This window comes from Strongylocentrotus purpuratus, unplaced genomic scaffold, assembly GCF_000002235.5.
Source record: "Strongylocentrotus purpuratus isolate Spur 01 unplaced genomic scaffold, Spur_5.0 spur5_scaffold_16, whole genome shotgun sequence".
Taxonomy (NCBI): Eukaryota; Metazoa; Echinodermata; class Echinoidea; order Camarodonta; family Strongylocentrotidae; genus Strongylocentrotus; species Strongylocentrotus purpuratus.
The window spans coordinates 7,282,478-7,426,656 of NW_022145601.1; the positions used below are offsets into that span (position 1 = coordinate 7,282,478).

Below are 144,179 nucleotides of genomic sequence, written 5' to 3' on the forward strand. Positions count from 1 at the left end.
ATTTTCAGCAAGATCATGCCAATATCTTTTCAATTTGATCATTTTGAAACCTCACAGAACACATCATTTCTTATGTCCTAAAAGATAAACTTTCCAACCCACTTCCAGAAAGTTTCTTGCACGATAAATATTTTTGGAAACACACACACTCACAAATAATGAGTTGACATATCTCAGATAAATGGATGATACTAAGTACTGATTTCTGTGAGAATGATGATGATAATATGGAATAGAAAACTCACATTTTTGTTGTTGCACTTCACCTATATTTCATCTAAGGAAGAAATTTCATTTTGAATATCCATTCAAATTTGCAGCCATGAAAACAATATTCTAATAAAATTTAATTTTAAACATATTTGTGGCTTACAACCAGTAAATAAGATCGATTGATTGATCTGTATTGAAAAACAAGTCAGAAAAAAATCTTGGAACCAGCGGGACTTGAACCTGCATCTACTGCTTGCCGGGCAGCGACTCTACCACCAGGCCATCACTGGTCCATGGCACAGTCACGATGAACTAGAAACAAATACCCAAGCTCTCCTGATTTATTCTGACTTATCAATATTCATTAGTCCGCCATAGGACAATAACTTTTTATAAATGTAATGAAATATTCATTGCGTTATCAGCCTTGATCAACGATTTTCAAAGTGGGAATTGAAATGACAACCAAATTGGATTGTTAAGTGGTTGTATTCACAGTAAATCCTGGCCATATGACATCCAACACTCAAATGCCTAACATCAAAATAAGATAACAATTGCCTGGGAGATTTCATTTCAATCATTTCAGGTAATGAATAGATTGTGAATTCACACATGACTCTGGTCCCATAAATAGACAATTGTGGTTGAAATCAAAATGATAGAAAGTGATTTGTGATTTGTGATTTGTCTTTACAAAAGTAGAGTCGTGCGAAAACTTGATACACGTTTCATTCAAATCATTTCTGTATGAGATAATTCCTTCATAGCTGTGAATCGATGAAAACAAACAAAATGCAAATAATATGACGAAAGTTTATGAACTGCAGGATTATCATTTTACATACATTGATCAAGTAAACATAACCTAGCTGGGGTAAATGTAAAGTCATTATAATCAATAATAATACCAACATTGAAACGCAAATAACAGCTTTCATCTTTGCTGACAAATAATGATCCATGAGAGAAAAATTTGTAAAAGACATTAGATATTTACAAAAGTAGGCTGCATATGCTTACGGAGTTATATAAAAGTGAAACATAAACAAGCAATCTACCGGTAAACTGAAAAATCAGGTGATCACATAATTACGTCAGGTGATCACATCTGTCACATGACCACAATACAAATTGCCACATGGCATTCCTGAGAGAAACAAGTCTATTGTCAGAAGTACTTTTTTCTGGTTGCAGCTAAGAAGTGCGCCTGGCTGTGGTCACGCAAATAAACTACGACCATTTGAGAATGAAGTCAAAGAGATAATGGGTGATCCGGAACCCTTTCTGAAAGGGTTCGAGAAAGTTTCACTACAAAATCGAAGAACAGCATTGCAAGATGACGTTAACTGAAACCGAAGGAACAAGTGTTAATGCGGATACTTGCAAGGCTGCTAAAAACAAACTTTAACATAAGATTAACTTTTAGCTTAAATCCATAGTAAATGAATAACAAATGAAATGCACATTACAAATACCAAATGAAAGTTATGCAAAACCTATCTGACAACACGACAGAACATAACAGAATGTCTTTAATGAATGAATTGTTCATGACAAGCAATTTTCCAACTTGTACCAAATTAATTAATGTGTGTAACTATTCAGAAAGTGGATGTTATTACGATTTTGCAATGCTGTGACTATTCAGTGCAGATGTGCAGAACATTTAGACATTGACTCAAGCAGAACATCATTTTCCACTTGAATAAACATAAAAACATAACACTAATTTAGAGGTATATTCTGGAACAATAAATTATCTTTACAAAACTACAATTCAAAAGCACAATGTTATCTCGAGTACCTATTTCACTTCACAATACGTGGCCGTTTGATTGTCTCCTTTTTATATCCTATAATGCCTTACTCTCATAAGAGGGAGATAGAGAAAGGGAGGAATAGAGAGAGAGAGAGAGAGAGAGAGGGAGGGAGGGAGAGAGAGAGGGAGGGAGAGAGAGAGAGAGAGGAGAGAGAGAGAAAAAGAGAGACAGAAAGAAAGAGAGAGACAGAAAGAGAGAGAGAAAGAGAGATAAAGAGAGAGACAAAGAGAGAGAAAGAGAGAAAGAGAGAGAAAGAGAGAAAAAGGGCGAGAGAAAAAGGGAGAGGGGAGAAAGAGAGAGAAATTGATGGGGAGATAGGGAGAGAAAAAGAAAGTGAGAGGGGGAGATAGGTAGAGAAAGAGAGAGGGGAGATAGGGAGAGAAAGGGGTAGAGAGAGAGAGAGAGAGAGAGACGTAGAGAGAGAGAGAGAGACAGAGACAGAGAGAGAGAGAGAGCGCTTGTGCAGGGGGTGGTTAACTTGAGCTGAAGCCTTTCTCAAATTCAATTCCTTTGAACAGCCATTCTGTTTATTCACCCTCAACAAACCCCTTCAACCCAAACTTAAATCATACCTTACTGGCAACATTCCAATTTTAATGCCTCAAATCGATTTGTTTAAATACCCCTCACCAACTCTACATGTACATGTACCTATAAAAGTGGAAAACTGTACACCTATATACACATCCGATTTATACACGACAAAATAGGTAGTCTGGAAAATAGAAATGGTTTTGGAAATTCAACTGCCGGTTCTGCCGAGATTCAAAGTGAATTCCTATGATGAAATCAACATTTGTTATTGTTTTAGTCAATCTTCTTTGCATAATAATCTCCATAACCTTCTTGGCCATATACTCTGGATTAATACTAACAACCAATCCACAGTCCCATACATTGACAAATAAGTTGATTCAATGTTACTTAATACCTGAATAATGATAACAAGTAAACTTCATAGATTATCTTTGAATGAACTCTGTAAACACCTCTGATAAAACGTGACAAGAGGTTGCCAAAGCAGGTTTCTACTAAATCTCAAATAAGTTCAAGTTTATGCTTGTTTCATTAATGCTTTGGCTATTGGTTGCCAAGTCATTTATGATTATTTTGACTAGATGCTGGGTGTACCCACTATAATTACAAGAGAATTTGTCAACCATTTCTGAGATAAGAGAGTGTTCGTGGGTGACCCAGCAATGTCATCCGATGAACTCGATATTTATATTCATAAACTCAGGCCCTATATATGCATATAAATTAAACAAATGATGGTTCTCGGCATCAACTGCGACTTAACACTTTGTATGCAGCGGTGTACTGCGGTCTAATTTTAATGCATCTTCTAAAATATTCACAGGAAGATAGACTGGCAGGGGGATCATTTTACTGATCCCTCATATATGGGAGCTGTACTAGTCCTAACCTACAGAGCAAAGTGGACCATGATAAATCGAGGAGGTAAAACGCAAGGAGAGACTATGTGTCTAGACAACCCACATCCATTAGAAAACAGTTCCATAAAAGTGGATATAATGTATCGACATCCCAGAGGGTTGTACTATATAAATTCTAAGGCAATTTTTTCGATATTCAACCCTGGTTTCCTGTGATTGTAAACAATTATTATTCACTTGATAAACCAACAACAACAACAATAAACAACAACAACAGAACCTCTCTATGTCACACCTCTTACACAATTTTCGTTGAACCCCGTTTTAATTCCCTGGCGTGAATACCGGTAGCTTCTCCAACTCTTCCTTGTCCTTCTCTGTGTCGTCACGGGCGATGAAGAGGGAGTGGCCAGCGCCGCAAGTCAGGTGGTGGACGTAGATGTTGTCAAGAGGGCGGGCTTTCTTGGCGACTGTCGAGGACTTGGAGTCGGCCTCTCCGTAGGCCAGCTCGCCGTACGTCGGCGATGGTCCCCAGCTGATGATGGCATCGTCGGCTGCGACCACGATGGAGTGATTGCTGGTAGGTAGGGTTGGAGAAGGGTTACATAATGGTTATTTCATTTCAAAGCACATCTGTACTAGTTTGGCTAGGAGGGATTAGACCACACAGCGTGGTAACTGACAGGTGGCTATCTTATCAACTCAGCTCTCAATTGGCATAAGAAAAAGAGGATCATGGTGGACCAATGGTCACTGATTAGACATTGTTTTCTATATAGAGGGAGCAAGTAGCTACAAGTAGTACAGTGGGCCTTTAAATTGAATCACAAGGATAACAACTTATATGGGTGCCTTCTTTATCCCAATATGAAGCAATCAAAAGCAAGTCTGCATGACTGTAATCTATTCATATCATTAGGAAGTTAGAGACAAACTATTCTACTTACAATATACATTTATAAAAAAATGTTAAAGAGATTTTGTATTTCTCGATCAATTTTATAGAGCGACAAAATCAGACTGACAGTACTGCCGACAATATCAATACCATCATGAGGATAAAAAAAGAATTATTATTTCTCAATCAATTCTGTAAAGCAATTTAATTAGCAATTCAGACTGACTATACTAGCAACTACTTTCAATAATATTTGGTTAAAGGGAAACCCAGGGTTTCCCCTCAAGCACGCCCCCCCCCCCTTGAGTAAAAAAGAAGGGGGAATTCAGGGGAAAATGGCATCTAACAACATTTCCCCCCTTTTGAGCGAGGAAAAATTGGGAAATAATAGGGAGAAATCAGGATAAAATCGGGAAGAAGAACAAGAAAAAAAACAAAAGGGGGAGAAAAAAAAATCAGGAAAGAATCAGGGATTTTTTTTTTTTAATCGGGTATTTATCAGGCCTGAATATTTACCTGCAACCAATGCTTCTGACGTTCCATCCGCTAAGGTCTTGGACAGGCTTGGGGTACATGGTGGCTTCACCCGTTGTCTTGGCTTGACCCCAGAAGAACACCTGACCTGTAAAACAACAACAACGAAAACAAACGGTTGACAGTGGCACCACGATGCAACGTCACTGGTTAAACAGTCAAATCTGCTTTAGTGACCGCCTGTCTACAGAGACCACCTGTCTACAACAAGCACATTTTTTGTTACTCTTGAAAATGGTTTCTCATTGAAACATGTAAAGGAGCCTGTCTACAAGGACCACTTTTCGTGTTTCCCTTTGGCGGTCGCTGTAGACAGGTTTGACTGTACAACAAGTGCTTCGATGACAGTTACCCCATGGTCAATATCGTACATTATACAACTCACTCCCAGATCCTAATCAAATGATTGGTCATGTGCGGTCACGTGTGATTCATTTATTGAGCCTATTACACTCGTTTTCATGAAAAGGAGTGCAATATTTTCCAGTACTATTGAACTCGTTTTCAGAGCGCAGGAGTGCGCGTAGAGTTTAGGGCGCTTAATACTGTGTGAGCATGAGCCTATTCTTGCGCAGCACTATGCGTAAATGGGTATAGAGGTAATTTGTGCGCTTGCTATATCTATAGCTATGTGCGCGCACTAAATTAAGCCTTATTAAACTTGAGATTTATTTATCAGCCATATACTGTCACAAAACATTCTTGAATGAATTCTTTTTACATCAAATGACAAGGATCTAGGAGTTTCGTTGTATAAAGCAAATGATGCATGTTTTCATTCGTTCATTATACGATCTATCTGCCCTCGTTGATGCTGTGTGTATCTATCGCACTTAGCTTAACGGCTTCGTGCTATAGATACACACAGCCTCAACTCGAGTGCGGATAGATTGTATAATGAACTCATGCGCATGCATCACTTGTATACTAACTCACGTTGGTGTCTTGGTCTAGTGGATACGTCACCCAACTGTTATTCACATGGTTTATGGTAAGAGTACTGCAGCAGCACTAATGTCCTTTGGTAAGACATCGGTTTCCATTTGCGACTCTCCACCCAGGTACATTGCATGGGTAAGTGATTGGAACTTATTCCTTGAATGCTTTCCAGTGCCTCAATTAAATAACCATGCACAAGTTCAATACAGATGCAAATAGACCCATAAGTTTGTGTCTTAGCACCTTTGTCCCCGATATAAGCAACAAGAGCTTATACAGAGTAACCTGCTTCAGTGACAACCTAAAGTCCACCTGTGCACAAAGTTCCAATGTTTGTGACCCTTGGAAAAAGTGTTCTGAATTGAACTCTGCATAAAGTTAACCTGTACATAAAGACCACATTTCTTGTCTCCCTTGGGTAGTCTTTGTATAAATGTTTCACTGTATCAGTTAAAGGAGAACTAAACCCAAAGAATAACTGTAGTTGTTCTGAGATATTTATTGTATTCTTGCCCATCAATCTACAAGATTCCCCACCAAAGTGTATGATAAAGGCATAAAGCAAAAATACGGTAGTTTCTCAGCAAGACACGCGCAATTTTCTTGATTGCATGACCTACTACATGCATGGGGAGTCGTTTGTCAGCTAAATGTATTCAAATTTATGGATGCTTCCTTCCTTGAAAATTTAGCAAAAAGGAAGTAGATTTTTCAACCACATGTTACAATTGTTACCATAATATATATTTTTCACCAAATGTAATTTTTACCTTCTTGGCTATGATTTTCCCTTATGGAAAAGTAAAGGTTTTGTTATTGAATTAAAAAGTCTTTCCAATTATAGATTGGTGCATGATGCATGGACAACTGCCTGGTACGTCACATTTTCAAGAAAATGGCTGCACCCATGTCATGCTAAAAGGCATTACATCATGCCAAGAAATCTTCATTTATATATCTCTTGTACACGTTCGTAAGATTTATTGTACATCAAAAGGCAGGAATTCATCTTGTTTTTTAGAATACCTTCACTTATTCTTTGGGTTAGTTATCCTTTAATATCGGCTAAATGCGACAGAAAGAAAGCCCTATGGTTGGTTACCTTGCTCTGTTACTACCATGCAGTAGCTCGACCCTGCGTTGATCGTTTTCGCACCCTTCAAAGGCATCTCAAAGAACTTGACGCTTCTTGGGACAGGCTCGTCATCAGGTTTCTGGTGACCGAGGCGACCGTAGCCTCCGAAGCCCCATGTGAATACCCTCTTCTGCATATCCATGGCGACCTAGAAAGTGGAGGGAGAAAGTTTTGCATGAAGGGTTTTGTGGATAAATTGGGATATCCTGTACTTTGAGTGAAACTTCATAGATGACAATACAATTCTATTGAAATATTCATGGTTTGTAGTTTTGTGAATGCATGGAAAGGAAATGCAAATTTAAATACATAAAGGTTACATAATCAATTGCAAGATAATACAAAATCCTATGGATATGATAAAGAAAACTAGGGTCTTATACAAGCAATAATAATAGTAATTAAACTTTCTTGTTTTTATATTATATATCTGTTAAAGGGATTGGGTAACTTTGCCTCAGATTCTAAAAAAAAATCCTGGATTTTGCTAATGCTTCAATATTAGACTATATCACAGAGACCGATAACACATAGGGCCATGCATCTCAGATTCAACATTTTAAACGATGCCTTTAAGGCCATTATGGACCATGGCCAGTGGAAGAAAACAGATGAACAGAAAAGAGAAAAAATAATCAGGATAATTTTCCCCACTTCTAGCTCACTCACCGAGTGGTTGTTCCCGCAGGCGATATCTTTGATGACGGTGCCTTCCAGGTATTTCTTTCCTTCCCGTCCCTTTTCTAAGAAACATGTGACCTTCTTGGGAGTTGACACGCATTCTGATGAAAGCTTGCTGGCGGTCACACTGTACTGCCCATTTGTGTTGTGACCTGTGTACATGTAAATGCAAAAAAAAAGGATAAAGGCTATGATCTAGCTGAAAATAAAAAGTTCACGTAAATTTGCAAGTTGTCTAAAAAGAGCCATGGAGTACCTTATGTATTGTCTGTCTGGAGCCAAGATGAAAGGTATATAAAAGAGAGAGAGAGAAAGGGGGAGAGAGAGAGAAAGGGGGGGGGGGGGCTGGGAGAGAGAGAGAGAGAGAGGGAGAGAGTGAGATAGACAAAAAGATAGATAGAGAGAGAAAGAGATATAGATAGATAGATAGGGATAGTGATAGAGAGAAACAGATAGAGAGAGAGATAGATAGAGCAAGAGACGCAGCTGAACCTGTTTTGTGCACTCACACATCTGTTGTTTTTTTCTTCAATGGTGTAAATTGAATATAAATGAATTGTTTTGTTCAAGTCTGCACACAAACAACAACAACAACAACAAAAAGTTGGTAGAGCAGTGGTCTTGTAATCCGGCGACCCGGGTTCGAAATCAAGGCGATTCGCTAGTGGCCTTTGGTAAGGCATTAATCCTCATTACCAGGTCCCTCAGAGAGGACCTAAAGCCGTCGGTCCTCTGGGTGCTTATTAACAAGCATTTATGCTTTCTTAGCAGTCAGGTAAAATAAACACCACAACTACAAAATCATGTAATCTGTAAAAGCAGATTGTCTCACCTAACTGGCTGTATTCCTGACTGCCGAATGAATGAATAACACCTTTACAATCCAGGATCATGCTGAAGTCTGCTCCACACGCTACCTTGACAATGGGTGAACCGTAGTAGTTAGGCTGCAGGACAGAGACATTGGAAGAAGAGATCACAAGTCAAGAGACATAATTTAGTGTGTTTTATATAAATAATTTTAAGAAAGAAAAAAAATCTCATATACATCATAGGATATGAAAGTTGATAGTGCCTTCTTTTAAAAAAGACAATGTTTCCATACTCATTTTTACCATACTCATTTTCCCCATTAGACTGTAGTGTTATAAAAACCGTTGGGAAAACAGTTATTGAAATTTCAAATTCCAATCATAAATATCTTGAAAATCAGACAGGTGATCGGCTTGTAAAAGTCATAGGATTCCTGACTGACCTAAAGGTTTATAATTATGGTTGCAGCATGAGCTAAATCCAGGATTTTGTTTAGAATCTGAGGCAAAGATACCCAATCCCAATAATGGGCTGCTCTCTAAAATGTAATCAAGGATGACTGAGCATTGGTCATATTCTAAAAACATGTCCAACTGGGCTATGCCCAAGTTTTGAATGAAGTTACTGTGTGATTACATCCAATTGGAATGAAGACATTCAACCGAACACTGGTTTGAAACTCCATTTACCGGTACTACCAAACTTGGGCAGAGACAGATATTGACACAAATCTGGAAAAATACAACATTTCAGCTGTCCAAGGCCAGATTTTATTGATCAAGGTGTCAAATTAAAGAAAACATGATAGGCTATAACAAATATTGAAGACAAAATATGTACTCATTGTATATACGACTGAATATGGGTTTCCTTTTGGTAAATCATATTCTCTGCTGCTGCATGTGAGATTTGTATACAAAACAACTACATGTACAATGTAGTAATTCCCCTGGTACTTTTAAACACCATATCCGGTGTGTGGGATCTAACTATGATACAGTACACATGGAAACAGAAGAGACAATTTCCAGGGTTCAGTGACACAAAGACATAACTCCATATCTTGCCAAAATGAGTATTTGATATCAAAATGTTCAGAAAAATGTGGGCTATCCAGGAAACACAAAGATTTAACTCCACCCAATACCCCATTGAAGGCAATGGCTAGTGAAACATAGAGGCTCAAGTGCTCGGTGACACATTAACCACTTATTCTCAAAATGGCCTAAATGGAGTAACGTCTTTTTATCATACATCAACTCACCTTGCACGGTGTTCCTACGGACGAGCTTTGAACTCCGATTCCGCACTGGCCCATTCTGTTATCACCAAACGCAAACACGGTTCCATCATCTGTAGGTAGGCAAGGGGGGGGAATTGGAAAGGTCAGGAAAAAGATCTTTGGGGTCTTGATACTTTATCTGGAATCAAAGGTCTATAACATTAATCTGGGGGGTGTTTCACAAAGACTAAGATCGACTTTCAGTTGGACTTAACTATGGCAGGACATCCATGCCACTGTTGGCTCTCACCATTAACTGGCATTGGTCTCTCAAGGGACGTACAAATCATGGTCACAAATCCACAGAATTTATATCATTTTGATAATTTTGATAAGGAAAAAATATTATCTACAGATCATAATGGTGAGAGGAAACAGCGCATGAAATTACATAATTATGAATAATCACGACAAGCCATAGTTTAGATTTATAACAGTATGGACTACAGGTACAGGTACCAGCGACAATACTGAACTCCATTGGTTGATCTATAATGGCTAATTCACCTGTTAAACACATTGTGCGGTTGAGTCCATTATTGAATCTCCAGTTCACCAACTGAACGAATGCGCATATATTTACATAATTATGTATATTCATGATTAGCAATAGTTTAGATTCGTAACAGTACGGACTACAGGTACAGGTACCAGCAACAATAGTGAGCTCCATTAGCTGATCTATAATGGCTAATTCACTGGTTAAACCCATTGGCCCGAATTCACAAAGGAGGTTTGTCATCAAACCTTGGTTTTCGTACGTCATATGACGCGTTTTACGCGTTTTTTACAAACCTGGTTTGTAAAGAACAAAAGGAGGTTTGGCGAAACAAAAGGAGGTTTGAGCTCAAACCTTGGTCTGAGCTCAAACCTTGCTTTGTGAATTCGGGCCATTGTGTGGTTGCGCCCATTATTGAATGGATTATTGAATCTCCAGTTCACCAACTGAACGAATGTATATATATTTACATAATTATAAATATTCATGATTGGCAATAGTTCGGATTCGTAACAGTACGGACTACAGGTACAGGTACCTGCAACAATACTGGGCCCGTCTTACAAAGAGTTAATATCAATTTCAACTAATAAGAGATAGGAGACTGCAAACTTGCAATTGATTGGAGGACTTAGGATTGATTTGGATCAATCGCAACTCTTTGTAAGACAGGGCCCTGAGCTGTAATGGTTAATTCACCTGTTAAACACATTGTGTGGTTGCGTCCACATGCAGCAGTCACAATGTGATGATCCTCTAGTCCCTCTACCAGCGTGGGGACGTCTCTCCGGTAGTCGTCTCCATGCCCAAGCTGCTCTCTGTCATTACGACCTGGTGGGGGGGGGGGGGGGGGGGGGGGGGGGGGGGAGGAGAATGAAAGGATGAAGTGAATTAAGCAAGTCATGATTAATCATAATTATGATTAATTTATGACTAATCATGCAAGCAAAGATCGTAAAAAATTATGCATTTTTAATCTGTGTCACAAAAATACACTTTCCTAATACAGTCAAACCAGCATTAGTGACCACCTGTCTACAAAGACCACATTTGTTGTCTCGCTTGAAAATGGTTTCTCATTGAAACATGTACTACTGGGGTCTGTCTACAAAGACCACCTGTCTACAAAGGCCACTTTTTGTGTTTCCCTTGGGTGGTCGCTATAGTCGGGTTTGACTGTATATCATTACAGATTTGTGACACAGAGACACTACATGTACACCTGCCTACAAGAATCACATTCTCAAAGCTTATTTATTAATAAATAATTTGAGAAGTTTGAGGTAAAGTGTTGGGTCCAAGCCTGGTTGGGTCAAAAGTTGAAGTTAAAATCTTGGTTGGTGCTATAACTTGACCACCGATGATGATACTGTGGAAAATATGAGAGGAACGTACAACATTTCAATCACAGAGCCTTTTATACAACACATCATGGTGAAAAATGCAGAAATAAAATCAAACAAACAAAAATAATGCCTCTGCCTCTGGCACCACCTTTGGTGGCGGAGGCATAAAAATCATCTGGGCATTTGATTGGCCAAATGGGTACACTATCGATTAATGAGCAAGGGCATCAAAAACCAAAATGTTTACTAAAATTCCCCTTTTATCTGAGATAATGATGATTGTGAGTGTTATAGATAATAAACATCTTTCTTTTTTTCTTCTTCTTCCTCATTACAAGAAGGGAAAAAAAAAATTCCGTGAAAGATGCAGTGTTTCATACAACATGGTCTGCTAAAATAATTTCTGTAAATATTACGTCATGAAATAGTTTTACCATCTTACCGATACGATAACCTAAAACCTTTTTGTATACTATTGGACCAAAGTCTCCACACCAAAAGAGCCAGTTCTTACCAAATGTCATTGCTTTGCCTTCCTCTGTGATGATAACACTGTGGCAAGAGCTTGGTCCTGAGAAGACGTTCCTAACCCGGATCCCTTCCAGCGCAGAGAGCCGATGCGGTCCCCAGAGGTTCCTACCGCCAATGATAGGTCTGCCTAAAGGTTGACATAATATAGAAATCATAATAAATGATAATAGTAGTATTGATTGATATTTCTATGGTGCTTTTATCCGTCTGGTGCTCAAGTCATTCTAATATTACCCTTGCTCTGACAAGGCAACCCTTTCTGTGTTTACAGCATTCAAGGAATTCCTTGCTATTGGTACACATTGAATACCTGGGTGGAGAGTGGAAAATAATGGTCAATGTCTAGCCAAATGGACGCTAGTGCCGAACAAGGTTTTGAACCAACAACCTTCACATCTCCAGGTCAAGTGTTTAAACCACTCTTACTATGAGTGACAAAAAATGATTTTCATTACTTGGACTGAAGCTTAAATTTGAGCGACTGTTTCTTAAAAGCCAATGTAGACTGATAACATGTGATTATCATGACTTGTGGTAGTTTGGTTTAGCCTAGACTGGCAATCTGTAAGTAAAACAGCTAAAAAAAACAGATGAAAACTACATACTCTGAAAAACAACAATGTACACTACACCTGACTCACATTAATATTGCAAGATGATAAACATGGCCTGGATTGGAATTTGTTTAGTGTAAGAACTAGGAATTTGAACCATGGAGCACAATTCACCAAAACATGTGTCACAGAACAACGACATGGTCACAGAATAAGTGTCACCAGATTATGTGTAACGTAAGTTCACAGGGGCCCAAATTCACAAAGCAAGGTTTGAGCTCAGACCAAGGTTTGAGCTCAGACCTCCTTTTGTTTCGCCAAACCTCCTTTCGTTCTTTACAAACCAGGTTTGAAAAAACGCGTAAAACGTGTCATATGACGTACGAAAACTAAGGTTTGTCGACAAACCTCTTTTGTGAATTCGGGCCAGTGAGTCCTGTATATCTCACTAAAGAGGTTCATCTGACTAGTGATGCAATATTGAAAAATCATTTGATCTTTATATTCACAATCTTGCTGTGTGGCAAGCTTCTAAAGACCTTCAACTAATTCTGAAGAAGCGTGCCAGAACAAAATTAATTTTGGAAATATACTGATTTCTGAATAAGAGTGAGCGTACTTGCAGCTGCTTTGGTAAGTTTGTGTCTGCCGATCAGATCCCAGTTAGTTCCTCCACTGAACAAGAGGGTACCAACAAAGGGAGAGTCCTTCAATTTCTGGAATAAAGAACAAAGAACAAAAAAATGAGATGAATTTATAATAGTGCACATGTACATTATGTACAACCTCAACTATAGTTTCTCATGTACTCAAAGCCCCACTGCACTACTTACAATTGTATAGCTACTTGCGCCCTCTATATAACAAACAATACATAACCTGTCGGTCCCCCATGATCCCCTTTTCCTTATGTTAATTGAGAGCTGATTTGATGAGATAACCACCTGTCAGTGATATAGACACTATGAAAATGGCGGACAAAGAAAGCGGACAAAATATACAGTTCCTCAGGTAGACACAGGAACATCCCTTCACTGCTATTATGTAAAAATGTGTTTAACAGGTGAATATGCATGTGACACCTGTTCCACACATTTTTACATAAAAGCAATGAAGGGATGTTCCTTTGTCTACCTAAGGAACTGTATATTTTGTCCACTTTCATTGTCCGTCATGTTCATAGTGAGAGTAGCCTATAGAACGCCAGGCAAGTTTTTTTAGGTTGATTTTATATATTCTTGCTATACACAAATTACTGTGAACCTGTCTATAAAGACCACCCAAGGGAGACAAGAAACTTGGTCTTTATAGGCAGGTGGTCTTTACAGTATGTACATTGTATAGGTTCCTTTAGTGCATGTACAGTACATGTTTCAATGAGAAACCATTTTCAAATGAAACAAAAAACGTGGTCTTTATAGGCAGGTGGTCTCACTATGAACATGACCAACAAAGAAAGCGGACAAAATATACAGTTCCTCAGGTAGACAAAGGAACATCCCTTCACTACTATTGTGTAAAAATGTGTAGAACAGGTGTCACATGCATATTCATGCATATGCATATTCATGCATATGCATATACCTGTTCTACACATTTTTACATAATAGCAGTGAAGGGATGTTCCTTTGACTACCTGAGGAGCTGTATATTTTGTCCGCTGTCTTTGTCTGTCATGTTCATAGTGTCCTTACAGTATGTATAGATTTCTTTAGTGCATGTACAGTACATATTTCAATGAGAAACCATTTTCAAGGTAAACAAAAAATGTGGTCTTTGTAGACAGGTGGTATATCCCCCTTTTCCCCCCTCTTCTAAATGAATAAAAAAATTACTATAAATCAATGTTTTTGAGCAGTAGGCTTCCATAGATTGGATAACTCATCAAAATAATGGGTATCAAAATCTTCAAATTAGGAAAAAAGAACTACATGTACTTTAAACTTTTTTAAATATCTCTTTATTGATCACAAAGAAGATATACTTATTAAGGAATCAGGACTATAAACAAAAATGGGTATTCAATGTTATAAAAAGTAATGAAATAATTACTGTAACTTACAAATAACAAAATTTATTTTTTCTTCTAAAGCAATGATGTAACATGTTCTCATACAATTTCTTGTTTAGAAATCAGATACGACATTACAGCAACAATGACAACAAATAATACAAGTAAAATGAAATACACATTGTATTCGTCAGTGAAAAAAATTTGCAGGGGCTCAGGGCGGTTTAGCCCCTGAAATGCCCAAAAGAGCCCCCCGGAAATTTGCATAGAGTTCAATGCAAACCAATATTTTAGAGTGCTATTTTCATTCACTTGAGCTTGAAAAGTAGCCCCCCAAAATAAATATTTTTTCCCTGGTATTCGTGTTGCCAATTTGATTTAATCAGCCCTTTAGAATATCAATGATTGATGGGTCAACATGCACAAGCGTACTTGAAACATTTGTACATATACTCCTACACAGCGACAAGTAGATGTACCTAGGCCCCTAAACCCTCTTTCAGCCAAGCTGAGTCACTAAGTACCATAATTCATATTTCCCTTCTTCTGGCGGAGATCCCTTTCAATTCATTAGATCGTATCAATATATGGAAACGGGCTGGATACGAAGAGGCACAAGTGCATTTATCATTATGGAAAATGAATTGACTAGAAAAAGGGGCATTTTGACAAATGGATAATACTGTTTATGTTTCAAAATAACCTGTTTTGGGGAGAGGAATAGAGAACGCTAACAATAACAGTAACATAATGAAATAATGATGATGATGATGATGACATAAATCAACAAAAACAATAAAATAATAAAAATATTATATTTTATTTCATTATTCATTAAAATCATCATCATCATCATTATTTGCAATTGAAAACACTTTTTGCTGGGAATGCAAGACTTCTAATATTCATCATCATCATCATCATCATTATTTGCTGAGAATAGAAGTCTTCTAACATTGTCACCCACTTGCCCCTAGTTCAGGTTTTAGCTTTTTAATAATTAAAGAAATATCTGATATCCTTCAACCATGTTGAGAATGGCAAATAACATGAGTGCTAAAGCAGTGATACATACTGTACACTTCTTTGTACGTACAGGTTCCCTATGCAGGCCTCATGTTATTGTGAAATGACTATGAATTTCTGTGCTGATTTTGAATTTGATCTATTTTGATGGCAGGAAGTTCCAATACCAATAACATGCAATTGTGATTAAGCATCCTAACTAACAACTTGCTCTTCTTTCTTGATATTTACTAAAATAAATATAATTTTGATTGCAGAGTAGAAAAAGCCAATTGAAGAATTTTGCAATTGCCCAATACCATTAATAAAATCAGTGTAAACGAAAGTGATCCCTCTTGAGCTTTAATTTTTTTTTGAGGGGCTTATATCAGATTTCAATCCAATTTTGTAATAGAAAAGTTACATCTACACTGTACATGTGTTTGGAATGGGGTTCCTAAAAATAGATTTTTAATACATGTAGATGTATATTGTAATTATGAGGATTTGTTGGCCTTTGAGAAAAAGATAAGTACTATAACTATAGGAAAAATCACAAGACTGTTCCCATTTTAGGGTTGATAATTGGCAGATTATCATTGCTTTCTCTCATACTGGAACTACACGGAGTAGTACCGGTACACATAATGAAAAAAATAACATTAAAATCACACAATTCTGATCTCACCATTCATAGATCCTCAGCCAGAGGCCAAGGAACATTTTCAATCAGGAAGATAGGAACATGTAATGGAAATAATTTAATGTTATTGTCATCAACCCTGTAAGTTGGGGCTTTGATCGGATCGGAAGATCGGAGCGATAACCTCGCACCTTTGATCGGTATTGGCAAAAAAAAATTAACAGAATAATTTTTAAGTTTTGGGCTATCAAATGCTAAAAAAACATGCATACAGTAGCTGGGATTATTCATTTAGAGTTGTTGTAGACCATGTTTGTTGATATTAAGTGCCTTTTCATGACTTTGAAATTGATGATAGTAGTCTAAGAATAGAGGCAAAACATGCGAGCCGCAATCTTGGATTTTAATGACAAATGACAAAAAATATGTGCCACCATTATAATCCAAGATGGCGGCTCGCATGTTTTGACTCGTATGTTTTGCCTCTTCTCTTAGACCAATAGACCCTATTATTAATTTTAAAGTCATGAAAAGGCACTTAATATCAACAAAAATGGTCTACAACAACTCTAAATGATAAAATAATCCCAGCTATGCATGTTTTTTTAGCATTTGATAGCCCAAAACTAAAAAAAATTCTGCATTAAAAAAAAAAAAATTCTGCCAATTTTTTTCTGCCAATTTTTTTTGGATCATTTTGATTGATCTGTCATCGAAATTTATTGTTCGATTTCACCTGATCGGCTCAAAATCGGCTACAGGGTTAAATGTCATCTATGCTAAAGCCTCTGTAAAGTGTTGGCAGCTCCAAAAATTTGCATGAACGAGAATTGTCTTCGTAAACGCGGACCGATGCGTCCTCAAAAATAAGGATCGGCCACATTTTCGGAGACGTTTCATATTTTTGATTGGCGCGCTGGCGATGCGAAAAACAGATTCTGCAATGATTTTCTTGAAGCATATTAGCCTACATTGACTTTGTACGGAGACTTTCACATTGTGAGCGATAAATCCTAGGGAAGACGGACAACCCATAAAGGTAGACGGTGAACTATTCTTACGCAGAATCTATTTTTCGCATCGCCAGTGGGCGGTTCGGTAATCCGAAACCTGCAGAGCGCTGATGAAAAAAAACGTCCGCGAAAAATGCAGACAATCCTTATTTATGAGGACTCATTTTGTCTGCATTTATCCTCATTTATGTGGACGATCCTCATTCTCGGACCAGCGCCCCCTAGTCTACTGTTTATTTGTAACTTAGTCGTAAGCGAAGAAGGACGCTGTGAGCTGCGTGCCATGGGCTTAGAATTGTGGTCAAGTTACACATTAGTACAAATATTTATCACTTTTTGACAAGATCAAGATCTAGACCTAGTCGCCTCAACCACCAAGGGGGCGCTGAGGCGCGAAGGACGCGGCTCCTTTAGGCCTTCAAGCCTGAGGGTTACCGGGGCGCCTCGGCGGGGCCGTGATCTAGCTGCGCATGTGGGCCAAGCCATATTGCCACGCCATGTATACCCTACGTGCCTAGCCTCCCATGCGCTCAATGATCATGCATGTACAATACACACTGCGTGCAATGGAAATAGAAACTCACAATGGTTTCTCGTGGTTCTTGGTTCTTGGTTTCGACGACAGTTTTCGGCCCTCCATTTTTCTTGCTTTTCTTCACCACCTTTCTCTTGCTGTCCCCTTCTTCTCCTGGCGATCTCTTCTTTCCACGAGGCATATTGGCTGTTATGAAAATAGCAGAATTCGCGACAAAAGCAAAACTGATACGGCACAATCAACACAAAGGACGCGAGGAAAGTCGCATAAAAACAGTGTGTGTATACCTAATTAGCATATGACCTCTTAAAAGGTCAAAATGTAAATTCTGAGAAAAGGAAAAAAACCGCTGTGCAGTTTCGTTTTTGTATTTCTTCTGTTTTTGTTTTTATTTGTTTATGTTTTGTTTTGTTTAATTATAGTTTTTGTTTTGTTGTTTTCGTTTTTTTTTTTTTTCTTTTTTTTTCTAAGTTGTTTTTTTTTTGTTTTGTTATGTTCTTATTCTTGTTCTTCTGATCTTTGGAGCAGTTCAAGGTGGCTCTTGAAACAATTTAGTTCCCTTTTCAGGAACTGTACCGCGTATAGCTGTATAACAACTGTATGCTTTATCATCTTTAGATGTTGAACAGGCGTTGATGAGTATTACCATAGATTAGAAGTAGAAGTAAATGTTGCTATTGTTATTGTTGCTTTTTCCCCTATATTATTATAGCCCCCACCCAATGTTTCACTTCAGTCTATTGAATTCAGAGTAATGTATGCAAGGAAGGTGTTTTAAAACCTCCTTGATGTATGCAAGCCCAGAGGCGCGATTGCGCGATGCAGGAATAATGAATCTTTCATCTCAGGCTCCTATAGATGCAATCAATGGGTAAGTAAGGGAAAACTCCGTTTTGACGAGCTGTCTCGGAATGTAGTGTTGTAACACACTTATGATGCTTTATAATTCATTGATATGACCATATACCACTTTCATTTTTAACAAAATTCACTAAAAATTATACCATTCACTTTCACCCTGTACCTGCAATTCCTCTAACTTTCATCTAAATTACTAATTGTACGGAGATCAACAAGACACAACTAGATCTAAGGAATTTCTCACTCTAGGCCTACTCATTTAAAGCCAAAGTTAGACAAAATAGTTAGATAGTTTATCAGAATATAATAGCTTAGGATATTATTTATAAGCATTGTCAATCCTAGAATTCTGATGATGTTCAAGATAAAATTTTGTGTCAACTTTTAACTTTTGTGATAATAATAATAATAATAACAATATCAGTTATAAAGCGCAACATATCCATCTCTAGAGATGCTCAAGGCGCATACAAATAATTTAAATTAATATTCAACATACTTAAGATTAAAGAAATATTAAATGTTAACTTGCATTAGATCATACAACTTCATGGTGCCAAGGTACATACAATGTGGCACAGTGTGATTGTTTGTTTTGCATGCATTGTATATAAAAAGAACATTGATATAAGTTTATCATCCCTGTACATATTTCTTTCAATTACAATCATGCATCAATCATCATCTTCATCATATTTTACAAAATAATGCTTTCAATTATTAGTTCATTCTGCTTGATAATATGTTTATCTATTTCATAATTTGTTTCGGGCTGTCATATTTAGTCAAGCAATTTGCTTATAGTGCCAAGCCTATGTGTCTCATATATATTGTTTTGCTGTCTGCTGCCTCGATAAAGATCACTGGAAAAAAGATAGATGACCGTGTGAATATAATTAATCCTTTTAAGTATATAGATTCTTTCATCAATCTTGACCAGAAGAGTGTTTTAAGTCAATGATATAGGCATCACCAGGCGCGTACACAGGGGGGGGGGGGGGGGGGTTTGGGGGGTTAAACCCCCCCCCTTTGGTAATTTTTTGTGTGAAAACCCCCCTAAATTTCTCTAAAACCCCCCCTTTTGGATTCAGTTTTTTTTTTTTTTTTTTTTATTAAAAAAAAAAAAAAAAAAAAAATCCAACGGAGCAAAAATTTCGAATTTCAAATTTCGAGACCAAAAAAAAAAAAAAAATGTGTCCTCTTACCCCCCCCCCCCCCCCCCCCCCCCCCCCCCCGCTTATTCAGCGGCTGGCTGAGTCGTTGCGAAATTTTCGGCCCGATTTATAATGTTAAAACCCCCCCCCCCTCGAAAAAATCCTGCGTACGCGCCTGGGCATCACCCCGTGCAAGGTTGTGTCCAGTATCCCCCCCCCCCCCCCCCCGTGTCGATGTGCTATATATTAGTGCCCTTTTGTGGGGCATTAATCCTCATTACTGTCATTTATGACTTAAGGGCGTAGGTCCCCTAGTTAATAAGCATAGTAGCATACACATGCTTCAGCAGTCACGCAAAACACACGCTGGCAAATTATTATTCAATAAAATCTGAGAATGTATACTATTATCTAGATCTATGAGGAATACATCATTGTCAAAATAATTCCATAAATTGGGGTATAAAAAAAATATTCCAACTACATGAGCGACAGTGTATATAGGGTTTAATTGAAATCAAAACACATCAAAAACCAAGAGCAAACAGTCCGAAGACTGACACCTGTCTTGGGTACAAAATAATATTTAAATCAAATATACATAATAAAATAGCAGTAACGAATACATAAGTTACATAATTAAAATATCGAATAACTAAACTATTTTCACTAAATATTGCAAAAAGGACTTACGAACAATAACAGCAATAAATTTACATCATTACATTATTACATCAATAGAGGACTCTCGAGCTGTGCAATAACTAAATCAGGCACAGACCGAGAGTCCATTAAAACAAAAATTAATTTAAAAATGCACAAGAATATATAAAGGGGTTTAAAAAGATTAAAGTGAAAAGAGGAGAATATGTCAGCCAAACAAAATTAAAGTATTGCGATGGTAAATGTAACATACAACAAAGAATTTCCAATGAGAACATAGAAATGGGAAAAGAGTAAGACAGAAGCTAGGAGAGAGGGAGGAAATGATAAAGGGGAGAGAGAGAGAGAGAGAGAGAGAGAGAAGGAAATAGGAAGAAAGTTAGGGAAATATCAATAAGATCTGTAGACTCTGTAAAATCAGCTCAAGTATCCAAACATTGTAGACATCACTGTAATACATGTAACATACAGTAAACAATTTCCCAAGAGAGTATAGAAAGAGAAGAGATATAGTATGGCAGAAGGAGAGAGAGAGAGGAAATGAGAAAGAGGAAAAGAGAGAGAGAGAGGGAGAGAGAGAGACTAGAGAGAGAGAGAGAGAGAGAGAGAGAGAGAGAGAGAGAGAGACTACAGAGAGAGAGAGAGAGAGAGAGAGAGAGAGAGAGAGAAGGAAGGAGATAAGAAGAAAGTTAGGGAAATATCAATGAGATCTGTAGACTCTGTAAAATCAGCACAAGTATCCAAACATTGTATTCTGGAAACCATGTACATACCCCCCCCCCCCCGAGCCCTTTTAAGGAATGACCACGCCCAAGGCTCTCTTACATTGCTCCCCCCCCCCGCAATAGTTCCCTATTTTCTTTCTTTTTTACATCAACAACAACAATAATAATTATTATTTTAAAACTCCAAAATTGGAAGAAAAAAATAATATCTGGCTTTCCCGGCAAAATATATGAATTATTTGTAAATAGAATTTGTATGAGGATTCAGATTTTCGGACTTTATTAGATTAATGAGTTCCTGATGAGTTGTATTGGATTCTCTTCACATGGCCCACTCATTCCCGGGCCCACTTATGGAAGAAGAAGAGTACGGTATGGTTATCACATAAAATATTTCGCCTCTCCCTAATCAAGTTCCCAATCCCATCGGGAATCCAAAAGAGGATTCATCGGGTCCCGATACATGTACAAGGATCCTTCATCTTGACTTTGGTCGTGCTAGACATCTCGTCCTGGTAGCTTTCTCTCTTCTATGCTCGACTCATAGATATATTGGCTCGACTGCATAAAGGATATCGATTTGGTTTTCAACTTTCTGATAATTTTCTTGCAGACTCACTAAAAGTTTCAGAACATAATGATACAATTTTAACTACTTGGAGAGAGAGAGAGAGAGAGAGAGAGAAAAAGAGAGAGAGAGAGAGAGAGAGAGGAGAGAGAGAGAGAGAGAGAGGAGGAGGGGGGGGGGGGGGACTCTAGAGAAACTTCGAGCTGAGCCAGCTAGAGCAATAGACATGGAAGGTAGTAACTAGAAATAAACTTACAGAAGGTGAAGGGGTTGGGTGAGGTGAGGATAGATGGGAAGAAGTATAGTGAGAGAAGTGTTTTAAAAACAGGTCTACCTACAGAAAGAGAGAAAATAAGGATGAGAGACATATAGGGAGAGAGATGGACAGCTGATGAAAGTGATCACTGAGAAGGAGGAAAGAAGAAGGGGGGGGGTGAGTGAGAAATCATTGAACTATAGGCCTGACAATAAACAATAATAACCGAAAATGGGAAATGAGCATATAGAAACACAAACATAGGAATTAGCATATCAATAGACCCAAAAAGGAGGCTTTCATAAGATCAAGTAGGACCATAGAGATATATTAAGTATATATCTCTATGAGTAGGACCCCGGCCCCCCCACTCAGTGTTATTTAGGGTACGCATATGCGTGTTCCAACCGACCCCCCCCCCCCCCTTTTCAGCAAAAGTCCGGTGTGTAAAGTCAATACGGCTCGACCTTTTTCTTTTGTATACGAGCCTTTTTCCGGACCCCCCCTTTTCAGCAAAAGTCCGGTGTGTAAAGTCAATACGGCTCGACCTTTTTCTTTTGTTACGAAAAGGACATTTTGGCAACACGCATGCGGTCATTTTGAAACCTGAGTGGGGGGGCCGGGAGTAGGACTGAGAGTGAGAGTGTGTGTGAGTGGAGGACGATATTTTGCTGGGGCGACGCATTCACATTGCACCATTCTCTGCAAGACCCAAGTAAGAGGACAGCGACAGATGAGAAGCTAGTATTATAGTAAGCGAATGTTTGTAAATTGTGTCAGAAATCTTAATTTGTTTAAATATGAAATTCATGTTTTCTGAATATTATGATTGTATATTGAGTTTTTGTTAAAGCATTTTAGTATCGTGTAGGCTAGGCCTAGATCATAAGGAGTTTAGTTTATTTGCGTTTATCATTCTATGCAGTCCCATTCCCTTTTATCCATGTCGTGCATCAAGTTGTATTGAAGTTTTTTTTTAACCCGCCACGATCCACACATAGCTGCATTAGGGTAGCGCGCCCAGTATTCGGTCTATTCCCAGTATTCGGTCAGACAGCCATTTCAACAGCTGTAACAATTTAAAAAATAATTTATGAGCCACGAAACTTGCACAAATCAGGCAGCTAAACAACTTTTCTTAACTCTCAAAATTAAATCAGATTTAGGGCCCCGGAAAGATCTCCAACTTAGCTCGAAATTGGTCAGTGTCGCACAACTTTCCGCACTTTCGCGTTCTCTTAGCACATGCGCTAACATGCATAGCCATATGTAGAAGTCTATTGCGAAACAACTACGTTTGCTGTCACAATGAATTTAGTATGTGTGTGAAGAGAATCACTTCCGTGTTCGCTCCATCGCAACGAATTTGCAAATGACGCACTTGCCGATGTGCAAGAGGTATATATACGATACCCTTGCCATGCGGTATCGCTCAGCCAGTATTCGGTCAACGCATTGACATTCAGTGCTTTAATCGCGCAATTGTGTGAAAATAGTGCGCAATTACGCTACGCTCCTTTGCAACGGAGATACCACACACAAATCGCGTGACCGAATTCTAATCGGCGCGACCGAATTCTGGGCAGAAAAATGCTCCGTCTTCTTTCGGAAGTATTTTGCTTATTATTATTCTATATTTTCAGTGACTATAAAATCCTGTTAAGAGGAATAAATTTCTTTTCTTTTGATGGGTAGATTGCCAAATGAAAGAGGTGTAGTGACTTGACCTTTGGAGAACTTTGCATTTGTAAATATTATTGTCTTGTCTTTATTGTGTGGCTTGAAGTCTAGCCTTTTATTCCATTGTCACTCATTTCTTTAGTGACACCTGTTGCATTACTAGAGTGCCACAAATACTTACTCTGGCAAGCACATTCCATACCCTATGGGTTGGGATGTGCAACCACCTAATGTACTGGTATAGCTTATACTGTACAGGGACATTACACTTGCTTGCTTTATTTGCCACACCTATTTTGATCACTTCTCCTGAGCTGTTCATATAGAGCACACCTATTCTAGAGAGTCGATCGATCAACAGCAAAGCTAATTCAGCTTCATCTTAATTCTTGTCCTATTTCTTCGCTTGTTTCTCTACTCGGTTCTGAGGCCTTATTACTTTATAGAGATTATAAGTTTCTTCTTCTTTACTTAATTCGCGAAGAAGCGTCATTACTTTGTACATGGTCTTACATATTCTTTCTACGGGTGCTGTGCAATATTTGAACTACTACTTGTGATATAATATATGTTCCAAGTATCTGTACTCAACAGGTGTTTCTACGAGACAAGGTAGGAAAGAAATCTATTTCTATTTCTTTTATTTAGGTGATTAAATTCCCTAAACTGGTGACCCCGACGTGATCCAGATTTTTATTTCTTCTGTTGATCTAATCTACCTTGTCATCGTCATTATCATGCCTGATACTGATAGCAATGTATTACCTAGTGAGGCTTCTGAGCCATCCCCTCAAGTCTCATATGTTAGTTTAAAGCTTCCACCATTTTGGGCACATGATCCTGATATTTGGTTTGCTCAGGTTGAGGCTCAGTTTCAAACTAGAGGTGTCTCAGTTGAGTCTACAAAGTTTGCTTATGTTGTCGCCTCATTACAACCAGAGGTAGCTCTAGAGGTGCGCGATATTTTAATTGCCCCTCCCCAAACAGAGCCGTACAAGATACTAAAAGCAGCACTGGTTAAGCGAACTTCTGTCTCTGAGCAAAAGCGTCTGAACAAATTGCTGACGAGTGAAGAGTTAGGCGATAGGTCGCCCTCCCAACTCCTTAGGAGAATGCAACAATTATTAGGCTCTAATACTTTGGAAACTAGTATACTTAAGCAATTATTTTTGCAACGCCTGCCAACCAATGTACAGTTGATTCTCGCTTCCACAAGCGATGATGTCAGCTTGGTTGCGCTAGCGGCATTAGCCGACAAAATTGTTGAAGTTGCTGGTCCGCCTACTATTTCTCATGTCTTACCTAAAGAAGTGCCAGCGCAGACTTACGCTTGCGCTACTCCCAATGACTCTGGTGAAGTACATCGACTTTCTACCCAGGTTGCTCAACTGGCTGCTCAGGTGCAAGCCTTGACTTGTTCTATACAGGAGGACCGCAGAAGTCGCAGTCGACAGCGAGGCCCGAAGAATTCCGGCCCTCGCCAATCAGCTTCCCGTAGCCCTAGTCGGCATCAACAACATGCTGGGGCTGAATGTTGGTACCACTGGAAGCATGGCAAACGAGCCCAGAAGTGCATAAGTCCTTGTTCATACTCTGCAGGACAAAGCCGCCCTGGATATGTCCAGGGAAACGGGCCCGCCAAGGAATAGCGGCGACTAATTCACTTGGCACCATTCAACCCAGTCGCCTTTTCTTTGTTCATGATAAACAATCAGGCACGCGTTTTCTTGTTGATACTGGGGCCGAAGTTAGTATTTTCCCTCATTCCATGTTAGGAAAATCGGCAATGGTAAGTGCAACAAATATCCAACTTCAAGCTGTTAACAAGTCACCCATTAAGACCTTTGGCCAGAGATCTTTCACTCTTGATCTTGGGTTGCGGCGAGTTTTTTTCGTTGGATTTTTATTGTCACGGACATACCTACACCTATCTTGGGAGCCGATTTCCTTGATAACTATGGACTATTGGTCGACATCAAACATCGACGGCTGATAGACACCACCACCACTCTTACAGTACAGGGAGTCGGTACATACACAGGCATCATTAGCCCGGTGTATGTCAAGCAAGATTCTTCGGAGCGTTTCCACTCCCTTCTTCGTGAGTATCCTGACATCACCCGGCCAGTGTACAAGCACTCAGAAGTCAAGCATACAACCACCCACCATATCCAAACTCGAGGCCCACCTGCTTCAGCTCGCCCTCGTCGGCTTGCTCCAGATCGGCAGCAGATTGCCAAGGCAGAGTTTGAACACATGCTTGAACTCGGCATTATCAGACAATCTGATAGCAACTGGTCAAGTCCCTTGCACATGGTTCCGAAGAAGACACCAGGGGACTGGCGACCTTGTGGAGATTATCGCATGCTTAATGCTCGTACTATTCCTGATAGATACCCTATTCCTCATTTGCAAGATTTCTCTGCGTCACTTAGTGGCAAGACAATCTTTTCCAAGATTGATCTCATCAGGGCATATCATCAGATCCCAGTCGAGCCTAGCGATATCCACAAGACAGCTATAACCACCCCTTTTGGATTATTCGAGTTTGTTAGGATGCCGTTTGGCCTTCGCAATGCAGCTCAGACATTCCAAAGATTGATGGATGATGTCACTCGCGGTCTTCCTTTCGTCTATGTTTATCTAGACGATATTCTTGTAGCTAGTACTACCAAAGACGAACACGAGACACATCTCCGTTTACTCTTTGACCGCCTGCAAGAGTATGGAATCATTCTCAACCCGCTAAGTGTCAGTTCGGAGTACCTTTACTGTCCTTTCTAGGGCATAAAGTTGACTCGGAAGGAATACAGCCACTTAGTGACAAGGTGAAGATCATCCGTGATTTTCCGATACCTACATCACTTACCAAACTACGAGAGTTCCTCAGGCTGATCAATTTCTACAGACGGTTCATTCCGCGGTGTGCAGAAGTACTCCAGCCTCTCACGGATCTGTTGAAAAATAGATTGAAGAAGAACCAACCAATCACCCTAGGTGAACACGAACTTTCTGCTTTCAATCAGGCTAAAGATCAGTTAGCTAACGCTGCAGTTTTAGTTCATCCTAGAATTGATGTTCCTCTATGCCTGTTGGTTGATGCATCTGATGTGGGAGTTGGGGGAACTATCCAGCAGCTGGTAGATGGTATTTGGCAACCGTTGGCTTTCTTTTCTAAGAGACTACAGCCTGCCGAGACTAAGTACAGCACTTTCGGTCGGGAACTGTTAGCAGCCTACCTCGGTGTAAAGCACTTTCGACATCTACTTGAAGGTCGCACATTTACCATCTACACGGATCACAAACCTCTCACCCATGCTTTGAATTCAAAGCCTGACCGACACTCACCTCGTGAAATCCGCCAGCTTGATTTCATATCCCAATACACATCTGAGATACACCACATAGCAGGAAGGGAGAACACAGCAGCAGACGCTCTCTCCCGTCTGTGTATCGACAGAGTTGATTCATCCTCGGTCATAGATTTTGCAGCCATTGCGAAAGATCAAGAGGATGATAGTGAGGTACAGGACTCCTCGCTTCAGCTCAAGTCTATATCGCTTCCTGGTTCTCTTACTACCATGCTATGTGATGTTTCGACAGGTGTTGCTAGACCCCTTGTTCTAGTCAAACACAGACGAGCTATTTTTGACGCCCTCCACGGACTATCCCATCCTGGGATCAGGGCCACTCAAAAGCTCATCACGGAACGTTTCGTTTGGCCTGGTATTAATCATGATATCAGGAAATGGGCCAGAACATGTCTTGAATGCCAGAGATGCAAGGTGCATAAACACACAAAAGTTCCACTTGGCACTTTTACCTCACCTGATGCGCATTTCTCTCATGTGCACATCGATCTTGTAGGCCCACTTCCTACTTCAGAGGGTAACACGTACCTTCTTACTTGTGTGGATCGTTACACCAGATGGCCAGAAGCTATACCTATCCCAGATATCACTGCGGATACTGTAGCACGTACTTTTGTGGCCAGATGGGTAGCGGTGTTTGGTGCTCCAACTACTCTTACTACAGACAAGGGTAGACAATTTGAGTCAGCACTCTTCCTTGCTCTCACTAATCTTCTTGGCACTAAACGCATTCGCACAACAGCATACCATCCAGCAGCCAATGGGCTTGTTGAGCGTTTTCACAGGCAACTCAAAGCCTCACTCAAGGCGCATAACACAGTCCGTTGGACTGAGGTCCTTCCCTTGGTATTGCTGGGTATACGTACAGCTATCAAGTCTGATCTGGGATGTTCCGCAGCAGAACTCGTTTTTGGTACTACGTTCATGCTACCGGCCCAATTTGTGTCTCCTTCACAGACTGACTCTGCTGGCGATCCAGGTAATTACGCCCACAGACTGAAGAGACTGATGCGTGAATTACATCCCACCCCTACTCGCAAGCAACGAGCTACCCCTACACAGGTACACCCAGAGTTGCATTCCTCATCCCACGTCTTTTTGAGGGTTGATGCAGTCAAGGGGCCCCTTCAACCTCCTTACAGGGGGCCTTTTCGAGTCCTTCAACGCTCTGACAAGTTTTTTACTATTGATTACAATGGTAAACGTGAAACTGTCAGTGTTGAGAGACTTAAACCAGCTTTCATGGAGCAAGATCTCCCTGCTCAATCTAAGAAGGGTCAAGATCCACCTATCCAAGTCCCTCGGCAATCCAACTCCGCAGACTTAGCACTAGATCCTGCTCCGTTAGCACTGGATCCTGCTCCGTTAGCACTGGATCCTGCTCCGTTAGCACTGGATCCTGCACCGTTAGCATTGGATCCTGCACTGAAGCAGAACACTCCTGAGATTCGAAAGACCAGGTCTGGTCGTCAAGTTAGATGGCCAGTGAGGTTCGTGGATTTTTTCGAAGTCGGGTGAAGCATATTAAACTTACTGTGTTTCAACAGTGTTACCATATTTTCGTATTTTCAAGTCAACATGCATGTAGGTCTATATTTCCTCATCGATTTGTTGCTACTTTTCATTCGACAACAAATCTAGAGGGGAGCTACTGTAGTGACTTGACCTTTGGAGAACTTTGCATTTGTAAATATTATTGTCTTGTCTTTATTGTGTGGCTTGAAGTCTAGCCTTTTATTCCATTGTCACTCATTTCTTTAGTGACACCTGTTGCATTACTAGAGTGCCACAAATACTTACTCTGGCAAGCACATTCCATACCCTATGGGTTGGGATGTGCAACCACCTAATGTACTGGTATAGCTTATACTGTACAGGGACATTACACTTGCTTGCTTTATTTGCCACACCTATTTTGATCACTTCTCCTGAGCTGTTCATATAGAGCACACCTATTCTAGAGAGTCGATCGATCAACAGCAAAGCTAATTCAGCTTCATCTTAATTCTTGTCCTATTTCTTCGCTTGTTTCTCTACTCGGTTCTGAGGCCTTATTACTTTATAGAGATTATAAGTTTCTTCTTCTTTACTTAATTCGCGAAGAAGCGTCATTACTTTGTACATGGTCTTACATATTCTTTCTACGGGTGCTGTGCAATATTTGAACTACTACTTGTGATATAATATATGTTCCAAGTATCTGTACTCAACAGGTGTTTCTACGAGACAAGGTAGGAAAGAAATCTATTTCTATTTCTTTTATTTAGGTGATTAAATTCCCTAAAGAGGTAAGAATTCAAAATATTAGTGATTTCCCCTTAAGTGACCGAATACTGGGTACTCTACCCTACTAGATTATCCTAGCTGTGTATTTAAAGCTGTGCTATTGATTCTCAACATTTCAAACACCACCACTGTACAAAACTCAACTAATTTCACTAAAAATCAGTACTTTAGTGACAATTGATGACATCTAAAATACAATTTGTTTCAACTGTCTAGACTCTACCGATGATAAAATAAATCAAACTTGCTGATCAGCCACATCAGCGTTATTGTGTGCATTTGTGTGTTATGAGTATATTGACTATTCATGTGGGCAAATGCTGCCTATTAACACGTAGTGCAGTGCTAGAGCCTAGAGGTCAAAATTAGCATTGACTCTATGCTTTGCTGGAGTGCCACGATCATGAAGAACTTTGCGCATTGAGCGCTGTACATTGAGTTTACGCTCTCCCATTGGCCGATCCGCTTGAGTGGCCTCAAATTTAAGTCAGAGAGGGCCTACTTACCTTAAGCGCAACTTAAGTTCAATGGCAATGTCAATACGTAATTATTACGTCACACTACAGAAATTTTGAGTGACGTCATGCTTTAAACAGGTGATACACTTCACACATAACTTACACACACATGAAATTGCACACACATAAAATAGAAAAATCAACAAACATTTCAGATTAAATTTCCAGTTTGTACCTTAAATATGTTGAAAATGAGAATTGTTCAAACTTTAAAAATAGTTATGTAAGACTTAAACTTAAGTGAAATACTTAACCTTTTAAGGATGCTGAAAAAATCGTAACAAATAGAGGGTTTGACTGAAATATCATAATTTTAGTATCGGATCAAACAGAAAATCGCATGCTTTCTCTTCCCACCAATATCTTATAACATTGTGATTGAGTGAACGGAAGCAAGCAATAGCCAATAAAAAGGGCCCTTGTTGGCACCAATTTAGTAAAGCGAGGCTGCAATAAGCTGAGATGCACTAAATTCTAAGCTTAAGTTCTATGTGGACTGTAAATGTAGTACTGGGGGCCGTTTCTCGAAACCGTCGTAACTACAAGATCAACGACATCTCGCCACTGTCACGCAACTTGTCAGCTAAGTGTTTCACGAAGCCGTCTTTGCCAAGATGAGCGACAACTTCCGCGACAAGCGAGTTGTCACTGCTCCGAACCTGTCATATCTTTTTAATTGCTGTAAAGCGCCATCACAAGTCAGCTCGTTGCCATTCCATGGGCCGCGAAATGGACGATTAGTTTCACTATCATTTTGAGAAAAATATAGACGAGTTCGGTACGTAATTCTCTGGGATGCGAAATGCAAATGTACAAAAGTGAGAATACAAATTATACAGAAACTTTAAAAAGCTGAATATAAACATTAAATCACAAATCATTAAACTATAACATATAAATAAGAGAGGTAAGAATGTTACACACCGTTTTCCATAGTCGATCCATAGTCTTTTCTTAGGATACCGTCATACCTTTGGGGCCTATGTGCATTATTATTCCCTCTCTAATTACTTCTTCCAAATTATATTTTCAATATCAAATCAATTATATAACGAATCTTTATGAGACTCTAGAATAAAAACTGGCTGAGAAAAGACATTTTGCCTAAAATTCCTCGTCACAATAAACAAAATAGTACGTATTGATAAACTATCACATTACGGTATCCCTCAACGAACTTTTGATTCGACTGTCGAAAAAAAAACACTCACCGGTTTTTCTTCAATTTAAGAATCTTTACAGAAATATGCAAATCGTTTGATGATGTAAATATGATAATGACACTATTTATTATTTATTTTAGGAGAATTTATATGTATATATTTCTTTTTGAACAATTTTAGCCCCAAAACTTGTTTTGGGTTATTCTTGGTAAATCAAATGGATCGTGACAAAGACTATGTTCTTGAGCTGCTAGTATCGCGATATATCGATATCATGTCTGTCATGGCTTTGTGAAACGGTTTATCCGCTTCATGACATCTCCGTAGGTCGCCGACAAAGATATGACTGTCATGGAGTTGGTTTCGAGAAACGGCCCCCTGGTAACTTCTTTCAATTTTAGTTAGTCTACATTGTATGTTCTAACTTGCTTGAGTGATATTGTAACTGCTGGTATTTGCAAATAAACTAGGTACTATAGACCTGTTTGATGTGTCATTGATGAACATCAGCTGTGTTTCTGTAACTCCAGTTAGCTTTCTCACAAATTCACTATCAAATTATATTTTTGGAAAATTTTAGATAGACAATTTTTCTTCAATTGATTGACTTTGTCAAAGTTTTATTAAACTATCTGTTTTTTAATTTTTCTTCTTCTTTCTTTTATTTGATGCCTTTTCTTATTTAGAGTTCATCCATTTTTATTTCAATGTCTACCGCACTTTAGTTTTTCTTCCTATTGCTGTCATCCTCTGAGAGATCCTAATGCCAATATTAATGTCTTTTACTTTAAAAAAAAAAAAAATCTTTTCAGATTACCCAAATGAGCAGAATCGAGAGGTAAATTGAAAATTCATTTTAGGACGTATCCTAAATATGGAGAGTTCTCTAGTAAGTGAGTTGAGTGCACTGCGAGAGAGAGCTGAGGGATTGATAAAGAGAGCCGATCTGCTGAAGACCAGCGGCAACATTGAAGGAATCGGGAAAGTGAAGAAAAAGATCCAGGCCGAACTGACATTCATCAAATCGGTGAGTTAGTCAGTTAAACTGATTTCTTTGATTTATATTCATGGAATTTGGGCTTATTTTGCATCATCGGGTCATGGCGTCCAGTTACATGACCGTTTCGCGAAGATGCGACCTTTCATAGATTTGGCGTAGGGTTGTCACAAAGTGTCTGGTCAATTGGACCAGATCATTTATTGATGCGAAGGGGTTTATTTTACTAACATTACTCCTAAAGTTATTGAATAAAGGATTTGTTTCACAAAAGTTCAGGTAACATGATTTTGATATTTGCTATTTGATCCATTTATAGAATAGTTTGCTTGAATACATTGCTTGCATATTTGGATTTAAATACCTAAGTAGATCCTTGTCATTTGATTGGAGGATTGTTGGTCACATGGTATTCAATAAATAATGCTATTATAAGAGCGTGCATTTTGGACTAAATAAAAGTTCGAGAGCTTTATGTCATGACTATTGCTGGTTTGCAGTAAAGAAAAATATGAGGAAGCATACATGGTCTTCCAGGAAAATAATAACCACCACTCTAACTTCCCCCTTTTAAGGTAAATGTTTGACAATTATTTTAAGTTTCTTGCTGCTCAAAATTTACTTCAAACAATCTGCAGATATTTATACCGATATGTCAAATATGTTTCAGGGGGATGTTTCACAAAGATGCTACATGTAAGTCGAAATTAACTCTAAGTTGGACTTAAATATTATGAAGAGCCATTTGTAGCCTTATAGTGAAATATATTCAAAAGCAAAAATTCAAGTATTTTAGACTTCATAAATTCTACATCAAGAACATGAAATCTCTCATGATAATAGATAATATGAATGATTTGAATCAACATTTTATGCCTTTCAAGATAACTTTTACAAAATATCTTAATAGATGGAATGATGGTGGTTATTTTACCTGACAGCTAAGAAAGCATAAATGCTTGTAAATAAGCAACCAGACGGCCGACGGCTTTAGGTCCTCTCTGAGGGACCTGGTAATGAGGATTAATGCCTTACCAAAGGGCACTAGCGCATCGCCTTGGTTTCGAACCCGGGTCACCGGATTACGAGACCACTGCTCTACCGACTGAGCTATCGCGCCTCTTTAGGATCATCTTAGGATCTTTGTGAAACACCCTCAGGTATGACAGTTCTTAGTACACCAATTTGACTTAATTACCCTCTCTTTTTTGTTCAAAGCTGGAGGAGGGTAAAGTGATCCCCAAGAAGAACCAGCTGAAGAGCACCAACCTGAGTCATCTGGATGCTCTCCTTCATACCGCCGAGACGTTTGATCATGTGACCGCCGTACTGCGCCCTGTCCACTACGAGACGGAGGAGGGTTACGACATCAGTCTGCTTGTGGATGTCGTAGGTCACAAGGGGAGGTCATGGGTCAAGGTCACGGCTCGCAAGGCGGAGGCGTTGCACAGGATATGGGAAGGTGAGTGCGTACGTGAGATAGAGTAGTCTGTAGAATCTGTAGAGACAAGGCTTTTAAAGCCCCATTGCACTACTTGTAACTACTTGCTCCCTCTATATAGAAAACAACGCCTAAGCGGTACCCATTGGTCCCCCATGATCCTCTTTTTCTTATGTTAATTGAGAGCTGAGTTGATGAGATTACCACCTGTCAGTGACCACGCTGGGTGGTCTTATCCCTCTTGGCCAAACTAGTGCCGACAGGCTTTAAAACAATCTTTGATAATGCCTCACTCAACATATGATACTAAAAGCACAACAAACTATTAACAAAAATGAAGGAAAAGCAAAGACAAAACAAAATAGCCAAACACAACCATGCATGCACAACCATGCATACCGGAGTGTTGGCTCAGTCAGTAGAGCGTCCGCCTCACAACTGGGAGGACGTGGGTTCGAACCCCGGCCGCGTCATACCAAAAGCGTTAAAAAAACATTAAAAAATGGGAGTTGTTGCTACTTTGTTTGGCGTTCAACAATAAGGGATAGAGCAACGTCGATCTGGCGCTGCTCAGTGGCTGCCGGGCTCACAATCAATTTCTGTTTCGGTTTAATAAAATTTGGAGTGGACTATTAGGCTATTATTAGGCTATTATTATTTTTATTTATGTGTGTTGTAGGGAATAGACCTCAGTTCATGTACCATACATAAATGTATCACAGTCGAGTAGTTTAAAGGTAAAGGCCGGTAGTGGTTAAATTGCGGTTCAAGGGTTTTGGGTGCAAAATATCCATTCAATATTGTTTAGATATTGCCTTCAGAGGTTTAGATGGCAATACTTCAACCTAAATTCGCAAAAAGCAGGATATATGCCCAAATGTTCAAAGTTAAAGTGCATTCGCGATATCTATCCAGGCCAGATCGATATGACAGTTTACCAAATGTATCAATCGTTAGGCGGACTCCTGGCAAAATTTGTATCATCACGTATTAGTCAAAACATATTCTTTCACATAATTGGTAATAAGAGCTTCCATTTCATTTTTTGAGAGGGGGGCATTTCCAAAACTGGTCTATACCTTTAATTCCAGAATATTATTATTTTGATTGCGGTACCTATTGCAATGCCCATTTTTACTTGTAGGAGAAGGGGAGTACGGTGAACAGAACATAGTACAGCAGGTAGGACAGTACCAGGATGCCTCGAGTCAGAATCTCCTTGACTTCTCTCCCCCGGCCGTTCATGTCGTCTTCTACTCGGGGATCACCCAGGCAGTGTCAGGTAGGTGACCATTGGAGACATTTTGTAACACCGCTTCTGATTTACAAAAACTGATGATTGGTTTGTTGCTTGTGGTTTTTTAGAATCATGGGAGAAATATTTCTGGATTTCTTTTGAAAATTTCTCTGTTTGTGGATGTCCAGGTGATTCATACAAAATGGTTCACGAATGCCCTATACAGAAAAAAACGAAACCAAGAATTATCAATGTTTTATCATAACTTAGTCAAATATATAATTAATAAATGACACATATTTGGAAAGCTTAGATCCTCCTCTTTCATTTGATGCAACTCATATAATGCATATTTCACGCATGAGTGATTAAAATGAATTTGAAGAGAGAAAACAAAAAAGTCATTTGGCGGACGGTATCTGAATCTCAAAGAGAAAATCACATTTCTAGAAAGTTGGGTTTCTGCCTTTTCATATGACACCTCTATCAGGAAAAATGAGCAAGGAATGACAAAGTTCTGTTTGTTTGAAGTAGTGCTTGCATTTCATTAATTGTATCAAACAAATTCGTTTTCACTGGGTGCCTGCCGCTGCAACAAGCAGAATTGACAACAGACTTAACTCCATTTCGTTGACAATCAGCCATGCATGAAGTCTTTCGTCTACGGCTGATTGGCATCGAAACGAAGTTAAGTCTTTTGTCAACTCTTTATCAAATGTGTGATCCAAGAATCAAGTTTTGTATCTTCTCTTTTTGTTAATGTCCACTAATAGCTGAGTTGTTAGATCTTGGAGCTGTTGTACATGGTCATATATACCAGAATGATGATGAGATGAGGAACAACAAGCCTGATTTGCCAGTCTTTCATCCTGAAGAGGTGAGCACAGTAAACTCTCTAAGAGTGAGGGTGACAGGGGTCATTGTGTTAGGAAAGGGGTGAGAAATTCGACCCCATGGGTGAATACTTCAAAAAACTGCAGAGTAACCAGCCAGAAAAGTAACCTTTAATCCTGAACCTAGGCCCTGACCCTGACCATAAAAATTATCCTCCTCCTCCTCCTCCTCTTCCTCCTCTTCTTCCTCCTCCTCCTCCTCTTCTTCCTCCTCCTCCTCTTCCTCCTCCTCCTCCTCCTCCTCCTCCTCCTCCTCCTCCTCCTCTTCTTCCTCCTCCTCCTCCTCTTCTTCCTCCTCCTCCTCCTCTTCTTCCTCCTCCTCCTCCTCTTCTTCCTCCTCCTCCTCTGCTTCCTCCTCCTCCTCCTCTTCTTCCTCCTCCTCCTCCTCCTCCTCTTACTCCTCCTCCTCCTCTTCCTCCTCCTCCTCTTCTTCTTACTCCTCCTCCTCCTCCTCTTCTTCCTCCTCCTCCTCCTCTTCCTCCTCTTCCTCCTCCTCCTCCTCCTCTTCCTCTTCCTCCTCCTCCTCCTCCTCCTCCTCCTCCTCTTCCTCCTCTTCCTCCTCCTCCTCCTCCTCCTCCTCCTCTTCCTCCTCCTCCTCCTCCTCCTCCTCCTCTTCCTCCTCTTCCTCCTCCTCCTCCTCCTCCTCCTCCTCCTCCTCCTCCTCCTCCTCCTCTTCCTCCTCCTCCTCCTCCTCCTCCTCCTATTCCTCTTCCTCCTCCTGCTCCTCTTCCTCCTGCTCCTCCTCCTCCTCCTCCTCCTCCTCCTCCTCCTCTCTCTCTCTCTCTCTCTCTCTCTCTCTCTCTCTCTCTCTTCCCTTTAATCATGCTTTGATTCTTCATGTTGAGTCATAATACATGAATTGTACTTTGGTATTAACTGTCATGATTCATGATCCAGTCTTCAGTTTCAAAATCAAGAGAAACTCTAGCAGTTTTTAAAATTTGTCAGTATGATACCCCTGTCACACTACCAAACTGAAAACCAAAATGGATTCAATCTTTTGCCATCTGGGGTATTAAATTTTTGTTGTATCTGTTTTTGCTGTGGTGTTGGTCTTGTCAATGTGACTGGGATATAAGTATTGAGAACATCTAGCTCTAGTTGCAATACTTCCAAGAATATTGTTATCACTTCCCTCCCTCTTGCTCTAACCCCTGTTTATCCTTTGGCAAGACATTGATCTACTTTTGCCACACTCGACCCAGGTGAGGTAAATTGGTACCTGATAGGATTATTCCTTGAAATGCACTGTGCGCTGGTTACGGCTGACGGAGCTAAAGCTAGGGTAATAATTTCCAAAGCTCTTTGGAAGCCCATAGAGACGTTATATAATATGATATGCGCTATACAAGAACCGAATATTATTGTTATTATTATCCAGGAGATTGACAAGCTCCCTCTAGAGGCGGAGTCCATACCCCAGGCGACCAACCTGGACGTTACGACGATGATAGCCCTGGTGTCTGACCTCTGCCATGGAGGAAGCAGCTACTCTTTCAACGAACCTGTTATAGAAGAGCTCTCCCAACAAGAGAGGCAGAGACCGTTATTACCAGAAGTAGAGAATTTTATAAAAGGTAGTGATGGAATTAAATATATTTTTAAACAACAGTCCTAAGTCAAAAAGAGCATGCATTGTTACTACCGATATAGAAAAATAGCTCATCAGTTTTCAGCCTTAAAGGTAATACAAAGTTTTGGGAAATTTTGAAAATTGGGTGGATAGTGAATCTTTAAAATTTTCATATATTTGGATGCTCCTGTGGATGTATTATAAGCACTAAAAAAATAAGTCTCTAAAACACTTTTGTTTTCGAGAAAAATTGAATATAAAAATTTACCGGTGCTCCTGGTAAATTTTGATAAATTTCAAATAGCGCCTATGGTAGCTGAGACCATGAAAATCTCAGAATATTTAGTTGTGATATATAATTTCCAAACGGGAATAGCTAATCGGTCGATTTTAGTCAAGAGACATTGTTTCATAGCTAAATTAATATCTTGACCTTAAGAGGGAGCTATGCAACATAAAGAGTTTATTATTTTTAATTTCATAACTTCAGACTCGATTTCAACCGCGACAACGATCAATGAATATTGTAGGAACGCATGTGCTTCCAATATTCTAATTTGAACCGAATTCATGACCCCATACCAAAACTTTGTATTACCTTTAAGCCTATCATACACCAATTCTTGTGTACTATTGAACAAATTTTGATGCTTCTTTTCCTGTTGCATTGCAATACAATGCACTGTATTTTAACAAAATTGGACGAGACTCCAATGATTTCTCCTCTTCTCTGATTTATGTTTATTAATTTTTTTTGTTCATTTGAAATAGAATCAAAAGACATTAGGTCACACTCGGTGTCTCATTGATCCATCTTGATCAAACCCACCACGAGTTGGGTTATAATTTTCTCAACAAGTATGGAAGCACATTGTTGAGATCTCTCATTTTATTATTAACCAAATTTTGATAAGTTGATTCATGTTGAGTCCCTTTTGAACTTGGGATAAAAATTATGTAATGTTTAAATATGTAACCCCTATCCAAACTTTCATTGTCATTCATTTTTGTTAACTCGTTCTCTTCAATGATTACCATCCTTCTACTACCGTATATATAAATGTAGTATGTGTTTATATTTTCTAGAATATATTTAGGTTAGTATTGTCTGTTTGGAGCCAGGGAATAACAAATAATCGATAACTCCTCTGGCTCTCAACAGAGAGAATAAATTATTTTACATTGTTATGTTATTTGTGTTATTTGTAGTTATTTTTCTATGATATGTTAATGTATTGTTATATTTTATTTAAATGTGAGTCGTAAGACGATTTTATTGCCTTCATTTTATTTTGTGCATGACCATATAGAAATTCAATTCAATCCAATCTTGTATCCTTGATAGGTAAAGAGTTAATAGTATGCGAGACGGCTAAACATGACTTCCAGGCAATAATTGAGACAATAGGAGGGCCGCGGGAGAAGGAGAGGTCGCAGGAATTACTACAGAGACTCCATATAGTTCCCGATCAGCCTTCCAGTAGAACATTAACGTTATCATCGTCTAACAGGATAAAAGACAGGGCCAAGGTAAGGATGATGATGGTTTGGGCTTGAATGATTTAAAAAACAAATCACATCATTTTAGAGCACTTTGGAGAAGAAAAAAAATCTTTTTATCAAGTTGAACCTTCGCTGACAATATGGTTCAACTTTAAGAAAAGAAGAAAATCAATGTTGCATTTACCAACAGAGACTTCTCTTCAGAAAAAATGTGACAATTTTTTTCCCCCCTCGTTGAAACATATTCCTTTTTATTTTGTTATTGTTCAAAATCCATGAATGAATAAATCTACATATATTTCTTATTTATCATTGTGTTATATTTCACACCTTGTACTGTTTCTTCTCAAATGCAAATTTTTGGTGAATATTCCTTGAAAATAAGTGGCCATCTCACTATAATAATTTCTCTATGCATTTATCTTTTCTTCAGGTAATATTTGGAACAGGTGATGCTCTCAAGATTATAACCACTACGGCCAATGAGGCCTTCGTTAGAGCAGCTTCTAAACAGGTAGGTGATTATATTTCTTTTAGACTCCATAACAAGATGATTGTAATAATATGCATGTAGCACAGCTTCTATAAATATGTACTCTAAGTATGATATTATTACCCTAGCTTCAAGGCTAAGACACTCGGGTATTAAGGAATCCTTCCTACCAGTACCCATTTCCTTCGCCTGGGTGGAGAGTGGCAGATGTAGATATAATTTCTTGCCAAAGGGTGTTAGGACCATGACAGGGATTGGAACTACATGTACATACCTTTTGACCTACAGTCTAATGGCTTATCCACTTGACCATGATACCCCTACATAGTTTGACTTTAATCGGTGCCTTAGGAAAAAATGTTTTTCAACAGAACATTATACAGTCAGACCTGTCTATAGCGACTGCCCAAGGGAAAAACAAAAAGTGGTCTTTGTAGACATGATCCTTTAGTACATGCTTCAATGAGAAACCATTTTCAAGGGAAACAAAAAATGTGGTCTTTGTAGACAGGTGGTCACTAAAGCAGGTTTGACTGTATATGTATACAGCTCCTTATTTCATGTTGCATTGTGACTACAAACCATTATGAAAGAGATAGCTATAATTATCACAAGATATAAAATCTTATATGGACATGAGAAATCTCTCTGACTGACATTACTAATAGTCATTTGAAATGTAAAATCCAACTACTGTATGCTGTGTTGTGGGTTTTTCAGATTGAGAAAGTTCAAAGATTCTCACTTTTCAAGACCGACAAATAATAAACCATGAATAAGGCCTAAAAAAAAGATGTTGTATTGCCCTTTGCGACCGACCCCAAAATCTTGAAATCTACGGTCGGCTTTTTAATTTTTTTTTTTTTTTTAGTGTTATTTAGAAAAAGAAAATGCATTACAGCATTCAAAACTGAGAAATATCAGCCCAAAGAGGGAGAAAAAGAAAGAAAAAAAAGATTAAAAAAAAAAGATTTCCGACCGACCGACCCATGTTTTGGCACCTTAAGGGCAATACAACATCTTCTTTTTGTAGGCCTAATGCATAAAGTAAGAAGACAATAAAACAATATCTTTTTTCATATTCATAATTGTGTGATACATTCTCTCCAACTCTACAATTTTTAATTTTAATTTTTTAATTGTTTGTTTTTTTAGGGTGTGGCTTACTCAGTATTCATCCACCAATCACGAGCCTTGACAGAGAAGAAGCAGCAGAACCCAGCTAAAGCATCCCCGTCCTCGTCATCTAGTAACTGCAACTCATTCACCGATAGTATACAACACCCACTGGGATTGGACAATAGCAATAGCTACCCACAAAACTGACCAATCATGGCTAGGCTTTCAAAAACAGCATGCCACAACTGGTAGGTAGTGTTAAGAGATGTGCTTATTTCTTGAGAAAAAAAATCCCTTCCTTTTTACAACAATGTTGCTTCACATGTAGGTTTATACTGCTAAACCAGGAGCTTTTGTGACTTGAAACTTTTGCGATATCCAAAAGAGGGCAAGCTTTAGCAGCAAAATACTTGTGCAAAATTGCAAAAATTCAGTGTTAAGTTTATTGTTTGGTAACATGGGACTTCTATGAATCTTAACCACTCGCAAAATTCTGGTTTTACAGTATCTGTATAAATCAGCGACACTAATTCAGTAACATTATTTACTATTAATAAAATGAATATTTATTGTCCCGCTTATCAAAATAGACTTCATGTTCAAGCAGTTGAGGGATGCAAGTGAGAAATTAACAAGCCTGAATTTTCTTTTTCTTTAGAAAATAAGAGATTTATATTTGGTTTTTGGAAACAAGCTCTTTTGGGTTTTTTCACGGCACAACGCACAAAATGGTACTACTGTTTGTATACTCAATGTGCAAGTGACTAATTGAACATCATTAATACAGTACTGGTGCGGTTCTTTTTTCTCTTCTGTTAAGAATAATACAGTTCACCATAAAGGAGAAATCTCTACAGGAAAAATTAATCATTTCTTTTCAAATTGGCATCACAGATATTTTTATTTTACTTCTATAGCTTTAATTAAAAAGCAATGTATTGGAAAAGATGGACAGGAACTTTATTTGATTTAAAAAAAAAAGAATTTAAAGAAATTGTGAAAATGGTGATTTTCATCTTTCAGAAACGTTTTTAAGTGAAGGGTAATGTTCTTTTTACTTTGAAAATTCCTGGCATCAAACATGTATGTCAACGTGAAGTTGGTCAGTGTATGCAGAATCCTTGCTCTTTCTTTGTCTGATAAATTTTGAGTCTAAATCAAAGTTTATTGAGCCACACCACAACATGTGGGCAGTTCTCCTTTAATGAGCTAAAGGTACATAATATAAAAAGAGGGGATATATGAATGACTGATACTATTAATTATTCCTTAAAGTATTTTTGTTAATCCTTCAGAAGGAAAAGAGAATTCTCATTGTTATGCACAAGGATATGTTCACTGACGATTCACAACAATTATCTGTTTTTGGGGAAAACAAAATACCTTGCTTCATATTCACGGCAAGAAACGTGCATAATTTCCACGGCTGTTTTCTCTCTCACTGCACAAGACTTTTTTTTTTTTTTAAGCGAATTTGATTATACATTGCAGTTATTTCTCTTTCTGTTCCTGTGGCAATAGTAATTCTTCTACTGTTAAGTGTATTGGAAGTAGGCTATTTTTCTATTGCCTAAAAGATACCATACCTACCATGCTAAAGAGTTATTGTACTTGTATGTACATTTTAGTATGTTTGATTTATTTATCAACTTTTGCTACTCATTATTGCAGAAGGGACTGCAGATCAGACAGAGTTTTAAAGTATTAATTAGATGTCTTGAGCTACATATTGACATTTTCTTTCATTGTACATCACAATATTAAAAAGGATTATAAGGAAATTATTTTCTTGCCAAAAATAGGCATTTAAACGACCAATTTCCTCATAGTGAAATTTTTTGTTGTACTCTTCATGGCTAAATTGTTTTGACATTATAAGCTAACATGAGGTGATAAATAATTCTTTTGAGAGTATCAAGTTTACTTAGAAAGAAAAAAAGTTGCAAGCAGCAAAACGTGATTTTGTCATTGAAAAACAAAAATGTAAGGGAAAAAAAGAGTTTCTTTAAAGGGAAACGATTTGAAAGAAGGTGTTTGTTTAAAAGTATACTTCATGATATTTTCTGTATCGGTAATCTTTATTGAATTCTGGGTTTCATGTCAATTGCAAAGATAAGGAAAATTAAATCCCATATAAGAGAATGTATAACTTGTATATCATTTGTCTTGGGCAAGTTTACAACCCAAAAGAAACAAATTTGATTTAAGTTTTCTCTGGAAACATGCTGAACTATTGACAGAGTCATGAGTGATAACCTCATCACTGATTTTATGTAGAGTTATTGCAAGATGAATAACCAATCACATTTTGTTATTAATCAGTGTTTTATGAGTAGACGAATACTATGCAGTGATGTAGTATGCAATTATTTCATTTGCAAAGAGCATGCACTTTCTGTTGCAAGCCTCATACAAGTATGTTCTGTTCTGCATGATAACTACATTATATTATAAATAGCACAAGTACTTTGAATAAGTAATCTTGACTTATCAGACCTGCAGTATATTTAGCACACTTACATTTATCGTAGGATGTCATATTATTTCATTTTTATTATGTGAAATTAAGTAAACGGAAGCAAAAACATCCTGTCCTGTACATGCCTCTATCACATCATTGAACATGTATTGTTAAAAGAAAAGACATCATTAAAGATAATGATTTGTGTATGCCCAACTCCTATATGTGTGTCTGTGTTGTTCATTCCTTGTATACCTTGATGACAGATTTCCCTTCAAAAAAATATGCTTCAATTTTATAAGCAGGAATGAAATATCTTCTTGTCTGATAACAGTGACATTAAAGGTAAAGACCAGTTATGGTCATGCGATTGCATTGTGAAAGAAACGTTGTGGAATCGATCAGAAAAGGTTGATCATCTAGCATCTGCAAGGTTCTGGAATCATCAAAATGATAAGAAATTTGGCCCATTCTTCGTAAAGTTACAAGCACTATACAAAGAAAGATGTATATGGGACTACCCTATATCTCTCACAGACCATGAGAGAAACAAATTTACCAAATATATGAATTAGTAGGCGGTTTCCCTGCAAATTTTTTATCATCATGTATTATTCAAAACATATTCTTTCACATGATTGGTAATGAGAGCTTCCATTTCATTTTTTGAAACTGGGGCGTTTCCAATACTGGTCTTTACCTTTAAATGAAAAGAAAAAAGGATAATAATGTGGCAAAATAGAAGAGAGGGGAGGGGTTCATTTAACTTGTGAAAAGTCATGTGAAATATTACTACCAACTACATTTTCATATACATTTTGTTAGTAGAGGCGAGAATTAATTTTATACTTTCCTGTTTGAAATGTACTTGTCTAACTGTAATTCTGAATATTTGTAGGTTTCTTGTATATACCAATATGAAAGTTGTTGGTACATTGTGATGTGACTTTTATCACCCCCCCCCCATTCCTGGGTCTGCTATCACTTAGCCTGAACATTTTTTATTCATCTGACAGCTCAGTGAATCCACAAAACATTCATCCACTGACATGCTTGAGACTGCACCTGAAAACAAATCTGCACTCATTTTCTCTTTAATCATTACTCGGGACTCTTGCAGAAAACACAAACAGACGTGATCTTTTTTAAGAAGAGAAGATTTTTGTCATGATTCAACTAGCTCTTATCTTAAAAAATCTTCACTCTTTTCCCTCTTTTATGCTTATCACACATGACTCGTACAAAAGACACAAACAGACGAGATGTTTTTTTTTTTAAGAAAAGAAGATTTTTGTCATGATTCGACTAGCTCATATCTTACAAGGAGTTTGCCTACATTATTGGCATTTTTACTTTTGACTAAACACACGCACACACATTGGGGAATATTCTTAAACATAATCTCTTATCTGTCGTCAATTTTTTTGTCAATTTTATAAGTTCTTGCCTCTGTCATTTTTTTACATACATGAAAATCTACAAGATATCTACAATCAAATTTCTCTAATTTTTAAAAACTGCTCAGTCTAATTGAATATTCATAAGATCAAAAGGATTATAAAATGCATAATTATATAGTGATTTAATAATTATTTGATTATACATGTATAATACACAGCATTGTCTGAATCAATGCAAAGGAGAATACAAGAACTGGCTTTAGATTTAAAAATTGCTGTTCAACGTAAATTTGCACCGTGATTAATAAATGGCATTCACACAAAAGGTATATATTTGTATATAGTTAGTTTAAGTTTCCCCTATAATAGACGCATACATAACTGCAACACATTTATGCTTAAATAAACAAGCGAATTCGCATTCACAGATTCCATGCCCTAATTCAAGCATTTTGTAAATTTTACTATCATATTGCAGAGCAAGCCCCCAAATAATACCTGTATATTTATTGTACAATATACTCCTGAATAACTTTTAAATCGGGGAGTAAGAACTACATGTATGTTTCAAATACAGAATCATCATGCCTTAAAATTGATCTCGATAGAGATTGGAATGAATTTGTCATCAATAAAAATATACAATGTACATGAATAGATAGATACATCATCTTTGCACACAGTGTTGGTTTTAGAATTACAGTCAAACCTGTCTTAGTGGTCATCTTTCTCTAAAGCCCACCTGTCTATAGTGGTCACCTACATGCAGTGGCCAGTTTTCTGATTTTCCTTGGGTGGCCTTTATAGACAGGTTTGGCTGTAACTTTAAACCTTATGTATTCATCAGAATGTAAATAGTTCAAGGATTTTAATAAAAGATCATAGTCCATCCTAAATATTATAAATGAAGAACAGAATATTTAGTTTTGGGTTGAAAACAAATATCTGATAAAGGGATGGGTATTAGGGGATATAAAGCTATATTCGTATTGTCCTAACATTGAAAGGTATAATGGACCATTCAGATACTGTCATGAAAAGACATGATCTTCATCTATTTGCTTAAGGGAAATTTCCAAAATTCTGGTTCATGTAGTTGTAATGTGTATCATGATCATAGCCTTGCAAATCATGTTGCTAGTTTTGCTACATCCCCATTGAATACATTATCCTAAAATCCCAGTGTAAAAATCAATGATTCATCCCTATCTTTTCCAACTGAGTAATAGAAATAAAATTATTAGTAAACCTATTCCATTTTTCTTTTTTCGCTCTAAATGCAACAACAAAGAACATTCATGCCACTGATATTAATGAATTTTAGATAAAACTCTTACAGTCTGCTTTAACATAACGAACAGTATTTGGTAAAATAACAAGAATACAGAACATAAAATATGCAATATAAATCAATATTCAATGATATACATGTATAAACTTTCTTTACAACACAGTAATGCATCTTCCATTCTCTGTAATAATCCTATGTCACACAGTACAATCGATGGCATTCTTTAGTATCCGAGCGGAAGAAAAAAAATAGCAAAAATAAAAATATATCAAAGCTGCTTTAGCTTAAAATCAACGAAACTCGCACCAGAATCGTAGCACATAATACACACGGCGGATCACAGAAATTTGGACGATTTGAGTTCATATGGTACAGTGTCAGTGTAAGAAGAGTCCAACAAAATTTAAAAGATCTCGGAAAAAAATCAATGTGAGATTGTGTTTAAAGGAGATGTGAAACAGATTTCAAATAATATTTGGTGAGAACAAAAGATAGCTTTTCTATCATTTTCATTTCACTAGAGAAATGTGTATATCGGTGACTTAATGAGTGTTTTCAAAATGCACAGCAAATCAAAGTTTGAAAATGTTTGAATTCTTTGCCTCTCATTTTTAATTTGTGTGTCCAATTTCATGATTACTTTGAAAACAAATCACTAACATTGAATGACATACTGTTTAACAAAATACAGAACAATATTGAATAGCTGAAGATAATTTCTGTATTCGTCTTTCACAGCGATTCTTCTTCATTTTTTCAATTCAGAATAAAATACTTGCACTGCAGTTTAACATATAATTTGCACATCATTCTAATGCCAGGCAACACAATTTGGTAATTGATATTTCATTACATGTACATGTAGATCTCTGAAATCTAGGAAAAGTTGTTCTTATTGAACAAAACAAATTTCTTGTAAGCATGGCTTAAAAATATTCCAAGATAAGCTTCTTCTTTTTTTAAAACCATATATATGTACATTTTGTAAGCGGCATAAATTTATAAAACATACAAGCAGGCAAAAGCAAGAAATACATAAAAGTTATTCAACCATTTTACAATAATTCAGTATTTCATCTCTTACGCATGCCAAGAATTGCAATTATATCGACACGAGCCTGATATAACTAATTTGAATAAGCATTTACGATAATAAAATTGACAATTGTAAAACAAAATTCAATATTTGTCAGCATGTACAGGGAATGCATACACATAAAACCATAGCAAATATCAAATTTCATTCGTTTAAACAAATCCATGAAGTGTAGAATTGGTAAAACGATCGTCCAAAAGGAGGGTTTTGAACCAGTGCGTTAATAAGCAAAGTGTTTCATTGAATAACATGCAAGAATACTGTAAGTAAGTTACTATACACGAAAATTGCATGCACGTTGAATCATTATCTATTTTATACTTGATTACACAAGTTTTCGATCATCTCTTTTGTTGGAATATTACAAAGCTATTTGCATTGCTTCATATCTCGTTAGATTATCGATATTGCAAACGTCACTTCAACTTCGTTAATTCATGAAGACAATAATTTTTTCTAAAAAACAGTAAAGTTCTGACTACTTAGTACAGGTGGAATATTCAAAACTGGTCTACAGCTATATTGTTCATTTTTGTAAAGGCTAATATACAAGAAATACTAGATATTCTAATTAAGAATCGTGCAATGATAGTTCTTTGGTATACACATACTGTGACCGGCACAATAATTTCATATTTTAACGTTTTTGATTGTTTCCTCCCGTTTTTTCATCAAGAAAAATGTCAAAGCCCCACCGATACTGATTTTAAGAACTACATATATGCTATTTCTAAGTTTTATTATGTGACAAAGGAGAGAGAGAAAGAGAGAGAAACATAGAGAGATAGAGAGAGATAGAGAGAGATAGAGAGAGAGAGAGAGAGAGAGAGAGACAGGCAGAGGGAGTTGGATGAAGAAAAAGCAATAAAGAAAAAGAAAATAGAAATATACTTATACAAATTTAGTTGAGTCATGTCCATCCTCTTTTTCCATAGAGAAAGACGTGGTTCAGTTTAGATATCAAAAAGGGGGAAAAAGAGGTGATTTTAGCCTTTACCAGTGGATACTGTACAGTTGTTTTTTGAATGAATACATCCTTGCATCAATTATCACATTCAGTTTAATTGAATACATAGTGTTGCAAACTCAACTTAAGTGAATTGAATGCCAATGCATTCGTGATGCACCCTACAGGTTTTGTCCAACAGTTAGCTGCAAGGGCGGGGAATAGTGGCTCAAGAAGACTTGTTTTCATCCAATATCTCTGACTCTGTTTACAATACCACTTCAATCTTCATTTAATACTAGTACTGACTTTTTATGAAAACATGCATATGTAAACCTGGAGTAAAAGGGATAAGACATGTCAATACTGAAAATGGGAGATTTATGGAAACATTTACTTAAAATGATCAGCTCATCATTTCAACATACAAGGAGATTTCTTTCAGTTTCTTGCCCTTTGCAAGAAGGAAACTGCCATTGAAATACCAAAAATATCTTAAATTCCAGCATGTTAGGCTTGTCATGATCACCTATACAAGTACCCGTAGGTATAAATTTAAATGTTCTTTTAGTACCATTCTACTTGCATTCCACATTACAAACTTCCCAGATCAATAAGCATTATTTTTCGATCCATGGAGGCATCCAAACAGACTTTTGTACATTCTGTAAGATATAAATGTCCATACTGGCATATTCAATTATTTTGCCTTTAGCATTATGTCCATATATTTCTAAACAATAAGGACTTCAATGATATTCTAATATAACACTAATGCTTTCTCAAAGCATTAATATGAGCTGTTGAGCTAAAAATGTATAACACGTCATGCATATTTCAGAAAAATTATCATATGTCACAATAAATAGGTATATTACCCATGTCAATATGACACTTGTATTTATGGTTTTATCATTTTACCATGAGGGGTAAGTAGATAACTTTGGTGATAATATCCAAACTTTGACAATTTTTCATTCCTTTGGGATGTAATATTCATATCCTAGCAAATTCTAGAGTGATTACAACACTGATGAGAAATGATCGACTCTGGAGAAGATGTTGCAAATGCCTGCTACTTCCAACCAAAGGCGCAGTATGATATTTTCTACCTGACAAAGAGAAAACTTTCTTAAACCAACTAACCTAAACACCAAGGAAAAAAAAATATATATACTAGTATTCTCTTTATATAGCTCCCTTGTTTTGTTAAAATATACCCAAACACACCAGACAAAGAAACAAAGTATATTCTAATATCCTTATCTTATATTTCCCTTGTTGTTTTACTCTGTACTATAACCTTGTTCTAACTTTGGTTTAGTCAAATCAAACTGTTATTAGCTTTTTGTTATATATTTCCAAGATGGCCCAGACGGGACATAGGGACAGGAAAACTAGACAACAAAGGTGGTAAAAACATTGGGGTTAATTGGACACCTGCCACATCAGAAGCTTGGCTTCCTTGGATACGTTCTCCCCGAGCCTCATTAGGTAGTCATGCCCCTCCCCTCCGCTGATGACCATCGACGTCGTACTTGTGACGTTGGCCGAGACTTCGACCTCACTGGTCGAGCCCAGCCTCCCCGGCCTGACCCCATCGGCATCCTCCTTCGATTCATGGCAACGTGTGACAGTGGTGGATATACCGTTGGTGGTGGTCGTGGTAGTCGTGGTGGAGTGGTCGGCGTTGGTGGTTGTTGACGGGTTGCTGCGCTCGCTGTTGAACGTGAGGTTGAGGTAGTCAGTCATGGGTGACATGGCGTTGTTGACAAGGTCAGCGGTTTGGCTGCCGGACTTGAGGCGGCTTGAAGGAGTGCTGAGGTCTGACAAAGATCGTGATGCATCACCTGAAGTGAAAGAGATTGATAGCTTGAAAACTGATGTTGCATTTTTGTTTGATACTGCTATGGATAACAACTAGCAACCACTGCCACCAAATCATCCCTTCCCATTACCGCTACATCGTCATCTCCAACATCATCCTCCTTCTCCTCCTCATCACTAACACCATCATCATCATCGTCATCACTATCCTATCATCATCAACATCATCATCATCACCATCATCAACACCATCATCATCATCATCGTCATCACTATCATCATCACTGTCATCATCATGATCATCAATACCATTATAATAACCTCAACCTCCACCACCACCACTTACTTTCTTCATCTTCCTCCCTCGACGAGAACAGCACCCTATCATTGGTCCTATTGAGCTCCATGGCTATCAGCATCCTGACTGGGCCCTTATGGGTGTGGTACGACACCATGGCGGGGCCGTTGACCAGGGGAACCCCCTCTAGGCGTGGCAGGGGGAAGTTGACCAGGATACCGGTGTTGGTACCCACCCAGAGGGAACCGTAGCAGGCTAGGAGGGTGGTGACGTGGACAGGGGTAGTCATGTGGAGGCTGGATTGAGCCCTGGGCGTCACGCCTATAGAAAAGTTGAAGAAAGAGATGAGAATGAGAATGGATCAAAGTGCTAAAAAATAACAGATGCAACATAAAAGCCCAAAAAGGTTAAAATAAAAAAAAAAGGTAATGTTTACATCAATGAATAGGTATCTTGATTACCACAAAGACAATATTTTATGCTGTGAACAGCAACAATGTGGCAGGATTTAAAAAAAAAAAAGAGGCCAAGTACCACTAAACCCCTTGGTTTCATGTTATAACAAAACTTCTCGGTGTAGTAGATATACAGTGTAATGTAGATCAGATTTCCAATTTTGAAGGTCAAATGCAATAATGCCATACCGGTATATCATTCAAATCTTTATAGAAATACAGGTTTTAAACCAATATTAGACAGGGCCTTCATGACCAAGGCATGGAAAATTGAACTTTCTGTAAAACATCCACAAATCTGATCTCTACTAAATTAGAATAAACTCTTTCACAATTCAAGTCATCACTTTTTCATCAATCAAAGAGTACAATATATCATCTGCTAAGAGCAAGAAGGAAATTATTTCTACAAAGCCCTTTAAACTCTTGAAAGATGATATCGAGGGGTCAGTGACACAAAGACGTAACTCCATTTTGGCCATTTTGAGAAAAAGTGGCTTGTGTGTCACTGAGCACTTGGGCCTTAAGCAGTTAAGTCTATGTTTCACTAGCCATTGACTTCAATGGGTGGAGTTAAGTCTTTGTGTTTCCTGGAAAGCCTACATTTTTCTGAACATTTTGATATAAAATACTCATTTTGGCAAAATATGGAGTTATGTCTTTGTGTCACTTATTTCTGTCCCTAGTCCCACTTACTTGCAACCATGCGACCTATGGGACTGCCTACACTGATGTCTTGTAGTAGCTCCATAGTCTCTGTGTGGAAGAGACGTATGCTGTCACATTCAGCGAACGAGACCCAGACGCCTACTCCTGCGACCACCATCTTATCAATCACCATGTGAGGGTCGTGGGCAGAAAAGCTGACCTGTAGGGGGAATCATTAACACTGTTAAAGTGGAAGTCCATCTTGATCACAAGTTTATTTCAAAGCCTGTCTACACTAGTTTGGCCAGGAGGGATTAGACCACCCTGCTGATCACTGACAGATGGTTATCTCATCAAATCAGCTCTCAATTAACATAAGAAAAAGAGGATCATGGGGGGGGGGGGGGGCAACAGGCACTGCCTAGGCATTGTTTTCTGTATAGAGGGAGCAAGTAGCTACAAGTAGTGCAGTGGGGCTTTAAAGCAATATAAACAGATACGGCTAGGTAAAAGTTTGAGGGAAATCCAAAAAATGATCAGAAAATTTATGTTTTTGAATTTGTATCATTTAAACATACATACATGTAATGTACACTGACAAATCTGAGAAAGAAAATTAGGGAATGAAAAAATAAAGATAGGGAAGAGAATGGATGAAAATGAATAAAAAAGGAATAAATAAATGAACAGAAAAAAAGAAAGATAGAAAATGAAAGAGGAAGAAAATAAAAAAAGGTAAAGGAGGAGGAAGAAAAGGAATGAAAAAAGAGAAAGAAGAGAATGGATGAAAATGAAATAAAAAGGGAATAGAAATTGATTAACAGAAAGAGAAGAGAGAAAATGAAAAAAAACAATAGGAGGAGAAAGAAAAGGAATGAAAATGAAAAGTACAAGTTCTGACCTGTTTAAATTCACTCTCTGTGTCTATGAGATGAACCTTGTTCTCACATCCACACCACATATCATTACGGACAGGGAGCAGACATGTTGCAGCGCCCTCGCCCAGCTGAGATACTCTAGGCTCCTTTACTTTCCATTCTCCTTCTAACAAAATAAATAATAGAAAAATGAATTACTGCTCTATTCTTTTAGAATAAAAAGTAAAGGGATACATAGTGGGTATATTTATCACAAGGTGCCCAGTGTTTTTCCTTAATTATCCTTGATTCTTCTCTGAAATTAATATTAATATTAATAGTGAACATTTGTAATGCGCCATGTCTGTCAAAAATGACACTCCTGGCGCAGTTGTGTGGAAATTGTGGGCATATGACCATCAAGTAATTCAAGAAAGAAAGTAAAATACACATAAGCTTAAGTTTAACATGCTTCAGGACATAATTTGCAGTAATAGAATGATACAATACAAAGCATATTGCAGTAATAAAAGTTATATAAGGGTAGTACACTGTAAGACATTTTAAAATTCCAGGATCATGAAATGGTTTGTTTTACACAAAAAATTCATATTGGCTAATCATCAGGTGGATAAGCTGTTTGGATGCTGCATATGAGACTAACTACTTCACTTGGAGGCAATGAAACTGCTTGAATTTTCTTTGATTTGGGAATCTGATCCAAGGTTGAAGTACAGAATTTGGTTAGTGTAAGATATTAACCATAGAGCAAATGTAGCTAGCGCACGTATCAAAAAACCGATATCTTCCGAACCATTAATCTGTTCAATATGATTTCAGTAGAACTATGTTACTTTATGCTAATTCTGATTTCTTTTTAATTTGTGTTTCCATATGTTGCAATAAACTATATTTCTCGTATTTATACTGATTTATTTTTCAGATTCAATATATCACGTTATGCTATGTTATATCTTACATTATGTGTTATTAATTTTGTTTGTAAACTTTTGTAATTAACTTTTGTATATGAAATAAACCATTTTGAATTGAATTCAATATGAATCTCACCGTGTGTCCTGACATAGATGAGTACTGAGCCGTTGGATAGAGACATAAAGACTCTGTTGTTGAGGTACTGAATAGCTGAGATGGGATGGCTGGCCTTGAAGGTAGCAAGGGGCTCACATTTGTCAGACTGGTTTATTCTGTAGATCAACACCCTGTGGAAAAGAAGAGTTGGATTTAAAAGTGGTAACATTTATCTCAAATGACGGCTTTAAAGGCATTGTTTAGAATCTGAGGCAAAGATACCCAATCCCTTTAAGTTACTTTTCCTTTGTGTTGTTACTTTAACTATTGTAATATCCTCCTCATTATCGTCATTGTCATCATGAACATTATCCTTTTCACAATCAGCTTCAACTGATACACATCATCCTTATAATCATAACAGTCATCTTCATAATAATCTTGATCATGACCTAATCTAATTTTCATTTCATCTTTCTCCTCCTCATCTTCTTCCTCCCTCTCCTCTTCCTCCGCCTCATCTTCTTCCTCCTCTTCCTCCTCTTCCTCTTCTTTCTCCTCTTCATCACCATCCTCATCATCATAATTATCATCAACCACTGTCATAATCATCACCACCACCACCATCTTCCCCCATCTTGCTTCCCCTCTCCACCCCTCTAACTACCCTTGACCCCATCTCGACTCACCTTCCTGTCTCAGTGCCCATCCACACGGTATGCCTGGTGAAGCAGTAGTCACTCTTCCTCTCGCTCTCCCTCCTGTTGAGGTACCCACCCATCGGTCCTGGCCCGTTCCACCCCGGAACGCACTCCATGCACATGACACGCCCCTCAGTGGTCTCAAACGTCTCTAGGAGCTGCGGAGAGGGGGGCATGAACCCAACCAGACTGACGTGACAGGTCTTCTGGTCCGAGTTGCAAACCCAGAGACAGTTTCTGGCGCCCTCGTTCTGTAGCATACCTTTCCGTCGGCTACGGTGGCCTGGTTGCTCTAACGGGCACAGTACTGAACACTGGAACTAGACAAATGAGAAAGGAAATACATGGATTGTAAAGCAGTGATTCCCACAAGCATTAAATTTCAACGATTTTCATAACAAGATACCTGCAATATCCCGACAACTGTCAATTTTACTTCGTTTATTCCAATTATCCCAACCTTCCAAAGTAAAAGTTAGAAATATCTAAATATTCAGTATGCTTTTGTACCGAAGGACCAAGCATTCTTACCTTAGCTTGCTGTCGTGTAGGGAAGACGGGAAGAGCTTTCATGATGAGGGGCACGCCAAAGTTCATCTCCGCGTGGGTTGTGTCGCCCTCGTCTGGTGCATACCAACCAGGATTGTTGTGAGGCTCTGAGAACAAACAGGTGAAACAACCTTCAATTGTGTGTACTACTCACCATATAATCCAACAAAGGACATCTCAGATGACAGTTTACTCTTTTTAATTCTCCACAGATTTGTTTGTGTATGTTGTTTCTTTTTTTGCTTCCTCATACTCATCTCCTTTCTTTAGTTCTTCTTTCTCTCTAATTCTCATTCTTAATCCTTTTCATCTTCTATTTCTTACTTCTTCTATCTTTTAAAAAAACTTATTTTGGTTAGTTATTCACTAAAGAGAAAAACAGCATTCAAAAGGGAAAACATAACAGTCCATCCAGGTTTAAACTCCTTACTTGCATGTACATGTAGTAGGTCCTTGTACAGGTTTTAAAGAATACATGAAGGGAATTGATTAATGGTGATGTCTTAGATCATCTAGATTAACAAAGAAGAACCATATGGCAGCCGTGCTAAAGCCAGGGTAATAATCAGGAGCGCCAGGAGGGTCAAATCTGACTGACATGAGCACTATACAAGAACCCATTATTATTATTATTATTATTATTATTATTATTTTACTACTTCATTGACCTTTTCATACCCTGCTATTCTCCAACTTCTTCTCCCTCCCTCTATATATCTATTTCATCTTCATTATAGGCCATCCCTATTAACCGATTGACTGCTGAAATCTCTTACTCCCATAAGTTTAGTACATGGACCACCCGGTTACAGCAGGCAATGGGTTTCTATTGCTCCTCTTCTTATCCTTCATTTTCTTATACAGTCAAATCTGGTTTAGCGACCACTTGTCTACAAAGATCACCTGCCTATAAAGACCACCTGTCTACAAAGACCACCTGTCTATAAAGACCACATTTTTTGTTTCCCTTGAAAAAATGTTTTCTCATTGAAACATGTACTAAAAGGAACCTGTCTACGGTACAAAGACCACTTTTCTTGTCTCCCTTGGGTGGACTTTATAGACAGGTTTCACTGAACATGTTCCAGTATCAAAAACTTACTCATTCCTAGTTTAGCGGTCTCTAGAGCTGTGATCCAATCCAGTTTGATCTTAGCGCTAACAGCATCAAAGACGAGTGTCACTCTCTGCTCCCTGCATGCCAAAAAGAAATTAGAACAGATCAAATATTGGACTGTCTCCAAATTTAGTCTTGAACTAGTAAACAGTTCAGTACTTTGTGCTGAATGTTAAATAATCATGAATAAATAGCAAAAGATGATTGTACTTATGTTTTAATCAGAAAATCTTCCAAAATGATTTTTTTTCTTTCTAGAATTGTAAGCAACAATGATATTCATGGCAGCAAATTTTTGCAAATCACTATTACTCAGTGTCGTGTCATTCGTAATCCAATTATTTTATTGCAAGCAATTTTCATGAATCTCAAGCAATCGTGAAATTTGCAAACATATTGCGCAATATACATGTACAAACACCATTGTGCTTTTTTTTCTTTCCATAAAAAGTGAGGTTTTAGTTATTATCTTTCAAATTATCTCTAGTAATAACATTGAGAAGAACCAGGTGCACACAAGATACTCCAATATTTTTTCTCTTGACTTCTAGATCAAAAACATTTTAGTTTTGAGCTCTGTATTAAACTGAGTTGATTAACTAAAATATAAAATGGATCAAATAAAAATAAGAGCGACTTACATCTGAACTGAAGGAAGCGAGATCTGTATTTTACTGACATCTGCCTGCTTGATTTCTTGTCCTTTCTTTGTGATGAGTTTATTGATAATCTCACTCCATTCATCAATATCATCTCTTGTGAGGACACCATACGTACCCTGCAAGGAAATAGGTGAATACTTCAGTTAGGCTAGTCATTTAATTTACACTATCTATGAGTTGAAGTTAGCGCCTTCTGACGTCTGCCAGCTTGATTTCTTGTCCTTTCTTGGTGATGAGTTTATTGATAATCTCACTCCATTCATAAATGTTATTTCCTGTAAGGACACCATACCTACCGTGCAGAAAAGTAGGTGAATACTTTAATCAGTAATTGCATTGGAATTATGTTACCTGGGAGTTGAAGGTAGCACCTTCTTCTACTTTAGGTTTACACTCTGTTTTGTATGACATAGTAGCTACAATACATGTCATACAATGTACATATGAACATTTGTACAGTAACGTTATACAATTTTGGTTTTATATAATGATGACATGGCCATGCACCTGATTTGATTTTTTATCAAACTTTTGTTTGAAATGATGCTCAAAATTCTGTTTTCACTCCATGATGTATCATCAAGACTTTCAAAAAAAATTATTACTCATCTATGTATTTTAGCCATGTACATAAATATTGCTATAACTCTTGGAGGCTTCTTCTTAGACGTTGGCGACCATGGAATGCCACAACTCTCTGTCCCATATTCTATGAAGTAATTCATTCTCCCCGAGATCAATTCCACATTCAAAAATCCCACTCCGTAAGCTACTAATCCACAGAATCCTCCTACCCCTACTCCTCCCCTTGATTCTTCCAGTCAGTGCAAGATTTTCCAAACCATTCTTTCGAATATGAACATGATCCAAAAAACTCAGATGTCGACCTCTTATATTATTCAGAAGCTTTTGTCTTGTCTCAAAGACATGAGGGGCAAAACAAGGGAAGGGAAGGGGAAGAAATCCTTTCAATTTTTTAATTTTTCAATGACATAATGTACCTTGAGGGTACCCAGCAGTGCTCCTAGCTGCTTGACGACGGCAAGGTCATGGAGGAGGTCATTCCTTTCCTGGTAGAGCTGCCTTGTGGAACCACCGTACAGGTATTCTAAAAGAGAAATAGGAAATAAGCATACAGATTAATCTCCTATTGTAATTTTTGTGTGTATAATTTACAGATACAAGTGTGAAATATTTTGATGATCCATCAATGATCTATTATGAACTGTAGTTGAAATATCTAAAAAAAGGAATACCCAATTCAAACTGAAGTGGTTGATAGAATTTAACCAAAAAATGCTCTATACAAGGAAAATTATTATTGAAAAAAGATATTATTCAGTATATAATACAAGATATTTTAAAATTTCGTCTTTTATTATTTCTACAAAACCATTTGGCAAAACATATTATCCAAATCTTGTTATTGATATAAATATTTAACCATATTTTTTTCCTTGGTTAACTCGCCCTTTTCATCACTTGTTGCAACATTCCCCAAAAATGTTTGAATCACCTTTAGATTTCTGCTAATATTAAGAAAAGATGAACTCCGTACATACCATGTTCATCCATGTGTTGTGTTGTGATCTTGAGTTTGCCAGGCTCTGAAGACATCTCGATATCCGTCCCTTCTATCGTTGGGTTGATCACCTCTACCTCGGTCAATGGAACGCTCCATCTGTGTTTAAATCTGGGCATGTCCATTGATCCTGGGGAGGATGGCTGGCCACTAGATGGGAGGGACAGAAACATGTGTTAAATTTGCTCAAAACTTTACTTGTAATTTATCAATGTTAGCTTTCACTACAAATATTACCACATTGAACATACTTTTATCACTTTTTTTCTTGATGACAGTAAAATAAATAAAATTAAATTGGGAAAAGTTTCACACACATTCCATTACTGCTTGGCTAATGATACATTTGTAATAATCAAGCATAACATTATCACAGTTCTGTGTTGTCTTGAAGATAATCCTCTGTAGATTGTTAACAAACTGTTCACGTGCTTACATCTTATCATCAGTAAACTTAAATCCCGTCTGCACTAGTTTGGCCAGGGGGATTAGACCTCCCTGCAAGGTCACTGACAGGTTGTTATCTCTTCAAATCAGCTCTCAATTAACATAAGAAAAAGGGGATCATGGGGGACCAACGTGCGCCGCTTAGACATTGTTTGCTATATAGAGGGCGCAAGTAGCTATAAGTAGTGCAGTGGGGCTTTAATTTATCTAGATTTTAAAAGACAGTGATCTCTTCGGGCCGAGATGATCAAACGCTCCATGCTAGGTATACGTACTTGTTGAGTACTGTAGTGCATACGAGTAGATCGTTGAGCATGAAGAGACGTCTCTCCTTGCATTTCAGCTCCTCTCCTTGACCATCGTAAGCCTGTAACAGGATGTGAACAGATCATTAGGTCATATGTGAATGGGCTATCATTAGATAATATGACCACTAGCATATCTGAAGAAGGGGTGGGTTCGGGGGTATGCCACTCCTGATAGATTATGTTTTAAACCAAAAAACAGTGGAGGGACATTCAACTAGTAACATGATGTGGACAGATCATTAGATCATATGTCAACGGGCTATCATTAGATAATATGACCACTAGCATATGTGGAGAAGGGGGGGGGGGGAGTGGGGGTGGGGAGATATGCCGCGACCCCTTAGATAGATTTTTTTTTAAACCAAAATTTAACCAAATAATGCAGGGACATTAAACTAGTAAGGTACATGTATGCTCCAGTGGGTTAAAGAATCATTTAAAAAATTTATCATTCTAAAATAGTTTGCTCTTTGAAACAAACAAAATTACAAACAAATTCTCAATAAACTTTCTGCCCTTGCTTGAGAAGTGGTTATCATACTATTTTACATCATTGAAAGCTCAAGATGTTTTATCCCTCCTTGGGGTAAGGTCTGGATATGCCACTGACTGTGAAACATTATCATGTACACACAGTAGCTGCATGTGCATGTTAGAAGGGATGTGGACAAATGGCTGGCTTTGGCAGAGAAACATTACTGTTGGCAAAATGTTGCTTTTTCTGAGCAGCTTCATAAAATTTGATGTCAATAATATGTCAAAATCTATTTTTACTGAAGATTTAAGATTGAGTTAAATACCTATGGTAAAACTTTATCCCTGTATAAAATTTGATTAAATTCATAGTTTTGGATGCAAATAAAGACAAGAAAGTGACCACTAGGAGTGACTTCAATTATTAGACTAACTATTTAGAAATGAGTTGAAAATATATACTTTTTGATTTTTATAACTGATTGGTTCTAGAATGTTGAGTGCATGCATCAAAGTATCATATTATTTCAAGGTCTACATGAGCCAACAAAGTTGAAATGGGAATATGGGCAACATGCATGCATTCAGAGGGGCAGATCTAGGATTCCTTATAAAAGTATAAGGTGGGAGACTTCAGGAAGAAAAGAAAGATTTGAGGGAAAAAAAAAAGGAAAAAATTGATTGTAGGCAGAAGAACACAATTTAAAAAAAAAATAAATAAAAAATATTTGTTTATTTATTATTATTAATATCATCATCATCATCATCATCATCATCATCATCATCATCATCATCATCATCATCATCATCATCATCATCATCATCATCATCATCATCATCATCATCATCATCATCATCATCATTGGGGGGGGGGGGGGGACATATTCCCCCTCTAAATGCTTATGCAAATAAAAGTATGCTACATACTTGTAGGGGGGGGGGCACAATGCCCCCTGCGCCCCTGGATCTGCCCCTGTTCATTTCACCTACATGCTTTTAATATTGCTAATCATGCACAGACTACATTACACATGCACATTCAATATTTACCAATCGTGCACTGACTACAATGTACATTAATCTAATATTTACATAAGACAATTCAAATACATGTAATTGATTTGATTTATGCGATGTCTACAACATGCATGCACAACAAATATACAGCTCAAATAAATGTACATGTAATTAAATAAATCAAAACCATAATACGGCACCATGAAAATGGAAATTCAAGAGAGATTAGTTACCACCAAAAGGTTTTTTTTTGTTAACACATTTTTGGTTTGCACCCAATAAATAAAGTTCGCATGCCAGATCTGTGATTGAATTTTTAATTATTTTTTTAATAAACTCGTATATATAATACCAAACATAAATTTGAAATCAATTTCTGTCCACTGTCACTTTGAAGTGCACATTTGTTACATAAAATAATCCGTCTTGTTGAGATACTACACTGTATGTGTCTATCAAATACAAATTAAAACATATTTACTGGTTATAAAAACCATATATCTTCAAATTCACTTAGGATGATGAATGCAGTCAAGCTATCAAATGCCCCAAATTCTCAAATTTAAAGCTTAAAAAGTAAGGAGGACAACATAAAATGTCTCCATTACTCAATTTTAAAAGAAAAATATATATTACAATGAAAATTTTTAAGAGAAGTATATTCAATCTGATAAGTTTGGCCGGGATAAAACACCCCAGAAAATTCTCTTGGGTACACTTTTACTAAGCTCTGAGAAAAAAAAATCAATATTAAATGCTCGCCATATTGCCTAAGAAGAACATACTACATGTACATGACAGACAGAACACCTGCAGAAAAACATAGTCACATCACCACACAACATCAAGTGATGCACTCCAAAGATAGGGTGTTGCTATGGAAACAGTATTGAGTTGAGTAGCCATGGGAACCCCTCAATGAAAGACTAGGTTCTACCACCACCCACATGCCGGCAATCAGTCAACCTTCATAGCGCTCTACTCGTTCGGTCGATAAATCGGCACCCGGTCGATAAATCACATCACACGATTGTTCATGTTCCAGTTCTTCCATTATTCAAAAACAAAGACATCTACAGAAGTCAAATCATTTCTGATTAAAGGGGAACAATCGTCAAAATTTACTAATGTTTCAGGTGTTGTTTACAGCGCTTTGTAAATGCAAGGAAATGGCACTGTATTTAATACCTTCAGGATTGGATTGGATTGGATTGGATTGGAGAATTGTTTTGCTCTGTGTATTTGGGGTTTCATGTTGGTATACTACAAATAAAATACCAGCTTTACATTTATATTACTTTTATGAATATATAAGAACTCTGCTTAGACTTGTCTATAGGAACAAATTAACCCATAATCTGCTTTGGTTTGATAGAACAATGAGTAGATTGCCACAAGCAACATTTGTCACACACACATTGCATATATGTAACAAACAGCTAAATATTGAAACAATGTGGGAGTTTGCAATTTCAATTGACAGCAGATAAAGAGTTGATTACATGAATAATCAATAACTTTCCCCACATCCATGAAGTGTTCCTAAACTTTTCTCAAACATGGCTCAACATAACTTGCAATATAATGAAAGAGAGTAGAAACAATGGGGTTTATTTGTTGTTGCAGTTGCCATAGCAACAAGTAGAATGAAGGATTGCTTTACAAACAAGGAAGACTGATTACTGGCAATGAGGAACTAAAATATCAAATACAATCATAAATATCAACACAAAACAATCATACAGGAACTCACTTGATCCTAAATATGAATATTAAATGGGTGGAGAGAAAAAATGGAAAGACAAATAGGGGTAGGTGATTAATTAGGTACTAGACAAATGCATATCATACATTATGCATCATTCCAGGCGAGTATATGAAATTACAGAAAGTAGGGTTATCATGTATAGTTGATATTCCATTCCTGGCTTATATGTACACATACATACAAAATTGAAAGAGTAGAATATATCATTCAAGAGAAACAAGATGAATAAAGTGCAAATAGTCAATGACATGTATCTCAAACGTGTAAGATGGTCTATGAGATTGTCCAAACAAAATCTTATGGGTAATTTATAATACATTCTGTAGGGTGAGAGAATACAATACACCTAGAATTTAGAATAGATGTTCTTGTCTCTTATCAAAAGAGTTAGGTACTGAAAATTGTTACTTAGCCCAATATCAGTTGCATTAAATGTTACCCGAACTTTAGTAACATTAGTTCCACTTCAAAGGATTAGTGCACAACACAAAGACAATCATTTTTCTGGTAAATATAACAAGATTGCTGTCAAGAATTAGATGTTAACACATTTAAAAGAATTTTCATATCTTCAACAAATATTATGTTAAACAAGCTTGTTTTGAAAATGGATTACAAGGGGAGGTAGCAGTTATTCTGTTATTATTTATAGAACTATGAGGGAGAAAATCCAATTGATTAAATTACATTTCAATGGTTTTAATACCGGAAAGTACACTAATATTAAAGAAATTGTTATTGTGTTTTGTAACTAAATCTGTGTTGTGTGCTTTGAAAAGAAACACCCCCTGTTAGCAGTGGTAAGACAATATACTAGTTCTGGCAATGGTAGAAAGTCAACACTGGTCTTGAGCGTGACTTTATGGATAATTCCATCAGCTAAGACTCAGAAGGGCATTAATCCATGTATTAAATCATACTAAAGGCCTTTTAGCTCTTAGCTGATTATGTTAGAATGGAAAAACATAATTCTTAGGATTGCTGAGCTATTTAGCTCTGAAATGCACCAAGAACTATGGTTTAAAAAAACAAACATCCTAGTATTACATACAAATCGTAATGAAATCCTGCTTGTTCGAAAGCAAATCCAAAGTCTCATTTATGAAGTATTTTTTACACTGTTAATAAGTCAATACCAGTAAATGATCCTAACATAGACATACAAAATACAGCTAAGACAGGTAAAACAATCAAACAATTAACTGTTTAATGAGGGATAAGTTGGTTAGGTAAAAACACTTCAAAACATGTCAGGATGAAAAAAACAAAAACATTTTCAGGGGGCTTACCGACGCTCTGTGGCTTCGTGGTTTGACGATAACCTTTGACATTAAAGCATATAATGTGGAATAATTTATGTGTATAATAACAGAATATCATCACTGGTTTAGTGAACCTTTGACCTTTGACTTTGAAGCCTAAAACGTGGAATCATTTTTGTGTTACGTAACAGAATATTGCACTGGTTTCGAAAATCTACTCATCTCCTATACTGAGGCGTATACTCGTATGTCTGGTTGCAAAACCAGTGATGATTTACTGACCAGTTTTCTTGAAAAGGGACTGACTTTTGACCACATTTATTACCTGAATAAAAAGGAGTTAGAGCACCAATTATGAAGAGCTAACGGTTGAACTCTTTACCTCACACAAATTACCCTAGTTCAGCTGCTGAGTAAATACAAATTAATCACCTGTAGAACAGGAAAGCAGTAGCACAAACCAGAAATATTATATAGATTTTTTATTCCCCTTTTACAAACAGAACCCAGAAATTTTTTTCCCATTTAGATTGATAGTAAAGAATAGAGGATTATAATTGCCAACAGAGAACACACTGAGCCCTTTTCAGTAACATAACAAGAAAAAGAAATAATTATAAATTATCAAGAGTCCATTCCATGTTAATTTCAATGATGACCATATTCATACTACAGTCATGCTTTCTCGTCAGAAAGATGAATTAAGATTCCAAATGAGTATGACAATAGTGCAAAACCTAGGTCTGTTAGTGCATTCAATATGCATTCATAAATACAAATAAATATCATTTTGCATTTTTTGTTTTTAATCAAGCCATGCTTTTTGGATGCTTCCATACCTGCCTGTAAGAAGGACCTCTTAATCTGCATCTTTTCTGAGTCATATAAAAGAATAAATCAAAGGCTAAAACTCTCCAAAATATACAGGGGGTGACAACTTTCAACCATATTTGAATAAAGTACATGAAGCATAATATTATTTCACATCAATTTTAACCTCATATAAGTTAGGCTAAGACCCATGAAAAATGTGTTTTTCTGAAAAAGAATTGTATTCAACAGGTTAATATAAGTACAATAGATTCTAAGTGATGTACTTATTTAGAACTTTATTTTGTCTCCATGCCCCCCCCCCCCCCCGAGCAAAAAAAAAAGTTTAATGAACATGGTATTCATGACAGCAGGTTTCAAATCAGCATATTTGATTGGTGTCGATATTCTAGATTCCGGCTTCAAATGTTGTGTAAATGCAGCCAAAATGGAACTCTTTATTGCTTTTTGCATTGAGTGACTAGTTCCTTTAAATAAAATGTCTACTCATATCTACTCACTGTTTGGAGCATGTCATCTTGCCTGATGAGCCATCGATTCCTCTCTGAGGACATCTGAAAAAGAAGAAGTAAAGAAATAGTTTGCAATAATTTAGAAAATAATCAGTATATTTTGCGTGAAAATCGTATTTCAAACAGTATGTTTTGCATAATATTTAGAATTGGTATAATAGTGTGCCAAATGTGAAGTATAAGTATAAAGAATAGACTCTCTTTACTATAGTTATGTTATTCAGTAACAGAATAGCATGATTGTAAGTATTTCCCACATGTATAAGCTCAAGAAGTTTAAGTGAGATATTAAAATTATTACATGTATGTGCTTTACCCGAGTAGGACTCCTCGATTCGTATCAATAATTTTTATATAATGAGATAATTGTTGTTTCATTATCAATGATGTATGATTTGGTTTTATATTGTATGGAATGAATGCCATAAAGAAAGCTACAAAAGTAAACAAAATGATGTCATGATGAAGAAATTATCCCAAGTGCACAGCCTAGAAAAACATCAACCATAAAGAGGTGTACCCTGGGGCATCCTTTAGCACTTCTCGCTAAGAGAACTACATACCTACGACGACTACTTGACATTGAAGCTCCCGAATTGATTGACAGCATATTGTCTCTCTACACCTCTAAACTAAGTTCATAAATAAAAGGGAGCCCTCTAGAGGCCAACCAAGGGCAGGCATCAACATGGGGACGTGGCATTGGGGTTCCTGATGCGCTCTTTGACGTCATCAATTGCTTGACGATACCACCTATACAGCGATAGAGAGCTCCCCCATGGGTATGCATCTCAGAGAACTTGACATTGGAGTTCTTGATAAGGCTGACATTGAAGTTCTTGACAAGCTGTCTGGCAATGCCTCTGTCTACATTATATGACCTACATCGTAGAGCTATCAAGTCCCCAGGGGCTACAATTAGCATTGAGGCTTGTGATAAGCTGTTTTACAATGCATCACTGTAATTATAATAGCCTACCATCATATGGGCAAACGCACCAGAGGGCAGCCAGCAATGACTTACATTGACCAGTTAGAAAAAGACACCTGTCTACCAAGGCAGGAACTCCCAAATATCATGGGGAATAGAATGGAATGGATAAAGCTTGTCAAATCAGTGCGAGTATGCTCGACCTAGATGTACCATCATATTCTGATGAAGTCTGCTATAGCTACAAATGTAGGTACATACCTCGGAACAGAAGCCGAGGTTTAGGTTCTCAGGTACATGAGCAGTTACACAGAACATCTGCACCTACATAATATGATTAAACTTGTAGGGCTAGAAATGTGGATGTATACGTTGGACGGGTTTGACCGTTTGACATCATGTCTGTGTTCACTTTGCTTTTTCCCCTTAATATTGATGTCACTAGCTAGGGTCTCAAGTTCAGGTGTAGAGGGCACACAAATATTAGAACTATCGAAAGAGAACCCTCTAAAAGTTACCCAAGGGAATACATACCTTTGAGGAGAACTTTACGTTGAGGTTCTTGATGAGCTGCTTGACGGCATGTCTCTGCTCACTCTGTTTCTTCCTCTCGTTGAGGACACTAGCTAGGGTCTCCAGTTTGGTGAGAGCCAGCTGCAGGGGCATCCTGTCTGGGTGCCCTTGGTGTGTCCTCTTCAACAGATCCTGAGTAAGAAACAGAAACATAAGTATATTGTGCTTTTGATGCTCAATGAGCTAAACACCATACTATCTCTAACTCTGGACTATTACTATCGGCCTTTTCTGGGCTACAACAATTCATGCTATTCATTTAGCAAGAGGGGGGGGGGGGCAGTTTGCTAGTATTACATCATCTGGATTTGAACGACTTCTCTAAAAACTTCTCCAAAATTTCCATCTTGTCATGAATTGAAGGGAGTTACACTAACATTAATAATACAACTGCCAGTTGCTATGGATTGTTTTGTTTTGTTTATGTTTCGTACCTCGTACTTGATTTCTCATTCCTCTTTAGAAGGAAAATTTACATCAGTTCAAAACAGAAAGCACACAATCTGCAAAAAGACTTGTGGATGGCCAAATGCAAGAAATCAAGCAGCTGTCCACTATATATTGGACCATAATTGTTAACTTTTCAATTATTCCTTTTGGTAAATCTCCCCTGAGTTTCTAGAAGTATTCAAGGTGCATACTCTCTGTTGAATATCTTTGAAACCAAGAAGATCCAAAAAAGAAAGACACAGAGAACAAGACTTTGCCAAAACGGTGATGGTTAAATAAATTAAAAGTTCTATGTTTTACCTGTAGAAGACAGATGAATTGTGGGAACCGCTGAACTGGTTTTAACATGAGACCGTACAGACTCAGACGGTCACTGCTGGATTGCTGACGACTCTGAAAGAATAAGATCAATTCAAACATAAGTAGTGTTTTGCGATCTCTCTTTACCTGATTCAATATAGATATTTTTAAAATTCAGAGGGGTGTTTGATCAATAAGCCAGTTCACGGTTGCAGTCTGAGCATGAGCAGATAAAGGTCATTGCAGAACAAATTTTGAAATACATGGAGACAAAATACTGGATACGTGCTCATGAAAGTTATGTAACATTATTCATTCATGCACAGTCAGTGCAATCCATGGTACACAGGTGGAGGTATTCTTTGAAAAGGGGGAACAAAGGCTATTTATATAGCACATCCATCACTGTAGGAGTGATTTTTTCAAAATGTGCAATGTTGGACCTCTTCATGTTTTGAAGATCTGTGGATATAAGGGGGTCATTGCAGTAAGGTGCTAACCGTGAACTGGTCTATAGAGGAAGTCTTCTGACATTTCCATTGAGTATGTCATAGTTGCATGCTTGAAATTTTCAATCTTGTAATTGTCATCATTGTCATCATCATCATCAAATCTCTCTTCGCTTCTTCTCTCTTCTACATGTATATCTCCTCCCTCCCTACATCCCCTTCTATTTCTCCCTCCCTCCCTCTCTCTTTCAAGCAGGTGTTCTTTTGTGAAGTATCTGGTATGTCCATTACCTCTATGAGTTCCCTTAAAGCTGCTTATTCTTCCCCCGTTTCCATCTTCACGCTCTCCCTCTTCACCATTAACACTACAACCATCATCACAATCATCTTTATCACAATTTTCACTACTATCACCACCATCTCCCCCCCCCCCTCCACCTCTCTCTCTCTCTCTTTCTCTTTGTCTGTCTGTCTGTCTGTCTATCTGTCTGTCTCTCTCTCTCTCTCTCTCTCTCTCTCTCTGTCTCTCTCTGTGCCTGTGTGTGTGTGTGTGTGTGTGTGTGTGTGTGTGTGTGGGTCTGTCTGTCTCTCTCTGTCTTTGGCTCTCTGTCTGCCTCTCTCCCCTCCTCCCTCCCTCTTCTTCTCCCTCCCTCCCTCCCTCCCTCCCTCCCTCCCTCCCTCCCTCCCTCCCTCCCTCCCTCCCTCCCTCCCTCCCTCCCTCCCTCCCTCCCTCCCTCCCTCCCTCCCTCCCTCCCTCCCTCCCTCCCTCCCTCCCTCCCTCCCTCCCTCTCTCACCTCAATGAATTCCCTGAAAGCTGGTTTCTGTGAGGCTGTCTTCTTCACTGTCTCCATGGCATGTGTGAAGTTATTGACGTACGCGCTGTACACCTCCAGGACCATGGCCTTGGAGAACTGAATAGAGGGTGAGAAAATCAAGAATCATTAGAGAGCTCGGAGGTGAGGTGGATGGGTATGAAGGAGAGTGAGAAGTGGTAGGTATGAAAGACCATGATGTATGTCTTCATCAGCTCAAGATCGCCAAATAGCCCGCTACTTCTGATTTGGGAAATAATCCTGAAGTTACAAATCGCGTCTTCATCAGCTCGAGACTCGACCTCGAAACTTGAAACTTGAGCTCACAAAATTAACTCAAGATATTTTGTTCAGCGTTCGCGCATAGTGCGAGTCTTCAGGCTAATGAGGACGCACTGCCAAATATCGAGATATTTTGCCAAATAGCGCGATATGTTGCAAACTAGCCTAAGATATCTTGGGATGATTATCTCAACCAAAAATCCTGCTAATTGCAACTTCAGGCTGATGAAGACGCAAATTAACTGGATAATTTGCGATCTGGATAGTTGAAATAGCAGGACATTTAGCAATCTCGAGCTGATGACGACATACCTAGTGAGAGGTATGGGAGAGCATGATGAATTGAAAAGGAGTATGATGGTGGCGGGGTGAAAAACAGACCATAGGGATCGGAAGTTGGAAAAATGGGGGGGGGGAGCAAGTGGTAGATAAAAGGAACTATTACATCCAGGAGCATAGCCTTGGAACAACTGAAGAGAATGTGGGAAAATTAAGAGCTATATTAAGAGAGCTTGGAAGTAGGAGAGAAATCAAGAGTCATTGGAAGGCCTGGAAGAAAGAAAACAAGAAAGGGTGGATTGTGGTAGTTGAAACGGAGGGAAGAAAGGATTGGATAATGACGTTTTTAAGTTCTGATAGCAGAGGGAAGGACCACAACTTTGAAAAACTGGAAAGGTGAGAAATGGAAGTCATTAGCAGACCTAGAAGGGGAAAGATAAAGAGTAGATAGAACAATGACAGTTAAGAGAAAGGAGGTAATCAAGAAAGGGAATAGTAACTGATGTTTTAGCAATTGTCAAAGATGTAGGAATTCAAGCCTTGGAGAACCAAGAGAAGGTCAGAAATGGGAGTCATTTGAAGACTTAGAAGGAAAAAGATAAAGAGTAGATGGAATGATGATAGTTAAGAGAGAAGTGGTAAACAAGAAAGGGCATGTAAATGATGTTTGGAAGATCTTCAAAAGAGATGAAGGATAGGAGACAAACAATGTCTTCGAGATTTGGATTGGTGAGAAACAGCAGTCATTAGAATGTCTGGAAGAGGAAAACCAAGAGGTGGGTGAAATTGTAACAGTTAAAAAGATGAGGTATAAGAGAACAAAGTAGTAACAAAGGCCTTAGGGATCTGAAAAAGGTGAAAGAAATGTAAGAATCAAATCCTTAGAGAGCTTGGTGGAATGAGTATTTGAGAGTCATTGGAAAGTTACTGGTTAAGAGAAGACCAATAACAGACAACTGCAAGATATAACAGAGCGTGTACAGAAACGATGAATACAAGGTAAGCATTAAAATTCAATTTTAACACTGTTAAGCTAAATAACAAACAAACATAGTATAACAATTATGATCAAAGTCATAAAGAAAAAGAGTTCAAAGCATGCTTCCCCCAGTTGGAGGTCTGTATATCCCTTTAACTGTTGCATCCAATCACTGTACACAAACTCTATTGATTCCATTCATACCCAAATTCGACACGACTTCTAATATGACAGCGCTTCTTTCTTTCACACGTACACGCGCCGTTCCCGGCTGGAATATTGCCTTATCGATCAGCGCTCATGAGGAAAAGCAGGAACATTATGTGGAGACCTTTCATTATTGAGTGCAACTGGGTGTTATGAATTTGTTAGCGGGCATTGATTTTTGCCAAGGTGAATACGAGCCGCATGCCCTACACGTACCTGGGCTAACGAGGGAGCTATCTTATATTGTCTGTTCGGAGCCAGAGGGGCGTTAAGTCATATGCTTCAACACCGTTAATGCCCTTCTGGCTCTCTAAGACGATATTGAGATGCAAGGTAGCTGTTGCAAAGGCCTCTCTCTCTACGCAATATCCAACGTCCCCTTTGGGTGATAGGCTATTCTTGTAACATGTAATATACTAAGAAATTAATATTTTATGAGTGATATCTCAAGTAGTAGATTGTCAAATCACACGATGGATGTATTGATTACATGGATTTGCTTTAGGAAATGTACCATCAACACGTGTGATTAACTCTTTTATTCGTAATATTTTGTATCGATTGACAAATTTTGTACATGCACCTGGGCCATGTTTCACAAAACTTGTTATCGAAAACAAGTTACCACAGTTGATGTATGCTACTTAAATCAGAAGATCTAATTGGCTATGAGCGACTTTATTAGAGATCTATGGCATTTGATACTGATATAAAGAGCCAAAAAAAAAGTAAAAGAAAGATGGAAATAAGAGTGTAAAAGAGTACAATGAGAAATGAAAGAAGAAAAGAAAAATATCAAGATAGAAAGTAAAAGTGAGAGCACGAAAGAAGAAGATATACAAATAAAGAGAGAGAAGAAAAGAGATGGAAAGGTGGAAAAAGTGGACAATTCTAGAGTGAAGAGGAAAACAGAGGAAAGATTAGATCATACAAGAAAAGACAGAAAAGGTGACATTACATAGTGACATCAATAAAGGAGATAGAGAGATAGAAATCAAAGGTCAACCGCATAAAAACTCACCGATGCTACAAAGACATCGCCGATCTGTTCGATGTTGTCCCATTCCTTTATTCGACTAGCGAGGGCGATCTGGAACATTAGATGACATTGGTAGATGCCCCTCACGCGATAGAAGATCGTTTTCACCTTCTCCTTCTCCAACAATGGGGGCTCACTCTCAAGCAGGGGCTTCTCGTAGGCCTGACAATACAAAAAGGAAAAAAATTACAAATATAAAGAAAACAACAACTTTGAGCAAATGCTGTAACAAGATCTGTAGCTTATTGTTCAACTTCAGATAAAAAGAAATATATTTTTTTTTAAAAATCAAAAAATCATTGAGCATTGACTAATGATGCGGTAATGATTCTGGTAAAACTACCATTACTAACTGGTCATATAAAGCTTCTTCGTGTTTTTTTAATGCTTAAATTGTACAGGATACATTTCATTTCCCTTCAGTGTTGGTGCTATTAAAAACAAAACTGTTTGCATTGGGAGCTTATTAAAGTCCTTCTTTTTACTTCTCTAAATTATTTTTCTGACTTTGTTGTATTGCCAATTTTTATGCCGGTGGTAGGTATAAAACCACCCCATGATACTTTACCTCATCAGTTAACAAACAACATATGTCAAACATAACTTTTTTGCCTACTCTTGGGTGTTCTATTAATCAACTTTTATTACCATTGTTCTTTCCCCTCTCGATTTTCTTCTTCTTTCTATTCTTAAGGGGGATCAGAAGGTATTTGATTTTGAACAAGATTTCCATCGATTTGCGTCACAATCCGTTTCTCCCACTCGGCGCAACAATATATCTTCAAGTTTCTATGGCAACCAGGAGTATCTTCCTACACTTTAACACCTACTCATTCTTCTTAAGATTACAATTAATTTTATATCAAACCTTCCACCTCTGCAGCTGCTATAAAAACAACCAGTCAAATAGTAAGCCTGTCTTCATCAGCTTGAGTTTGCCAAATAACCCGCTATTTTCAGACTCGGGATATTATCCCGAAACTCAAAATTTCGTCTTCACCAGAACAATACGCTCATCACAAACTAGCTCAGACAGGCACAAATTAGCCTGCTACTTCTCAAATAGCGGGATATTTTAGAATCAATATTTCTCAGAATATTTTCTCGACTAAATATCCCTGGTTAATTTGTGATCGGGATAGTTAAAATAGCGGGCTATTTGGCAAACTCGAGCTGATATAGACAGGCTTATAATGTTCAGCGTCAGAGGGGCATTAACTCTCTGTTTACGACCTTCTGGCTCCAAAAAGATGAAATCATTTATAATTTTTTATCATGATTTTTTTATTATTCCACTATGATTTTGCCAAGGGGTAATTAACCTGAGCAAGCTTTTGGAGAGACACTTTGCAGGTGCTATTAATTTACTGAGGAGGTCATGATGCTCTCAAGTTATATAATAAAATAATAATAATAATAATGAACATTTGTATAGCGCCTTTTCTACAAGTAGATACAAAGCGCTTAATTAACATATACAATGAACAATTAACAAAATAGAAAGATATCTTTGGAATGTTCCATTATTCTTTTAGCGAGGGTGACTTATCAGATTTTTTTGATGGACCTCATAGAGCTTTAATTATACAATCAGTCAGTCAATGATATTCCATCACACAGTTAGCACAATTCTAACTCTATGTTATCCAATTTCTATCTTTGGAATACTCCATTATAAAGGATAACTTTTAGAGAAACTTGGCTAAGTTGATATTGTAACACCCTGCTAGTAAATAATATTTCATGTTCAATCTTTGGAATATTCCACTGTGTTACAAGGGACCTTACCTATACTAGCCTATAGAGGGACTTTTTAAAAGCAGCTATTACATAATCTGGCAGAAAATGATATCAAACAAATCTGTGGAATGTCTCATTCTGTTATGGGGATCTTACCTGGACTAGCCTTTGGAGGGACATCATATAATTCCTCTCACTGTCCACAATAGCTTGCACCACGTGTCTCCTCCCGATCTGTTCCAGGGAGAGCCCCTCTGGTTGCGGTGGAAGAGTCGGAGGGGGATGTTTCATGTGGGAGAGTTTGACATCAATATAGTGTATGTCATCTTTATCTGGAAAGAAGAAATATGGAATGGAAGGAAAAGACAAGAAAATTGTCAATACAGAAATAAAGGTTTTCATTCAATTCGGGCCAACATCAATAAAATCAGATAGTCTCTGTTGGTTTACATATATAAAATCATCTGCTTCAATGTAGTGTGTGTTTGATCTTTATCTGGAAACAGAAAAATGAAAAATGGATGGGAAGATAAGAAAATTGTTGATGCAAAGTCCTGAGACATCTTTAATAAAATCTCCACCCTCTGGAGAGCATTCTGTTTCTATGTAACCATACACATGCATGATTGCATGCGGAGGGCAGATAAAGGATTTCATCTGTCATACAAAGCTTTCAATCTTTCCCCCAGGAATAGACTAGCGCAAAGAATATGAATGTCTGGTCAAAGGATCTTCAGGGCCATGGCAGGGATTTGAACCAGGTGGCCAGTGTCATCAAACTTGTTATCAATAATAAATTCAAAAGAATTCTATGACAAATATGCTTTCAGCCAATCAAATACCATGATTTCAGTAGCTTATAACGGTTATCAAAGACTTGTTATTGAAACAAGTTTTATGAAACGGGGCCCAGAACAATTGATCCAAGTCAAGCAACAAGTCTTGAACTTTACCAACAATATCACATCTGTTTGGAACCAGAAGGACATTAACTCAAATACTTTAACACAGGGTTAACATCCTTCTGGCTCCAAATATCAGTCTGCAACTTTTTATTCAATCTCAAGTATTCAACAGATTGCTCTAATTTCTAAAAAGGGTTTGTTTGTGAACTTCTGGTAAGAGCATATCGATTTATAGAATGAACTCAAGCGGTCATTTTAAATTTTGCCTGAAATCAAACCCTAATGCTTTTCACAAGAGAGACCTAACCTAGATGCACGCAACGTTTAACATCATTACGTGAAGTCAATTACCTATTTCCATTAATTCATATAAATTACCCTAGTTTTCCATGATTGTAATTGGTCTCAGAGAGCTAATGGCGTCCAGGCTTTTAACCAATATATCGATATAAAAATTAGCTAGAAAGGATATTTATGTGTACACTGTATAAATAAAAACATATAAAAGAGTACTGGTAAGAAAAAAAAGAGAAACTATTTCCCAATTATCACTGATGCAAAGGAATGTAGTTTCCAAAACTGAAAAAATCATTCCTGTTCTACAGAGTTCATTTTAAAAGTGTTTCTACGTTTTGAATTTGATTTTGCATCATAACGATTTTTTAAATTGTAAATTTGTACCCCTCCCACCCCCCCCCCCCCAGAAAGACCCCTTTTTATAAATCAACTGGTTTTCATTCAGTAGAAGTATGAAACATAAAAAACAACAAAGTATGGAAGCAAAGGTTGCTTCATCTTTATCCCCCCCCCCTCTCTCTCTCTCTCTCTCTCGCTCTCTCTCTCTCTCTTTCTCTCTCTGATCTTCTATCTTGTCTAAATCCATCTCGCCAACTAAACATATTGTCTTCTCTAACATATCAAACATGAAAAAACATGTTTACCCTCAAATTGTCAAAACAATCCATACCAACAGTAAATCTGTATCTCATTTGATAAAATATCTTATCTTTGTTGATCCACTCTAATAATAAAAGGTAAATTTCACCTGCCTAGATCTTACAAAAGAGACAAACTTGTAGAGGATGTTCTTTTCAATTAGCCTTTTGATCACAACGTCACATTTTCCAGAACAACATTCCTGTATTTCTCATTTTTATTTCCCTTGTCACATTCGACCCTCATTTTCTCCTGTACTTCTTAAAAATAGATTCTCTTGGTTATAAGTCCACATTCTAGTTTCTTGTCACCCAAACTGAACCTTCTGAAATATATTTACTGTCTGCTGCGCCAAAAAAATCTATTCAGACAATTTGATTCATCCAAGTTAGGAAAGGAACAAGCAGGGTCTATTTTTCAATTACTCCAGTTTTCACAAAGTCAAAGCAGCACTTTCATCTCGCCGACATCAACATCTTTTTCCTTCTCCGACCTCAATTTTTTTCTTTTACAAGGGAAAGGAGTATTTTCTTGTCATTTCTATTGTAAGGAGCTCTTAAATTTCAAATCAAGTTATGCTTATTCAATCACGTGTAATCACCTCGTAGTCATATTTTGAAGATAACCTCGACCCTCTCTATTCAGTTTTGAAGACTATCTTCTTTTTTTTCTTCATCGAGCCAAGTATACAAGGTCAAACTATAAAGGCTTGTTCAGATATGAAGGGTTGACCGCCGTCAAAAAATAAATGCCACTTTTTTTTTTTAAACATGTAAATGAATCCCAGCCCAACAATACCGTCCTTTGGTAAATGGGTACCCGATATGCTATAGCGATACACATTTGGCCGCTCGGCTATGACCAGGGTAATAATGTTGGGGTGACACAATATGAGAAAGTTGCATAATTTATTATTATTTCTGATTAGGGATCCAAGCGCAAAGGTTTCATGTTATTCTTTACTTTCCTCATACCAGTTAACTTATCCCATATAATGCTGGGAAAAGTATCAGGGGTTTGGTTTTATTTGTTTATATATATATATATATATATATATATTTTTTTTTTTTTTTTTTTTTTTTTATATTTTTTTTTTGGGGGGGGGGGGGTTACTCCCTCTTAAGTAGTATAAAGAAGGGAGCCTTCAAGTATATCCAAGTTGTGTATTCCTTCTTCTTCTTGATGTAATGTCATAGTTTATTTTAAGACACAAAGTTGCTTTAAAAAATATAAAAAAGCATAAAAGGCAAACAAAACATGATGCCCTGCCGGAATATTATTTTTTTCAAAAGAAAGCAACCTCAATTAGGGAATGTGAATTAGGTCTGTCTTTTTATATACTTCTCCTCCTTTTAGCGCAACCTCTTTTCATCCATCAAAGAAAGTCTCTTCCTGCCTTCAAAATGCCAGCCACTTCAAAATGAACATAGAACTTGAGAACTGCCTTCTTGACAATAATTACATTCCAGCACATTCTCCTAATTAATGTCATCATTTCATGACAACCCTTACATCATCTTTCTCCGTCTTTATCGTGCCCCTTTCTTTACGTCCCCCGGAAAATGAACATCCCCGCCTTTGTGTGGCCAGGAACTTATACTTCACGTCAATACCAAGTTATGAAAGTAATGCTCGACACGCTCATTTCAATTACTCCACTTTACCAGAGGACAAACACGGGGCGCGCTCCGATGCTTTAATATCGAGTCGCGGCGCCCGTGGGGGACCAGCGCGACCCAATTCCCCTCCAGGCCAATATGCTTTCAACATGATGGCCAGACATAGACTTTCACTACAGTGGGAGCAAGAAGGTCATAAGCCCCAAGCAGAAAAAGGGAGGAAATGTATTTCTCATTAATAACTGGGCACAAAGAATTATTTATTGCTGCGACAATAGAAGGAGCAAGAAGGTCATAAGCCCCCAGCAGAAAAAGGGAGGAAATGTATTCCTCATTAATAACTTGGTACAAAGAATTATTTATTGCTGTGACAATAGAAGGAGCAAGAAGGTCATAAGCCCCAAGCAGAAAATTGGAGGAAGGGTATTGTTCTTCATGTTATTAAGTAGTTGTACGAGGTATTCATTTAATATCGTGGTAGTAGACTTTCATTGCAATCAAAGGCAACAAGGTCATAATTCCTAAGGCATTTACATATAAACTGGAAGGAGGAAGGGTATTTTGTTTGTACATACTAGTACTACATATTTTGTACAAAGGTATTTTCTAAAATTGCTGCAGTACACTTACACAGCAGTGAGGGCAAGAAGGTCATAAGTCCACTGGCATATGGAACTGGAGAGAGGAACAGTATTTCACTTTATATTATTAAGTAATCGGATAAAGGTATCATTTTGTCTGTTCAGTACCAAAAAGACATCAACTATGTGTAAAATGATAAGGGTTAATGTCCTAGCTCCAAACAGAAAATTTAATGAGTGGTAATCGACCTTTATAGAAGGCAAGAAGGTTGTAAGCCCCCCCCCCCCCCCCCCCCGGCATATGCAGACTGGAAGTAAGGTATTTCCTATCTACTCCTTCCATCTCTATGATAATCAATAGAAAAATGGGTTACCAATCTCCTTGGGCTCTAATTAATGCACTGCCCTACTTTATAGGTTATATTCATTTGATTCCACGTCTTCACCAAGGAGGACATCGCTTCAATAACTCACCTCCCCCATCTCATTCTCTATTAAATGCATAATGTAACCTTTAAAAAAATTGACATTTCAACACTTAGTATTCAAACATTCATACAGGTCAAGACAAGCGTTTACATATATTTTTTTTTTAAATACACCCACGGTGAAATTTCTTAGCGCTGAAAAAGGAAAAGTTACTTCTGCTACTTCTATAGGTGAAAATTTGTAGCTTTGTAAGCATTCTGATATTGTCATGAACTCAGAAACTTAAGAGATACGAAACTGCTACCCTCTCAAATCACTAAAGGATTGTAATTGTTTCAACCCTTTCCATTCTTCTAAATAACCCACTAAATCCCTTAAGCTACTGAAGAATTCCAAATGTAACAAATGTAGAATTCCAAATGTAGCATTGTAAGCATTGAACTCAAAAACTGAAGAGATACAAAACTGCTTCCACCTCAAATCACTAAAGGATTGCTGTTTCAACCCCTTCCTATATGTTCTAAATAACCCACCATAATCCCAAAAGTTACTAAACAATTCAAAATGTACCACTGTGAGCATTCTTATTTGGTCATGAACTCTGAAACGTTAGAGTTTCAAAACTTCTACCCCCTCAAATCACTAAAGGATTGCTGTTTCAACCCCTTCCTATGTTCTAAATAACCCACCATAATCCCCAAAGTTACCAAACAATTCAAAATGTACCACTGTGAGCATTCTTATTTGGTCATGAACTCTGAAACGTTAGAGTTTCAAAACTTCTACCCCCTCAAATCACTAAAGGATTGCTGTTTCAACCCCTTCCTATGTTCTAAATAACCCACCATAATCCCCAAAGTTACCAAACAATTCAAAATGTACCACTGTGAGCATTCTTATTTGGTCATGAACTCTGAAACGTTAGAGTTTCAAAACTTCTACCCCCTCAAATCACTAAAGGATTGCTGTTTCAACCCGTTTCTCTCTTCCAAAGCTACTGAAGAAATCCAAATGTAGCATTGTAAGCAATCTTATTTGGTCATGAACTCTAAGAGATACAAAACTGTTATCCCTCAAATCACTAAAGGATTGCCTTTTCAACCCCTTCCTATCTTCTAAATAACCCACAAAATCCCCAAAGCTACAGGAGAATTCCAAATGCAGCCCACACATACATATTTTTAACCATTTGCGATTCCTTCAAACTACAATTTACAATAAAAAGACAAGTCTCTAGATTTCCGACTGCGATTGGAGGTCAAATAATGAGTTTTCTCTTGCGATGCACCTCTAGGAAACCTTCTATATCAAGGGTGAAAACATAGGAGCAGAAAGATCTATGTTTGGAGTTTATTTGTAAGAGGATATCACCAGGATCTCTTGAGGGATACTGTTCGCTCAAATAAGCCCTAATATGACTTACTCTGCCGACTCTAAATCTTCACCTAGGCATCTTGAATCATATTTCATTTGATGAATTTTTCATAACATTCCTAAGGCCCTTTTCTAGTTTGCTCTCAAGAAAAAAAATGTAATATTTTCATCAGGAATAAAACATTAGTTACTTGGAACAAGATCTAGTTGTTGATGTTGTTTTTATTCCACTTCAAAGCCCAAGTGATCATGACTTTAAAAGGTCACATTGAGTTTTAGAAATGACAGCAAAACTGTCACAAAATTCATCAAATTTCACACCGAGTGTGAGATAGAAATAAAAATATGCCATTTAAAGTTAATTGAAATTGTGTAATAGCTGATTTTACAAGCATAGAAAAAGGAGGAAAGCAAATCCATTTGGACTGTAAAACAAAACATTGTTTCTATATGTGATTGTTTTGATGTTTTCTTTTTAGAGTAATTGCATTTCAGCATTTTTAGATTTCACAGGTTACAAACAAACAATGATATAGTACGATCTCTACGACTTGATTAACCATGCAGAATAACACTGCAAATTTTTTTTCTCCAAAACAATGTCATCATAAACACATCCTAATCAAATTTCCCATTCATTATGATATTTTTTTGTTAAAATTGATCTTTTGTTAATAACTAAAAGGGCAATAACTCAGACTTTTGCATTTAGTTTACTCCCTACTGGCTCTTCGGCAGACGATACTTTTCAGATGCAGGGCGGCAAATACAGCTATCAGAGAATAAAGGATGATAAAATCAAGTACAAGGAAAAACATCTTTCTAATTCTTTATCAGATCAATAAAAGTTTAATCTATTGTATCATCAAGCAGACAAGCACCTTCCGTCTTTTAGGTCATTGACTTTTACATTATCTTATTCATCTCTACAACATACATTTTCAGAACACATAAAACCGGACAATGACCCTAACAAAATCAATCATTAGGCCCATCTAGACATGATGGGTGTACTAATTAAAGTTAACACATTAATTATTCATGTATCTTGTAATTTAAAAAAAAAATTCTTTGTAACTAAAAAAGGTGGATTGGTTGAATAAGGGCCTTTGTTGAATACTTTTAGATGTAAGCTTTAATTTGTCACATTCTCAGGAAAAACATAAATTAGGAAAAAACATAAATCAGGACAAATCAATTTTTATCAAAGTTAAAAAATTCAAAATTTAGTAACGGTATTAGTAATTTAGTTGATAACAGTATATATATATATAACACAATATCTGGTGATTATTTCTTTGCGATTAATCTGCTAAACTAACTGAATTCCTTATTTAAACCATGGATCTAAATACTCAACCCTAACCATAAACCCTCCAAACCTAAAACTTTATCGCATCACTTACCGTCACCCCAAATCTTTAACTAGAAAAATCCAGGAGCAAAATTGCAGGGTCATCAGGAAACAGCCCATTTATATCAAGTACAAGTTATGTGACGTGCTTCAAAACATCATTTACAATTAAATTAAGCACTAATTGTCTGCAGAGAGACAGAACGGCATTAGCAAAATGTCAATTACCATTTTTATTATCATAAAATGTTAGAATTGGACTCTTGGACATTCAAGAAAAGTTATTTTTCCTATAGAGTAAGATGCCCAGAAGGAGTTGAGTGACCAATAAAACCTTCTATCAACTTCTAGTTATCTATCCATCTCGCTCAAAATAGGGAGAGATGAATATCTTGTATAAGTTCCCTCATTTCATTTTCTCCCTCAGGAAAAGTTAATGTACATGAAATTTATTCTGTTTTCCTTCATGGGAGAACATTTCCTTTTAGGAAAATATAAGAACACAATTTCAACCCAAACTTTTGAAACTTTGACATTTTCAAATGTCTCGTTTTGAAAAGTGTTAACAATGAACTAAACAGTTAAGGTAAATGGGGGAGGGGGGGGGGTATGAGCATGGGCTCTATTTCCTTTACAATTCAAATTTTCCACGTTCCTTATAAATAAATACAATATGAATTATTAAATGATTGTCTACTTTAGTGTGTTAGGCCATAAGCTTGGCGCTAACAAGGCAGTATGCAAGAATCGTTATTGATTATAAACAGGGGGCTGGATAACTCTTACTGGAAGCTAAGAAGCGAGGTCTGAATGCTCTAGAATTAGTGATTCTTCTTTTTCTTCTTCTCGTAATCAATCTTCGAGAGGGCTATGCAGCCTAGCACGAAGATGAACTAAAGATTGCAAGCAGTGTGAGGAAGATAGATTGAGGTTTAAAGCCCCACTGCACTACTTGTAGCTACTTGCTCCCTCTATATATAATACAATGCCTAAGCGGTGCCCGTTGGTCCCCCATGATCCTCTTTTTCTTATGTTAATTGAGAGCTGACTTGATGAGATACCCACCCGTCAGTGACCACACTGAGAGGTCTAATCCCTCCTGGCCAAACTAGTACAGACAGGCTTTAATGGGATAAGAGTATTACGTGCCTTGAGGAGACAGTACTGTAGTCCCTGGAAGTTCTCTGGGCTTTCAGCGTGCACTACATTTGCTGGAAGGCTACCGGTATATAAGTGATATTTTTAATGGTTACATGTTTCAGATTTTATTTTTACACTAGATTTTCATCAATTGGACAAAGATATAATTGTTTCAAACTCTCCCTTTAAGGGGTGAAAGTGGATTATGTAAATCCGATTGGTGAAACATTTTCAATGTTTCATTTCTATAATCTTAATATTGGGGAATGATTGAGTAAGGGCCACTTTTTCATTAAAATAATGGAAATTCTGATATTTTCAAATGACTCTTTTATTCAACAGTTAAATGTAACACTGAACGTATTCACTATTTGGGGTAATATATTCATAAGGGCTCCATGTCAAGTCAAAGTTGTCCAAACATTCCTTTTCTAAGTACTAAAACAAACACAACATGAATTATCAAACTTTCGTCAACTTTGTATGTTAGATCTAGAGCTAAAGCAGTATTGATTGTAAACAGGGGGCTGAATACATCTATCTGGAAGTGGTGTAAGAAGAGAGGCCCAAATATTCTAGAGAGTGAGGAAACCTTTAGGTTAGTGCCACCGGATGCCCCGTTTCATATCAAAACATCTGATCATATCGGCAAATCGAGTGCTCGCAGCTGACGAGGGCTTTTCGGGGAAAAGGGTCGAGATTCGGGGTCCTGATAAAAGGGCGCAGCGTGGTGTGTTGCCCGCGCCGGTGTCGGTTTCTGGATTGCGTCACATACGCATAGTTAGGTGTAGGTTTCAGGTTGATGGAGGGGGTGCGGAAGAATGGAGAAGGACAGGTTTCAATAAAAAGAATAAACAAGACAGAGAAGGAATAGATGTGTTGAAAGTGAAAGAAAGTTAATGCTTCCATATTTAGGATGATGGAATGAACCAGACCGAAGACTGACTCTGCAAAACGAATGCCAAAAAGAATAGTATTTGGGATATGAAAAAAGAGAGGAAATACATGTATATGTGATGAAGCACAGTGGGTTCTTACCATTCAATTATTCTAGAATTCAAAAACTGGGTTATGGTATCTATTTCATAATTAGACTAAAGAATGAATTCAGAATATCAATGATACAAATACGGGGGCACAGCAAAAAAAAGCTGGTTCTATATATGTTGAAACCTAATAAGATACTATTGAATCATTCCAAAACTAGATTATCTATTTCATAATTAGACTAAAGAATGAATTCAGAATATCAATGAAAGTAGAAAAGTATTGGGGCAGAGCAGAAATAGATTGAATGTCAATGATGTCACACAGCAAGATATTATCATTCATTAGTTTTCAAAAAGGAATTCAAAATAAGAAGAAATGGTGATGTAAGAATAGAAATGAATCTAATATTCAGAGATAGATTATTAAGACTTGCACGTCATGAGAGAGAGACAGAGAGAGAGAGACAGAGAGAGAGAGAGAGAGAGGGGGAGAGAGAGAGATAAAGAGACAGAGAGACAGAGACACAGAGATAAAGAGACAGATAGAGAGAGAGAAAGAGACAGAGAAAGAGAAAGAGAAAGAGACAGAGACAGAGAGAGATCTTAGATTATCAATTATCAAAAGAGAGATGGTTTTAAGAGTGAAGACCAAGTTATCAGTTCTAAAAAGTAGAATGGAACAGTGGTATTTGTAGGAATAAAAATAGTTCACAACTTTGGACCAAATTTGATGCCACATACAGGTTGAATCCTTGATACTCAGTGAAGCGCTGTTCACTTGTTGTGATTTTTAGCAGGACTGAGTCAATTTTTATGATTTCAAATCTCATAATACACATTTATTTTTTTATGTACTTTATCGTCTTTTAAGAACGAGAAAGGCGCTAACTCTGTGTTACAGTATATGAGTTAACGTCCTTCTGGCTCCAAACAGATGATATAATAAACCTTTCCAAATAACTTTTACACACTTTCTTTCATGATGCGAATGCAAGGCAGGTACTCTTTTACCTCCAGGGTGGGTTCAGCATCAAATGCTGAACACGTATGCATGATGCAGAGCAATACTGCAACACAATGTCAACCAATTTGTCACATATGTCAAACTCTAAATGCCCCCTTGCTCTTATAGCCCTTTATCACTGTTAATGGACATAGGGAGGGGAGAAGGGGATGGAGAGAGAGAGAGAGAGAGAGAGAGAGAGAGAGAGAGAGAGAGAGAGAGAGAGAAGGGGATGGAGAAGAGAGGGAGGGAGAGAGACAGAGAGACACAGAGAGAGGGAGAGAGAGACATAGTCACAGAGAGAGAGAGACAGACAGAGACCAGACAGAGACAGACAGAGACAGACAGAGAGACAGAAAGAGAGACAGACAGAAGGAAAGGAAAAGTGAGATTTATGAGAGGAGAGAGAGAGGGAGGGAGAGAAAGACAAAGAGAGGAAAGCGTAGAGAAATAAGGGGAGATAAGGAGGAGGAAAAGAAGTAGAAACAGAAGAAAAAGAAGAAGAGGAAGAGGGAGGTAAGGAAGAGAGGGAGGAGAGAGGGAGGAGAGAGGGAGGAGAGAAGATGACAGAGAGAATTAGAGAGTAAAAGTAAGGGACAGAGAGAGAGAGACAAATTGAAATAACACTAACACTATTTTATTAATAGCTCCCAAACCTATAATTATCATCACCTTTGTGAAAAGATGTGCTTCAAACCCAAATGGGGCACATGGAATGACAACACAAGTCACTGAAGTCATTAGGAAAAGACATTCCAATTTCAAAATATGACATACTGAAATCATATAGGTGTAAGTTGTGTAAATACTGGTACTCTACCCACTTTCCTGTAAGTTTTAAATACAACCATAAAATGGATTGCACAATACACCCAGAAGCTCAATCTCCTCCACTTTCAAGCACAAAGAAACATAAACCCTTCATATCCAGCAACATAAGGCTTGTCTTCATCAGCTCGAGTTTGCCAAATATCCCGCTATTTTAACTTTCCCGATCGCAAATCAACCAGTTGATTTGCGTCTACATCAGCCTGCAGTTGCAATTAGTAAGATATTTGGTCAAGAAAATAACCAGAGAAATGTTGGTCTTGTTTCCAAAATATCCCGCTATTTGGAAAATAGCGGGCTAATTTGTGCCCGTCTGAGCTAGTTTGTAAAAAACGCATTGGTCTGGTGAAAACGCAATTTTGAGCTTCGGGATAGTATCCTGAGTCCGAAAATAGCGGGATATTTGGCAAACTTGAGCTGATGATGACAGGCCTCTGGACAAGTAATTCTGGCTGCCCTGGGCAAAATGAAAGTGAACCTGGCAAATATATCTTATATCTGAAAGAGTAGAAGCCCCATATTCATATCCGGTGAGAGAATAAAAAGGCTCAGGAATTGAGAGAGAGAGAGAGAGAGAGAGAGAGAGAGAGAGAGAGAGAGAGAGAGAGAGAGAAGACAGACAGAGAGAGAGAGAGAGAGAGAGAAAAGAAAACAGAGAGAGAGAGAAAAGAAGACAGAGATAGAGAGAAAGAGAGAGAAAAGAAGACAGAGAGAGAGAGAGAAAGAGAGAGAGAGAAAGAGAATCCATCATGTAGCTTACACTCTACATACATTTCCTCAGGACTATATATTTTGTTACAGATATTGCAAATGGGACAAAATTAGGGTTAGGGTTAGCGTTAGTTTTAGAGTTGGGGTAGGTCCAGGGTTGAAGTCAAGAATAGGACCAGAGCACAAACTTGTCCAAGGAACAACTGTCATTTAAGCATGTGGACAGAAATGCACAGAAATGGAAAAAGGAGAGTGTTTTGGAGAGGGTGAAAGAGAGAAAGGGATATAAATAGAGAAAGGGAAAGATAGAGAGAAGGGATAGAGGGAAACAGAGATAGAGAGAGAGGGAGGGGGAAGATAGGAGATAGCTACAGGAAGATAAAGACATAGACTGAAGAAAGACAGACAGCAAGAGAGAGAGAGAGAGAGAGAGAGAGAGAGAGAGAGAGAGAGAGAGATGAAGAGAAAGAAGGGGGTGCAAAAAAGAAAAAGCTGATATATAATCTAAATGGAAATAAGAGTTGTGTTGTGATGCTACATATGAATTCTATATTTAACTAGAGGGCATTATCTTGTACATACAAAGAAAAGCACTTAATTCTCCATAAATCTATCTCCTTCCTCTCTTAGTCATCATCCTTTAGTGTTCCTCTATCAACAATTGTAATACAATAATTCAAAATAAATATAAAAGTTCAAAAAAACAAAAAAATTAAACCACTTTCAACATGACAGGAATTCATTTGATATCAACATCTCTACATTACCAAGTTGCAATAAATGGCAAAAATTCTTCATCATGAATTATCGTCCATATAATGAAAAAACATTGATACCGAAAGCAGTGATTGGTTTATAAACTAAGAACCTCTTTATAATACAATGCTTGTAACTATCAATACAGCAGTCATGAATACTGTAAATACATTTCTCAATTTACTTTAAAAAGGTTTTTAAGAGTAAGCCTTGAAAATCAAAAGTTCCCTCTCCTCGCTAAAGGGTGAAACAACAGTCACGAAATTCTGTAAACACACCTCTATCAATTCACCTCATGGTTTAAAAAAATAAACCTTGAAAAACAATTTTTGGGGTTTTCCCCCTTTCTCTTGACAGCACTGGATGGTTGAACAACCGTCATGAATTCAGTAAATACAACTTTATCAAGTCAGCCAAATATCTTATAGAAAAAGACCTTAAAAGGTAGGCCTTGAAAAACGAAAGGTCGGTTTCCCCTTCCTTTCCGCCCTTGGCATTGGACAGATTAAACAAAACAATGGCCAGGCATGCAAAAGAAAGCAAACATGAGACATTAGTTAACCTTCATGTCAACGGTAAATTGGTTGAGGTAGTACAGGTAATTGTCAGAGCATTGAAATACAATGCTCTGCCTTGATCGCCCAAGGGCAAGATGATGAAGACGGTGTATGTTTCAACACGCACCTTAGAAAATGGCTGTCTTAATCGGCGTGATTGATGAATGTTTAACAAATAGATGTATGTTGTGTTTATTTTTAGGGTAAGGGTCGTGTTGCAATTACATCGTAAACCTACCTGAAGAGGTTTTCATTACCACAATCATTTAAGATTTCGTCCTTGTTTTCACGAAGTGACGGTAGTGAGGAAAATCGTAACGTAAAGTGAATGCAATTTTTTTTCACTATCGTCACTTCGTGAAAACAGCGACGAATTGTTTCTGTTTTTTTTCTTTGTATCTTAGCACTGTTCCTTCTCTTATTTCTTGTATTTCTTTCATCCCATCTTCCATCTCTCTCTCCATCTTGTCTTTGCTTCTTTCGAATCTTCTTTCCTCTCCCTCCCCCTCCCCCTCTCTCTCTCTCTCTCTCTTTGGTTCCCCCTGCATATTTTACCCTTGTTCTTTACACCAAATCCATTTCATTTCACTAAGTGCTTTCAATCTTTCAAAGTCTTTTAAAACACAAATCATGTTCCTTTTAACCTTATTCTTAAAACGGGACAATAAACAAAATAAGTGGAATGCACAAAAAAAGCGAGACAAAGCACGTTCTAGTTTCTAGCTTTGCAAATTTCTTGAAAAACCTCTTTAATCCCCCCCCCCCCCCCCCCCCAACCTTGAAGAAAAAAATTGAATCCTCTTGTAATTACTAAATGGAATACCGGTAATCTTATTGTCGGTGAATACTAAATCCAAAATTAAATAATTGTGGCCTTAATAGTGTTAGCACTTCAGGCCTTAAATTTCGTCATTTTTAGGGCAAGGCCAGTTTGGCCTCGAGTACCTCATATTTTTAAGGGCACCAAGGCCAAAATATTTTTACAAAAAGGGCATCGAGGCCAAAATATTTTACAAAAAGGGCATCGAGTATGAGGCCAAAAAAATTGATTCTATTTTTGTTAGATGTCATGTGTATTTTATGAAACTTGTGCAGGATCAATTTCCCATGACTTTTAGCACCAGCTTCTTCACAGAATGTATAGAGGTCTACGGTACAAACAAGCAGGCGCGTAGCCACGGGGGGGGGGGGGGGGGGGGGGGGGGGGGGGGGGGGGGGGGGGGGGGGGGGGGGGGGGGGCACGTGCCCCCCCTAAAATTTCCAGGATCGGTTGAAATTTTGTAGACCCCTTTTTTTTTACCTCGATCGATTACATGTATGTGCCCCCCCCCCCCCCCCCCAAACACCAAACTCTGGCTACGCGCCTGCAAACAAGGCGGCGGCCCGCAAGCCTTAGATTTAGCAGCCAGGAGCAAGGGGCAATTTTTTTTTTTAAGTTGCCCTTTGCCACGGGAATTTACCAGAGCAAGGGGCAATTTTCCAAAAACAGATAGGCTGCTTATCTAATCATAAGTTCAAAGAGAGTCTACAAATGTAATTTCATAATGTGAATAGATCGAACGATCAATTTAATAACTTTTTAATCTTAACATTATGAACAGGAAAGATTGATTAAGAACATCAAACTTGCACATTAAACAGTATTTTAAAGTAACTAAAAATATTGATGAGCAAATGAATAAATAAATTGTCAATTTCACAAACATCGAAAGTCAGAAGGACTTAATTGGCAAGTTTACCGGGCCGGGTATTCCAAATCAAAATCGCACCTCACACACAAACCTTCCACCACTCTCTCGGTAGTAGGAGCAAATTTGAAGAAATTATCTTTTTAACTGTTGTATAGAAAGGTCTACATAGGCCTAACTAATGAAATAAGATGTAAAAATGTCCTTATAGACATTCGACAGCTGAAAGTGACACGCTCAGCTCAGTTGCGTAACGTGCATTCACGAAACCAAAATCGTTCCTCGCACACACACTCTCGCCACTTTTGGTGGGAAGCTGTCGGGCTGGAAGTTTGCCAGCGAAACCGATGCACCCTCGGAATTTTACCGGGACTCGAAACGTTCGTCATGGGAAGCTGGCGGGGTAGCTTTTTGAAGCGAGGTCGGCTGGTGGCAAAATGAGAGTAACTACGATCGAGAACATCGTAGGTGTTCTTAACTTATTAATAAGATAATTCTAAATTCTATTTGAGATAAAATAATAAACTAGGCCTACAAACAAACCTCGACAGATCTCTAATGACTATTTGAATGCTTGTTTATTTCTCCATTTGACGATTTGTTTTCTTGATCCTGGCCTTCGATTTGTACGTACGTGCGTGCGTCATATCATGCGATCGCATATACGTACGTACGTGCGCTATGCGCTAGCGCATTGCCTATATAATAACAAAGGGCGCATTTTCACGGCACATGCGCCTTATTAAAGCACTAAATACGAAGCTAGAAGAGAGCTCGTGGGCGGCAAACTGTTCGTGATTCGTGTATTTTTACTGTTCTAATAATTTATGGGCGCATTTTCACGGAAAACACTTGCGCCTTGCCGTCTAGTTTTAGATGATTATGGGCGCAATTGGTGGTTTTATGTGCGCAAATTTAAAATAAAAAGGGCACGTCCAGTTGGAAAAAAGGCACGTCGGCCAGTTTGAAAAAAAGGGCACGGCCTTTTTGGCCGTGAATATATCTTTTTTTGGGAGGGCACCGCGGCCAGTCATAGGGGCATCGACGGCCTGGCCGTCGATGGCCGTCGATTAATTTAAGGCCTGGCACTTATCTTATTCAAATAAGTTTAATGAAATCTTAACATATTCCTTTTTTGGACATAACAGAGAAAATATTAAGAATACACTTTCCAAAACAAATTAAATAAATGTTCAACTTTTAAACGATAAAATCAAGCTATACCACTTTAAAAGAACCTCTTTCTCTGTGTGCATCTCAGGGTTTTCCCCCAATAATAATCCTGTCATTTTGCCTCAAAAATATGTTTTCAGTTGCCTGAGCAATTTACTATTAAAAGCAATTTGTAAAGGTAAAATTTATATTGATGCTCAAACATAAATAGTCCATCACAACCTTGCGATTAACTATATGTAACTGTGTTCTCGTCAACACATGTTATATATTCCTTACACATCTTGAAGCATTCATATATATCCTGGAAAGTTAACAACTATGATAACCTTTTAGCGTGAAAAATACTGATGCAAGCACTTTCATTGGGAATGGAAAATGGACTCTGATACAGCCTAAAAGCCTTCGTAAAAAGCACCATTTTTCACGATTCAGAGCACCTTTTGATATCATTCAAGTAAAAGTGTTAAACATTTGAATAGAGCATGGAGATATCTATCTCGTATCGTTTGCCAAGCGTACACAGAGAGAGGTGTATGCATGACATAGGAGAGAACAAGAAAATCATCTCGCTGCAAAGTGAGTGACATTTCTGTTCTTGAACCTCGCTTTGCTCGACAGGTGAAACTCACTCGTTGCTGACCAATCCTCGCTCTAGCAGACTGAGAAGCTTCCATTTAAGGCAGTGCCCATTTCCTCCGCGCCTTAAGCACGAAACCTGAACTTACATGCCCCGCATCTTCAAGTTATCTGTTGCCATGGGAATAGTAAAGTCATAACACGTACCCCGAGATGTTTTCTAATCTACTCTGGGCTTTTAGCAAATGCATGGTTAACTACCGCTCGGAGAAATGCGTGGTGATCAGTTTTCTTGCTTCTTCTTTTGGAAAGAACTCCCCAAAGCAGAGATATAAATGCTCAATGTTTGAGTTAAGGACGGCACAGAGATGGCATATGTTTGAATGCAGAATTCACGCTGTAGAGAGAGCTTTTAGAAAGATTTTAACTAAATCTTGCCCTATATTATTTTCTCTGTGTGTTTACTAGAAGCATAGGATTCCACTGTAAAATATTTACTTTCAGTTTTCCATGGTAGGATTTTTTTCCATTCAATTTTGGGTATCAATCGCATATTTTTCTCTCTCTGTGAGGAGAGGATTCAATCGAAGGTATTCAGGTTCTAATTTACCATTGATTTATCATTGATTTCAGTTTGCATAACAACAGAATGTCAATACTGTAAATGAATTAGTGTATTTTTTTTAAAAGAAGTCTCAAATTGTCGATCTTCTAATTTCAGTTCTACATGTGACAGTCAACTAATATCACTAGCCATTCCTGACTATCTTCATTGGCTGTGTTCACATCTTCTATAGATTGTGGTTTAGTCTCTAAAAGAACATGTTTCTAAATAATACTTCATGTCATTTTCTACTAATGACAGCCCCCATCCCCCTACACCTCCTTAACATCATCATTTTTTTTCTTCAAAATGTCATTGGCTGTGTTCATATCTTCTTCAGATTATGGTTTTATCTCTACAAGAACGTGCTTCAAAGTTAATTTCAGTTCACCTTCTGCTAATGACAGCCATTATATATTAATACTTTCAGTACTATATTTATATATAAAATATATGTTTCAAATAATAAGTTTTGAAATGCCTGAACATTCATTCATGCCCACTTCTAGGAATAACAGCTAGCTCACACAAGTAGCCATTCTTGATCATCATCATAGGTTCTACCGGTAATCAAATTTCATCTCAATGATTTCCATTTGTACGTTTCCGTAGAATGAATAACTTGCTGAAATCGTAATATTTTTATGTGTGTGTCTGAACCGTCCTTGATGTTTACTTCTAGGAATAACAGCAAGCTCATGAACTTGATCTTTATCATAGATTCTAATCACATCATATCTTACATCTTGATACAATTCTGTATAATACGAAACCCATCTCAAATCATGACATTTTGATGTGTGCGAACACTCCTACATGTCCACTCCCAGCCATGACAGCCGCCTTGCACCAGTGGTCATCCCTAGCAGTCATCCTTGACCATTGTCTCATATTTCACGATGAAGCCATCACTTTCCAACGCATACCCCAGGGTCTCGTGATGCCACTTTCGATCGTGTTCAGACCTATACCTCTGCTCTTTTCGGCGTTCTTTCCTTGTTGCTCTCTTTGTTTTTGTTTTTATCTCTCCATCTTGCAATGCACTTGCTCTTCTTCAATTTCACATTCCTTTTAAAAATCTTAAGTTTCACCATTAGCTTTTCCATATTTCCCTTTCACTCTCTTCCCATATCCTATCCTTTTTTCTCTCTCCTTGCTTGTTCCTCCCCTCCCCTCTTTCTTTCTCAGTCCCCCCCCCCCCTCCTCTCTCTCTCTCTTAATGTGCCCTTCTTCCCCTCCTCTCTCTCCATTTCTCTATCACTCAGTCTCTACATAAGATTTGTATACCCTAAGTTCACATCAAAAGTAGATTTTGTATTTATTATTCATTCATTTATTGGTATACAAAATCTTACTTTTGATCTGACATCTGAAATCTGACCATTCTACCTATGCATGTATGCCTATCTATTGTCTTTATCTCTCTCTATTCATCTTCACATATATCAAGCTCTCCCCCCCCCCCTTCTCTATCTCTCAATCTTTTTCTCCTTTTTTCTTGAGTAAATGTTGAATTTAAACATTTACTGAGGGGGCTGGTAGTTCTTGAACTTCAAAAATCATCTTTTGCTTTCGGTTTTTCTCTCCATAGTTTCTCAACTCCTACTTTACCTCGTAGTTCCCTCCTCAAATACACAACCGATGCAAACATTTACTCGGGGGGCGAATGTTTTAAATTTCTATTATGTTATCATTTATTTTGACCATCTCTCCTTTCTTCTTTGAAATGTCAGTGAGTATAAGTGCCACTGTCGCTCTCTCTCCATCTTTCTTCTTTCATCTCTCCTCAAATGTTTTCTTTCATCTTCTGCTTTCCCCTGAACTAGTGGAATTCAATATCCAATCTTCAACTGTGGTAAGCATGGTTTCCAGGAACCACTTAAATTTCCCCACATTTCCCTTTTTTTAACCAAACCACTACCCCTCCATATGTTCCATCCTCCCCCTCCTCTCTCTCTCTCTCTCTCTCTCTCTCATTCTCTCTCTCATATAAGCTATTCTTTTCTCTTTACCTTCCTTTTTTTTCCTGTATCTCCTCTCAATTATTTTTTAAGCAATAATATAGGTCACTTGCTCCATCCTATGATCACTTCCTCACAAAATCATTATACTAAAATTTCATTGAAAATAATACATTAAATCTTCACTCTCCTCTTCTCTTCGGCCATCCCTCGCTCTCTCCTCTCTCCTTTCCTGTTTTCATTCTTTTGTTTAACCCCTTTCCTACCTTCTACACTTTCTCCTCTCACTATCAATGTCTCATCTTGCCTTTTCTATTGTTTCTGTTTAGTCCTTACTATTTTCTCCTGGTTTCTCTTCATCTTATCTACCATCTTCTACAATCCACCTTGCGTCTTCCCACCGGCAATCAAGAAATCATTTATTGATTGAGGCACCAGGTGGCTTGTGTCACTCGAAACTTCTTCTTCTTCTCCTTCTTTTTTCCCTCCTCCTCCTCCTCCTCCTTCTTCTTCTTCTTTGTTTTCTCCTCCTCTTCTTTTTATAATTATTCTCCTCTTTCTCTTCCTTCTCCCTCTCTTCTCATTTTCCTTCTTCTTCTTATTCTGACATTATACGTATTAGTCCATTTTATTCTCACCATCTTTTCCTGTTCCGATTACCCTCACACCCCCTCTATCTATCCTATCTTATCTCTTTTTCTTTTTTTTTGTCTCTCTCTCTCTCTCTCTTTCTCTCTCTCTATCTATCTATCTATTTCACTTTCCTTCTTGATCTATCTATCTCATCTTATCTCTCTCTCTCTCTCTTTCTCTCTATCTCTCCATATCTCTCTCTCTCTCTTTCTCTCTCTCTTCCTCTCTCTCTTTCTCTCTCCTTCTCTCTCTCTCTCTCTTCATCTTTTTTTTTTCTCTCTCTCTCTTTCTTTCTTTCTCCTAATCCACACTACATCTCCCTTCGAGTCATCAAGGAATCATGTATTGATTGAGGCACCTGATGGCTCCAGTTTCTCTCAACTTTTTAGCCTTCTCCCTATTTACCTCCAAGGCACTCAATACACATCTTGTTCAACCACAGTCACTTTGGGAGAGAGGAAGAGAGAGGGAGAGGGGGAGGAGGAAGAGAGAGGGAGAGGGGGAGGAGGATGAAGGTAGAGGGGGTAGGGGGGGAGGGAAGGGGGAAGAGGAGGGATAGGGAAAGATGGAAGAAGAGGGTGAAAGAGAGGATGAGAGGGGGAAGAGGTGAAAGGGGAAAGGGAAGGAGGAGGGGCAAGGGACAAACATGGGGGGGGGGGGAAGAGGAGGAAAGAGGAGGAAATTGGGAAGAGGGGAAAGAAGAGCAAAGAAAGGAGAAAAAGAGGGGAAGTAGGGGAAAGATGTTGGAAAGTGGAAGAGGGGGAAATAAAGGAAAGAGGAAGGAAAAGAGGGGGAAAGAAGGAGTGGGAAAGGGGAAAGGAGAAAGAAGGGAGAGGGTGGAGAAAGAAGAGAAAGAAGGGGAAAGAATGGAAAAGAAGGGGGGAAAGAAGAGAAAATCCGGTGGGAAAATCAGAGGTAGAGATGAAAAGATAATAGAAAAACAAGGAGATGAAGAAAAGACAGAGAAAATGAGAAAGAGCAAGAGATAGAGGATAAATAGGAGGAAGAACCAACAGAGATAAAAGTAATAGAGAATGACAGAGAAAGAAAGAGACGGAGAGAGCGCAAGAGCAAATGTTGCCAGAGCATGTGTTGAAGACCCCTTGATACATGCCGTAGAGGAGCTCAAGTCCACTGCACAGAGCAAGCATGTTTGAATAATCAAATGAAACTTAAGAGGGCACTACAGGTACAGTTACACCCAAACATTACACAATTCTGCTCATAAATTATCACCAAACCTTCAAATTTTCCTCTATGGTTCTCAGGACAGTCATAAGTTTGCACTCCCTACAGAGTCACAGAGGGCCTGCACTGTCAAACCCATCACTTCAAAATCATTCACTACGTCGTCGAGAAAAATATTCATTACGCCATCGAGGAAACCTAGTTATGTCATTTTTGTAGGGCAGAGTGATATATGATTTCATAGAATTACTATAGGGTTAGATGTAACAGTAGGGTTCTGATGAAACATCTTGATGCTGCAGTTTGTATTAATTTAAATGGTGACTTGCCGATCAGTCCGATGCCATTTGGTCCAACTGTCGTATTGTCCAACATCATTTCATCTAGTTATTCTCCAATGTGTGCCTATAATTGCCTAAAAGCCGGTCAACAATTAATAAACATTATGTTTAACAATCTTTTGCCTACCAGTAATAGTTCTTAAAGTGTGGATATTTACTAGATTTAAGGAAAATATGAACATGCTTCGTACTTCAAATGAGCGTTGTGACGTTGAACTAAACAAGCAGCTGGCATGAGGATCGTTAGTTGAGCTGGTATGATTGAATGCTTTCCTGAAGGCATCTGAACCTTTAAACCTAACTTGACTAGAATTGCAATATGTCAAAGTGACATTAAGGCTTTTCTGAATAAATGAATAATAGATCATAATTTATCAAATCATTTATACAAATAGTCAAGCCTTAGCATATTTTAATCTGTTACAACCACTGTTTTCACAAATTGGAAATTCTTTGGTGCATTTTGAATTTCATCATGCGGGTTGATATAGTTTGTATACAAATATATATTTATGCATATAATTTTGTATAAAGAATAAGAGAGAAAACTCTGATCCTCTCCCATATTCTATCTGAATCTTTCCATTTGTTTTCTCTCTCTCTCTCTATCTCTCTCTCTCTCTCTCTATCTCTCTCTCTATCTATCTCTCCCACTTTCTCTCTCTCTCTCTATCTATCTCACTCACTCTCTCTCTATCTTCCTGCCCCCCCCCCTCTCTCTCTCAATAAATATATCTTTCTGCTCTCTCTCTCTCTCTCTCTCTCTCTCTCTCTCTCTCTCTCTCTATATATATATATATATATATCTTGCTCCCCCCCCCCCCTTTCTCTCTCTCCATCTCCAGTTTCCCCCATCTTCCTGCCTGCCACAGATTCGGACCAGTCGTGACTGAAAGCGGATATGGAAAGTATGTCAAGCGTATTATCGGCTAGGGGACAACAAGGTCTCGCGGTGCTAACCCCCGCAAGTTTTTTCGGACGGCAACGGGCATTACTAATGTCGTTTGACTCTGCACGCACGTTTGCTGCCTGGACCGCCACATGAGGTAAAACATTTTCTTGACAAGGGTGTTGGGGGGGGGGGGGGGTACCTAGATTCATTTAAGGACTAATCCTTTCCTCCTTATATTTGTCAAGTTTAAAAGTCTTACATCTAATATTTTCAAATTAGATAATTGACAAAGAGTCTTAAACATGCGCAAACAAAGAGATGTGATGCAGAATATGCTACTGCCCAAAATGCTGTCATGAAGGCACATTTTGTTCTTAACGAAAGACAAACAAATTGCAAGAAGAAAATGCTCATGCATTAAAATATCATCAACTGAAAACTTGAAGTTCTTTTTGGGAATACCAACAAAGATTGAGATATTTTTTTTCAATTTCCCTGATGGTTTTAAATTTGTAAACCTCTTTTTTTGTTTCTTTCTATCCATATATGAAATACGAATCCATATTAGAATTTTTTATTTTTTTTAATTGTTATTTAAAAAAACGATTAGCAAATATTACTTTAAAAAGATCAGCAAATATTACTTTTTATTTCAATTTATTGGAAAATGGAAATTAATATATCAAATTGAAGATCCGTCATTTTGAAAACCAGGGCAGCCCCAAATTTAATTTCCCCTACTGTTATAAAACGAAATTATATTCAAGTGCACAAGCAAAACTAATCATCACAATGCAATGATGATGACTTGCCAATCACACATTTCAATCATCGAAGTGAAAATCAAATTGGCCAAACAAGAGAGTGAAAAGAAATTTGCCAATTTGCCTTTCGACGATACAATAGTGATTTGATAACAACGTGCTGCAAAATGAATCACACTTTATCCCTAATAGTGACAAGCTATTGAATGATGAGATTATCTTTTATCACACTTGTCATGCTGATGAAACCACATCTATTATTATGGCTTGTCCTTCCATTTCAATTGGATCCCTCCTCAATCAGTCTGTGGCCTGTGTTTATCATCATTATTAGTTAGCTCTCAAAGGTAGTCTTATGAAAATTTGTGCAAGGTTTTACTCACAACGATTGCCTTAAATCTCACAAGCTATCCATGCTATATTCTGAATCTAATTTTTGGGTCTTTTGATTAAAAACATTTTTGGTTAATCAGGGTATTAATTAAAATATATAATGATAGCGCACCCATGATTAACTTACATATTTAGAATTAACAATATGATGCAAATTAGTTTAAGGAGTTTTTCATGATTCCATGTTCCCCTCTTCAAGTATTCATTTGGTCTCAATACCATGCAATGCATGATTATTCGAGAATGTCTCTGACATTTGACAACCGCACTAATGTCCTTTGGCAAGACATTGATCTACATTTGCCACACTCCACCCAGGTGAAGAAAATGATTACCTGGTAGGAATTTTATTCCTTGAAACGCAGCGCGCGTAACAGCTGCACTGCTAAAGCCAGGGTAATTATTCTGCATTATTGTAGAGCGCTTAGAGACTTCTGATAAAGTAAGTGTTAGGCACTATATAAGTAAGGATAATTATTATCATTATTTATTTTATGCTGGTGGAGGCCAATTTTCTGTGGGCTTTTTCAAAAATCTGAATATAACTTTATCAAAAACTTCCTAGATAAAATACATTTCATATTAACTTTCTGCAACTTTTCTACCTCATTCACAATTATTCCATGCAGTATTCTTGGCTCCCGTCCTTGCATTAGGGTTCTTAATTTGAAAGAAAACTGCATTCCCATGCATTCAAATCTGTGTGAGCTGGCTGAACAATTCTCCAAAACAAATTATATCAGTCCCACATATGGATATTTGTGTGAGTGATCTTATCAACGAGACATGCACCTTAGAACATGCCATGCAGCAGACCTAAAACTCACACCTATGTTTGTGGACAATCACTCGAAAACGAATTCCTGAAAACATAATGGATTCAAAGAACAACTTAACCCAAGAAAATTGTCTTTCTTAATTCATAAAGAGAAAATAGCAACCACCCAACAATTCATTCCAGGTGAATGTGCCCAATCATGTTTGCTATATCTCTCGGTGAAATATGTGATCATAATTTGACCCTGTTTTGAGAATACTTTATTACAATGATTGCTGTATTGTTGTAATTCTAATGTATTTACATTGTATGGTAATTTGTACAATGTGCAATATATAATTGAATTCAAATTCTAGTACCAAAATGTCTTCAAACTCTCTTCAGCTATCCAAATATTACAAATGTTGCATTCACTCATCACACATTAAATGCACTCTCAAATTCAAGGTAGGTTCAAGCAATCAATAGGTACATTGTCCTGTCAATAATAAACCATGAAATGTTGATAAATATCTTTCTAATTTCTCATTACAAAGATTCTTATGACTTTGTTCTGAGCAAAATACTTGATTTTTACAAATAAAACTAGTTTTCTGAACATGGATGGAAAAAAGGGGGAAAAGGACAATATAAAAGTATTCAGATTCTCATATTTACATCAGTGAGTTGTATTATTTTCAAACCAGCACATCTTCATTGCCATCTTGTACTTGTTACAGCTGTCTGTTTGGCTCAGTATTGTATATTTACTATATCTATAACTTTATTATATTACTTGTAAACATGTTTTGCTCCTTGGATCTTTGAATCATGTATATTGATATGTCTTTTCAAACCGAAATGAATAAATAAATAAATAAATAAATAAAACATAGTCACACCTCTTGCATTTTCAACACATAAAACAACAGATGTCACAAAGGAAAACAAACTTTTGTTGTTGTTGCTTACCTTCGTCTAGGTCTTCTTTGTCCTCTAGAGGGCGCTCTGCTCCTTGACGTCCAAACAAGAAAGTCCGCACCTTGCCCAATCCTCCTCGATTCTTCAAGTCTTTCATCTATTTCAAATTGTAAAGTTTAATGTTAGTGTTTCAAATCAATTCATAAACTTTAAAAAATACATATGATTCCAATGAATTTGTTTATAAGTTATCTTAATTATTAACACTTTCAAATGCCTAAATGATGAGCAAATATATGACATTATCATGAAATGTAAATAATTTCTCTTTACATTTTTTGTCTGTATGATATGGCAGAGACAAGTCTTTATTTCAATCTTGTTACCTTTGATAAACATAATCTTTACATCTTGAAATACCATGTAAAATAAGATAACAGTATTCAAATAACAGTATACCGTTTTTACTGAATATAAAAAACGAGCCCTTATGGCGTCATAACATACAGAGTTTCTTAATTCGAATATACCTTAAAAGATAGCAAATGTCTGAAAGGTACCAAACATCATTATTTATTTTGCTCTGAACATTTTGGTTTCCAAGTCAAAATACTATATTAAAAACATGAGCTTGAAATATCACTCCTACACGGTTATATTCGGTTATATTCCAAGTTTGATCACCTATGTGAGTAATGAATAAACTATTGTCAGGACAGCATTAATTCAGAGCCAATATTTGTGGTATGTAACAAACTTTGGTTTCACTTTTGCTTTTTAATCTGCAAACATCTGAATTTTTTATTTTTTTATTTTGTTTTGGGGTGGGCTGGTTGGTCTCAAGAAAAAGAATGGACAATTTTACGCTGATTCTACTCACCCATTCCAGGTACGTTTGCTGTTCATCCCAAAGCAATGATGCAGAATAATATCAGTGGGAGCAGCGAAAAATGAATGTACACAGGTGGGCAGATGGACCAACCGGCGAAGATGTGCAAAACCATATGAAGCGAGGAGGAGCAGCCAAAAGGGTAGGTAATAGAGCCATGTATTGTATAGAGCAACATGATGACGTTGATGATGGAGATGGTATTGATCAGGATGGTATCGGAGATGTCGGAGAAGAAGATGAAACAAAAAAAAGAAAGATGGGAAAGAAGGAGAATTAAATACTGAATCAATGAAGCCTTGAAGCGTTTATGCCCATAAGAGGGTTGTTTTGATATTGGATTTGTGCAAAAGCTGCAAAGAAAGAAATCAAATGCTTTTTTAACCAATACATCATGGCTATGCCGCATCGAAAGAGGAATGGAGGTTTATTTCAATAATATCACAGATCATTTCAAAGTCAATGTGGAGTAATGAATCGATAGTCATCTTTAATTGCAAAGAAGTTTGATTTGAAGGAAAATTTTAGGGAAAAGTTGCAAAAAGATTGATTTTAATATAAATATGATGAGCCTGGTCGATTTTGATACACAACAAATTTTCTAAGGTATGGAATTTGTGTTGTTCCCCTGCTAACCACTTTCGATTCAACATTTTCTCTTCTCTCTTTATCTATCTCTCTAACTTCTCTTCTCTCTCTCTCTCTTCATCTCTTTCTCTTGATTCAACATTTTCTCTCCTCTCTTTATCTATCTCTCTAACTTTTCTTCTCTCTCTCTCTTCATCTCTTTCTCTTGATTCAACATTTTCTCTCCTCTCTTCATCTCTTTCTCTTGATTCAACATTTTCTCTCCTCTCTTCATCTCTTTCTCTTGATTCAACATTTTCTCTCCTCTCTTTATATATCTCTCTAACTTCCCTTCTCTCTCTCTCTTCATCTCTTTCTCTCACCCACTTCACAATCTTTTTCCTTAAATCTCTCTGCATCTCTTTATCTCTCTCTCTTCATCTCTTTCTCTCACCCACTTCAAAATCTTTTTCCTTAAATCTCTCTGTATCTCTTTCTTCCTCTCTCTTCCACTTTAACACTTTGTTAGCAGAGAGCCAGAAGGGCATTAACCCATATGCTTTCAAATGGAGTTACTACCCTAGAAGCTTTCAGACAAAATGTCACCGCTCCTATCTTTATTTCTCATTGCAATATTGCCTAAGAACCTGTCAAGTGGCGACCTACAAAAGCAGGTTAACTTTATGAAGTCAAAAGCATTACCATCTCACTCAAGAGGAGGCACATTAAAAAGAGGTAACCTCAACCATTCTCAACACTAGCACCATTTGAGCTTTCTGTTTTAACTACAACACATGATATTCTATCCCCCTCTCCATCCCCCTTCCCCTCCTCTCCATCCCCCTTCCCCTCCCCTCCCCTCCCTCATTTTCAACACTAGCTCCATTCAAGCTTTCTATTTTAACTACAACACATTATATTCAACCCTCTCTCCATCCCCCCTCCCCATTTACCCCTCCCTCCCCTCTCCTTCTCTCTCCTCTCTCTCCTCTCTCCCTCCCTCCCTCCCTCCCCTTCCTCCAGAAACATGGCTCCACCCACACACAAAATAATGTTCCCGCAATTCCATGATATCCAGGCCAAACCATACCACACCGCTGGATCTTGTTCGGCCGTGGATACCCTCCCACACACCAGCAATTCTATCGATCGCCCCCTGAACGCTGCTTCACCGCCAACCAACATCACCAAAAGAAGAAGAAAAATGATGGAAGCCATTACAACAAGCAGAATAAATGAGGAGTGCTCATTGCATTGCCCTCAGCTAAATGGCAATTACAGCTTTCAACAAAAACATCATTTTCCATAAATTAATACTTCAGTCCTGATGTTCTTAAGCTGGTAATGCCTTGCAAAACAATCCCCCTTCTTTAATTCCCTTAATCCTTTTAGACAGCTCTCTTTGTCTCTGTGTGTCTCTATCTCTGTCTCTTTCTCTCTCTGTCTCTACCTCTGTCTGTCTCTCTGTCTCTCTCTCTCTCTCTCTCTCTCTCTCTCATAAAGTCTTTACCTCATCTAATCATAATAAAGCAAACTAATTATTCCCATTCTAAATCTACTCCTGTATCTGTGCAAGAGTAGCTGAAAGGTAAAAAGATATAGACCATAGTTTGGTGAGATTAAGAGGATTCTAGAAGCAAGGCTGAACTCCTTCCCCTAGGAGAAAAACAAATCCATCAAAAAAACCTCTCCCTTTACAAGAAAATTCCATTTTTTCCTCCCAGAGAAAAAGAATATATAAAATTCTTGAAGCACAAGAAATATGAGTACCGGTAAAATAGAAAATTTGATCCTAATACCTTTCTGAAAATTGAAATTGAAAATCCCTAGTACACTTTGCATTGTCTTATGCATGACTACATAAAATACCATGAAAGCCTTCTTCATTTTTCCATTTACACAATGAGACCTTGTTTTAAGTTCTCTTAATTCAACCGTTTTCTTTCCTGCTTTTATGGCGGTTCAAATGTATCTGGAGCATAAAACTACCCACACTTAATGCAAAACAAAAGCACTGCTCAAAGCAGAACACTGAATTACTCTTGGGAATTCTATGGTCTAGACCTTACACAAACATGAGAGAGAGAGAAAGAGAGAGAGAGAAAGAGAAAGAGAGAGAGAGAGAGAGAGAGAGAGAAAGAGAAACAAGGGGGAAGAGAGAGAGAATTGAACAGAAAGAAAAGGAGAGGGAAGAGAGAGAGAGAGAGAGAGAGAGAGAGAGAGAGAGTGAGTGTGAAAAAGAGAAAGTTGGAGAAGAAGAGAAAATTGAAGAGAGGTAGAAAGTAAAGAAACTGTTGGAAAGTAAGGAAAACCACAAACAAAGAAGAGAGAGGAGAGGAGAGTTGAAGAGAGAGAGAAGGTGGGTAGGTAGGCAGTGAGGGAGAGAGAAAGAAAAATTAAAAGACCAGGTGAGCGAGAAAAGAAAAGGACATAGATATAGTATGGAGGGGGATGAAACAAAGTTTCTTCTTGAAGTTAACAATTACTCATCAGAGACATAGAGAGGGGGAGAGAGAGGAAGAAAGAGCAGGAGAGAGGAGTATCAGTACCATGCATTATCCAATTACTGTAAGCACTCCAATTTTCTAAATAAAGTTTTCCAAAAATGTATTACATGCCAAATAAAGTTATACAGCAAAAGTAGTTAACCTTTTTTAAATCGACAAAATTTACATGCACAATGACATTTTGTTATATCATCATGTAATGACGGTGGCTAAAGAAAATGTACATGTATATCTATGACAATAAAATTCACACTGCATAATTACACAAAAGTTCCTCGGCAAATTTATATTGCATTGTCCAATTTTATGCATCATTTTAGTTTACAAAAGCGTATTTCACAAGCATTAGCATGATTTCTTCCTCTTTTTGCAGCTCTCTTTCCTTTCCTTTAATAACAAAAGCACCGGCGGGCGAATGGGTAAAACATGCAAATTTTGTCTCGGATAACTAAGTTTCATCGTGAATTGATAAGACTGTGTGGTGCGGTGGGGTTCCTCTGACCACAACAGTTTGTCTGTAGAATTCAATATCGTAAGGAAATTGATGGAGAGTTCTTGCCTTTCTTTTTTTGTGCATCCCTTATCATCAGTTTGTGGATGTGTTCATACTAATTTTCGTTTAACATGAACCGCTATCAAGAGTCAGTTCAATTCAGTTCAGTTCAGTTCATTTTATTCAAAACCACACAAAGCATGATATAATCTGTTACATAAAAAAGAGACTGGTAATAGTACATCAATCAACATATTCTAACTTGATTACATCATAAACCGAATGGTTTTAGGACCCCTTTAGAAGCTAAGCTTGTGAGTGGGGCCCTAACGTTCGCTTAAAGATCTTTAAGATTTCTTTAAGGTTCAATACTTCTGGGGTATTATTCCTGTATCCGATGACTCTCAATGCTGACTTACAAGAAATTCTAAATCTTTTGGCCATCCCCAAGTTCAATACTTTCTTATTCTCCCCCCCCCTCTTTCTCTCTCTTCCTAATGTTTTTCTCTGTTTCTCCATATTCTCACTCCCATCCCGCATATAGTCTCTTCACATATCTGCCACACCCTGTTGCTCTCTATATCTCTTTCTCAGCCTTGTTCGTATTCTTTCTCTGTCTCTCCCTGTCTCTCCCTGTCTCTCCCTCTCTCTTTCTCTCTCTCTCTCCCTCTCCCTCTATCCCCCTCTCTGTAAATATATCAATATCACCCTCACTGACCAATTTTATATCTAAGAATTACATTTTAACTCGGTACAGCCTTCACCTCCTCTTCATTTCATCATAATAAAGTTTAAAACTTAGCAAATGCCCAAAGGTTCTCATTTCAAATTTCATTTAATCTCATCAAAATTTGCCACTATTCAATGAAAACAACTCCCCATAACTGTTCACACTGGGCTCAAAGCACGTCCCAAAACGTGCCAGGAACCACCGTGCACTCATCACCTAGTTTTCCTTTGCCTGGCGAATCTGAACAACCCCCCCTTTTCCCACCTCCTCGGGAGGGTGGGTGAAGAAGAGAACCTAATTGAATCGATACCCGCGTCCAACCCCGAGGGCGGAAATCAGACCTAGGCGTCGGGTTAGGGATCGGTTGCGCCTTGCCTGACGCGGTCTGAGCTAGCTCACCGGCCCGGCCCCGATAGTATGACATCGTCATCATCGAATTCCACGGAGCCATGTCCCAATTGTTTAAGCAAGTGTTTAACACGCAGTGATTTAAACTGAGGTCAACTGTTGGGGTCGGGACGCACTTTAATTGACTCCGTTCATACACCAGTGGTCTATACTATTTTGGACAAAATGCAGCTAAAATGGAAAACTGTGGATTCATATTTGTAGTTTTTCACATTTGTTGATTACAACAACGTCAACACATCTTAAATCTTTTTCCCTACCCTGGAATTCTTTGATGCTTTCATTCTACTAAAATGAACAATGAAAATATAAATCATAACAATCTTGCTGAAGGGAATCATGTTTGTAATACATTGTTCAAAACTTAGTGGAATTAAAAGGGTTAATTGATTAAACAGTAACATTGTTACTCCTGATTGCTAAATCTTTGTAAAAGGGACCTCATACCATTATGTTTCTGATTAGGAAATACATTTCTATCTATTGTAATATAACAACATTGCCATAAATTAATGAATGAAATTTGCATTTATTAAATTCTACATGCCACTATAAATAAATGTACCATTCTACTATTCCTGAAACTAGTTTAATAATTCTTCTTACTCCATGACATTCAACTTATCCAACAGCGACAGACCTACTCTTCAAACACTTCACGGAATGCATGTTGCATATATTTGCTAATATCGGCCTAAGTGGTAATTCAAATACAGACAACTTTCATTGAGTTATTCTGATTGCTAATAAGGTTAATTAGATATATCCTTCACTGATAATCAGAAATGCATATATCAGACCAGTAGCAAACATGTAGAGGTAATCGATAATCAATCAAGACTTAGTACTGGGTAAATAGGCTACTGAATAATCTCTTTTTCTCTTTCCCCTCCCCCCCCCCCCTTTCTCTCACTCACTCACTCTTTCTCTCTCTCTATCTCTCTCTCTTTGTCTGTCTGTCTGTCTGTCTCTCTATCCCTGTGTCTCTCTCTGTCTCTCCCTATCTCTCTCTACCCTATCTTCCTATCTCTCTTTTTCTCTCCATCTCTTTTTCTCTCTGTCAATATATTTTTTCCTTTTTTTTTTCTAGAATCATTTTCATTGCAATCTTTATCCATCTATCTATAAATATCTCTCTATTTCTACTCACTCTCCCTTTCTCTCTCTCTCTTTTTTTATATGACCACACCTTCCTCATATTCTACTTATTTCTTTATTTTCCCTCTAATTTTCATCTATCTCTTGCATATCTTTCTCTTTCCTCCTCCTACTCTTCTGTTTCTTAATCATCATCATTATCATCATCTCCTTCTCATACTCCTTCTTTCTTTCCTCCTCCCCTTTTTTCTTCATCTTATTCTTCTACAACGTTTTCTATCTTTTTGAAATGTACAGTACCTTCATATCTTAAGTAGATAACATAACTCAGAATCCCTTCTCTCTTTCCATGCCTCTGTCTTTTTTTCCTTCTATTTTTCTTCTCTCTCCCTCTTTCTCCCTCTCTACCAGTGTTTTTCCCCCCTCTCTATTTCTTGTCTTCACTTTCAGTTCATACACATTTATTTCAATATCAATCTTTGTCTTGGGGATGAACATTAAATTGTTTGAGTGTTTTCAGTGAAAATACAAACAAATCCTACTCTCATTGTACTATTACTAAAATTATATTTAATAAAAATGTTCTAATCATATAATAAAAAGAGCACACAAGAAACTGGAAACACTCATGTACAGGACAGGTTACTAATGTTCAATCTAGTTAAAGTAATATTATAAGCATGCCTACAGACAGGGTTAATTCTTTGTTTATCTCTCTGTCAGTCTGTCTGTCTGTCTGTGTTATACAGTAGCTGTGTTCTATCTGTGTCTGTCTATCAATCTATCTCTTGCATCTATCAACATTGTCCATCTTCTCTCTATCTCTCTTACTCTTTTGATCTCTCTCTCTCTCTTTCTCTCTACCATGCATAAACATTCTATAGTGTCCCCCTTCCTCCTCTTTCTCTTTCTAGTAAGAATTACCCACACAAGGTACCTTTGGGACAGTCTAACACGCCCGAGGCGATAACTGAGGGTGTTTGAAATGTTTTGAAGGTATATACCGAGTGTGGGTAGTTTTACTAATGCCTGAACAAATGATGTGTATTATTTGTTTTATAATATTATGTTTTGTTTGTTTTATAAAATGATGTTTTATAACATCATTTTACTATGACCGTTCATTAGCATTTGATAATGACCGGTCATTACATGTTAGGCAAAATAAATGCTTGGTCACGTGTACGCTTTCAACCAATCAGATTAGGATCCACGTCATCATCTTATAAAATACAGATAATATCCCTCTGCAAACCATAATGTATTAGATTATTTGCTTAGAATATAAAGTTTGTGCTAACATTTGAAAACATTTGAAAAGCGGCCTGGTTTAAAAATATTGAGTTTAAAAAAACAGAAAATGACAGGAAACCTTTTTTCTCCAGGTGATGTTGTTATCGTTTGGTTTTGGTGGGTAATCTCTGGGGTATAGCATGGTTTTTGACAAGTCAAAAACAAGTCAAAAACATTTTAAAACAACCCATGAATTATAGATTAGCCCCATTCTGCATTACTAGAACACTGCTGGGGGCCGGATTTTCACAACACATTGAATATTCATAGATGTCTGTTAGACACACATCCAGCAAGGCATAAAGCATTCGTTTTGACTTTTTTTTTCCTCACTCTCTTTCAAAAATGATTTAAACATGGCAGAATTGAAACCAAAATTTAGACCAGGAGAAGAAGGAAGGGCATGTTGTCAAACCCAATTTTGTTAAAACTTTAAAAAAAAATAATGATTGGCCTAACTCTCAGGTACTGACACAATGCTTGTAGGGTTAAAATAAAAAATATTTTGAGACCAGAATTTGGAAACATTTCCTAGAAACAAAAAATACTTTTCAAAAATTGATATAATCAAGGTTCACAATTCAATCATTTTTAGCCTTGAAAGCATAGCAAACTTTGAGAAAGTTTTTGCACATAAATTTTTCTGGTTTTACTGCATAAAATGGATATTAAATAGGTCTTGTCTCCAAGGTTTCATTGACATTTCTCTGCCCTACTCCAACCCTATCTCTCTCTTTCTCTTTCTCCATCTCTCTCTCTCTCTTTCTCTCTCCATCTCTCACTCATTTTCGGTACTGTCTGTCAGTCTCTCCCTCTCTTTTTATGTATGAGAGCTAACTTAAGTCACAAAATATGCACACGATCTAAGATTTAAAAAACATGGTATTCGAGTCATATCATACAAATAAATAATGATGAAAAGCATCTGCATCAAAAACGAGGTCTCACATTTCACATGGGAGTGAAAAGAGAAGCAAGGCCAAGACATACAGGTGGAGGTTGATATTTTGGTATCTTGGGGAGAAGCAAATTGCATTGTCCTCCGCATCGACACGTCTGGGCTCGTTTGTTCAAGGATGACCTACTTACGACACCTGGACACCTGTTCCCTGGTCTATTCAATGATAACATTCCCCCTGTACTCTTACGATGACTCTGAACTTATCGCGACGCAAGGACACCGCAGACGCTGGTACCTGGAAAAGGACCTTAACTCAAGTTAACTCATCCTGAACCTATCAGGGCATTGCAAAAGTATCCTGGCAAAAGGATGTTATACAAAGTCAACTACTTGAGAAATAATTTAAATGTTCTGTAAGAAACTTATATCGTGGTGGTGGTTATATTACCTGACTGCTAAGAAAGCATAAATGCTTGAAACTAAGCAACCAGACAGCCGACGGCTTTAGGTCCCTCTCTGAGGGACCTGGTAGTAAGGATTAATGCCTTACCAAGGGCACTAGCGCATCGCCTTGGTTTCAAACCCGGGTCATCGGATTACGAGACCACTGCTCTACCGACCTATCGCGCCTCCTCAAGTCAACTCACTGATCCTTACAAGACAAACACATTACATAGATTCTCCGGCAAAAGGACCTTACAGACAAAAGTAAACTATTTGCAGATATTAGTAAGCTCTGGTAGTAGAATAAACACTCAATCTCTCAGAATGTATCAGTTATGACTTAGGTCATTCTTTACAAGCAAAAGCTAGTTTAACTTAGCTGAATTCCAACAAATTTTCAGAAACTTTGCAACAAACTTTCAATATCAAGTGGTCATGATCAACAACAAAAATTCTAAATGCCTACCGGTATACAACAAAGTTTGCACCAACATTAGAACTGCAAAAAGTCTTACAGACATAACAAAATATTGGAAAAGAAGCCTTCTGCATCAAGGTTAGGATATAAAATATTTTGAGAACAACTATAGTTTATTTTCATCCCTCTAAAAACCATAGCACACACACTGTCACTCATACAAGGCTCACCCTTTAAAGGTGAAATTCAAAGAAAATCACAAATATGTCAACTAATGTATCACTAGAAACTGTTAAGCTAACAGCTGGCCATCATACATGTTGTAGGCTAACTGCATATCGGGTGATTTATAACAAATACAAATACAACGACCTCCATAGCAGCTGGGATATACGAGAGATTCGCCGGAAAAATAACGATGTTTTAATGACGTCACTATATGGACCAATACTGACCAAGCAGACGACATTCCATAAAGAGAAAACATAATTGCAAAAGCTATTATTTGTCAAATTATAATGAGTTTAGTGTATATAAATGTAATGGCATGTCAAACTATTCAAAAGGAGATATGACCCGATTCTGATAACTAAAATCTTTTGCTTGTAATTACACAGGATAGGGGTTAAATAACAATAAAAAAAAACAGACTTTCAAATTGAAAAACCCCGGAATGATATTAAGGACGGCACTTGTTCCCTCTTAAAACGCCGGACATACCGCGGTGTGTGCAGCTGAATATACAATGGCGTCTTATTTTGTTTACAAGCAACACATTCCTTTATTTTTGTATCGCTGCATTTGTTATCAAAATAAAACCATGCGCGGGGTTTAGAGTGAGGCAATAGATTATACATTTAGCCTGACGGTAGTGAAGTAAGAGAAAGAACTCAAGAGAAGATGAAAACACAGGCACTGAAAATGTGTGAGATGTCATGGGACATCGTCCGCTTGTGAAAATCATGTCCATACTGTGATCTCACACATCTCAGCAGCGTTCGGAGAGCTCTTCAGGTGCTATGCCGGGGCTGTATTTAAGCGTTTTGTAATTTATTATAATCATTACTTTGAATGGTTCCAAGCATTGAATTTTGATAACCTTGTCGAATCAAAGTTTCAACTTTGCAATAATGAAAATAAAGTTAGTTTTTAAAATCAATGAATATCTACTTTAAGAGATGGAACTAATTTCACAATGACACTACATAATAAACCATACTCCTTTTCTGCTTTCCAAAATTCTCATGCTCTCTTTCTTTCCCTCAGACATGACAGCTTTTTCTCCCAAGCTCAACAGAAAGAATGACAGCTCGACAACCTAAATACCACCCCAACATGGACGTCCTCTGTGAGTAGTGTTGAACTACACATTAAAGTGAGGATGGAGTTCTGAGGTTAATTTCAATAATAAATTGTAAGCTTTCCCATTCTGTTCATGTGATTATGGAAATTATCATAGTAGGAATGTCCTCTCAAAAGGATTGTTCTTTAAAATGTCCTCATATTATGAATATGATGAGATATAGCTGGCGTGTTTGGACAACTTTCATGCCACCTCTATGTGTAGTCCCACATACCAATTACTGAGTTAAGTGCACTTGCTTTTTATTTAGTCATTCATTCATTCATAACCAAACTCTCAGATACATCAGATTCCATCACGGCAATAAGTTATACATCCTTAGTGAGATTGAGTCAATTTTAATTATTATGATCCCAAAACCTCAGAAGCAGACAAGGCTTATAACAATTTTAATGCACTACATAATCAACCTATCTCAATTGCTTCGACACAAATTATTTTCTCAATGAAATCTCACAACTAGAACTCAACTTTTTCTTTAAGCCCCAGCCAGACATTCTGTCTGTCAATTACACAATTTCCATCCATCGCTCCTGTTTGTCTATGCTCTTAGAAAAATTTGCCTTGCTGTAGCGGGGGCAAACAAAAGTCTCGGTGGCGCGGAAGACATACTCGTGTCATATAAAGCAAAAGGGGAGGAGAGGGGGATTTTTTATTTCGGCAACAACCGAGGCATGAAGACATGGGTTTAAGTAGCTTGGAATGAGCAGTTAATGTTGGGTAACAGTGATATGCGCAAACATGGCCGACCGTTGGCAAGGCAACGGAATGATAAACACGTATCCATGGATGGAGGATGTGACAAAATCAAATCATAATGGTATTAATGCGACTTTGGGGACGGGCTAACGCAAATAATGTTGGCCAAGAAAGGTATATGTGTGCTTTGTTGGGATTCATTCGTGGGAATTGGATGTAGATTATATTGAGTAGTGGCTATAGTGGGATTTGTGCAAATAAAGCGATATCAAATAGGTCTGTATATTTGACCTTAGGATATTATTTGGAAGCTACATTCCTTTTGTTCATAAGAAGATGTTTACAAAGAGACATGAAAAACAAGGACATAGGGTTCGAGGTCACAGAAACTAAGCTTGATGTGATTACACTCAAACGATATACATTTTATAATTATTTCATTCGGCTACTCCCTTATATAGATAGCACTTTATAAAACAAGTCCTCTAAAGTTGAATCCTCTATTACAAAGAAAAAGTTTTGACACATGGTGAAGAGAAATCCAATTTGTGGAAAATCTTTGATTGTGTAGATACGTATCAGATATGGCATTTTCCAAATGTTTTTTCCAAAATGATTCTTGAACCTTTGAAATGAGATATTTATGCTAAATATTGCCACAAAGTCATAGCACAAATATGCCAGCAAAGATAAATGTCAGCTAAAAATAAACAAATGAAATGAAATGAATAAAATAAAATTTATCTTAAATCATACAAAATTGCTCTAGGATGCCCTTTCAATACAAGCCTACACTTTGATCACCTCAATGTTCTTTCAAATTATTTTATCCAACCGTTACATCTTGCAAAACAAAAGTAGATTGATAACTTTTAATAAAGTGAGGCAAATTGATGGAGACAACTAAATGCGCATTTCCCGCAAAAAACAAGCAAGTGAGAAGATCAGAACTGAAATGCTTTCACAATTCTGTCACCGGGCGATGCTTCTTTTTACCCCCCGCATGGCGTCGGAACATGCTTACTGCCCACAGCAATGGCTTGAAATACAGCGCACAAGATGGACGGCTATGTCGTAATATAAGTGTCTCATTTTTCATCGACAGACAGGAATTGAAGATAAATATTTGGAGAATGTTAAAATGTTAAAGGGTGTGGGGCAGTACGGTGCAGCATGTCAATTACATGTCAACTCTCACGTTCATGAACGACTCATAATGTACAAAAAGGGAGTGGGTATTATTTTCCATGTTTCATACGTTTCTAAAGATAAAGACATGCATATTTCGCAGGTGGGAGCTGTGTTCCTAGTTTTGAAATGTAATTAAAATCAAAATATCAAATAATTCTAGTTAGATCATTTTTTTCTTCAACAACAACATAAACTCATCAGCCGCATTTACTTTTTCACCAAACATATGTATTTTCACAAATAGGATTAAACTTGTTTTGCTTACAAGATTAAGATGGTTACAATGCATGTTGCACAAGTAACACTTAACAATTTCTGATACATGTTTTTTTTCCTTTGTAATGTACTGCATTGGTGCAATGTAAATATTATCATTCCATGAAAATTTTGTTTCCAGCATGCCTGATTCAATGCGGGGATATGAAGCTAAATCAATGAGATTTCAAGTGCAATTGGCACTGCAAAGCGAATGAGATATCTTTATAGATATGTTTAGCATCAAATAATAATCGCAATGAAATCCAATGTAAATGACGGAACGGAATGATCACTGCTTCTGATGGTTTTTACATGAAAAACAGATGCTACAGTGCATGTTGCACAACGACATATGATATTACAATACAATGATTTCGCGCAAAGCAAAAACTTGAGTTGAAAACATGGCTACAATGTATGTTGCACAATAATGATTTCTCTCAAAGCAAAAACTTCAGTTGAAAACATGGCTAAAATGTATGTTGCACATCGTCATATGATATTAGAATATATCGATCTCTCTAAAAGCGAAAACTTGAGCTGAAAACAAGGCCATACTGACCTCATATATGACAGCACCCATTTGCATGTCCCTCTTCATGAGGATGAGAAATATTTAAAAAGATAAAAAAATCAGGAGGGGAAGGAATACCAAAACATTCAGATTTTATTTTCAGATTTAGCACAATGGTCACACATTCAAAGTGCTACCTTGCCCCCGACCCTTTACAGTTGAACATGGTTGGTACATTTAATAAGTAGAGTTTGGAAAATCTCCTTTCAGTGACCACTCTTTTTTTCCCAAGAATGTTTGACAAATGCTTGTCGTTAGACAACCAATAATATGTTTCAGACAAGAGTGGTATTGAATTTCAATTCTTATCCCTCTACCTTTTATGCACTTCAATATTTTCCTTGCTTTCTATTTCATTCTACTTCTCTTGTTTGTTTTTCTTTTCTTTAACTTCTATATATTTCCCTTTCTAGACAAACGCACACTGACGTCTATCATTCTTCCAATTCTGCATCGTTTTTAAAGCACTCTCTCATATTTTCTTCATGGTAATTTTTACACAATCTTTCTCTCTTCTCTTTCTCTCTCCCCCTCTCTCTCTCTCTCTTTCTCTCTCCCCCCTCTCTCTCTCCCTCTCTCTCTCTCTCCCTTTTCTCTCTCTATGTCTTTCTTTCTACTCTGCTTATATATCAATTCAGATTCCATTCACATCTCTTCTCTTCTGTTCATGGAATCTATGCCAATATTTTCTCCCTCCGTCCCTCCCTACCTCTCCGATGCTATCCTATAATCCTAATTTCTCTATCCCCTCTTCTCCATTCTTTTCTTCTTTTAATTATTTTCCCCATTTCCACCTGCCTTAAAAAGGCACATCTCCATTGTAACTCAATATGAAAACTAATTTCACTTTGCCTCTACAAATTTACTTGATACACAGCAAGAAAATCTCCTCGTCTCCTCATTTCGTTGACAAATTTCATGTCATTCTCAAAGACGGAAACTGCTTGCTTTTCCAAAATTCGTTGAGGACATAACTGCCAGAGCATCACCTAGGCAACAAGCATTTACGTTAACGCATTACATGCATTCAGATGCGGATTTAAAGCAGCATGCCGGGCAGGGAATAACAAATAAATGAATAGCAGGCCACGATTCTGTTTGATTTCAATGGCATCTAATCAGTCCAAGATTGCTTCATTTGGAGTTGAAAACAGATTCCTTACATTGCAGGCTTCAAGTCGTCATCTAAATATAGAAAAGCATTATTCAACGGTTTAGCTGGGACTCTCGTTTGTGGCTTGTGGTGTTAGATGTATACAAAACTCGCTTGGATGTTGTTGTCTTTAGAGCAAGAGTTAGGCAAAGACTGAATGCATTTCATTACCAAATCACGATCTCGAGACAAACAGGTTTATGAGAACAACTCGTCGTTTTGTGGCTAGCTGAAGGCCTATGTAAACTGCGCCGTTCCGCTTTATGCGGACATGCACTACTATGCTAAGCTAAAGGTCATGAGAATTAAAATGCCCCTAACGTAAAAAGCATGTGCTCATTTGATTTGAAACTACTCGAGTTAGGCTATTAAAATCCATTTTCTATTTTTAGTTAGCATTAATTGATAAAGAGAGAAATCCATGTCATGGTCACAAAATTGGTTTAATATGTGTGGAGGAGTCAAAACCATAGCAGCAAGTTATAGGAAAACAGCTTTGTGGCTTGCGCGGGTGCTAACAACCTTCTACTCAAATTAACGCATATTTTGTTACTCTTTTGCTTTCTGAGCTGTAGCTAGACATTGTTTTTGACACTTTTTTAAAATCTGATCTGATAAACTAGACATTGTTTTTAATCTGATAACAAAATGGCAACCTTTCTAGATTGGTTACTTTAGAGTCTGCCAAATTCAAGACAATTCAAGAATCATGTTTTGTGACATGCTACTAAAATCATCTGAAAACATTTTGATTTAATTGGGGGAAAAAGGTTTCTTGAAATGAAATCCAGGCTAAAAGTGCTAGTAAATGTAGATAATCATCATCTGGAAGTCACAATTCATTTTTACTAAAATGCCATTCACATCTTTTCTTCAAGTAGAACCTGCTCTCAGAATTTCAACAAAAAACACAAAAAAGGATGAAAGCAGAACGGGAGAGGAGGCAAACTTTCTAAGGTAATGACATTTTCTTTTTTCTTTTACTCCGCTACATGGGCGAACAAAGACCCGGAAAGAGCACTGCAAAACTGGAACATTAAGGTCAAACATGCGGCTGCATTTTCCAGCCTGCCATTAACGACCTAGAATAGTTTCAGAAATGATTCCTCCATCACATTATATCTCTATAGAGCTTTTATCTCGAGCTTCGTGACTCGCGCCATGTCGATGATGGTTATGTTTCTATCCTTACGGGTGCATATCTACGACTGCATGAACAAAATCATGATTTCCATAAAAGACGGTGGGTAAGTGCGCGTCATGTTTATCAAATTAGACACAGAGTCGCTGGCAATTTTTGGCTTGGCCATGAATGTTATCTTGTAAAGACAAGTACACTGCTACAAGTCATCTTGTGTTGTAATCGACATGAAGTAGGACTACAAACGTAAGTAGATGGAGCTTACGGCTGGGCTTCTCGTTCTGAATTTTAGATTACAGGAAAGGGAGTTCATAACTTATGTATTCATCATGGAAGAAAAAATTTCGCATTCAGACAGAGACAAATTTATGTTTTGAAATGACCTGATGTTTCTTATAATCCAGGTATAAGCTTAGCGTGAATAGCCAGACCATCATCTGGTAAGATGATGACTTCTTACAAAAATTACATTCATTTTATCAAATCTTTGGTAACTATCGTTGGTAACTGTTAAATCAATAATTGTGTATTTGCGAAAGCATCATTTGTCTATGCAATCTATTGCCAGTGTGCATGGAAAAACACAGCGCTCATTTATTCAAAACCCTAGCTGTAGGCAAGCTTCAACACATAGCACTACAAGCATTTGGCGAGTTTCTGCCCTTACTTTCTGACTGGGTTGAGAGAGGCAAATGTAAATGAAATGCCTTCTCTAAGTGCAAAATGAGGCTTTAATCTACCCTTTAACATTGGCATAGCATACCAAGGGGATGACCATACTGCTGAGAACCAAAAAGGCATTGATTCATATAAATAGGCATTAGCTCCATGCTTACGGATATGACTTAATGCCCCTCTAGCTTTAAGCGGTTGAAGCCATCATTCTGCATTACAAAATTCTCACATTTTTTAAAAGTGCCAAAATCTCAACAAGCATGTGTTTATTTCTTTGGGTTGCACAGTTAAAGTATGCTCAATCGATATAATTGCCTAGGGGCCCCATCTCCCTCTACCCTAAATCTGCTTCACTACATGGTTCCACTTTTTTTAGAACAATAGTAGCCATTAAACCACTATCGTCTGTTTAGACCTCTGTTTTAAAACCTGTCTGTACTAGTTTGGCCAGGAGGGATTAGACCACCCAGCGTGGGCACTGACAGGTGGCTATCTCATCTAATCAGCTCTCAATAAACATAAGAAAAAGAGGATCATGGGGGACCAACGGGGACAGCTTAGGCATTGTTTTCTATATAGAGTAAGCAAGTAGTACAGTGGGGCTTTAAAGCATATGAGTCATAGCCCTTCTGGCTCCTAACAGATGATATATCTATCCATTATCAACAGCAAAAAGAGAGGAAATGTTCAAGGATCCAGCTTACCTTTGCCTCCTCCCTCTGCGGAGCCTTCTCCATGCTGTACGTGGAGACCATCGACCTCCTGTGGGAGCTTCCGACGTGGTTCCCTCCTACACCCCCACCATTACCTCCTCCTCCACCACCCCGCTCCACCGCTCCCTTGGGGAGTGGTCCGTCGCCTCCACGTAGCTGTGCACCATCTCCTCCTGCTCGCTGTCGTAAGTGTCCCACTCCTCGGAACCCCAGGAGCAGTCCGAGCAGTTGTCCGATTCGTAGTAGTCCTCCACAGGGATCTCCTCCTCAGGTGGGCCCAGGATGTCCTCGTATAGCAGGTCGTCATCGATAAAGAAGCCTGCATGGAGAGAGAGAGAATAAAGAGCAATCATTGACATGACTTTCTAAGTATACATTGTTCAAATTCTAATGTAAAACAGTATCAGAGGAACTTACACTTCAACAAGCTCTGCTTTTCTTTAGTTCCTCTTTTCTCGTGCTATTTCGATTATATTTGTCGTTTCATTGCATATTTTTTCTGTAATATACTTATTCATTGTATTATGTTTTGCATGAGAAATAAAATCATTTGAATGATACACAGTGCCAATTTGAGACTCAAATATAATTAGTGATTACACGTATTAACAACTCATCAATGTTAAAAGTACAGTTAGTTTTTTGAATTTCCTTATCAGCTTCTCTGTTATTTCTGCTTTACTCAAACAGAGAATCCATCGAGACTGATAATCAGTTTAAAACTATTTTTTGTTCTTCAAGTAATTCCAAAGAAAATATCACAAAAGTCATGTGATAGTTAAAAACAAACATGTTTAGAAATATTGACACCAACCTCCTGAAAAGAAAAATAACATGCCTTAACATTTCAACAATATAGGCCACTTTTTGCATTTAAATTAAAAAAATCAATATTGAAAAATAGGACTTTAATATCTAATCAAGATTGTAAAAATAAACTTGAAGGATTTTTTTCATCTCAGAAGTGATACACAATTCCTTTCAATGCAAAGCACAGCCAGTTCTTCAGAGAATCTTCAAGATTTAACCAAATCTTTCATTTTATGACAAGATAACCTTCCATGATTTGGCAAGTGTTTTTCACTGACAGGAAGTGAATGTGGTAAAAGCAATTCTAAATAGTGTTTAGAAGTTAATTTCCTTTGGTCATAATAAATGTTATGGAAATGTCATAACACGATTGCTGGTATCGGGTTCTCCTCTCTTATTTGATTAGGTATATTATGATTAAACAAAGGACAGGAAATTGATGGTATGCCCTTAGATTTGCCGTGTTTCTTGTTAGAATATTCCTCCTTGAGAAAAAATTCTTGGAAAAACAGTGCACTGAATCTTTGTCTGTTGGATTTCTGCCTACTTCTGTCTCTCTGTCTCATCTGTCCCATTTTATCTTTCTCTATCTCTCCTCTGGGCTATTTCCTTATTATTTATTTCTGTCTGTCTGTCTCTCTATCTGTCTGTCTGTCTGTCTCTCCCTCTCTCTCTCTCTCTCTCTCTCTCTGTCTTCATCTGTCTCTGTGCCTTTATTATCTCTTCTAAACCCTTTGTCTCTCTCTCTCTCTCCTGGATCATTTCACCCATGCAGTCTAGCTCTTTCTCTTGTGCATTCATTACGTGACTTGACGATTCTCTCTCTCTCTCTCTCTCTCTCTCTCTCTCTCTCTCTCTCCCTTCCTCTCGATCTCCTATTTTCTTCTTTCATCTCCATCTCTTCTAAACCCATTGTCTCTCAATCTCTCTTTCTCTCTCTCTCTCTCACTTTTCTCTCTTTATGTTTTTATCTCTATCTCTTCTAAATCCTTTTCCTCTCTATATATATCTCTCTCTCACACACTTCCCTCTCTATCTCTCTCTCTCTCACTTTTCTCTCTTTATGTTTTTATCTCTATCTCTTCTAAATCCTTTTCCTCTCTATATATATCTCTCTCTCACACACTTCCCTCTCTATCTCTCTCTCTCTCTATTTTCTCTTCTAAACCCTTTGTCCCCGTCTCCTGGATCATTTCACCCATCCAGTCTAGCTCTATCTCCCGTGCGTTCATTACGTGACTGAAAGATGAAGTTCCTGTAAGCCGGACGATTCATCACTTTCCCCGTAGTTTAAGTTTAATCAGCCCTCCAGGTGTCTGTATCTGCATGTCTCTTCTAGATCTGTGATTAAGCCTGTGTCGTCTCTACTGAGCTGTGCCCCACTTTCTCTCAATCTTTCATTTTGGATCCTCTTCTTCTTTATCTTCCTTCACAAACATTTGCTTTGTCATGTCACTTTCCTCAACTGTTTCCCCCATTTCTCTTCAATCACATATATATAAAAGTATAATCATTATCTACGAAGAGCACTTGCTCTTTTTCCAATTTAACCCTCCCCCCCTCTCTCTCTCTCTCTCTCTCTTTCTCTACCCCTCTTATTTCTCTTTCCTGAGTGTGCTTCTCACTAGTTCTGTAACTCTTCTGTCTGTTTGTCAATCTATCTATCTGCCCCTCTCTCTCTCTCTCTTTCTCTCTCTCTCTCTCTCTCTCTCTCTACTATTCTGTGTCTATCTGTTTCCCTCTCTTTCTGCCTGTCACTTTAAGTAGTACACCCCCCTCTCCCTTTATTTTCTCTTTAACTTACTAAGTCTACCCATATTTCATTATTCCTTCTCTATCTCTATGTGATTGTTTGCCTCTGTCTCTCTCCCTTTACATATCTCTCTGTATCTCTAATTATTTATGTATGTTTATTTCGCAACTCATGAGGTGAAACATCCTTACAGGAAAAGCTGATTTCTGAAAAAGAAGAAACCCCACCTACTCCACTCCCCCCCCCCCTCCCCCCCCCTCTCCCCCTCTCTCTCTCTGTCTTTCCTTTCATATCTCTGTCCATGTCTCTCATCACTTAAATATTTATTCCTCAACACATGAGGTGGAACATCGTCATAGCAAAAGCTGATTTCCAAGATAAGAATTTCCTCTTTCTCTGCCCTCCTCTTTCCTTCATTACTTACCACACCCCCCCCCCCTCCTCATCCCCCTCCTTCTTCTTCTCCTCCCCTCTATATCTCTCTTCCTCTATCCTTTCTTTATATCTATTGCTCTCTGCTTTCTACTCTCTTCATATTTCTTGCTCTTTCTCTCTCTACCCCTACCCCCACCTTTTTTGTCTCTCTCTCTCACCAACTCTAACCAACCAACCTAAAAAACCTTCTCTCTTCATTTACCACCCCCCCCCCAATCTCCTCTCTCTCTCTCCCTCTCTCCCTCTCCTCCGTCTCTAAACAGAGCTAGCTGCTTCAAGTTTAATCAGCACTTGCGATGTTGATTTATGAACTTCCATTCCTCATCAATATTCCCGGATAAACAAACTTACTCCCTCCGCATCCTCCCACCCAAAGACTTCCTCCCAAAGTGAAAGGAGGGCATCCCTGGTACATACCAGTCCTCCATCTTCCACCATCTTCATCATGATCGAGATGGAGATGCAGAAAGGCCTTTAGGGACTTGACAGCGGGCAGGAATCCTGTTTCTCGTCTACATTTCCCATGCGGTTTTCACCTCCGTTTCAATGTTTAATTGAATTTTCGCAGAAAGCAGAAACATAGCGGCATCCCCACAGGAAGGTTTTGGTCAATATAACTACATCAAAACTAACTATTTTTGGTTTATTTTCTACCTACCATTGCTCTTTCTAAGAAAATGCAGTTAGGGTATCGCATATATACCACATAATTGACTTACTTATCAATATTTGCAAATTTTCGCTTTTTTGGTTGAAAATCCATGATGCAATTTGTTCAAATGTCTACAAACTTTCTAGATAGTAACTTATTGTCAGGAACAATAAGTCATCAATTATTATCAAACATTATGACCCGTTTTTTTTTTTTATAGAATGTTTAATATGCCAGACGGTAAGAGACAGAAACTGCTCTTGAGAGATCTTCTTGAAAGATTTTGTGACTGCTTATGAAGTTTTCCTTTACATATTTTCATAAGCAGGTGAAGAGATAATATACAGTGTACACATATACTTCATAACTCACTGGAACTACAATCCATTCGACTTAAAATTGAGAATAACGAATAATTTTAGACTATGATTAATGAAAAACTGAGTGCATACAATCTGTCCTCCGGAAGAGGATGGATGTAAGGGAAAACCCCTTTCCTAGGTGGGTAACTTGATGCCTCATGTACTATCTCCTTAATAAAATCTAAAAGATAAAGTTTCTGTAAAATGTTACATTGTTCCGTAATATGAAACATACATGTTGATAACCAATACGTACAAAGTCAGTATATTTTTCTATTTGAAATAGTATTTCTTTCTTATTATGTTTTTTTAGGTTCTTGTGAGAACGTACTTGCATGTGATATCAATATCATGTGATGCATAAGGTATTCCCGATGTGATAAATAGTAAAACGAAAGTTTATAGGGCAAGTTGATGTTATGTCTTTTTATGAATAATTCATTCTACCCAATGCTTTCAGATAATCATGCAGCTTACTATGTGCAGTGCATGCTACATTCTTAATACCAAATGCATCTGGGAACTATAATACTGTCTGAGCTGCTCTTAGCTTTGGAGAGAGCTTCGCTCGGAACCTGGCGGAGAGAAATATGACTCATTAATCACAAATGCTCATGATGCCTTCATGCAAGCCATATAGAAATGGAATAAAGATGCTGTCAGCTCCCGCATGCCCCACTTCTTCTACTCTCTTTCTCTCTCTCTCTCTCTCTCTCTCTCTCTCTCTCTCTCTCTCTCTCTCTCTCTCTCTCCCTCCCTCTCTCTCTCTCCTAATGCTGTTATGTCGAGCATACTCAATGGTGTTTCTGAACAGTAATAAGAGTTTTACATAGTTTACTCAATACCTTGTAAGACCCAATACTTTCAAAACATTAATTCATGTGAATTACAGCATCAAGTCTGGGTTGTTTAAAAAATGATTTAAATTCTCTGCAGCATAAAACATTCACCAATTTTGAGCGATCACAATAATTAGCCCAAGTGGCATGCACACTAAACGCCAGGGTGGTGTTTCACAAAGATCCTAAGTCAAACAACTCTAAGTTGGACTTAAACATTATGGAGAGCCATTTGTAGCCATAAAAAAATATATATTCAAAAGCAAAAATTCAAGTATTTTAGACTTTTCATAAATTCCATATCAAAGAAAATGAAACCTCCTTGATTAAAAAAAGGAATGATTTGAATCAACATTTTATGCCTTTTAAAATAACTTTTACAAAATATTTTTAAAGATATTAATGGCTTTCCATAAATTTTAAGTCCAACTTAGAGATGATTTCAACTTAGGATCTTTGTGAAACACCCCCTAGTTTTGCAGTAATGAACATGATCATAAAGACTCTTTTAAAATGTAAGGCAATTTCTCAGGTCTTATGCATCTGCTACTGAAATGTGTGCATGGTTTCTACAGGCAATAAAATAGGATATTAAAACTCAGAATAAAGTTCACTGCTTGAAAATCTTTGTCATTGTGGTAGTGGAACTCATGTTCATCATTGCAATCACAAATTCCAATGAAAGGCCTATTCCCTTGCCTAAAGAAAAAAAAGTAGCCTGCCTAATCATTTTTCATACTGTTCTCCCGCGGGCCCTACAATCATATTATAACCCTACCATCAGCCCTTACATTATACTTATCTAAAATGATTATTAATACAAATATTACTGAGTACTAACATTTCTGAAATTAAAAGCAGCATACTTTCACCCAGAGGATGGACTCGCAATAATCTATTCTATGGGGCAGGTGCTAAGGGCGGGGTCAGTTATTCTAGCAATTAAGACCACTTTGCCATAGGCTGACAGACGTTGCTAGGGGGCGGGGACTGTCTCGAAAGGCACTCTGAATGTCAATTACGGTGAATAGTGACATTCCCCCCATGGCCCAGCACTCTCCGCCGTCGTCGCCGTCGCTACGGAGGTGTCGCCTTTGGCACCTGTGACATTACACCAGACATGTTACAAAGGGCGACATCGCACCTTGCGTGACCCCAAAGTTGTACTTTATCCTCGACGATGCCCTTTCTCCCATACTTTTCCACCTCTGATAATTTCGCCCCCTAACGCATGTGCTCTAATGTTTCTCACCTCTCATGCCTATCCGCCAATTAATCTGCAATTTCATTTATGCTTCAACCTTTCTGCTATCCCCCCTCCTCCTTCGATCCCAGGTGCTAGCGTACTCTTCAAACCCATCGGAGATGAGTTAAAGAGTGTTTCCGCAAAAGTTCTTAACTTTACCGTAGGTGGGGAGGGGGGGGGGCGGGGGTAGTTACCAGCCCTCATGTTATGTTACATCCCTCATGAATCTTCTTTACAAACTGAATTAAAAACTTTTTTCTTCTCTTCCTCTCTAATTGGCGCCTGCTTAGCAGCAAGATATCATATCCATTTCATTTTTTTTTTTTTATTTCAATGCATTTCACAGAAATGTTAAGGGGTGAAAAAGTACCAGCACTGCCAATTTGAAGGCAAAAATCTCATCATTCGCACCTTTCAAAGAACCTTGACATTCATGAGTTAACAATGATTTGATGCCTTATCTCTTTTACTTTTCATCTCATCATCTGGTGAGAACCCCAAGGGCTTTAACTCTATAAAAGAATAACAGACAATGCCCTTGAAGCTCTTGGCGTACATTACGCAAATTATGTCACCTTCTACTTTCCTTGAAGAAAATAAATTTAGAAAAATGAAAACTCATGTTATCAAAGTATGTGATCTGACCTTGCTCGCTCTCGTCAAACTGCAGGTCCTCATAAAGCCCGCCCTCTAGCATGTTGACTTCAAGAGCGTCAAAGCGGTGCGCTAGATGGAGAGGGGAAGCGGTGTATTCGTCGGAACGAGCAGTGACTGCATGGACAGAGAAAAAATGAAAGAAAAGAAAAATGGATGGATGACAAGATGGATGGATGATTGATTAGTGTGTAAAATAAAAGTGTAAGGCAACACAAACTGTTTGAAGGGGAGGGGGGGGGACTGGGTTTGTCATTTCACAAATAAACAACAGAATACTGATAACACATGTGACATTCATTGTTTAATCAAAAATATATATAAAGGTGGTCACTGAAAGTAGGTTTCACTGTATTTTCATGAAAAATAAAGACGTAAATCTTTTCCAGGCACTTTGTCAAGCCTACATGAAATATTTCAAACAATCTAAAACTCTTGAAAAATTAGAAAGTATAACCAATAAAATTGTAAAAATTATTTTTCCAAAAAATAAGAAAACAAACTCTCAAAAAAATAAATCATTAAAATATATTCAAAACTATGCCAAAACTATTCAAATAAGAAAGTACACAAATACATGTACTGATATGAAAATGATTAAAATTAAGAATTACATATATAGTTTAACTGACTTCCATGACTGTCAAGAAAGCTATTATGATATATGAATCAAATATGATAAATACATTTATTTACCCTTTTATTATGGTAGCACCCACCACAGAAACACTTTTTTACAAAAAATACAAGAAACAAGTAAGCAAACAAACAAAAAGAAGACAGAAATGTTTAACGAAGATAGAAAATGTAAAATGTAAAAGTGACAATGCAACACCATATAAAGACATGAAATATTGTATGGAAGTCATAATGGCTTTCATGGATTTCACATATAAACGGACACAAGATGGAATTATTAAACTCATAAATGTGACAAAAATAGATGATCCAGTATACAAGACATAGATTTGATAAAAGTTCACTCGGACAATACATTTAAAGAAGAAGTGTTTTCCATTCTGCAGGAATAGATGAAAATGACAGCAATCAACATAAATATGAAACAAAGAAAACATAACTTGAGGCCAGAAACACTGAGTTCAAGAAAATACAGTACAAGTACAGTGTATTCATAAGCCTGCGGACACATTTTCGTGAGGGGGCTGATGTCTCTATCCCTTTTCTGAATGTTGTAAGCAGTCCACAGAAAATGACACTATATTATGGAAGAAATGTAAGTTTTTGTCATCAAAACACAAACAAATAATGGATACAATGTATTTAAGCATCTCACTATCTGAAAATGAGGTCATCTGTGCCTGAAAGGTCCGTGTGTGTGCATCTCTGTCTGCATGTCTCTATTGTCCGTCTGCCTTTTTTAATCTCTCCTCTCTCTCTCTCTCTCTCTCTCTCTCCCTCTCTCTCCCTCCTTTCCATTTTTCAATGTCTCCCATCTTTTTCTTTCTGCTCCCCCTTTCTCTCTCCCTCTCCCCTATCCCCTCCATTTCCTCTTTCTTTCTCTTTCTCTCTCTTCCTAACCTATTTCTCTTCCTCTCCTTTTCTTCACACTTCTTTTTCTCTCTCTCTCACTCACACATACACACACACACCCTCTCTCTTCTACCATCTTTCCCAATCTCCCTCCCTCCCTCTCTCTCTCTCTCTATGTAACCCAACTCCAGGAGGCATATAACATCTACTTTGCCTAAGTGTCCCTGGAGGGAAGAGGCCGTCTCATCTTTTAGATTAAAACGCCACACCAGCGATGATGCAGAAAGAGCAAACCTGTACACCCAGCATTCCAACCCCCCGCCCATCCCATCATCGGAAAGACATCCCTCATACCGTACCTTTTCTATCGGTATTAATCTCACGTTTCTCCAAAAGATAGGGTACGACAATACCACCGAATGATGAAAATCGCTTAAATGAAGGCACACTTGTTAATACAGTGATCAAGCCAAGTGCTGATTTAAGGTCATCTGGTAGTCTCCGGGGAGGTTACTATGGCGATGGGATAAGATTTCAAATTCCATCGCTCAAGAGCTATTTTGACAAACTCGGGTTGCAAGCCGACGGGAAGGGCCTAGAAAGATTGGATCTGTTTTCATCTTTTTCCATAGTCTTCATGAAGATGAGTTTAGTTGATTATGCCACGATTTCAAATCATATTTCTATAGGGTAAGCAAGATGAGGGTCAAACACTGTGATGTAAGATTGCATTTTCGATGGAGGTACATATGGAGTTATGAAATTGTTCAGTGAACTTCAATGCAGGCATTTAACAAGAGCACATTATAGGTCCACATCTACTGTAGATTTCATGATGATGATGATGATGATGATGATGATGATGATGATGATGATGATGATGATGATGATGGTGGTGGTGGTGATGATAGTGATGATGGTGGTGGTGGTAGTGATGACGGTGGTGGTGGTAGTGATGACGGTGGTGGTGGTAGTGATGATTATGGTGGTAGTGATGATGGTGGTGGTGGTAGTGATGATTATGGTGGTAGTGATGATGGTGGTGGTGGTAGTGATGATTATGGTGGTAGTGATGATGGTGGTGGTGGTAGTGATGATGGTGGTGGTGGTAGTGATGACGGTGGTGGTGGTAGTGGTGAAGGTGGTGGTGATGAATGTGGTTATGATGACAGTGGTGGTGGTGATAGTGGTGGTAGTGGTGATGATGGTGATGATGGTGATGATGGTGATGATGATGATAGTGATGATGATGGTGATGATGGTGATGATGGTGATGATAGTGATGATGACTACGATTATTAGGATAACACTGATGGTGATGATGGTGATGATGATGGTAATGATGATGGTAATACTGGTGGTGGTAATGATGGTGATGGTAATGATAATGATGATGATTATGAGGATAATACTGACAGCTTTGATTTGTTATGGATAATAATGAAGTGACAGTCATACTGTTGTTTGCGATGATTGTAATAATTGTAATCAGTGATATTAAAGATGGCGCTCCTGCAATGATAATAAGTACTACAAAGATGAACTATTGCAAAGTACTAATTATATATGCTCACTGTGTACTTGACCCCCTTTCCCATGGCATCTAGACAAAACAACAATTGACAAATTTCATTCACAATTGAATATTCTTTAAAATATAGACACATGAGGCTTTGCAGGGCGAAAAAAGGGCATCGGAAAAAGGAATTGTGAGAGTCGCTTTAAAACCAGATCCTCGTTCAAGTCAAACATGAACATTGAAAAATCAATGCAACAAAAGCAGGTGCTTCTGTCATTTTACACTAAAAGGGCAACAAAATTTTATTCCTACTACATCACATTTCTTCCTTGCCCCGCTGAAAAATTATCCCCGGCATCCTGTCAAAAAGGAGCAAATCATCACCAGACCGCATCTTTCAATTATTCTCTGCGGAGATGAGAGACAATTTATGCCACGCAGGGAGGCCATGATATGCGGCATCACGTTTTTCACGCCGCACCGGTTTCAGCGCGGATCGTCATTCATGACTTTTCCTTAAGCCTGTGTGACCTGACCTTTTTTGCTGGATTCCCCAAAGTGATTTCCCTCGTTCCCTCTTTCCTGCTCTCTCTCCTTCTATAAACCTCTCTACTTTCATCTATCTTACTCTTCCGCTCTCTCTCTCTCTCTCTCTCTCTCTCTCCCTCTCTATCTCCTCTATACTATTCTGTCCCTTTGATGGTCTACATCCTTGCTGAAATTTGCTTCTTGGAATAATTTTTTAAATAAAATCTATCTTTACCTTTTCATTCAACTGAAAAGTCAAGTACTAGGCATAGACATGTATTTTCAAAATGGAAAAAAAGTCTATAAGTTCTTCTGAATGGGTTATGATGTCATAAATACAACTTGCAGTAAGTTCTGAGGTGTTGCTATAATCAGTATTATAACTAATTAAAACCTTCATAAACAATGAAATGCACTTGACATAGATCCAGGTGACAAAACAATTTCTTGTCTTATAGAATAGCTGAGCACTTAACGGAGCAATCCGTTACATGGGACATTGCTATTATATACTACAGGATAAACAATCCAGAATAAATCATAGCAATTTCTCCCAAAATACGATTCTCTACCAGAGCTCAAGATTAGCTTTAACCACAACACAAACTACTCTTTATTCGAGTAATATTTTCTTACTTCAACTTTTGCCATTTTTCAGTAGTTCATCTTAAATCTAAAGGTACAAAGGACAACAGGTGAATTTAGTGTCTGGGAAATTTTTGTCAGGTAATTACAGCGTTAATGAGATAGTGAATAATTGATGTTAAGTTAATAGACCTGGGGCTAAGTCTGGAAATGGGGATTGTTTTTCCAGAGATTTTTAATGCAGTCATTTTTACAAGCTGGAAGGCAATGATTGGAGGTTGGTAGAGAAAACCTGTGGTATGGTATGTGAGTTAACGATAATGAAAACTATGGCCTCTTTCAGATATAAGGATGTAAACTTAGAGGTGTTGTGGTCTAGTGGATAAGTCACCCGACTGCAGATCACAAGGTACAAGGTTCAAGTCCCGCCGCAGCACTAATGTCCTTTGGCAAGACATTAATCTACATTTGCCACTCTCCATCCAGGTGTTAAATGGGTACCCTGTAGGATGCGAAATTAACGTGGTTGGATGAGCAAGTGTGCCCTTGTAAAATGGCGCCTGGCTGGAATGCTCCCCAGGGAGTGGCGAATGTGCATACATTGTGTGCGGGTAGGCCTGAATCCGATGACAGGGGTAATAATATATTTGTAAAGCGCTTAGAGACAATATACCGTATTAGGCGCTATATAAATCCAAATTATTATTATTATTAAACCGCCGCGTTATATTGTTTTAAAAGTGTAAGTGAATGGCACCCTTCATGCAACATAGGACTTAAGCATATTTACTGAGTTCTGTGTTATAAGATAAAGCAATGTGAAGTGTTTTACACTTATGTCATTATAACAAACATCAAAATGATGCAGTTTACAATGGAGTATCTGGACAAGGCTTAATGCTCACAAATAGGTAATTGGAATGAAAAGTTTTAAGACATAGGCTCATAATGTTCTACTTGAATCAAAAGATACTTGTGTTTTAAAGATATGTTGATGTTAACGATCAGTCCATGACCAGCCCATGATTTCAATGATTTTAAAGTGTAACTAATAAGAACAGCCAGAACATGGATATATCCAGGGGGTGTTACACAAAGACTAAGATTGACTTTAAGTTGGACTTAACTATGGCAGGCCATTCACGCCACTGGTTGCTGTAACCATTTGTCTCTCAATTATGATCTTTAGATAATATTTTTTCCTTCAAACATGAACTATCAAAATATGAAACATGGCATGAACGGCCTGCCATTGTTAAGTTCAACTTAAAGTCGATCTTAGTCTTTGTGAAACACCCCCCCTCCCCCCCACCCCCCCCCCCCCATTGTTAAGTTCAACTTAAAGTCGATCTTAGTCTTTGTGAAACACCCCCCCTCCCCCCCCCCACCCTTGAGAAACCAATGCCAGTAAATGGTAAGAGAAAACAATGGCATGAACGGCCTGCCATTGTTAAGTTCAACTTAAAGTCGATCTTAGTCTTTGTGAAACACCCCCCCCCCCCCCCCCCCCCCCCCCCCGTACTATGCATGGCAACCCTACTTCACCACAGTTCCAATACACAACTTTTTGAGGCTCCTTGTTTAGGATATAAACAAACTATAATATCTTTCATGTCATCACTTTCCTCCTAACACATGCAGGAGCAATTCAAACTTTAAAAAGGGGTTCATTGCCGCACAATCGGGGCCACAGTACCCCAAGGCAATTATACATCTGCGACCGCAAACAAAAAAACCTGTCTTTTCTGCGAAACCAATCCATCTTTATGTTCCCTTGTATGTCAGCGCAGAAGACATCCCCAGCTCACCTTCAATCACCATTGATTTTAACTTGGTGTACGATTCCGAGATGGAGGTCGCAATTACTCCACGGAGAGGATTGTTCTTTTTTTGCACGTCTGAAGAATACGCTCATTTATTCATGAGGCCGCATTGGAATAACGTTCAAATTATTCATGACCCGGTCCCATGTTGACGATAACCTATTCACAACTTAGATTACACCATTTATCAATCAGGAATGCCTTAGTCTAAACAGCAGACTTCATACAGGGCGATTCCATGAGCCATATCTGGTATGACCTCAGTATTATACACTTTATCCATTTATTTCTTCAACAACAACAAAAGAAACCCCTTGATACAACCATTAACTAATGGTATGTGGTATCAGAAAGAACCCTTTCTGGAAAAGAAAAGAAAAATATTTCCTAAAAAGACATTTTGACAGGATAAAATCAATCAACTCTTGGCTGTTTTGCATTGCAGACCTATGATATGAGAAATCAAACAGTGTACAATAGAAAGCAAAACCAACAATTTTCTTTTTTTTAATATAAAATAGGATATAGTCCACAGAGCCAAGCATGAAATCAGTGTAAAGTATACAATGAGAATGAGCAAAACAATTTTCATTTGCCAATCAATAATAACATAATTGATGATGGCTATCCACAGTGTTTCCAAGAAAGAAAAGCTGTAGGTAACCATCATTAACAGGGTCACAAAGGGTCACTCATGACTCGAAGGACCACGATGACGAATATCAAATGTAAATACAGTCAAGAAGTAAGAAAGAACTATCTTATGAAGAGATTTTCCTTTCTGGATTCAACATGCATCATATGGAACAGACTGCACAGAATGTCTCTAAAGGGGATCGGGTCATATATCACTAAACATGCTTGCGACCATGATTAAAAGTCAGTGAGGTTCGTGATTGTTAGATGGGATCAATATCGAGGGGAAAACCCCTGCTTCAAGAAAAATAGATCAACAAGTGTCACAAACACTTCCTATGAAATGAATAAAACCTCATCAAACCTCGGGAAAGGGAATTTGTCAAAATGTTGTCATTGATGCGCATTTGATTTTGACACAAACAAACCCACTTATCTATCTATCTATCTATCTATCAATCTATCTATTTATCTATCCATCCATCCATCTATCTATCCATTTTCTCAATCTCCCCCCCCCCCCCCCCACCTCAATTTCTCTCTATTTTTAGCTGTCACAAAATGTGTTTTTGTTTAATTTCTCTTTTTCTCTCAGTCTAGTGTATGTGTATTCTGTTGTGGTTATTTTCTCTACAGTGAACCTAAACACAAGTTAGCTTTTAAGTAGGTTCACTTTTCATTTCCGTCTTTAATCATTTACAAAACATTCTATTGTATCATTAATTACTGAGATTCAGGACTATTTACATCCATATTACTTTTAAAATGTTAATGCTTTATAAAAATGTATCATGCTTTTGTTAATTTTGCATGGAACATGAATAAAAGCAACCAATCAATCAATCAATCAGAACCCCGTAGCTAAAAATAGCATCACAAACTCTACAACATTACTTCACCGAATCCTAAAGCCCTAAATGCTGACGATGTTTAACACACATCACAACGAGGTCAATCAGAGATCCACCAAAACCTAACAAGAAGTTTTCCTCCAATCGTTTCATTCAACACCTTTCCAAATGCTGAGAGCAATAGGAAGCATTCATTAGTTCAATGATTTCCTCTCATATCCTGAACTCTTTTTCCCCCCTCGCGCTCAAGTGTGCAATATGATTGACAATATATCTCCCCCATTCACACTAACAAAAGTTGAAGTGTACCGATCATTTTTTAAAAATTGTGTACAGGTAAAACATAAAAAGTTATCCTAAAAACCCTACTTAATTTTCTGAATCGTGCTCAATATGATTGACAATATACCTCCTCCGTTCAGACCCCCCGAAGTTGAAGTGAACCGATTATCTAAAAAATATTTTGTGTACATCTAGAACGTATAAGATTATCCTACAAACCCTACTTAATTTTCTGAATCATGAACCAGACTCCAAAGTGTACCGATCATCTACAAATAATTTGCGTACAGCTAGAATGTATAAAATTAACCTAAAACCCCCAAGAACCCTACTTAATTTTCTGAATTATAAACCCACTAGTATGGGAAATTTGGAATTTGGAATTATGAACCTTCAGAAAACAAAAAAAACCCTTTGCAAAAGGGGTGCAGGGATGAGAAAGGGAAATTTCCCAAAAAGAGAAAGATTAAATGGGGTCCTGGAAAACTTTTGTAAAAGGACATATATTTCTTGCATTTAAATTCTAAATTTGAGAAATGTTTGTTATCCCCATCAGCAAAGGGACTGTATAACATTGTTCAGATGAGATAAAAATGCTGCTAAGGTAATGAGGTCAATGTTAGATGTTCAATTAATGATAATCTGAAGAAAAAAAAAAGACAAATCTCCCCCGTCTCGAAATCTCGAAATTTGCGGGAAATCCGCCGATCGACGGAGGAACTCATCCCTGGAGTGTCTCCCCCTATGTATAGACCCCTTTCATAATAAAATTATTCTTCATAGTTTATACAGTGTTCGTGTATACAAATTTCTGTATAAATTTCCTCTGGTGTAAATGGCCCGATAGTTGGCTAGCTAAGGATAGAGAAGCACTGAGTAGCCTTTAGCTGTATGGCAGGTGTCATCAGAGTCGCTGATTTTTCTCCCTTTTCTACCCCCAATTGCCTTCAAATTATTCTCTAGATTTTTTTCTTCTTCAAATCTCGATTCATGGGAGAATATCCCAGAAATAAATGTATTGTGTTAAAGATACTATGTCCCTTTTGCAGGCCCAAAAAATGAAAAGGTTCAATTCCAACGGCATTTGAAAGATAATACTAATTTAGAACTTCTCTAAAAAAAAGGGGGCTTGAAAATGTCTTTAAGTTAACGACTATTAGTTGCTGAATCGACTTAAGAGCTATAGAGCCAGTAAGTAATAGTCTGATTTTCAGACCATTGTACGAAATGGTAGTACGTTTTATGCTGCGCAAAGATTCAATCAGTTTAATTTTGGCCATTACAAGAAGTGGGTTATTGATGTAGACAAATGCTCATGTATCCTTTACATCTCATTTTATGTATGTTATTACCAAAGAAAAAAAAAGCCAGTCAGTCACTCAATAGTGTCTGACAGTGAAGTCTAGCAAGTAAACAGGTTTCCTTGCATAATTTGAATATTAGGACACTGCTAACGTTTGAATTTCACAGATATATGACATTCATGACATATTCGTAATTCCTGCAAAATTCTACAGAATTTGATGTTGGCTGCAAAAGGGACATAGTATCTTTAACACAGCTGAAACAGACTATCCGTCATATTTGTATCTCATCATTATTCATTGCGTCTTGCTGATGACAGATATATTTAAACGAACAAACAAGATTCAGAAAATTGCTCCCTAAAAGCTCCCTAATGCCTCAGTCGCACCTTTGCGTATTGCTGCGTATTTATGGCAAGCCGTCTTAACATTTATTCCTATTTCTTGATATCAAGAAATGATTTTCTGTTGTAAAGCAATAGTAATTCTTGATATCAAGAAATAGGAATAAATGTTGAAACGGCTTGCAATAAATACGCAGCACTACGCAAGCCATATACGCAAAGGTGTGACTGAGGCATAAGGGGATTGCCTAAAAGCCTTAGTAACTTATTAATTCATGATTTCATTACAAATTAAACAAGTTTGGAGTTTAAATCTCCAGTGGTTCTTGAGATATTATGATAACAATCTCAATGTATGGAATTTCATAAGTTGACCTCTGTGACCCTTGACCTTTGACCTACGTGCTCCAAAATCTAATCAGATCGTCTTCCTATAGTGATACACACTATCACTAAGTTTGAAGTTTAAATCTCCAGTGGTTCTTGAGATATCATGATAACAATCTCAATGTATGGAATTTCATAAGTTGACCTCTGTGACCCTTGACCTTTGACATACGTGCTCCAAAATCTAATCAGATCGTCTTCCTATGGTGATACATACTATCCTTAAGTTTGAAGTTTAAATCTCAAATGGTTCTTGAGATATCGCGCTAACAAACTCAATACAAGGAATTTCATAAGTTGACCTCTGAGACCTGTGACCTTTGACCTACGTACTCCAAAATCTAATCAGATCGTCTTCCTACGGTGATAAATACTATTCCCGAGTCTTAAGTTTAAATCTTAAATGGTTCTTGAGATATTGTGATAACGGTCAAACGGGACGGACGTACGGACGTACGGACGGACAATTGAAAACATGATGCCTCCGGCGCCTTCGGTGGCGGAGGCATAACAAACAAAATCATACTTTATTTTGTACCTTCTGATAGCAACACCACCAACTGCAATAAATCGTTTGTTTCTGCATTTGTTATGTACATGCAGCACTAGAAACATAAAGTATCAAACAAAATGAATTATGCATGAGAGTTGACAAAACCGTTTAATGGACTTACGCTAATGGATTCCCTTTAGGCGATTGCCTAACATATGTTTCTAGCCTATAAATTCTTAACAGTAATAACATATAACATAATGTACTACAAAGAAACAAATATGCTGATTCTCAAAAAGTCCATTTCAGATTTTGTACAATTTTGGTCCAACTTCAGTTCCTGGGGGGGGGGGGGGGGGGTATTGTTTAACATATTTAGCTCATGAATTGTGCATTGTATTTTTAAAAATAGCAAAATACAAAGAAAACATACCAATAATACAATCGGATGTTGCATAAATATGTATTTTCTAAAATTCAGATTAAATTGCTGTAGGGCATCGTTTAATATATTCTGCTAATGCATTGTGCATTGTATTAATATCGATTAGGAAAAGAAAAAAAAAGAAAAAAGAAAGAAAATGTGCACCAGTTCCAAGGCAGGATAACATGAGATTTTATGCATTTTAAATTGATCCCCAATGATCAAGGCATCTTTTTGCGAAACCAAACTCCATGATTGTCATGCAGTGGACAACCCGTTTTTCACAAAGCCATGACAAGCAACAAATTAATGACTCTGATACTAGCCGCTAAAAGATCATAGTCTTTGTCACGATCCATCAGATTTTATCCTTTAATCAAATCAAATATTGCTATTACGCCATATCAATCACTAAAGATATATTCAAACATCATCCCTTGATTTAGAATATGCTGCAATAAAAGCGACAACAAAAAAGAACTTTACATTACGAATTTATTTCAGTAGCAGTATATAATGAGGACCATTAAAGAGATTATTTCAAAAGGAAAATAATCATTAGAATATATCAAAATGGGCAATACAGCTTCAAAGGAGATATCAAGATTCTCCAAGAAAAGCGACGTTTATCTTTCTAAAGCAAGTCAGATCCTTTCATGTCAGATTTTGTCTTGAGAATATAATAGGTGAAAAAAAAATATAGTCGTTGCCATTAAGAAGGCAATGCTCACTCATCCTTCTGTAAATATATTGTTTCTGTATAAGATAACAAAACTGAATCTTGATTACAAAGATATGACAGAGGTGTCAAAATCAGAGCACTTAACTCATGGATCTTTGTATCTGATAAATTGGTTTATAGATAGAGAGATTGATAACGCTGGTTTTGATTACTTTCCTTTAACAAGAAATGTATCTCCCACCGTCCATTAACTTTGAGGTTTCTCTATCTGTCTTTATCAGTCTTCAAATATTTTGAGTTTATCTTTCTGTCTCTAATACATTTTATGTTTGTTTTCTCAGTCTATTCTTGTCTTTTTAACGCCAGTTCATTCCTCTTAGTTTTTCTAACTGATTATTTTAGTTCCCCTTCTTGATCTTTTGGAAGCCTCTTTTTTTGTCCTTTGATTTGCTTCTCATGTTTGTGTGTCTATCATTCCCCCTTTTTTCGAATATTATTGTCTATCATCAGGCCTATAGCTCTATGATTCCTAACCCCCTTCTCTCCTCCTCCCCCTCCTCTATCTCCCCGCCCCCAATCCCCATCCCCATCTCTCCCTCTGTCTCTATCCTTATCTTCTCTCTGTATCTGTTTATTTAAAACACTTTTCTCACTATCCGCCCCTCACCAATCCTTTTTCCTTCTGCTCCTCCTCTTTCTTTCTGCACCCATTTCTCTTGCTTGCTCCAGCTCTCTCTCTCTCTCTCTCTCTCTTTCTTGCTCGCTCCCTCCCTCCCTCTCTTTCTCTCTCTCTCTCTCTCTCTCTCTCTCTTTCTCTCTCTCTCAAACCAAAGTGTCCACGCATTGTCCAGCTCTTCCCTCATTTCTCATTCCTTCTGACCACTACCCGTCAGCACAGCCAAAGGGTGATACAACATCTGCCTGTCCAGTCGATCCCCCCAAACAGGGTTTCTAGCCGACGCATCTATTTCAACCCATCTTCCTCCTGAATATTCCACAACCTGTCACCAGAACGGGAACGGTCGATCCTTAGCAGGAATAACCTGCACATCGATTACCCGGCAGACAAACATTTTTGGGAAAGGCGTAACAACATTCTGCAGATCCTGTTGCCTAACTGTCATGGTCAACCCAACCACAAGACCAACGTTTGATTGATGCGCATGGCGTTTTCAGAGACGAGCTCGTAAGTGAGCCCAAGACGCTTTGTCGTTGCAATTGTTGCTGAAAATTGGAGGAATGGCACCATTCTAAGAGTACTCCAGATAGACATAACAGGCCAATGACACCAAATCGGTTTACTTGTAATTGATGGAATACAACTTGTATCAGAGGTCTTCGATGTTGATTAAAAATTTACGCTGGTAACCGTACCTCAATAAATTTGGTTAAGGGTGAGAGCGATTGATCTTCATGTGAAAATAGAAGCTTTGTGGATTACGTTCCCTCTCCTGATCAAGAGTTGACCGTTCTCATGTCAGTGCTGGTAAGAGTCTTGGGTTTGAGGTTAACACAATTAATCTTTGCTGGGACACTTTGGGTAGGTAAGCCGCAAGATGAGTAACGTTGACATGACACAGTTTCCACTTTTATCTTCTCACTCTTGCGGTCCTTTTCTCACTTTCCCCATCTTTCTTACGCTGTCCGTCCGTCTGTCTGCCTCTCTTTCTTTTTCTCTGGTTTCTTATATTTATTTTTCTTTCTCTCTTCCCCTCTCTCCCTTCCCTCCCTCCCTTTTCCTCAATCTCTCCCCTTTTTAATCTCTCTCTTTCTCTCTCGCCCTCTCCCTCTACCTCTCTTACTCCATCCCACCCTCTCTCCCTCCCTATCTCCCCTACCCCTCTCCCTCCTCATTCCGCTATCTCTCTCTCTCTCTCTATCTGTCTCTCCTTTCCTACCTCCCTCCCTCCCTCCATCTTGCACCTTCTTCCCTCTGCTTCTCCTCCCTCCTTCTCCTCTCTCCTTCCCTCTCCTCTCCTTGTCATCTTGCCTATGCTACTGCGACAGTTGCAACAATAAGCCTCTAGATCTGAACGAAGTAGGGCACTGATGAAATTGATTCTTGTAAAGTAACCACCTCCTCACCGGTTGGTTTAAGAGATCAATCTCTTGTCAAGTGAGGGTAAAGCGAGAACAAGATGGATAGCCTGTTTAGAAGCTCAACTGGCAACTTCTTCCCTTTGTTTCCTTTCCTTTTCTTTCCTCCTCCTCCTCCTCTCTCTCCTACTCTCTCTTTCATCTTCTCCTTCTTCTCTCTCTCTTTCCCACTCTCTCTCTCTTTTGTAGGTGACGGAAGATTGTCTAACACCACAGTAATTATTTCAAATGCCAAGGTTGAAGTACAATGTGCAACAATATACAAGTCACAAAAAATAAATGAGAGAAAGAGACATTACATGATTGATACTTGCAATCAGCTGGCAAAATGAACAAAGTACACAAACCCATGATGAGGAAAGAACAAATAAACACATACTTAAAAGACAAACATTGCAATTGACATTTGCGATGATGATGACAAGAAACACAAATGATTGGTTAGACATATTAACATTTAGACATGTAAACATTTAGAAATGCATAGACATATAAACATATACAAAAGAGGAAGAAGAGTATTAATTGTCTGTTGAAAGCCAAAGGGGCATTAAATGTATGTTGAATGGTATGAGTTAACACCCTTCTGGCTCTCAGCTGGTAGTAGTTATTTGATGAGTTATAAACACAGCAAGGGAAGTTTGCACATGATTAGAATAACAACACAACATGACTGAAATCAACACTTTTAGATACAACTCGAGTAGTGTCTGTTTGGAGCCAGAAGGGCATTAAAGGGAGTGAAGCTTGGCAAATACTGATAAACTACGTCTTCTTTTAGACAACTGCACATAAATGAATGGACTTGATTAACGGTGGTCAGAGACTTAATCTCTACATGGTCAGCGTTTGCAAAACAGATTGAAGTTCTACTCTCGCTTCGGTTTTGTGTATGTTGCACGCACGTGATTGCTGCGTAGTCGTATTATACCCAATTGGCCCCAAGTCAGGCCACAGGAAAGACACGTAGTCTACACCCCCTTTAACTCATATACTCTAACACGGAGTTAACTCCTCATGGCTCCATACACAAACAGATGATATAGCTGTCATTGTTAGCATTTATCATGGTCTTGTCTCCTGCAAGACTATATTCTCTTGCAGGGAATTTTCCAGGAGATCGAAATCAAAGACCAAGTTTTGCCCGGACCTTAAGAACATAATATTTTGCTTACTTGGGACTTTCCTAGAAAGGGCTTGCAATTTGAACATGATCGGTTTCGGAAATGGGCCTCAAGTCGAGAAATGCATACTTAAAGGTTGTACAAGAGTTAAGGAGGGTCTATTGGAGATAGATGTCCATACAGGACTCTAGCTCTCCTAGCCTTTCGGTCAGGTACAACTTCTTTCAAAGACATCTTCATGCAACCTTAACAGTCTCCAAAGAGAATGCAATTATTTTCAAATGTGAACAGATCTCAGATTACATGTAGTAACAGCACATACTGAATACTGCAAGCAAGGAGGACCTTAACACTGTCTTACAGTGTCCCTACCACTACCAGAGTACTTGGCCTAAAACCTTGAGTTAAACATTTTAATCTAGCTCACGTCAGCAACTGCAAGTATTTTTTTTATTATCACCAAGACTTTCAATACAATTTTAGTGAGCAACATAAATATTAGTAAACAAAATCCAAACAATTAGCATATATGTTATCTGTTGAGAGCCAGAAAAGCATTACCTACTGTATGCATGGATAATGAGAGTTAACGTCCTTTTGGCTCTGGCTCTGCGCAGAAATTCAATACAACTTTTGAGTTTGTTGTGAGCAACATGAATAATTAGTAAACATAAGCAGAACAATTAGCATATATTGTCTTTTGAGAGCCAGAAAGGCAATGCCTCAGCATGGATAATGAGAGTTAGCAGACTTTCAATTCAATTTGAGTTTGCTGTGAGCAACATGTTACATAAAAACTGTAAGACAGCAAAACAACTAATAGAATACGATCAGTTGACAACCAAAAGGGTGTTACTTATCTCTACCGGTATGTTAAACGATAGAGGAGGTAATGCCCTTCTTGCTCTGAACAGATGATATATCATGATTAAAGTTTGACAGAGTGAGAAGAAATTCATGATAAGTTGACAGAGATATGAGCAACCGATGATGTTATTACCAAGTGGTTTATTTAGCCACACATGAAGCTTGTATTAGTTGACATATAACCAACATCACATAGTTGGGCAATATTTGGAATTTAAGGGCTTAATTTGGGATCCATCTATAATATATCCCCTTAAATATGAACCCCAAGATAAATCGCATAAGGATCTATGGGGAAAAAATTCAAACTCAAATCATATTATATTCATAGAGGAATTAAATGTTTAGTCCATGGGTAAATTTTACCTAATCTATATCTATTAATCCTTGTCTTCTTTGAAGTGTCCTACACAAAGAGATTACATTTTGATCATTGAAAATGTTCAGAGAGAAAAAAAAGCCTAAACCTTCTCACTCATTTCCTCTTTTCATTGTTTCAATTATTATTTCTTCAGTAAAGTAAAAGCTTTCCTCTCTTTCCTTCAAGTTTTTGTTATAATCAGTTCAATTGCCTTTTTATTAGAAAAGTAAGCAGCACACAATTATACATCGAATTTGAGTGCGTCAATTAAGCTTTCCGGATTTATCACTTTTGGTGTTTGCCATGCAAGTGTGAAAGAGTCAACAAACAAAGTCAGAAAGATGCCGAGATTTGAAGTTAGTGTAAACAGACCAGACACAAAATGCATGGTGAGTGAAATACAATGCGACACATTGATTGATTGGTTGATACAAACCGCAAGACTTGCAATTTGAAATATAAATATTTGACGAGTGAAGGCGAGAAGATAAAAGGCAAGATTGATCAATATTGATCAGAATTTGGATGAAAATCAGATGAAATTTGAGAGAAATTCGGGAGGTATGATGAGGATAAAATGGAATGTGATAGAAGAATATGCAGGACCATAGGAGTCCTCGGCAGATGTTCAAGGATAGGATGGACCATGGTTTGAAAGGGAGAATTCAAAATGCTGAATCAAGATGCAAATTGAATATTTTTGAGTTGTACTCATTTTGAAAAGATGTTAGTACATGCCAACAAGACACAAGCGACACGTGCGAGAGTTTTTTTGTTTTTTTTGTTAGATATGATGCTTCGATATCTACCTTGGTATAACTCATTCTCTGTCCACTCTGTGAATTCCTTTCCTTCGTCGTCATAATGAAGCTCACCTCCACCAGCCCCACCCAGGATCGGCTCTCCCGAACGCATCTTAAAAGCTGCCCTCGGATACTCGGATCGCGGTGCTATCGGCTGCGAGGGGCTGCCCACTAGTGCCTGCCCGGGGTTGCGTGAGAAGCCTCTGTATGGTCCGGTCGTTCCGATAGTCCCGAGAGGCAGCGAGGTCGGGACGGGGCGTGTCCCCAAGATCTCACTCTCGTTGATTTTCCCGATGAGTGACGAGATGTGCGACCCGACCGGATGCTCCGCGCCACCTTCCATCTGGTCAGGGGACGTCTCGCTTCCCAGGCTATGCGTGCTATGGATGCTCTGCGCGTCAGCTGTGCTGGAGGCCGACTGGCTGTGCACGCTCTGCGCATCGGCCATACTCAATGCTGATTGGCTACAGTCATCGTTATCATCGTTCTCATTGGTTCTGCCCCAGTTTGGGTTCCAGCCGTGCTCGGGGCTAGACTCTAGTCCTCGTTTGGGCTGGAATGTGGTGGTCTCGTAAGTACTTGGTTCTGGAACCTCTGAATGGATCAGTTCAGTGTAGTTGGATTGGTCCATCTCAGGTATCACTGAATACTCATTGTCCTGTTCCATGTGCCCTCGCTCATTCTTACAAAAAGATTCATCAGGAAGAAAGACAAAAAGAAAAGCGGTTGGCATTCAAATCTTGCATTTGACATATTCATTTGAAATCATTTTAAAAATGTAAAAGAAATATCTTTTGATGAACAAATAGCAAATGTTAAAGCCTGTATAAACCCATCTATTCAGCTATGACTAACTTTATATTCTATAGTACTATACAAACATTAGAAAATCAAATCTTCATTTCTAACCATGTGACTTCTATGAAGATTTTATGTACATCATTAACTCTTTTGCTATAGTAGACTTTAAAAAAAAGGGAGACTGCCTTTTACTTTTGTCACACATTTACAATTTATTGGACTCCATGGATTCAACCCATAGCAATTAATGAAGTAATCTAAACTCCTAGTCCCACTCACTTCATTTGGCAGTAGTATCTCGTACGTGACCTCTCGGGAGTGGTCGCTGCTTGGGGTCGTTGGACTCGGTGAATCGAGCAAGATCGGTTTATCCTCGTCCGCATGGGTGTCATCCATGGCGTCACTCATTGTCTACGCTCTTTGTTGCCAATTTGCTAAGTTCTCTTCAATGATTCTCTTTTCAATGACCATATAATGATGGCGATTTTTTCTTCAAAATGCGAGCGTCATGTAAGTTGCGTCTTTTAATCCATTAACGATGATTTTTCTGGTCGTTCTGTCTGCGAATGAAAAACGTTTGGCGTCTGTCACATATTGTTTCACACACTATTGCTGAAAGTCTGCGAGAAGATCCATTAGCCGTATCTCGAACCTCGTGGGAGATGGATGCGTCCACAAGTGTTTTGGCTATCTTGAGGTGACGAAGAAACAAGTCATGCGGAAGATGGGATCGTTCAATTATTCAGTACATCAGGCTATAGAAGGTGGTAGGGTTCAACAAGGTGTGGACGCTCTCAAAGCAACACATCTATCCTTGACAGTCAACAACAAAGGTTTGTAGACGAAATATTGACCTGCAGGATAAAAAGAGATATTGAAAGAGTTAATCAGTATGACAGTGTCGATTTGAAATTGGTTATTTATATTTTTAAATGTTCTCATACAGTTTCAGTAAAGAGATATCTTTTAGAATAAGCTTAAGATGTAATACTTCGAGTCGGGAAAACATAGCAGTTAATTCTGAGAAAGTTGTTATTACATTACCTGAGGGTAGAATTTGCAGATGAAGTAATGTTTTGAGTTTTGAGTGAATGCTACAGATTGTTTCTGCCAAAAGGATAACAACCCTAAATACTGGTACATCAAAAAATAAAGCACTTTTACTCTAATAATGGATATTGTAAAGCCTTTTCTCCAAATTCTCTCCCTGTTTATTTTTTTGCTGATTTTCATACACTGATCTCTCAATGTATTTAGGACAATTACAACTTTTGCAACTTGCGTCTCTTAATCCCTAAAATTCATTACCTCTCTCTCCAATTCTCTAAATGTTATCTAATCAATTACCCGTCGCCCATTTAACCATTAGAACCCTTCTCCTCCTCTCTTCTTCTATATTTATCTTTCTCCTTTTGCTGTCCCTCTTTAATTCTTTCCTTCTTTCTCTCTATCCTTCAAACTGTTCCACTTTTCATTCTCTCAACTCTTCCCTCTTTCCATCTAAACCAAAAATACCAATCCCTGTAACTGCCGAAGGAACCCCACACGGCCATCACAGACATTGACTTTGTTTTCAGGCATCTTTCAATCATAAAATTCTTTGTTTTCTCTCTCGCTCCAACATTCCCCCGGACATCGCAAAATCATATATCCCGTCTGAACAGCAGAAAACACAAGAAACCAGATTCCCCCTTTCCTCTCTCTCTCTCGGCCGGCCAACCAACCGATCGCGCTTCCCCCGGCAACGCAAATGAATCGATAGCGCTCTCTTACTTGTTTTTGTAGTTGATTGCAGCACACTCCAAAGGGAAAATATTGGCCGAAGATGCGAGATTTGGCGAAAATCAATGATGTCAGACAGGAGAGGAATGACGAAAGAGGGGCAAAATGCGCAGATTTGAAAACGGAGAGGAATCAATATTTCGTTTGTGCACGCTGGATTGGGTTTCAGCAGTGGGAGGGTCATTAAGTTGAGTTGCCATGGTAACCGGTAAGTGTAATTATTGCGCGGGTATTAACCAAATAATTCGAGTGTGGTGGAAGTGTAATGTAATGACCATCTTGGCGTGATAATCTTCGCCGTGATAATCTTCGCCATGAATGAGAGTGGTTTCTGTCAAACAGTTGCCTTAATTATTAAAGGTATTTCTTATCACAACGAAAAACACTCTACAAGGTTTTATTTTTAAGAATTCCACAACTTTTTGGAGAGACGTGAATTTAACAGCATGCAAAATTGAGTTGGCAAGGCAATGCGACACTGGATGGATGTAGACTGAATCGATTATCACAAAAACAACAACTCGCTGAAAAGTCTGTCCTGTCATCTGTGAAAATGTCTGGATGGACAAATATTGGCTGATAAAATACAGAGGTTCTCAAGGCCATGAATATGTTGTAAATTTTCTAAATACACAACAGATAAGTGCTTCTTTTTTAAAAATTAGACAGAGTTTTAAACAGCTTTGTATGGTATTATATTGTAAATATTGTACGACCTGCCATGAGTTCTGAATTGGACCACGGTTCTGGTAACTTTATGTGCTTATAATATGTAAATATATTACAAGTTCTTTTGAAGTGAAGAAGTTTTTTGTGTGTGTCCGTATGACATGCATGAATTTTTCTTTTTAATCCATTATTTCATCCAATAACAAAAATCTTATGAGATTGACTGATCTTTCTCCTTCACTAAGACTATTAAACTGCTATCAAACTTCTTTTTTGCTTTTGGATGAAGTAGATGGATGAAAGATATTCGTCCAACAGGACTAGTGCACAGGATTGCCCTATTCTCAATGTTCTCAACGTAGAGGCAAGATTGATCGAGTCTGATAAGAAATTATCTGAAGACTAAGCTTTGATCATTATAACATACACAGATTAACATGCTATAAATACCCAAGGTCAATTTGATCATTAAACATAGTTCAAGTGTACAGTATCAGCTAATATTTTGCCATCCAAACATTTTTAACATGGCAGGTACAGACAGTGCTGTTTTTGTGATAATCAATTCAACCTACGTACAGTACATGTTTGCTTATGCATTGGCTTCTAAGTTTTGCTTGTTGTTAAATTCATGCCCCTACAAAAGTCTGATAAGAAATTATCTACAGACTCTGATCATTAAACCATACTTCAACTAACATGCTATACAGAACATATCCAAGGTCATTTTGATCATTAAACATAGTTCAAGTGATAATGTGGCACTGTAATGTGACATCATGTGAAAGCATAGAATGATTAGAGTGCGATACTGAAACACAGACACAAACACCTCTCTGGCTCTCAACACAAGTTTTTGTTTGTGTATTTATTTATTTCACATATTTAAAAAGTTATACATGTCTGATGCCATTGCTATTATCATGTGTTTATCTTTTATAATATTGCTATGAACATTATGCCAACTCTTTGGATATTGATAAATACTATGTTTACTGGTAAGTGGTAAATGAATATATGTTAATGTTCCAAATATTTTTTGTTTTTTTTGTTCTTGTTTCAGCGCTATGATCAGTATTCTGTAAAAGCGCTTAATAAGACTCAATTATTATCGTTATTATCCCAAAGCAAAGCATAGATGTATTTGTTATCTAAAGAAAAAGTAACACATTGCTACAGTTTCATGTTTGCTCCAAAAATGAAATCAACTTGGATTTTATTCATTTGTTAATATCTTGTGATCAAAATAAAATGAATTGAAACAAAAATCAGAAATTCCTGCAAGTTATGCAAGTTAAGCTTCCATTCTTTCTGCAATTATGATCATTGTAACAATAATTTATTTGTCATCTTCAAATGCTTGAATTTAAATTGCTCTCTTAAGGAAAAGGGGCTAAATGATGTACAACCGGACACTCTTTTTTCAAAATGATTGACAACTTTTTCCTTGTTGAGAAAAATTCATAAACTGCAAAATTTAGTGTTGTGATTCAATTACTTTGCAGCATGAAACTGTCAGGAAATTTCAACCATTCGTGAAATTGGAAGCAAAGCTTCTTAAAGCAGCTATCTTCCTGAGTATGAAATTTGATAATATTGACTGCATTGACAACCTCAACCTGTCTTAGTGGCCACCTTTCTATAAAGGTCACCTGCCTGTATAGTAGCCATGCATTTTGTCTCCCCAAGAAAGAAATGTGTGTTGTAGAACCTGTCTAGAAAGGTCATCAGTCTACAATGGCCATATTCTCTGTTTCCCTTGAGCGGCCTCAATACCGGTAGACCCTTCTTGCAGTTAGCAGATCATACTTCAGTCATGAAATACTAACTTTCAAATGCATCATAGTGCATCTGAATGAAACTCAAACCATATGTTTTAACCTAGCTCACATCCACCCACAGAGCTCAGAATATCTTCCCTGAGTCATTCTTGTTGTAGGATTCCCCCCAGAATAATAACGCATCAATTCAGGCACCCACACCAGAGAGAGTTAAGCGTGACACGATTGACCTCTCGTCTCTCATTCCCGAATAAATCAAACGTGAATAATTCTCCGGTTTGCGACGGACTAGATCATCCAAGCGAAAGCAGAACCGACTACCCTCTTCATTGACTAATAACAGATTCTGATCTAGAATCTCATCTCTTACGATCTCGTTTTCCCCCTTTTCCATCGCTATCTTTCTCTTTATTTCTCTATCATCCTCCTTTTATACCTCTTTTCCCCTCTCGCTATCTCCTATTCATGATATTCTTCTCTCCTCTGTATCTTTCTCTCTCTGTCATTTCTCCATCCCTCTCTTCCTATCCCTTTTTCTATACCATTTGTCTATCTCTTTTTTTTTCCTAGCTACATTTCCCAATTCCTTCCCCAATCAATATCTTTTTCTCCTTTATGTTGTATACATAGATCTCCGTCTCTCTTTCTCTCTCTCTCTTTCTCTCTCTCTCTCTCTCTCTCTCTCTCTTCCTCTCTCCATTTCTTTTCCCCCTTCTTCTTCTTTCTCTTTTTCTTCTTCTTCTTCAGTATCTTTTTCTTCTTCTCCTTCTCTCTCTCTCTTTCTCTCTCTCTCTCTCTCTCTCTCTCTTTCTCAAAACGTTAATGACAAAACTCATCATCTCACCTTCTTACAGATCCCTTGAAGTACGTGGCTTGCAAAATGAAGGGCTCCTGTACGTCTTTGAATGACAACCTACATGTAAGATGAAGCTGGTGTTGTGTGCTTATTAAAGTGGAACTGCATGGAGGTATGGTGCACCTGCAATGTACAGAATATATACAAAAAGAGAGAAGCAATAAACAACTATACTGGATTTCTATGTGGATACATGAGATCTGAGAGAGAGAAGAATTAGGGATTAGCAAAATTACTATATTAAATATGAATTAAGCAAGTATATACATAATAATAATAATAATTATAATAATAGCCTAATAGTCCACTCCAAATTTTATTAAACCGAAACGGAAATTCTTTTTGCCCAATTGATCGTGAGCCCGGCAGCCACTGAGCAGCGCCAGAACGACGTTGCTCTATCCCTTATTG

The 144,179-nt window shown here is 37.7% G+C and overlaps 3 protein-coding genes across 7 annotated transcripts; 1 reads left to right on the forward strand and 2 right to left on the reverse strand.

Annotated features, from left to right (window-relative positions):
- Positions 1 to 2,534: 2,534 nt before the first annotated feature.
- LOC587000 (protein RCC2 homolog) lies at positions 2,535 to 18,136 on the reverse strand. The gene is made up of 10 exons (XM_030986659.1): positions 17,902 to 18,136; positions 13,265 to 13,361; positions 12,075 to 12,218; positions 10,914 to 11,045; positions 9,698 to 9,786; positions 8,453 to 8,567; positions 7,609 to 7,772; positions 6,907 to 7,087; positions 4,848 to 4,953; positions 2,535 to 4,010 (listed from the first exon to the last, which is right to left on the reverse strand). Exons 1-10 carry the CDS (start codon positions 18,031 to 18,033, stop codon positions 3,758 to 3,760), a joined length of 1,413 nt encoding a protein of 470 aa, XP_030842519.1. The 5' UTR covers positions 18,034 to 18,136; the 3' UTR covers positions 2,535 to 3,757.
- Positions 18,137 to 22,748: 4,612 nt separating this feature from the next.
- LOC756828 (UPF0415 protein C7orf25 homolog) lies at positions 22,749 to 40,635 on the forward strand. The gene is made up of 9 exons (XM_030986660.1): positions 22,749 to 22,831; positions 31,910 to 32,124; positions 33,313 to 33,556; positions 34,680 to 34,817; positions 35,546 to 35,649; positions 37,047 to 37,242; positions 38,584 to 38,768; positions 39,175 to 39,255; positions 40,390 to 40,635. The coding sequence occupies exons 2-9, from the start codon at positions 31,972 to 31,974 to the stop codon at positions 40,558 to 40,560; spliced, it is 1,272 nt and encodes a 423-aa protein (XP_030842520.1). The 5' UTR covers positions 22,749 to 22,831; positions 31,910 to 31,971; the 3' UTR covers positions 40,561 to 40,635.
- Positions 40,636 to 44,079: 3,444 nt separating this feature from the next.
- LOC100893442 (rho guanine nucleotide exchange factor 10) lies at positions 44,080 to 114,670 on the reverse strand. Of its 5 annotated transcripts, XM_030986661.1 has the most exons (23): positions 114,519 to 114,670; positions 97,893 to 97,910; positions 97,064 to 97,169; positions 72,093 to 72,268; positions 70,179 to 70,358; positions 67,393 to 67,509; positions 66,149 to 66,241; positions 65,360 to 65,530; positions 63,883 to 63,936; positions 62,579 to 62,611; positions 61,275 to 61,280; positions 57,998 to 58,089; positions 57,256 to 57,425; positions 56,695 to 56,801; positions 55,673 to 55,809; positions 55,017 to 55,108; positions 53,897 to 54,021; positions 53,354 to 53,685; positions 52,704 to 52,855; positions 51,677 to 51,819; positions 50,824 to 50,995; positions 49,721 to 49,993; positions 44,080 to 49,397 (listed from the first exon to the last, which is right to left on the reverse strand). In XM_030986661.1, the coding sequence occupies exons 1-23, from the start codon at positions 114,567 to 114,569 to the stop codon at positions 48,976 to 48,978; spliced, it is 3,222 nt and encodes a 1,073-aa protein (XP_030842521.1). In that variant the 5' UTR covers positions 114,570 to 114,670; the 3' UTR covers positions 44,080 to 48,975. The 5 variants fall into 5 exon arrangements, with proteins under 5 accessions (XP_030842521.1, XP_030842524.1, XP_030842523.1 ...); XM_030986664.1 differs by lacking the exon at positions 62,579 to 62,611; XM_030986663.1 differs by lacking the exon at positions 61,275 to 61,280.
- Between the last annotated feature and the right edge of the window lie 29,509 nt (positions 114,671 to 144,179).

Coding starts and splice junctions, on each gene's coding strand:
- LOC587000 (XM_030986659.1), bottom strand. CDS start 18,033: ATGCCTCGTGGAAAGAAGAGATCGCCAGGAGAAGAAGGGGACAGCAAG. Junction 13,362..17,901: donor AAGAACCACGAGAAACCATT/GTGAGTTTCTAT, acceptor TCTTTATTCCAG/AAATTGAAGGACTCTCCCTT. Junction 4,954..6,906: donor CATGGTAGTAACAGAGCAAG/GTAACCAACCAT, acceptor GTTGTTTTACAG/GTCAGGTGTTCTTCTGGGGT.
- LOC756828 (XM_030986660.1), top strand. CDS start 31,972: ATGGAGAGTTCTCTAGTAAGTGAGTTGAGTGCACTGCGAGAGAGAGCT. Junction 35,650..37,046: donor CAGTCTTTCATCCTGAAGAG/GTGAGCACAGTA, acceptor ATTATTATCCAG/GAGATTGACAAGCTCCCTCT. Junction 39,256..40,389: donor TTAGAGCAGCTTCTAAACAG/GTAGGTGATTAT, acceptor TTGTTTTTTTAG/GGTGTGGCTTACTCAGTATT.
- LOC100893442 (XM_030986661.1), bottom strand. CDS start 114,569: ATGGTCTCCACGTACAGCATGGAGAAGGCTCCGCAGAGGGAGGAGGCA. Junction 56,802..57,255: donor ACAACACATGGATGAACATG/GTATGTACGGAG, acceptor TTTCTCTTTTAG/AATACCTGTACGGTGGTTCC. Junction 51,820..52,703: donor CATCTATGTCAGGACACACG/GTGAGATTCATA, acceptor TTATTTTGTTAG/AAGGAGAATGGAAAGTAAAG.